The sequence below is a fragment of the Artemia sp. Qi Xiang Cuo genome, chromosome 2, assembly GCF_049724085.1.
Source record: "Artemia sp. Qi Xiang Cuo chromosome 2, ASM4972408v1, whole genome shotgun sequence".
In the NCBI taxonomy this organism is placed as follows: domain Eukaryota; kingdom Metazoa; phylum Arthropoda; class Branchiopoda; order Anostraca; family Artemiidae; genus Artemia; species Artemia sp. Qi Xiang Cuo.
The window spans coordinates 8,169,176-8,313,354 of NC_142795.1; the positions used below are offsets into that span (position 1 = coordinate 8,169,176).

A 144,179-nucleotide genomic window follows, 5' to 3' on the forward strand; every position below is an offset into this window, starting at 1 on the left:
TGATTATTTTCCAGTGAAGATAAAGTTTCACTTTAATTCTAATTTTCTTAAATTCAGTTCCGGTTTTTTTCAGAGATTAAAAATTTAAATTTTTTAAGTTTGTTTAGTTTAAATTATCATGAGCGCTCATGATAGGTTAACCTAACCTTTTCCGGCGAGTCTGGTTAGGTTAGGCTAGATTAAGTTAGGTTATGTTAAGGTAGGTTAGGTTAGCCCACGTACGCTTCACTTAGGTTAGCTGAGGTTAGGTGAGAGACAGGCGACAAGGTCGGGGTAGGAGTAGGGGAGGTTTGGATACAGAAGATGAGGAGCGGGTCCGTTAGTAGCGGCGAGTAGCGCCGCCCTCGGTGCACGGCCGGAGGCTAACCTAGCCTAACCTAACTTAACATAACCTAATTTAATATAACCTAAACGAAAGTAATCAGACAACGAACTTTTTGCCTGTCTCTCACCTAACCTAAGCTAACATAAGTGAAGCGTAAGTGTGCTAACCTAACCTAACTTAACCTAACCTAACTTAATCTAGCCTAACCTAACCATACTCGACGGAAAAGGTTAGGTTAACTTATCATGATTGCTCATGATAAGTTAACCTAACCTAACTTAAACAATTTAAATTTTTCATCTCTTTGCAAAAAATCGGAACTGAATTTAAGAAAATTAGAATTAAAGTGAAACTTTTTATCTTCACTGGAAAATAATCACAATCATAGTATAACTTTCCCTATCTTCTACATAAAATCTTCGAAGTGAAATTTAAATTTTTATGTCTTTGAAAAATTTTGAACTGAAGTGGAAGGTTTTTTCATTTTCATGTGTAAAATTCAGAACTTAGCTAAATTTTTTCTCTTCTTTAAGAGAAATCAGAAGTGAACTTGAACATTTTGCACTTCTTTGAGAAAACTCTGAATTAAAGTGGAGTTCCTTATCTACATGTTGAATATTCACAATCAATGTATAACTTTTTCTATCTTCTATGAAAAATTTGGAACTGAACTTTAAATTTCTTTATGTTCTTGTGAAATATAGATGAACAGTGGAATATTGTTATTGTATCTTGTGAAATTAGGATTCAAGTTTGTCTTTAGTAAAATTAATATGAGAAATTGAAATATTCTTAAAATCGTTAATTAAATTTGAAATTGAACTATAAATTTTTAAATTAAAGTAAAATATTAACAAGAAGAGTATTACTTTTTATATCTTCCACCGAAAAAGTTAGAATTGAACTTTAAATTTATTTATGTTATTGTAAAATAAAGAACTTAAGTGGAAGATTTTCGTTTTCTCTGAAGAAATTAGAATTGAATTGTGTTCTTTAGTAAATTTCAGAAGAGAACTTGACCTTTTCTTCACTTCGTTGAGCAAATTGTAAATTGAACTAGAAATTTTTATCTTCAGTTAAAATATTCACAAGTATGGTATTACTTTTTCTATATTCAACAAAAAAATATAATTTTAATTTAAATTTATGTATGTCTTTGTTAAATTAAGAACTTAATTGGAAGATTTTTATTTTATCTGGAGAAATTAGCATTGAATAGTGTTATTTGATAAATTTCTGAAGAGAACTTGAACTTTTCTTCACCTAGTTGAGAAAATTTTAAATTGAAATAGTAATTTTAATCCTCCATGAAAATATTCACACGTATGGTATTACTTTTTCAATCTTCAATCGAGAAATTTAGAAATGAACTTTACATTTATTTATGTCATTGTGAAATAAAGAACTTAAGAGGAAGATTTTTATTTTCTCTGGTGAAATTAGAATTGAATTGTGTTCTTTAGTAAAATTCAGAAGAAAACTTGAACATTTCTTCACTTCGTTGAGGAAAATTTAAATTGAACTAGAAATTGTCATCTTCCATGAAAATATTCACAAGTATAGTATTACTTTTTCTATCTTCCGCCGAAAAATTTAGAATTGAACTCTAAATTTCTTTATGTCATCGTGAAATAAATAACTTATGTGGAAGATTTTTTTTTCTCTGGTGAAATTAGAATTGTTTTGTGTTCTTTAGTAAAATTCAGTGGAGAACTTGAACTTTTCTTCACTTCGTTGAGGAAATTGTAAATTGAACTAGAACTTTTTATCTTCCGGGAAAATATTCACAAGTATGGTATTACTTTTTCCATCTTCCACCGAAAAATTTAGAATTGAACTTTATCTTCCATGAAAATATTCACAAGTATGGTATTAATTTTTCTATCTTCCGCCGAAAAATTTAGAATTGAACTTTAAATTTCTTTATGTCATTGTGAAATAAAGAACTTAAGTGGAAGATTTTTATTTTCTCTTGTAAAATTAGAATTGAATTGTGTTCTATAGTAAAATTCAGTAGAGAACTTGAACTTTTCTTCACTTCGTTGAGAAAATTTTAAATTGAACTAGAACTTTTTGTCTTCCGGGAAAATATTCACATGTATGGTATCACTTTTTTCATCTTCCCCCGGCAAATTTTGAAATTAACTTCAAATTTCTTTATGTCTTTGTGAAATTAAGAACTTAACCGGAAGATTTTTGTTTTTTGTGTATAGATTAGCATTTGCGCTTGTTCTTTTGTAATTTTCAGAATAGAACTTGAACTTCTCTTCACCTCGTTGTGAAAACTTAAAATTGGACAAGAAATTATTATCCTCCTTGAAAATATTCCCAAGTATGGTATTACTTTTTCCATCATCTACCGAAAAAATAGAATTGAAACTTAAATTTCTTTATGTCTTTGTGAAATAAGGAGCTTAATTGTAAGATTTTTATTTTCTCTGGAGAAATAAGAATTGTAGCATGTTCTATGGTAAAAGTCAGAAGAGATCAAAAACTTTTCTTAACTTTGTTGAGAAAATTTGAAACATTTTTTTAAATTTTTCATCCCCTTGAGAAAAATCTGAGCCGAAGTGGAAATTTTTTATATTATTTCTAAGAATAGAACTGATTAAAAACTAATTTATTTTTCACTGAGAAAGGGGGTGAAAAATATAAGTACTTCAAGTTGCAAAATTAGTTTAGGAGAGACAATAAGAAAATAAGTGGCTCTGATATTGTAATTGAAAACTATTTCTTAGTGTTTAGGTAACCAAAATGATGTAAACTAAAATTGAGGATGACAAAAATAAGTACTTCAAGTCGGAAAATGTGTTTATGAGGAACATTAAGAAAGTATATTGCTCTAAAATTTGTTTGAAAGGTATTTATTTGTGTTGAGGAATCCAGAAAGCTGAATGTTATTGTCTTGGTTAAAAATATAATTACTTAAAGGTGGAAAACGGGTTTTGGAGAGACATTAAGAAAGTAACTTGCTCTGAAATGGTCTTTGAAAAGTATTTCTTGGTGTTGAGGTATCCAAAAAGCTGTAAAGTATAGTTGAGGGTGAAAAAGATAATTACTTCAAGTTGCAAAATGGGTTTAGGAGTGACATTAAGAAAATAACTTGCTCTGAAATGGTCTTTGAAAAGTATTTCTTGGCGTTGAGGTAACCAAAAGCTGTAAAGTATAGTTTTAGGTGAAAAAGATAAGTACTTCAAGTTGGAAAATGGATTTAGGAATGACATTGAGAAAGTAACTCGCTCTGTAATGGTCTTTGAAATGTATTTTTTGGTTTTGAGGTAGCCAAATAGCTGTTAAGTAGAGTTGTGGGTGAAAAAGATAAGTACTTCGAGTTGGAAAATGGGTTTAGGAGGGACATTAAAAAATTAAATTGCTATGAAATGGTATTTGAAAAGTATTTCTTGGTATTGAGGAAATCAAAACAGGTGTAAAGTATAGTGTCGGGTTAAAAATATAGGTACTTCAAGTTATAATTAGGGTTTATGAGGGACATTAAGATAATAACTTGCTCTGAAATTGTATTTGAAAATTATTTATTGGTGTTTATGTATAAAAAAATCTGTAAAGATTAGTTGTGGGTGAAAATGACATGTGCTTCAATTTTCAAAATTGGTTTATAAGTGAGATTAAGAAAGTAACTTGCTCTGAAATGGTCTTTGTAAGTTATTTCTTGGTGTTGCGGTAACAGAAAAGCTGTAATGTATAGTTGTGAGTGAAAAAGATAAGTAATTAAAGTCGAACACGTGGTTTAGTATGAACATTAAGAAAGTAACTATATCAAAAAATGTAATTGAATATTATTTATTTTTGTATAGTTATTAAAAAATATTTAATTTTTTTTTGTTATGATAAATATAAGTAAAAAAATTTGCAAAATGGGTTTAGGAGGGTGATTAAGAAAGTAACTTGCTTTGAAATGGTTATTGAAAAGTATTTCTTAGTGTTGAGGTATCCAAAAAGCTATAAAGTATAGTTGTGAGTGAAAAAGATATGTACTTCAAGTTGCAAAATGGGTTTAGGAGGGACATTAAGAAACTAACTTGCTCTGAAATGGTCCTTGAAAAGTATTTCCTAGTGTTGAGGTATCCCAAAAGATATAACGTATAGTTTCGTCTGAAAAAGATAAGTAATTCAAGTTGCAAAATGGGTTTAGGAGGGTCATTAAGAAAGTAACTTTCTCTGAAATGGTCTTTGAAAAGTATTTCCTGGTTTGGAGGTAACAAAAAATGTGTAAAGGTGAGTTGTCGGGTGAAAATGGTTACCGATCAAATTCGTCTAATGTATTGATGATGGTCATTAAGAAAGTCAATTTGACCGAAAAGTTATTTGATTTGTATCTATGGATTCTTATGTATACAAAAAGCCGTAAAGTGTATTTGAGGGAGAAAAAAATCTTTAATCAAAGTTGCAAACGGTGCTTAGGAGTTTTATGCATTATGTAAATTTATATGACATGAACTATTTAAAGAGAAACTGTATGAGGAGTCAAAAAACAACAGTTCAAGTATTGTTTTGGATCGAAAAAGATAAGTACTTCAAGTTGAAAAAAGGGTTTAGGAGGGACATTAGGAAAGTAACTTGCTCTGAAATGGTCTTTGAAAAGTATTTCTTGGTGTTGTGGTATCCGAAAAGCTGTAAAGTATAGTTGTGGGTAAAAGAAATAAGTACTTCAAGTTGGAAAATGGGTTTAGGAGTGTCATTATTAAAGTAACTTGCTCTGAAAGGCTCTTTGAAATGTATTTCTTTGTGTTGAGGTTTCAAAAAAGGTGTAAAGTATAGTTTCGGCTGAAAAATATAAGTAATTAAAGTTTGAAAATGGGTTTAGGAGGGAAATTAAGAAAGTAGCTTGCTCTGAAATGGCCTTTGAAAAGTATTTCTTTGTGTTGAGGTAACCAAAAAGGTGTAAAGTATAGTTTTGGGTGAAAAAGATAAGTACTTCAAGTTTGAAAATGGTTTTAGGAGTGAAATTAAGAAAGTAACTTGCTCTGAAATGGTCTTTGAAAATTATTTCTTGGTGTTGAGGTATCCAAAAAGCTGTAAAGTATAGTTGTGGGTGAAAAAGATATTTGCTTCAAGTTGCAAAATGGGTTTAGGAGGGACATTAAGAAAGTAAATTGATCTGAAATGGTCTTTTAAAAGCAATTCTTTGTTTTGAGATCTCCAAAAAGCTTTAAGTTATAGTTGTGATAAAAAATATAATTAATTCAAGTTGAAAAGGGGGTTTATGATGTACATTAAGAAACTAACTTTCTCTGAAATGGTCATTGAAAAGTATTTCCTAGTGTTGATCTATCCCACAAGCTATAATGTATAGTTTCGTGGGAAAAAGATAAGTACCTCAAGTTGTAAAATGGGGTTAGGAGGGTTATTAAGAAAGTAACTTTCGCTGAAATGGTCTATGAAAAGTATTTCCTGATGTTGAGGTAACCCAAAACCTGTAAAGTATTGTTTCGGTTGAAAAAGATAAGCACTTCAAGTTAGAAAATGGATTTAGGAGGGACATTAAGAAAGTAACTTTCTCTGTAAAGTTGTTTGAAAATTATTTATTGGCTTTGAGGCATCCAAAAACTAGTAAAGTATATTTGAGGATGAAAAAGATAAGTACTTCAAGTTGGAAACTTGGCTTAGGATGGACATTAAGAAAGTAACTTGCTCTGACATGGCATTTGAAATGTATTTCTTTGTTTTGAGTTATCATAAAAACTGTAAAGTATTGTTGTGCTCGAAAAAGATAAGTACTTCAAGTTGCAAAATGGGTTTAGGAGGGACATTAAGAAAGTAACTTGCTCTGAAATGACTTTTGAAAAATATTTCTTGGTGTTGAGGTATCCAAATCTGTAAAGTATAGTTGTGAGTGAACAAGATAAGTACTTCAAGTTAGAAAATGGGTTTAGGAGGGACATTAAGAAAGTAACTTGCTCTGAAGTTGTTCTGAAAAGTGGATCTGGAAAATAGGTTCTGGAACTTGTTCTGAAAAGATATAATAAAGCCATAAAAAAGTATTAAAAAAATGGAGAGGGGACTCTTTGGGGGGGGGGGGCGGGGGAGGGTGTTGGGGGAGCCGGGGGCCCTTGAGGGCCGGGTGGTCGTTTGGGTGCCCGGGGGACCTTTGAGGACCTGGGGAGGGCCTTTGGGGGTTTGAGGAGGGCGCTTGGGGGATAACATTTCGAAATTTTTACTTTTTAGTTTACTTTTTTTGCGGTGCATCCCTGCGGCGCATCCTGCGGCGCTTTCCTGAGGTGCCTCCCTGCGGCGCATCCCCTGCGGCGCTTCCCTGACCCACGGGGCATCCCTGCGGCGCATCCTGCGGCGCTTTCCTGGCCCACGGCGCATCCCGGCAGCGCTTCTCTGGCCCGGGGGACCTTTGGAGGCCGGAGGAGGGCCTTTGGGGCACAGGGAGGGCCTTTGGAGCACAGGGAGGGCCTTTGGTGGTCCGGGGGGACAGTTGGGGGCCTGGGGGACATTTGGGGACCGGTGGAGGGCCTTTGGGATCCCGTTGGTCCTTTGGGAGCTCGATGGGCCTTTGGGGGGGCCCGGGGAAGGCCTTTGGGGGTCGGGGTGGGCCTTTGGGGGCGCCGGTGGTCCTTTGGGAGCTTGGGGGGCCTTTGAGGACCGGGGGCTTCCTTCGGGGTTGGGGTAGGAGGATTGGAACCCTTTGGGGTTGGGTTAGAGGACCTCACAACACTGTTCAAATGAAACTTGTGTATTATAACGACCACAGAGTTTCACCATTAAATTCTCTTCAAAAATCATCTTTTAAAATGTCTCTAACTGTTTCGCCGAAATAGTTCCATAACCTGTCTAAAACAGTTTCGCCCAAATAATCCCTAAACGTAATTCAGCGTGTTCCTTTTGTTTTTGGCATCTCTGCGCTAATGCATTTCAAATTAATAAGAAACCTGATTCCCGCGCTAAAATAATTCATCGCTAAGATGTTTCTTGGAGAATTGTTTCCATGGCCTTTGGCTATTAATATCCTTTGGAGTTCGACCAAAAGAGTTGTTTCCGAGGCAATGACATTAATGACTTGGATCTATTCCTGGAGAATCGTTTCTTCGCCTGGAAATTGTTAAAGTCTGACAGATGATGTCATTGGTTGATTGATCTGTCAAGAAAGGGGAATTAATTTGTTGTTTCTAAGGGGAATTATTGATTCACGATAGGTGAATTGAGGTCGACAGCACAGGTGTTCCATGGTCGATGTTGTTGTTGTTGTAAGTGCACGCTCTCAGCGAATGTCAAGGTCGATGTTGTTGTTGTTGACACATGATTACGCAATCAATTTAGGTCATTGACCCCATTAACCACGTGTTCTCCCTAATGACTCTATGCCCTTATTTGGTGTACTGTCAGTATTCTATGCCCATATTTGGTGTAGGGTCACGACTGGCACCCCCTCTTCTACTAACCTATGCAACCTATTGCCCAAAATACTTGATAACTTCAATTCAAAATCAACGGTCTCTTTCTTTATTTCGCTTCTAATTTGTATGTTGTAAGCAGGAAAAAATAAACTCATCTTAAGTTAAATTCTTATTGTTTTTCAAACAATGTCGGAAAATCCGACTCCCCCATCCATGGAAAATCCCCCTTGAAAAAATTCCACCATGGAAAGTTCTTCTCACGTACCCCCATCCCAGGTTCACACGTTCCAAACACCTCTATCCTCGCTTAAAATTCCGCCGGAAAATTCCACCTGGAAATTTCTAACCCCCGGGTGGAAAATCCCCTACCCATGGAAAATTTTCTCCATGGAAAATACCCCCCCCCCCCACAAACAGAAATTTTCCCCTGAAAAATGTATGTGTACTTCCCAATAAGTAATACTACATGTAAACAATGGGCAAATCCCATAACTTAAAGTATTTTCTTCTGGGACTTCATGGGGTCATGTTATCTCCACATGTATAGTTATGGGACTTTCCTACTATGCTGAAAAAAATGGCTATGTCAGAATTATGATCAGGTGACTTTGGCAGAAAAGGGATGGGAGGGGACTAGTAGCCCTCCAATCTTTTTGGTCACATTAAAAGGGCACTAGAACTTTTAATTTCTGTTACAATAAGCCCTTTTCTCATCTTTTAGTAACATTGGTATGATACGATCATCCCTCGTGGAAAAAAAACAACAACAACAAAAAAACAATAAACAGGTATCCATGATCTTTTTCTGGCTACACAATTTCACATTTTTGCAGATGGGAGCTTGGAACCCAAGGGTGCTCTAATATGCTGAATGTGATAGTGCAATTTTCATTAAGATTAGTTGGCTTTTTGAGGGTGTTTCCCCCCTTTTCCTAAAATCACTCAAATTTTCTTTGGCTCGCATTTTCTGATGGGTAATATTAAACTTAATGTTTTTCTACATATTTGGAATCAGCCTAAAAAGCCAATTCTTTTGTTGTAACTATTGTTGTCCAACTTGACTTATGTTTTCATTTGATTTTCATTCAAAAACTATAATTCAATCAGCCCTAAGGCCTTTTCAATAATTTTCCCAATATGTTTTAGGTTTCATTCTAACGTTGCCACTTCAAAAGCTTTGTTTGTAAAATCAGTCCAAATTCTCCGATTGTATTTCCAACTTTTTTTGGAACATTCCTTTCAGCTTCCTATTCTAAAGCCTTTCTCTACTAGACTGCCAGCGGTATTTGTTCTTAGGTGGTTTGATGCTGAAGAGAGTTGTCAGTAGTAGTAGCATAGTTCCATAATCCAGCCCCTTTTGTATACAGAATAATTTCTGTTCGGAATTTCTGTTTGTTTAAATGCTGCTCCTTACTTTCAGTAGAAAAAACTAGTTTTTTTTTATTTCTGAACGTTTTTTAAGTAATACAGGATTGAATTTGGCTCACCGTATATGAGAAATTTAAACAAAATTTGCATATTAATTTTGGCAGATTTATTCCGTATATGAAAGGTTGTCCCCTCCTCAATACCTTGCTCTTTACGCTAAAGCCGTTAGCACTTTTAAAAAAGCTTCCTATTTTAATTAAACGGCCCCCATGTTTCAGTAGACGCTCTTAAAAAATTGGGACAAACAGTCAAACTTTAGCGCAATGAGCAAGGTATTGAGGAGGGGCAACCCTTCATATATGGAGTAATTTCTGGTTGTTTTTCAAATAATGCCGGTAAATTTGGCTCACCCTTTATGAAATATACCCCTCGCCCTCACGGAAAGCTCCTCCATGGAAATTTCATCCAACAAAAAGTGCACCCTCCCCCCTGTCAAATTCTTTAAAGACAGTTCCATCCTCGCTGAGAGCCCCCCCTACCTATAAAATTGCTTGCAGACTATTCAGCCTGAAAATTCTCCTTAGCTTTCTTTCATTTGAATAAGGCTTTAAACCGTTGGAATGTACCCATTCCCGAACTTCCAGGACCATCATTTCGATATAATCCCCCCTGGGGGGAAAAAAGCATCAGGCGGCATAAGTGATCTGTTTTCTGGCAAAAATAGCAAAATTCCACATTTTTGCAGATAGGAGCTTCCAACTTCTATAGTAGGGTTCTCTGGTACACTGAATCTAATGGTGTGATTTCATTAATATTCTGTTAATTTTAGGGGATGTTTCCTCCTATTCCAAAAATCAGGCAAATTTTCTCAGGCTCATAAATTATGATGGGTAACGCTAAACTTGACGAATCTTATATATTTGAAATCAGCATAATAAGCTGATTCTTTGATGTATTAAATAAAACAAAAACAAGTTTTTTTTAACTGAAAGTAAGGAACGACGTTAAAACTTAAAACGAACAGAAATTATTCCATATATGAAAGGGGCTGTCCCCTCCTCAACGCCTCACTCTTTACGCTGAAGTTTTTTATTGTTTTAAAAAAATAGAGTTGTGACAAAGTCAAACTTTAGTGTAAAGAGCGAGGCGTTGAGGAGGGGATAGCTCCTTTCATATACGGAACAATTTCTGTTAATTTTAAGTTTTAACGTCGTTCCTTACTTTCAGTTAAAAAAAAACTTATTTTTTTGTTTAATTTTTGAACGTTTTTGAATTAATGTAGGTTTTGATTTTGGCTCAACGTACATGAATAATCAAAACAAAGTTTGCATATTAATTTTACTTTATTTGGATTAAACTTGTTTTATTTCTCGAAACTTGTTTAATTTTATTTACGAACGTTTTTATTAGTAATAAATATACGTAACTTACGAATTAACTTACGTAACGAACTTCTATATCCATATATTTTTAATACGTATATTAGGGGGTTCACCCCCTATTCAATACGCTAAAGTTCAAATTCTGTTCCAATTCTTTAAAAATGACCCCTTAATCACAAAGGCCGGCCGTTAATTAGAATAAATAGCTCTTATAAAAGTACTAAAAAATCTTTGGCTTAAAGAGCGAGGTATTGACTAGAGGGCGAACCCCTCTAGTCATCAACCTCTTTTCTGTTCGTTTTAAGTTTTGATGTTGCTCCTTACTTTCAGTTGAAAAATTTGTTTCTTTAATTTAATTTCTGATTTTTTTTAAAATAATGCTGGGAAATCCGTCGCCCCCTTTATAGCAATGTCCCTTCCCCCATGAAAACTTGCTTCATGGGAAGATCATCACAAATAACCCTTCGACCCCTCCTCCCCACTACCAGAAAAAATCCCCCCTGAAAACGTCTGTATACTTCCCAATAACCAATACTACATGTTAACATTGGGTAAATTTCATAACTTTCTGCCCTCCCCCCGGGGACTTCGGGGGATTAAGTCATCCTAAAAGACATAGTTATCATATTTTCGACCATGCTGGACAAAATGGCTATCGGGTGACTTTGGGGAAAAACTGAACGTGGGAGGGGGCCTAGTTGCCCACCATTTTTTTTGGTCACTTAAAAAGGGCACTAGAAACTTTCATTTTCATTCCAATGAGGCCTACCACGATATTTTAGGACCACTGGGTCGATACGATCACCCCTGGGAAAAAAAACAAAAACAAATAAACACGCATCCGTGATCTTTCTTTTGGCAAAAAATGCAAAATTCTACATTTTTATAGATAAGAGCTTGAAAGCTCTACAGTAGGGTTCTCTGATACGCTGAATACGATGGTGTGATTTTTATTAAGGTTCTATAAGTTTTAGGGGGTCTTTCCCCCCTTTTCCAAAAATCAGCCAAATTTTTTCAGGCGCGTAACTTTTGATGGGTAGAACTAAACTTGGTGAAACTTATATATTTGAAACCAGCAATAAAATCTTATTCTTTTAATGTATCTATTGGTATCAAAATCCCGTTTTCTAGAGTTTCGGTTACCATTGAGCCGGGTCACTCTTTACTTACAGTTCGTTACCCCGAACTGTTTGATCTATTGATATTAAAATTTCATTTTTTAGAGTTTTGGCCACTATTGAGCCGAGTCACTCCTTACTTACAGTTCGTTACCACGAACTGTTTGACTATACTTTTGGAAGCTTTTCGTGTTTCTGTTTTTGTGTTTGAACTTATATATTCTACTGATTTTTACATTTTCTTCCGAAACTGGCTTGCGACAAAGAAACCTGTGGATGTATTATTCTCTTAATATCCCAAGTCTTGATCAGACGTTTAATATGTTAATCTAAAATATTGAAACTGGTATTCAATGTTGCCTGTAGGTAGGCTATTATAACACTAACAACAAAAACAAGAAGAACAATAGGGAATTCTTTTTGTAAGACCTTGAAGATAATTTGAATGAATATTTCGGCCCTATGTCCAAGAGTCGTCCTCAGGAAGATAAAAATATATAAAAGAAGAAAAACTCAAAACAACATGCGACACATAAAACTAAGAAGCAAGATTTTTCAAAACAGTCCCAGCATCCTTACTTCAGTGAAGTTCAACCAGGACTGAATGATCAGCAGGGTTGCCACCACGGTCAGTTCCTAAAGTGCTGCAATTGCCCAAATTTGCGTGCTAAACAGCGATGTTCGGTGCTATAGTAAAAAATTGACTGCAATGGTGCTAAAATAGTGTTAATTAGGACACTTTCGTGCTATTTTAGCAACCCTAATTACATGCTACAGCGCTACGCTTAATAAAATGGTGCTAAAATAGTACTTTCGTGCTACAGGTGGTAACCCTGATGATCAGTGTGATCGGAATGATCAATTAACTAAAAATAAAGTGTTTGGAGCTCCATAGTGATACTGTGCATTTTTGTGCATTTCCTGTTGATTGTTTATACAAGTTCCATAAAGCGTTTTGTGTGGCCATTATTTTTTAATTGATACAACGTTATGGATTTCTAAAAAAAGGCGCGTTTTATCATAAACGCAGTGGTATCATAAATAAACATTTTTAGTAATATGTTTAAGTTTTAGTAAATATGCCAATTAGGCTGTTTGGTAACAAATGTATTTTGGTACCATACTATCCCCGGAAATTTGCCCGTTCCCTGTGGGTTTGCAATGTGTGCAGTTAGGACCTTGTAATTTGATGAACTTGTTTTATTGTTTTATTGAGTAGAGGATCTGATCCTAGTAGAGGATCCGGGGGAAGTAGTTCAAACCAGAAATCACATAAAAAAAGGGCATGACTGGAGGCATTATCGACTGCAACAGTTATGCATATCTGCTAGATATTTCTAAATATATACATATACTATATATATATATATATATATATATATATATATATATATATATATATATATATATATATATATATATATATATATATATATATATATATATATATATATATATATATATATATATATATATATATATATATATATATATATATATATATATATATATATATATATATATGTTTCAGATCAAATAGTGACTATAACCGTCGATTTATGTGTTTCTTTTTAAAGAAGTTAGATAATTGTGCAACTATCAGGCTAAAGCACCTTTTTGGATCTGGTGAAAGCCCTTTAGAAATAGAATGACTTGTTTGGAATAGCAAAAGTAATATGTGCCTTATTCTCATTTACTTCTAAAGAGAGTAATATTCTCTCGAACGAAAGGGGTAATATTAAAGACGAGACAAGAGAAACTGTCCGTTTATATTACCGTTGTCATGACAGTTCTGGACTAGCAATATCTTGCTGGAATTCTATTGGGTGTGATATTGAGTTTCCGGGACGACGCTTAAATACCGGCGCGAGGATATTAAAGAGGGTGGTATGCAACTACAAGGAGTACATGGCCATGGATATTAGCAATATAAACACCTGCATTCATTTCTACTCCAAAAGACGTACCTACTAAACCGGAAAACTACAACTTGTGTTGTATAAAAACAATTTGTTGCCATAGAAGCTAGGCATTTCGGGAAAAACAAAAGGGCATATTTACAACTTGAAAAATTTCTAAAAATTGTAGTAGGATAAAAGTTATGAAAGTCCAAATTCGTTGCTTGTTACAAATTATTCGTCTAGTCTTTGGCGGAAATAAGAGAAAAAGCAACTTGACAAAAAATTCACAGACATTCTAGGCACTCTTGATTAAGAAAAATGGTTGAATACTGCTTTATGGCTTATTTTTATTCCATAATTTATTTTTATTTATGATTTAAAAAATAAAACAAAAATACACAATACTACCTGTTCTAAACTGACAATATGGAGTGGAATTACAGGGGAGATTGTGCAAAGCAAGGAAGAAAGGAGAGCAGAAACAAAATAATATATCTGCAAAATGGAGGCTTTCATCTTCACCAACAACGGAAACAAAAACTAGCCAAAAATATAATTTCAGCATAACTGTCAAATAGCCTGTTGTGACAGCATTTCGTTTTTACTCTGAAACGCTTTATTTGATTATTCACTCCTATTAGAAATATAGAACAGGACAATTCTTCAAAGGTGTGTATGCATTATATTCAAACAATAACGATGAGCTTCACTGCATTTGGGAAATAGCACCTCAATACATCCCGATTTCTGCAGAGTGTTAAGAATTTCTTGACTTCTCGAAAATTAAAGCTTCTGAAGTAAAGTACAACTCCCTGTTGGCGTTTCATTTTTTCGCCTGGGATCGAAAATAATAGAATAGAATAAATAAGTAAAAAAATTCAACTGTTTTTTTTTCTTATTTTACAAGGTTATTATATTTTGTATGTCGTAGCATTGCTTCTCTTTACGATAAACAGTAAAATAGAAACATAATACTTGAGAGACGCGTCTTACCTACTTACTTTCTTACCTTCGGTGGGACAATGCACCAAAGAACCTTGAAGTCAGTCCTGAAAACCATTTTGTTTGATCAGCTGCTTCTTTTTTTGGCGATCTTCAGCTTGTCTTTGACACAAGAAACGTTGTTCTTTGCTAAGTCAAAGATATTGCGTTTGAATAGAAACATTGGTAAAAATGAGTATTCAGTTTTGACATGAATCAAGTTCTTTTTTTTTGTTCTTAAAAAGTTTGTAGCATTGTTTGTTAAGTATTTCATACATAATTTATGTCATATGTTTATCAGTATATGTAACTTATTTCGTGAGAATATGCACCATGCCCGTTGAATATTTTTATCCTTAAGTCTCTGATATATTCTGACTGAAATTGAATAGAATTTATTCTTTCCCACGTTACATTTTTGTTGCTTCCAGTTTTTGCCACCCATATGTGGTCAAACATAAAATACTCGTATGTCGTCCCCGAACTAAATGGAAAAAGGTTATAAGAAAAAATGTCAAAGAAATTTGATTTTCATGGGAGAAGGCAAAGTGCAAAGCTTTCAATACGTTGAGGTGAAGGCTGAGCGTTCGTGGCTCTCTAGGCCTCAGGTGGCTTGATGCTGCATTGAATTGTGTTAGCAGTGAAGCAAATTTTCATTCTTTATTGAAAAACCGTATTAAATAGCCTGATGTTCACGTGTCTACGTTTTCATGCAAAACAACTGTTTTTATTTTTTTATTATTTTTTTATCCATTTTATGGTGAAAGTTAAAGCGTAAGGGCGGTTCGATGGCTCTGCTAAAACATTTCAGCAGATTTTTTGGAAAATGCATCCTAAAAAATGGCTTTCCACCCAATTCCGCGTTTTGAATTTCAAATCTTAACGGAAAGAGATAACCGATTTGGTATTAACAGTTCTGAATTTTTTACCACATACTTGAGGCGCGTTCTACCAGAACAGAGACGCATGTGTGCTAACCAATGGAACTGTTGAAGTAAGCGCTGCAAATATTATTTAATAATCGGCATTTCATTCTTTTCAGGAAGGTTTACAGTAGTTTCCAATGATTTTCCTAATGACTAAAATTATTCCGGTTTGCCCTAGCTTTCTTTTGCAGGGAACTCAAATATCAGCTGCATCAACTATGCGTAAGGTGTTTCCCTCCAGAAAAAAATGCAGCTGCGTGAAATAAATAGCGACAAAGATCACACTGCCTTTCTGGCATAAATACAAACAACAAGTAAAAATAACGGGTAATTTTTTCTTAAGACAGTGGAACTTTAACCTTAAATAAGTATTTCGAACCTATATCCAAGGGCTGTCTCCAAAAAACAACAAATGAAAATGTAAATGAAACCGACATTAAAATACAACCATTAAACGAAAATCTTGTTATAACAGTCCTAGCATCCTTACTTCAAGGACGCTAGGACTGTTGTTCCACTTCTAGTACAAATTGATGTACAAGTCCTGGTTAAACTTCCCTGAAGTAAGGATGCTAGGACTGCTTGCAAAGATCTTAGTTTTAATGGTCGTATTTTAATGTTGGTTTCTTTTATACATTTTTTTTTGCTGAGGACGGTCCTTGGATATAGGATCGAAATATCCATTTAGGGTTAAGGTTCCGGTATCTTAAGAAAAAGTCCCTGGTGTTTCTAATTGTTATTTATATTTAGCTGTGTGAAACCAGGGTAAGTGGTTTTAATAAGTAGGCCTACTTTAAAGATCCTAAGTAGTTGGCAGCTGTTTTAGAATTCCCATCTTTTCAGAAGCACATATAGTAATCTTCAATAATTACCCTGAAAATTAAATTTGCTCTGCACTGTCACTAAGCATTTCTTTTGCAAGGAAGTCAAATATTTGTGAAAGAACGTAGCCAATTAGAAAAAGTAATGGCTGAAATTATTCAAATGACATAAGTATTCTATTGGAATCCAGTCTGGACATGTTATTTAACTCTTACGCATTGATATTCAGGGAATCTGCATTTCCGAGTTTTGAAACCACTAAAACAAGGTTTTGTTTTTGTCTCTCTCAAAGTTTTACTTTCTGTCAATTTATAATGTTAAGCTGTCCTAAAAAATAGTTTCTGCTATTTGACCAAGTGGGTGATAACGCTTCTGAATATGTTGCTTTTGACAAATTCTGATTCAATTCGTAAATTGTTTTGTTTTTTGTTTGTTTTTTTAGTCTCAATTAAGTATTACATTTTGTGAAGTAGAAACATCTAAGCGTCTCTTTTCATTTAACTTCTGTTTGTAATTGAATGAGTTTCTGAGTTTTAAAACCATTAGAACAATCTGTTGTCTTTGTTTCAATCAAAGTTTTACTTTCTGTCAATTTATGAAGTTTGACTATCACTGGAAATTACTTCTGCTATTTGAATAAGTGAGTGATACTGCTTCTGGAATATGTTGGTTTTGACAAATTCTGGTGTAATTGGCATTTTTTTCTTTTTTTTTGGTCTTAAATATATATTTTCTCTTTTCACTAAACTTCTCTTTGTAACTGAATAAATTTCTGACTTACAAAACCACTGAAACAAGCTGTTGTTTTTTTTCTAAATCAAACTCTTGTTTTTTTGTTTATTTAAAATGTTTATCTATCAAAATGAATTTCATCTATCAACTATTTCAATAAGTGAATAAATTGGTTTCTGGAATATATTGCATTTAACAAATCCTGATGCAATTTCCATTTATTTTTCGTTTAAGGGATTTCACAATTTCATTGAATCATAAGCATCTAAAAAGTTCTATCCACTGAATACTTTTCTCTGAACCTAAATATTTAAATTTCACTTACTTTCGGCCGCAGATCCTTCCATATTAAGCTACATCTACTGCGTATCAAGCTAATGTATATACTTTTGGGGATAAGTAATGGTTTTATAGTGTTTGTTCCGAGCAATCCTTATTTATCTATTCATCGACAGTTTATTTATGCACTTACGTTTTTGATTATGGATAACCATCTTTAATAAATGAATATATATACAGTAGCATATTTGGGACTAATAGATAATAAATTTGCTGTTCAATTTGCTGTTCAAGATGCAATTAATGTTTATGCTAGAGAGAATTTTATGTAAAAAATGTTATTGAAAAGTAAAAACAATAAAATATGAGCCTGAAAATGTGACCTCCACAACCCAAAAAAAAGAAGCAAATATTAACCATACAAAACTTGCAAATACTAAAAATGCAAGACAACACAAGACTGTTTAAAATTTGAGCATAAATGGCGTCAAACTTATCTAGGCGCATGGCAGATGGGGTGCCATGTTTGTTTTTATTCTGTTTTTTTTGTGCAAATGGGATGGAGGACTACTAAGATTCGTTTGAAGATTATCCCTGATTAAATCAAGAAACCTAGGTGTAGCAATCTAATTTTTTGGTTTCTTACCACCTTAGGAAAATGTTTACTAAATTTATATCAAGAAAATATATCAATATATTTTCATATATTCATATTGATATAATGCCTTGAATAGGCACGTATACAGGAGGATTGGTTTTGGAGGTGGAGGGCAGAGGCTTTGAATCTATGCCACCATTTTTAAAGTCTGAAATTTAGGTCCATTGCATAGACCTCTTGATATAAATTCACTTTACTGAAAAAAACATACATTTCAGATGTTTTCTCTTTGTAACTTTAATAAATACAAAATTATTAAGAGTTTTTGCAAATGACGTCATGTACTATGTTATTACATCATATAAGCATTTCTTATGACATCATATATGGCATAATATAAGTATTTTCTTATATGATGGTATGCAGAGCATAAATAAGATTGTTGAGTTTCCAACACAACAGTTATTTATATAATATAATGTCTGTTGAAAGGCCCTAACAACGAAAATTTGCAGTTGCAGTTACTATACATGATGATTCTGTGGAACCCAAAACTGAACTATCAAACGTCATAAGATGGGAAATTTGACAACCTGGACCATCAATTACGACAATACCAATACGGACAGCTATAGCAAAGGCCATTGCTGCATTGTCTGAAGCAATCAAAATCCAAAAACGTGTCAAAAATGAAAATGAAGAGCAAAGACACGGGCCGTTAGAAGATATGTGAAAACGACAATTAGGACGTGTTAAAACGAAAATGAAGGGCAAAGACACACGCGGTTAGAAGACATACGACACCGAACAAGTGGGGGACTAAAAAATGAAAATAAAGAGCAGCGAATCAATGAAAATCAACCTGGACAGCGAGAATCAAATCGTGTCAAAATTGAAAATGATAGCGATGATGATTGGGTTTGGCATTTTGACATGGATAAGGTCATCAATGCCTACCATACCTTTGTTTAAAAATAAAGGTTCGGCGATATGTATTTCATAATGTCAAAAGATAAACCGGAAAGAGAAGGAAAGGAAATAATAAATGAAAAATTAAATCAAAAAGGGAAGAAAACGACTTGGCGAAGGTCCTTGTCGAAATGTTTGCTTGTTCTTCGTCTTCATATTTTGCTACTGGCTGACAAAATCCTCGTTTTCTCACCTGTTTGATTTTATTTTTCATTTATTATTCCCTTTCCTCTCTTAGTTTCATATTTTTCAGTAATCTTTGTTTTGATGGTGTTCTCTTATTCTATTTATTTATTTTTTTTGATATTATGAGACATGGAAACATGCAGCTCGAAATAAGGACTGTTTTCAGGAAAGTACAAATCACGTACTGGTCTTTAGAAGACATGGCGGGTGTCAGCAGGGTCGGATTTAAAGCTTTGACGCTTCTAGGTCAAAGTGTTTTTGCAGCTTCGTTTTTGCGAAATTTTCGGAGAACCCCCAAAAATTCGGGGATAGCGGAAGTACTGAACAGAAAGCAATTGATGAGCCAAAAGTAACAAAAGAGAGAGGTGACACCAAAATCTCAGCTGCCGTTCCTGAGAGGCATCTGGCGGTTTAAAAGCTACCACGGAACTCCTGAGTTGTTTTAAATCACTTTTCTATCAATAGACAGCACGGTCGCTGAGTACACCTGTCACTTTGACGATAAATCACATCAGTCCGGTTTTGTTAAGAAAAAAATCACTCAGTGATAATTTATTGCACCCCCTGGCATTGTGCATCCCTAAGTCCGGGCTTAGTGGGGTTATTGGTAAATCTGGGCCTGGTGGTCAATCCTACTCATCTTAGTTTCTTTTTGTTTTGAGTTTGACTTGGTTATTTATTGTAATTTCTGTTGGTTTTGATTTTCATTTATTTATCTGATGCACATCGGGAACGGCTTTGGAGATGGGGTTAAAATTGTCAGGTAATGTTAGGGAGAAGAGAGGGAGTTTGGGGCAAGGAAACTCCTAATTTTCTGTCAAGGGGAAGGAAAAGGGCTAAATTATTTCAATTTAATCGGCAGAAGCGGTTATGCACTATGTTGGTGGTTGCAGAGAAGAGTTGAAGACATTTTGCCTCGAATATTCCTAAAAAGTTTGGTACTTCAATCACCTGTGAAACTAGAATTTACTTATGGTGAAGTAGCCATGTAAATTGGTAGACACTATACATACCAATTTAGTGAAATTGGGTATGCGCAATATCTCAAGAATGGCTTGGGGGATCAGTTGAAACTTCCAGGGGATGCTGGAGGGTTTAATTGACCTTATATTCTCGGTTGAGGGAGGGTGCAGAGGTAAATCTAAGGAAAATCTGGATTTCCAGGCCATCGAAATAGTAAGTCTCCAAGCCACATAAACATTTTTGCCCTAAAAACCTCTATAAGACTTATAATCCATTCACTTTTAAGTAGCAAGGTAAATCAAAACGCACTACATATGTGGTACCAGGCTATCAAAATAGTACATCTTCAATATCTCGGGAAACGTTGAGGATATGCAGTAGAAACTTTCAGAAGCTGTAAGGGCCAAGTGGAATTCAAATTTTGGTGTAGAGGAGAAGACAGAGGTGGGGACTAAGAATATTTGCTCTGAACTACCGGAACGTTTTTGCACTATAATTTAAGTAAAGAGATAAATCAAAATATAGTAAGTCCCGACAGGTAATCAAAACTGTGTATCTGCAATATACCTGGAACTGCTAAAGGGATTGATGGAAAATTTTCAGGCAATGCTGGGGGGTCAGCCATACCCCAATAAATAAATCTCTTTATCTCCCTATTTTACTTAGGGGAAGGACTCAGGTAGACCGAAAGAAATCATATATCTAGGTTGTAAAATAGCTCATCTGGAATACCTTTCCAGTGGTTTGTAGGGATTAAAGTGAAACTCTTTGACTGTTGGGAGAGGAGGTAAGGTGGCCTTTGAAATTTCATATTTAGGGAGGGCATATGGATGCTATACACCCCAGCTGTTAGCCCCAGCTGAACTTAAAATATTTTCACGGTAAAGTAGTAAAGTTTCAAAAGATGTACAGGTATATTTACCCAGGCTATCAGAATAACGTATCTGTAACATTAGTGAAAGGACTGGAAGTTTGAGTTAGAAATTTTCAGGGAGAGTTAGGAGAAGGCACAGGGACTTCAAATGTAATTCCGAAAAAGACCTACATTTTTTCTTTAAGACTTAAAACCCATGTCTGTAAGCTTAATACTAATACCATCTGTCATGGGATCCCTTATCCACAGGGATATAGGAAAAACAAATTTCAGTGGGCCCAAAGCTTGTTTTCCCGACTAGTGAGGACTCATAATACTTCTTTTCAACCAAATTTTTGAAGTTTTATCATTCCACTTTCAATGTTTGTGATCCTTCCCTAGCAAAACACTAAAAGATTTGGAACGCAAAGAAACGGGCCTTAAATTTCGTTCCTCTGATCGCCTTGAAAATGACATTTATAAATTTATTGGCCTGTTGGACTCTTATGCAGCAAATTAATTTGGAACTAATTTTGGCTCTATCAGATTGTAAGACCCCAAAATGGGCTAAAATGGGTCACTGATAGGTTTGTATCTTACAGGCCCTGTATAGACAAGGCGTGAGAGACCTCAATGAAAACAAAAATATTAATGAAAACAAAAATATTTTGATGGCTGCCTGTGTCGATATGGGACACTTGAAACTTTGCCAAAAAAAAATAAAATTGTCCAAACTTGTTCCAAGAATGACACTCTGAGCTCTAGAACATTTAGAGACTTGCAGCCTACATCGGTTTTGAGTATTTTCTGATTGTTCTAAATTTTACGTAATTATTTATTTTAATTTGTTTATTAATTCATTTGTTTATTAATAGTAAAAAATCTTGATTTGGTAGAAACAAAGAATGATAATATTAGCTATACTCACCATTAAAACAACAATACATAAACACGCAAGCTTTAGAGTCTCTAAGAACCAGCTGTTCGAAATATCTTTAAACGAAAATAGGTATCACGACAACACTTGGAAGCAAATAAATTATCTAAGAACCGAATGGTATCAATTTGAAGTCCATAGGATTGTTTTGGCGAAGAAGGAAAAGTTTCTAGCCAAACTGAGTTGCTTTTAGTGCTTTTTAATAAGGACTGAAGGGGATTGGAGGTAGCCATCCCCCTCCTTACCTTTCTTTATCTGGACATCCCCGTTGCTAGAATGACATTGGATCATCTTTATTCATTAGATAATTTTGAGATAGCTATTTTGTTTAGAATAGCCAAAAGATCTGACAAGTATAGCTCTGTATTCAACATAGCCCCTACAGCCCCCAAGACAACTGCCTAAATCGTGGAAATTGTCCATTGCTTAAAGATAGATTTTGGTAGAAAAGTTAGGTATGTTTGTTTGTATGATCAGCTTGGCACTCTTAGAGATCAATCGCTAAGCCACGGTTTCCTCGAGTTTCTCGTGGGCGTGATCCTGAAATGACACGTTTACTTGTGTGAATCAAAAGATATTAGGTGAACCTTAGTTTTCATCTGCAACATGTCTATTAGCTACAGATATCAAATATCTGTAAATTCTCGGGTAACGGTCTGGGGGTCAGGGTTGAAACTTTAAAGCCAGTGTTGTGGGAAGGAAGGAGGTGGAGTAGATGTACTTAAATTTTATGTTGGTGGAGGGGCTACAGACAGTTTAATACAGATGAAGCAAATGATGGGTGAAGTTTGCAGAAGAGTTAGCACAAGACCAGCCATCATAAAACGCTTTCGTTTAAAGGTTGTTCAGATGTTCGGTAGGGCGGAAAAGACTGGTTCTGGATCAAGTAAAAGTAAGGAAAAGGCTGTGGAGGAATGTATTTTTTCTTTCTCCAGTATTACTCACTGTTTTATGCTATGAGCTCCTATGCAAACTTAAAATATATGCAAGATGAAATGGCAAGGTTTCAAAAAAGGTACTATGTGAACCCAGTTTAACAAAACAATGGATCTGTAATTTCATGGGTATGGCTTGGAGGATTCAGCTGTTACGTTCAAGGAGCGTTGGGGTAAAGTGAGGGGACTTTGGTTTTTGTTTGTAGAAGGGATAAGCGGTCCCTTACAAGCTTTTGCCTCCAATCTGCCTATAACTTTTGGCACTATGAGTCCCCGTGTGACTTTTTTTTCACGAAGTGGCAGTAAGGTTAATAGAACAAAGTTATGTGCACCCAGGATATCAAAATAGCATATCTGTAATATCATGGGAAAGCTTGGGGGTATTTGAAACTCTAAGAGGCTGTTGGGGGAGAGGGGAGGGTAAGAAAACTTTAAATTTTATGTTTGAGGAAGGGATAGGATTGTCAACGCACTTCTTTCTCCAAAACATTGGCTGACAAGAAAATAGGGGAACAAATTTTGGCTGATATCCTTTGAAACTTTCATCCGTAAGTTCCCGGACCATGAAAGCCCCGGATTTAGGAAAAAATAGAAAAAAAACACTGTTGCTCCTGAAAATGGGCTAAAAACTTTCTTCCGGTCGCCCACGACCCATACAGCTTTTGTTCAGCCCAGGAAAAAAAGAGTTGCTGGATTTGAATGTTTTGGTCATATCCGCTTGAAGCCCGAACTCATTTTTGGTTGTTTACTGTCCAAAATTTGTAAAGGGGGAAATTCTGTATTGGATTTTCAACTTACTCCTAGGACAAGAGAGAAAGTATCCCGGAAAAAAAAGCTTCCAAAAGAAACATCAAAGAAGAAAATAACCGGAATTCCCTTTTTGATGGGATCCCTGCACCCACTCAACGGACAAGATCTTCGAAGAAAAAAAAAAAAAAAACAATGAAAATTGGATTTCGGAATGTTTGACCGTTATTACGGCTGTTAGAACTCGAAACATTTGTTTTTTGTGTTTGAATAATAAACTAAAATTTAAAATACGACGTATGAAGGAAAGAGTAACATTTTTTTTTTATTTTTTTTTATTCCAATATTCACGGCGCCAGGTACTTCAAAGGATCTGATATGCCGCTATTCATTTACCTCGTTCAATGGCCTCAAGGTTTTAAATGTCTATTGAACCTTCTTTTGAAGGTGTCAACAGAAGGATTTGCAGGGATAATATCCCCAGGAAGATCATTCCAGATAGAAGTGCAACGCCGGATGAAGCTGTTCCTCAAGTACTCGGTTTTCAGCTTATCCTCCTTTAGATTATTGGACCGAGCTATGTGCCTTCGTGTCTGCCTTGTCGGCTGGACAAAGGGGGGCATAATTCGAGAGAGCTCGTCTGAGGGGAGCGAATTCATGTACTTGTAGAAAACAGCCATCGACGCTACATCAAACCTTTCATTTAGAGGCAGGAGCGATTCTTGTGTACAGGTGCAGCCAGCCCTATTTGCCCTATTCTGGATCTTCTGAAGTGGTGCCAACAGCGTTTTCGGAGCACCAACATATAGCGGCGCATCCATATTCAGCTATAGGTCTGACGCTAGACTTGTAGAGTGGGATGATCGAGCTTGATGGAAAAAGGTTTTTGCAGTGAAGAGTAACTCCCAGCTTTCTTGCGCAGGAGGTTCTCACCCGATCAAGGTGGTTGTTCCAAGAGAGATCGGTGGAGAAATGAATCCCCAGTAGACGAAGCTTGTCGATTCTCTTTATAGCTTCATTTTTGAAGATGAAGCTGTGGTGTTCACGTGGCACCTTTGATCGGGTAATTAGAAGCTCCTTTGTTTTGGATGCATTGAAGTTGATCATCCATGCATCAGACCACTTTTCAATTTTCAAAAGATCCATCTGTAGGGAAAGGGAGGCTTGTGTTGGGTCTTCGTGTTTAGGGACGGCTGAGTGTGTCGTGGTATCGTCAGCAAACTGATGCAGAGGGTTTGCGATGTTGTCTCCCATGTCGTTTATGTAGATAAGGAAAGCGTATGTCCCAAGACACTTCCCTGGGGTACCCCGGCTTTCACTGAATATTCGCGGGAAATAAACCCGTCAAGAACAACCCGCAGTGAACGATCGGAAAGAAAGCTCTCAATCTCTTTTAATAGACATCCACGAACACCATACGCATAGAGTTTCTTTAGCAGGCCACGGTGCCGTACTCTATCAAAAGCTTTTTCAATGTGGACGAATAATAGCCTGATGTCGTATCCCATTGCCAGAAGGTCAATTCAATCCTGATACCATGCCACCAAGCAGTCAAATGTTGGGCATTTCCGGCGGAATCCATATTAGCGATTGCCTAGAAGGTCATTTGATTCCAGGCACTGATGAAGTTTTTTATTGGAGACTCTCTCGTAGAATTGGCCAACACAGGAGAGACGGCTAATAGGCCTTTAGGAGCCCAAGCTCGTTGGATCACCTTCTGGATATAGAGTAGGTATAACATGGGTGGACTTCCATGTTCGTGGGAAGGTTCCGGAGCGAAAGCACAGCCGGAAAAGCAACGACAAGGGTCCATCTAGTTCGGCACTGCAGGACTTGAGGACAACACTTGGTATGCTGTCAGGACCCGTGGCTTTGGTCACATCGAGATGCTGCAGAATGCGAAGGATCTTGGGAGCAGAAAAATTCACGCGTTCCAGGACAGTGTCGGTTCGGTCGGAGAAATTTGGCACTTCTCTACCGTCGTCCTCTAGATTCGAGAATTCGGCAAAAGTCTTAGCAAGAGCATTCAGCCTTTGCCTGTGGATCTTGTACCACTGTCCCGTTAGTCTGGAGAGAATGAATTGCGGTCCCCTTGGACGGAGGTAAAGCCTCCTTGACAATTCTCCACCAACTCTTTGCCGAAGCAAGTTGAAGCTTGGTGGCGAATTTCTCTTTATACTGAACCCGGGACTGCCGAATCGCTCAAACTGCATCTTTGCGCACATTTATGAATGCAATTCTGTCCTCTTCGCTCTTCGAAAGTAGCCTCGCTTGTGTGCCTTTTGCTTTGCTCGGATTGTCTTCTTACACTGGGCGTTGAACCAAGGTTTGTCCTTACTGGACACCTGGATCCGCTTTGAAGGGATATGCCTTTCGACAGAGTCAACTATGGCCTGCTGGTACTTATCTGCAGCTTTCTCTGGGCCTTCCAGGAGGAAGGCTCTCCACGTCTGAAAAAAAAGAGTGTTTCTCAAACCGTCCCAATCACCTCTTTTGTATAGCCAGATTGTTCGCTCATGCTTTACTGGAGACGGAATACGTAGGTTTCCACGTGCATCGACGGCAACGTGGTCACTGGTGAAAGCATGAGCGTCTACCTTAAAGGAGTCAGGGTGATCTGTAAGGAAGAGGTCAAGACGAGATGATCCGTTTGGGCCGTGATACGTGTCAAAATCGACAAGTTGTTCCAGCTCGTAAGAGAGAGATGGATCATAGAAGTCCGACCCTTACGTATCAGTATTTTTGCTGCGAAGCCACACTCTATGATGGATGTTGAAGTCTCCTTGAAGGATAACGGCAGACTTAGCGCACTTGCCCCAAATATAATCGAGGGAGGCTTCAAGGTAGCTGGCAATCTGGTAAATTGGAGGGTTATACACGGTACCGACAATCACGGATTTATTTGGGAGGGTCGCTCTAACCCACAGAGCTTCTTCGCCTGCTGAATCTGGTATGTTCAGGCATGAATAACGTATATGGCTCTGTAGATAAACAGCGACACCTCCTCCTCCATATTTAGCGCCGTCAGTACGCTCTCGATCCCGCCAGAGGAGCGTATATCTCTGTATGGCAACCTCACTGCTCTGAATTTCTTGGTTTAGATTGGTCTCAGTGATGCACATGATAGATGGCTTGACCGAGTTCACTAAATGTAGGAACTAGTCAAACTTAGATCTGAGACCTCGTACATTGCAGTGGGTTACCGTAAACAGGTCCGTTTGGATGGTCGGTGGACGTGCTACAGGTCGTCGTCAAAATGGCTGTTTAGTCCGAGGCTTTTTATTGTTAATCATAACTAGGCAAAAGAAGCTCTACCAGGTGGTTAGCCCGACAAAGCCCATAAATTCATTGCCTTGCATCATTAGACAGGGAACGGTGCTACCAGCCAACGCACCTCATTACCACATCTTCAACATGGTGGTGGTACCCTATAATGAGTTCGGATTCGGCACAAGTGCCTCCCACCTTGGAACATACTTTAAAATTTGAAATTTTTGGTTACAATACATGCAGCAACGAAAATAAATATTTATACTGATTATATTTATACTGATCTGTAAAAAATATTAATTTTAAAGTTGCTCATCAAGAGCTATTGGCACAGAAAGAAATGGCATAATTTTAGAAATAGGAATTAACCCCCCCCCCGAAAAAAAGTGTGATCCTTATGGAAAGTATGCACTTAAATTCAACATGTATGAGAGCCCTAAAGTCAGTATATACAAAATGTGAAAATTCCACATTTTTGTATGATAGAATTATTACTGAAATGATTGCGTATTTCACCTAGGATTTTCATTTAGAAGAATATATATGTTCTTTTATCTTGAATTTGTTAGGGTGTGAGGTAGCACTCCTTGTACTTAGAATAACCCTTGGTATGCTACTAAAACCCAATAGAAGTTAGAAAAAAGCTTCTTCAAATGCAAGTAAAGAACTTCATCAAAATGTAAAACAAACAGAAACTTTTCTGTGAGAGGGTCATAAGTGAGGGAGCTGCTCTCTCATTAACCCTACGCTGTTTGCACTTAAGTTTAAATTTTTGTCCCAATTCTTTAAGAGTGACTGCTCACACACAAGCGCTGTTGAATTAGAATAAGAAGTGTTTTCAAACCACTGTAAAACTTTAGAGAAAAGGCCGGGTGGTTGAGTAGGGTATATCCATTTTCACGTGTTGAAGTATTCCTTTAATTTCATTCTGGAAAAGCTGTTATTTTACATTTAATTTCAGTAACAAGTAACATTTTACCTTACACATGATATACCAAATTAGGTAATAGACTTTAGAAGAGACACAGAAACATATTTCAACAAAATTTTTGACGCCACAAATCGGTACTCTTTGATCTTTCCGAAATTCATTGCCTTTATTAAAGTTCTCTTAACCCTCTCTACAAGCTTCTTTAAAGCAAATCGGGAAATACCTTTCTGTGTTCTCCAAATACCTATCTGTGGTTCTCCGTGTTAGGAAAAAAAGTTTTTATGTGTTTTTTTTTTGTGCACCGCATTTGACCCAACACAAAATATTTTACAAGAATTTCCCCTTGGTCCTGAGTTTTATGGCTTTAACTTTGAAACTAACAAAGGAAAGCCAGCACTTAGGCCCAATTATGGGCCTAAACACACTTCCACCTCCAAAAATAGTGTATTCCCCTTACCCCAACAATGATCTTTGGAAGCTTAAGCTAATCGAAAAACATGTTTTGGCAAATTCTCGGACCCGATTTTTGAAGGGAAGACCTTGGCCCCAAAGTTTCTTATATATTAGGGATTATATGCCTGGAAAATAATCGTTTTAAATTCCAGTACATTTAGAAAAAAAGAAGTTGCTGACCTTTTATGGGCCAAATTTTCAAGCAAACCTTTTTTCCCTTTTCCTTTTTTTATAAGTTAGAGTCCCCTTTGCCCAAGAAATTTCAAGCACATGATTTAAGCCAATTAAAAAAAAAAATCGGTTTATTTTTTAGCAGGTATATGACTTCAATCTAAATACGCGTTTGTGCATTAGTTGTCCTTTGGCCCGGAAACGTACGGGTATAATTTTCAAACCGTTGGAAAAACAAAGAGCTTTTTACGAGGAAACCACTATCTTTCTGGAGTTTTCATTTTCATTATTTTTCATGATTTTAAAAATTTTAAATCAACATAAATAGTAGACTTTTAGTATCGCCTCATATGTACTAGTGAGAACCTTCTATGTTTTTTGGTATATATTAATGCTGTCTAACTGGCAGACTTTCTTCACTCACAAGGCTTACCAAAACAAAAATTTTAATAGCACTGTACAATAAAAGTAAATTCAACCATGGGAATGAAATAGAAAAGTCAGTCTAAGGGAACCATTTTGTAAACTTCTCGACCAGTCCAGTTGATATTTCACTGGTATCATCTTACTTTTAAATCTAGCATTCTCACATTTTCGCGCGCAAGGTGAATTTCGGATGCGATTTACGATTTAAAAATCGTAAATTTAAAAAGTATGATTTACGATTTCCAGTTACGTCCAAATTTTCGAATTAATTTCATTATTTTCAAACTTCTACCCCCCCCCCTCCTCCACCCCGATAATTTGGTACCTCGTATTCAGTTTTGGCATATTTCACTTCCTTTCAAAGCTGTGATAAACGCTTTTCGACATTAGTTTTTGTTGTTCAGTTTTGATTAATTGTCAACATTTCTTCGTACAGCTTTAAATCGAAATCCAGATGTTGGTTTTAAAAGTGTAGTTACAAAAATTTTAATTTTTTTTTTTTACAGTAAGTTTGGTATAAAAAAAATATATATAAAACAGGGACCTTTTCTGTTGTCCGTACACCACTGCCAAAGATCCTTTGTTATAGCCAACATAAGCCGTCTATTTGAAACGCGAAATTTTACGAAACGGGAGTTTTTAATAGGTCAAAAATGTGTCAGCACGAATTGATTTATATTCATGGTACTCACGTTTCGAACGAATCCACTTCAACCAACTTACATTTAAAATCATCTCTTGGCCACGGTTACATTTTTAGGGCTTATGCAAAATAAATTTTTTCTGGAAAAAAACTTAACGTCGTCTTCTTAATAGACGAAGAAAGCTCATAATACAAAACAAACATAATCCAGTGAGCAACAAACAGGTATTAACCAACAGGGTTGCCAACAATACCAACTGCTGACGTCTCAAAAGAGGGCAAATCAAGGCCCAAAATGAGAGGTTTTTGCTCAAAAAGAGTGCAAGTAAATTTTAGTTATAAGTGCAAGTCGATTATTCAATTATATTTTTTTTTCAAACTGTCCTTCGCAGATTCATTTCTCTATCGGGCCCTGGATATTTGATTTTGTACATTTTTTGGAAGAATGAAAACCTGTCTCTGAAGTGTCTGTTAAATGCTAGCCTATTTCATTCACCTTTTCTCAGCTCCCATATTGTTGTGCTGTATTTAGCTCATATCGCTGTCATTATCAATACCCCAAATTTTGACTCTGTTCGAATTCCTTTGCCGTCGTGCTCGATCTTTAGTCGAAAGGAAGAGACTTTCTGTTTGTAAAAAAACGGCAAATTTTCTTGCTACAAACTTACTTGACAAAATTTACTTGACCTAAAGGAAAAGAAACTGCATATTTTTTAACTTTGTAATGGAAAACAGAAGTAGGGTAAAGTTCATATAGCAACATTGAAAAATAGTTGCGCTCCACATTTTTGTTGTATGTAATTCTTAGGTTCCTTGAAGAATCTTTTTGAACTGGAAAATAACTAAATATATGCTGAGAGACGGCTAAGGTTATAAGACTGATAAAAGAGTAAAAGTTAGAAATATTGGATGTGCTACATTACCTTATGCATTTCATGTTAGTCAACGTGAGTGCTCCAAGAATACTTTTTAATATCTGCTAATGTCGGTACCCTAAGCAATCTTTGAAACTAAACTTAATCGAAGCTCTTTAATTGGCTGAATTTAGTACGTCTATACAGCTTTCGTACTGAACAAAAATTTTCATTGACGTGACTGCTCCCCCTCCTAGGGGGCATAGTGTCTTTTAGACCACGTCCTTTTTCTGTTGTGGCTATACAAGAGAAATTAAAGAAGTTTTTTTAAACAGAAGTTGCAAGCGAATTTTTGTAAGGATAGAATTCTGATATCAGGGTTTTTGAATCACCAAATTTTTGCAAGGTATTGAGTTACCAAGTATAAGGTATGCTACTTGTAGTACTAGCAATTTACTTGCAAAAAATTACTAGTGATAATGGTTTAAAAATAGTCAGCCCAAATAGTACCTTAATTACTGAGACTCTTTCTAAATTTATTTTATGATTTTAGTTTAAAAATTTACTTTATCGATGAGAATTTCGGAGTTTTTTTTTATTTGTTTTTGCTGACGTTTTTTTTTTTGCTGACGATTTTTGATGTTTTTGCTGACGTTTTTTGCTGACGTTTTGACTGTTTAATATCATATTTTGCTGATGACGGCTGGTGCATAAATAGCCGAAATATCCGCTTAGGTTGTATTCACTGTGTTAATCAAGTGTCTGCAAAAGCCTTCTCGTTATCTTCTCTTAGTTTATATGCCAAATACTATCTTTGGGGGAGGGACTAAAGCTCCAATAAGAAACTTCAAGTGATTCAACAAGATACATAAATATGCCAGAATCAGGATAAGATCCAGTTTTGTTTTCTTTTTAGCTCTAACAGAATCACGAAGAAAATTTAAAAATGTTTACTCGTGATTTTGATCTCCCAGCTCTTTCTTCGGGTTACTAGTACCCAATTATTTGACATTTCAAAAGTTTGATATTTCAAACACAAGAAGAGCGTGACCATGATTATAGTTGATGGTTGAAAAAAGACTTCCAACTACAGTCAATTTCTTAAGTTTTTATTTTCAGGAGGAAGTAGAAAGTTAATCCGTTTCAGAACAGTCTTATGCCCTCATGTAGTTTCATGACAAATATATCCATATCTCTTAAGGAAAAATAAACTAAAATTGTTGATTCTTATGAGACAATTATATAAAAAAACAAGTTTTTTCAACTGAAAGTAAGGAGCAACATTAAAAGTTAGAACGAACATAAATTACTACATATATTAGGCGGTTCGCCCCCTAGTCAATACCTCGCTCTTTACGCTTAAGTTTTTTAGTACTTTCAAAAGAGCTATTTATTCTAATTAAACGGTCCTCGTGATTCAAGGGTTATTCTTAAAGAATTGGAACAAAACTTGAACTTTAGCGTAAAGAGCGATGTGTTGACTAGGGTACGAACCCCCATCAAATACGTTATAATTTCTGTTAATGTAAGTTTTAATGTTGGTCTCTACTTTCAGTTGAAAAAACTTGTGTTTTTCATTTAATTTCTGATTCTTTTTAAATGATGCTGAGAAATCTGACGCCCCCTTCATAGAAATATCCCTTCCCCCATGAAAACTTCCGCCATGGAAAAATCCTCCCAAGTAAATTTATTTATCACACAGAGACGAAACACACACAGAAACGACATACACACAGAGACTAAAAACAAACAGAGATGACACACAGACAGAGACGACACATACAGAGAGAAGACAGACACACAGAGACGACACAAACACAGAGACGATACACAAAAAAAAATTTCGAAGAAAAATAAAGAATTCCATTAAACAAAAAATGAGCAAAAATAAAATCAAATAATGTACCAAGCGTGAAACTACCACACATCACCATCGATAAGTAAATGAAACCCAAAACGGATAGAAATTACAATAATTAACCGAATCAAACTCAAAACGAGCAGAAATTAGTATAAGGAACTTTTTCTGTTCGATCTGATCCGTCTTCGGTCCGATCCAAACTGTTCTCTGTCTGATATGGTCAGTTCTTGGTCTGATCTGATAAGTTTTCGGTCAAAATCTTATCTGAACCTGGTCTGAAATGGTATAATTGAAACCTTTGAAAAAATGGAAACGGATACCGTAAGTTCATTTCTTATTGGATATTGTCTGCATACTATGGAGAAAGAATTGTTCTCTAAACATGTTGATTAATTAATAGCCCTTATGTAGGCTTTTGGCAGATTAGAGCTTGAAACCTCTACATTACGGTTCTTTGATACGCTGAATCTGATGAATGATTTTTATTAACATTCTACGACTTTCAGGGGGTGTTTCCTTCTTTTTGGAAAATAAGGCAAAGTTTCTCAAGCCTGTAACTTTTGATGGGTAAGACTAAACTTGATGAAACTTATATATGTGAAATTAGCGTAAAAATTCAATTCTTTTGATGTATCTATTGGTATCGAAATTCCATTTTTTTTAGTTTTGGTTACTGTTGAGCCGGTTCACTCCTTACTTGCAGTTCGTTACCACGACTTGTTTGACTAATAAAAATTGGGTTCTTTTGTAATGAAAATAAAGAATGTAGTATAAGCTTAACACTAAAAGAAATTATTGCATCTATGAGGGGATGGGGTGGGGTTTGTTTTCCCTCAATTAATCGTTTAGGTCAAAATTTTACCAGTACGTTCCTGAAAGTATTGTAGAGAAGAGTTAATTGTAAATGTTTCCTTACTGATCGCTTTTCGAATTTATTTTTCCTTCAATTTTCCTTGTTTAAAGCCAATACAACTAGCTTAGCTTTTTCAGTCTGGAAGTATCGGGATAAAAGTTGAACATTGAATCAAATTAAACTAATTTGTCGCAATTAAAACTAATTATGACTAATGTTCATTTTTTTTCAAGCGGCTATGGGCTCTCAGGTTAATAAAAAGTAAAAAAAAGAATTTGAAAAAAAAATCACAATTGAGACTAAATAAAATAACACTGCGAAATTTTGAACTTTCTTTTAGGAATAGAGCTTTTTTGGGTCATTGTGGAGTCAAAGTTACGTCTGGCTCCAAGAATCTACTTTAAAACAATGTTAAAAGCTAGTAAAAAGATTAAAATTTGCAATTATAATTGCAATAATAATTATAAATAAAATTGCAATTTTTTTTTAAGTGGCTATGGCCTTCAGATGGAGGTATCTTGGATAGAAATAAAAGGAAGTGAGGTATGAGATTGTAAAGATTCTGCTATTTAGCTGTTTTTAGCCTTCTGTGAAAAAATCACGCTCTTTTGTCTCTCATTTCTCATATTTTAGGGGATTAGGGCTCTTCTGCCCTAATCCCCTATTATACATTCTATTTTAAAAACAAGGAGAAATAATATGGTTCTTTGCAGGGCCATATTCAGGATTTTTTTAGGGGGCTTACAGAAGGATTTTTTTTTTTTGGGGGGGGGGGAGGTTTACAAAGAGAACTCTTAAAAATGTTTGTTTATACTCCGAAAATTTGTTTATATTCATTTGTGTTACGTTTTTACGAGTCGGGTAAACATTCCGGGGGGAGGGGGCTCAAACACCCTGCCCCCCTGCGTATTGCCTTGGTTCTATGTGATTTTGCGTTATAGAATTCCTTCTAACACAATATTCATAACTGACACATAATTGACACAAAATCACGAGTGAAATTAAATGGAAAAACGATTAAAAATTTTGAACTTTTTTCTAGGAACAGACCTTTTTTCGGGTCATAATGTAGTCAAAATGAAGTCTGGCCCTAATCATCTGGCTTATGAAAAGGTCAATAGCTAGTACACAGATTAAAACCGATTGCGTCGAATTTCCAATCTAGTATAAGCGGCTAAGAGCTGCCAGATGAAGAGAAAAAGACAGAAGTGAGGGATGGAACTGTAAAAATTCCGCTATTTAGGTGTGTTTAGCCTTCAGTGAGAAAATTGTGCTTATTTGTCTCTTACTTCTCTAATTTTAGGTTATTAGGGTTCTTTTGTAGTACCCTTTCTCTCTACAGCCTATTTTAGCTTTAAGGAGAAATAACTTGGCTTCTTGTTCGCCTCGAGTGCAAGTTTAAGTGCTTGGTTTTTCGAAAAAAACTTCTTGTTTTCGTGTCTTAAATGCCGTATCTTTGGAGGTGTCACAAGATTCAAAAGTTCCAATTTAAAGGTTGTTAATTACGATTCTGTACGTCTTTTCGATGACATCCGGATGGATTAAGTTTCGTCCGGTTTGAAAGTCATAATTTATCACACGTTTCGAACTTTAAGATCATGTTTAATGTTCGTTAAGAAAGACCCCTTTTCCGGGATTCTAAGTAATTTGGGACCGCCCTTTCCAGGACTGTTCCAGCCCAATCTCTTTTGTCGCGATGTCAACCATTGTCACAGAAGATTGGGCCAGTTCTATGCTATATATGCCAAAGAATACAACAATAGTGTTGTGATTTTAGAAACAGTTTTACAGGTGTATCAAATTTATTTTAATAAACTGAACAGTTGAATACCACGCTAAAGTTAGTATATTGGGCCAGTTTGATGAGTCGAAAAGAACTATGTCTTGTGCACAAGTGATGTATCAGCCTTACGGTGGATATCTTACTTACGAGCGACAGGGGGCAGGAAGAATACAAGAGGATAAGGTAATTATGTTTTCTAGACAAGACGCAATCAAAAAATGAACTTAACCCCATCTATTTAAAAATTTGTTTCTATTGTTAATAGAGTTAAGAAAACAAAATAAGGAGTAACTCAGGGTTTGGTGCAATTCTATGACTATTTTTTAAAGTAAAATTAGTGTTACCGCAACAAAACCTTCCTCTGACGCACGTGCTGTTTTATGTCGATGGAAGTTTTTTTTATTATTAAGTTTTCGTTATTTCTATAGAGATCGCGCACCTGTTTTATATTTAATATGTTCTGGGCTTAATTTTACTTGCTGACATGGCCGTATCCAGGATTTTTTTTAGGGCGGTATGGAGGTGGGGGGGGGGTGGTTACAAAAGGGATTTTCTCAGTGGGGAGGGGGTTCTACAAAAAATAATAAAAATACATAAACAATTTGTTTATATTCATTTTTGTTATGTTTTTACCACTTGGACAAATATTGCGGGGGGGGGGGAGATTAAACCCCAGTCCTGGACACGGTCCTGCTTGCTGAATGAGCAGCGCTGAGTACTTTACAATTGCGTATAGTTTTGCCATCATCACTAAGAGATCTTCCATGCCAGATTGATTTCAACTTACGAATTAGCATGTCTCGCTAGTACTAGTACCACATTAAGCACATGTTCCTTCAGTCTAAATTAAATAATCTATAATTCAAAAGAAATATCAAGCTGCCCAAGCCCTTTTTTATTCTACAAGTTTGAGTCTAAGTACAGAATATAAAGCATTAAAATGTCTTAATTGTGATACGCGTTAAAGTGTTTCACACAGTTGGTGCCTGAAAAGTGATTTAATTAAGCTCATATATAAGTTCATAAATAAGCTCATATATAAGTTCATAAATAAGCTCATATATAAGTTCATAAATAAGCTCATATATAAGTTCATAAATAAGCTCATATATAAGTTCATAAATAAGCTCATATATAAGTTCATATGTAAGTTCATATATTCCGCACTTGGTTCAGAAAAAGACAGCTGAGTTGACGCGGGGAGTGCTACAATTATTGTATTCGTTCAAATAGCTTGTTGGCCAATGCAGCTAAGGAAGATATCTAGGTGATGTATTTACATTACGTGCCGTATTTTGTTTTGATCTATGACTAGTTTTGTTTTGAGACTAATTTTCCGATTAATCTAGAGATTGTTTATATTTATATCAGCTAGAATTAAGTGCCGCCGAGGTTAAATAAAATGATCTGCCCATGTTCTAGAAAGGGTGACTATCCCTAAATGATCTACTTGAGTACAAGTATGAAACTTGAAAAACATGATTAAACTTGTAAACCATTTAATTGCCTCGTATTGCTAGATTAATTCCGGAAGATGTGCAATGGTGACAGAGTGTCACCTTCGGAGGGCATTCAAACTCTTTAAGCACGTAAATCTAGAGACGGCACCAATATTTGGCTCCCCAATAACAATCAAAATTTAACGAGAGGGGAAGGGGGACTACCCACTCTGTTGCACATTTACCAATGGTATAACAGTGTCATTCTGGATTGCGAATCTTTCAATCCAGAGAGTCAAAAGACGCAACCAGCCTAAATTGATTGTTTATCGACATTGCTTTGGGTTCTTAACTATCCTGCAACTTCCATAGTCTGTTAATTCTGTTTTACTGGTTTTGTTATACTGTTAGGGAAGTTACAGGGCTGACTTTTTTGGAGGGTAAAAGAGGGTAAAAATTCGGAAGAATTGTTATGAAAATGGGCGAATTATATTCAAAACACAAAATATCCCACAGAAAGTCTCAAAACTTAGGACGGTTGGTTCAAACCCGTTTTTCCACCTTTATCTGATGTCTTAACCTGTCTATAAAGTTATATTTTAAGAAAAAGGTCACAAAATACCTGTTTAGATCTAGTTTTTTAGTCGATCTAAGGTCCAGTGTTAGAAGCTTTATGGTTGATCTATGGTTGAAGCTAGTTTGGTTCATCTAAGGTCCGGTGTTTGAAGCTATATGGTTGATCTATGGTTGAAGCTAGTTTGGTTCATCTAAGGTCCGATGTTTGAAGCTGTATATTTTGCACGGTACCATGTACTACTGCTTAATAGTTTTTCTAGCTGTTTCTTTTATAGTTACTGTTAATGCGGTGCCATGTGAAATTGTGGGTACAAGTAGGGTGCTGCTTTGAGGAAAAAATTGTAAAGCAATCACCTAAGGTGTTATCTTCTGGTTATACAACACGTGTCAACGTTGTTAGGGCATATTGCATTTCAAATTGATAATGAATAATTTTGGGAAATTAGATATTTATTTAATTAAAAGTCCTGTAATAAACATAAGGGGTTTTCGTAATTCCGTACAAGTGGGCAAAGTATTACAGCGCTAAACAATCAATTTCCAAACATTAACCTTTTATTATATCATAGCCTTTTTGGGTCCGTTTGCAATAACACGGACACAGGTTTTCTTAAAATATACAAATACTAGTAATATTGGAATTTTCCCCCAAAATTGTTAACTAGCTATAATTGATGCTCTCTAAGATGTTTCCAGGAGTGGCTAGTCACCCATAGAGGTGGGAGCTAAGGGGGCAATCCACCCTCCCGTATATATGGTCATTTGTGTTTGTCTCAAGTTTAATTATGCTCTTGATTTTCATTTGAAAATAAGCATATTTTTCAAATTTATTTACTGCAAAGCGCGAAAAACTGTATACCCTGTACTCTCAAAATTAGACAAATGGGATTGATTAAAGTAAAGTGGTGAACAGTATAGAAATAGTATTGATTTTATTTCGATATTTGTTTCAAAATAGCCTATTTAACTAGTTACCTAAATTTAATGGCATCTACTGACTTAAGTTTGAAAGAAACGAGGAATCGGTCGTTATAATTAGTTGCGCTATATACCTATTTAATCAACTCGGCTGTCCTCTTGCAAAACGTAGTATCTGATAAAAAAAAAAAAATTATTTATGAGAATATTCCTAAATCTTAACACGTTGAGTCCAATGATACAATCAAGATTTTTCCATCTGCTATACTTTATGAGAAACGACTAAGTCATCAAAGATACGACCGAGATACGACTTAGTAATCTATGTAATCAGATAAAACTGATTACATTGATTTTTACTGAATTTAATGGTGTAGTCAGATTTTATTTATCTGCTGTATTTTCTGATCATTGGTCTAGTATACTACTACTACTACTACTAACAACTCACCGCAGCACCAAGCCGCCCGAGGCCAACACAGCTACGCACGCTCCTCCTCCACCCCAATCTATTGAAAGCCTTCCTTTTTACACCCGCCCACGAAGTTCCCATTTCCTTTAAATCTTTCTTTACGACGTCCTCCCACCCCAGACGGGGACGATCTCCTTTCCGTTTAGCCCTAGATGGTTGGCCGAAAAGAACAATCTTCGGAATTGCAAAAAAAAGATTTCACTGGTTTTCCACATCTACATTCTGGTAGCTACATCAGCTACAATAAGCTGCACTTCGAAAAGTTTACTGGCAAGATTTTGTATCTTCATCTATTTCTTTTGAAACGAAAATTTGTACTAGTTTAATTAAATAATTATCGTAGCGCTAATAAATAAACGCTAAATTTTGCTACTTTTACAATCACAAAGAAAACAGAAAAAAGAAACAAAAAGTCATTTGTTAAATAGACTTACAAAATATGGCCGAAGGAGTTCGCAAATCTGTTCTTCCGGTACTTAGCGGGCTGTAGTTTGTTGTGATACCTAGTAATTCTGCTGATCTGTACAGATGGAAGAAGAATAGATAGGTCCTTCCCGTTTACTAATAGCGCTGTTCCAAATCAAACAGTTCGTGGTAACGAACTGTAAGTAAGGAGCGAAGCGGCTCAATAATAACCGAAACTCTAATAAACGGAATTTTCATACCAATAGGTCTATCAAATGAATTGGCTTATTACGCTGATTCCAAATATGTAAGTTTCATTAAGTTTAGCGTTACCTGTCAAAGGCTACGAGCCTGAGAAAATTTCCCTGATTTTCGAAAAAAGTGGATAAACAACCCCTAAAGTCAAAGATTCTTAGTGAAAATAACATCATCATATTTAGCGTATCAGAAAACCCTACTGTAATGGTTTCAAGCTCCTACTTGCAAAAATGTGGAATTTCGTATTTTTTTTTTCTGCCAGAAGAAAGATCACGTGTGCGTGTTTATTTCTTTTTTTTGTCTTTTTTTTCCCAAGGGTGATCGTATTGACCCGGGCGTTCTAGAATATCGTGAGAAGACTCATTTTAACAGAAATTAAAATTTATTGTGCCCTTTTTAAGTGACCAAAAAGATTAGAGGTCAACTAGCCCCCCCCCGGGCCCTTTTTTCTCAAAACTTTCATATCAAAATTTTGAAACAGCCATTTTGTTCAGCATAGTTGAAAGAGCCATTATCTACACTTTTGGAGATAACATGATCTCCCACAGGCACTGGGGAAAGGTTTTTAAGTTATAAAATTTGTCCATTGTTTACGTATAGTATTTGTTATTGGAAAATATGCATACGTTTTTGGATGGGGTAGGGGTTGGTGGATTTTTCTGCTGGGGGGGATTTTTAAAAGGGAGAACTTTCCATGAGGACGGAAGTTTTCAGGGGGTGATTTTTCAAGGGAAAATTTTTCACTTTGATAATGTATTACTTTCTCTTTACCGACTCAATTTTACGCGTGAAGATGTTAAATGTAGTTGTCCGAGGTAAATTTTCATGGGGATTGAACTGTCTAGAGGATATTTCCATGGGAAATGCGATTTTTCCCTGCAGGTGGAGCCATATTTCCTGGCATTATTTAATAAATGATCAGAAATTAAATTAAAAAACAACTTTTTTCAGCTGAAAGTAAGGAGCAACATTGAAACTTAACACGAACAGAAATTATTGAGTATATGAGGGGTGTTTCCCCCCTCCTCAGCACCTAGCTCTTTAAGCTAAAGCTTGAATTTTGTCCCAATTCTTTAGGAACGACTCCAGAAACACAAGGGTCGTTTAACTTAAACAATAAAGAGCTATTTCAAAAGGCTAAAAAACTCCTGAAAAAAGCATAAATGCAGAAGTATAAATGCTAAAAAAGCATAAATGCAATACAAATATTTCGGCCGAGACCTCTGCTTAGCCGTTCTCAGTGCAAAGATAGAACTAAAAGACCGTAAAAACAACCACTAAAACAAATTAAAACATACCTAAGAAAACACACTCAAACCTCTGCTCAAAAGTCCTCAGTGCAAAGATAAAAAAATAACAAAAGAACGGAAAAAAACCCAATAGAATAAATAAAATAAACCGCAAAAAAACACTAAAACCTCCGCTCAGCCGTCCTCAGTGCAAAGATAGAAAAATAATGAAAGACCGTAGAAAAAAAACACTAAAATAAATTAAAACAAACCGCAAAAAAAACAACTCCGCTCAGCCGTCCTCAGTTAAAAGATAGAAACATAACGAAATAACGTAAGAAACAACCACTAAAATAAAATAAAAAATAGACCGAAAAAAAAACATTAAAACCTCCGCTCAGCCATCCTCACTGAAAATATAGAAAAAAAATATAAGACCATAAAAAACAGTCACTAAAATAAATAAAAACAAACCACGAAAAAACCCTAAAACCTCCACTCGGCCGTCCTCAGTTCAAAGACAGAAAATGATAAAAGAACGTACAAAAAAACTATTAAAATAAATATAAAAAAAACGCCAAAAAAACACTAAAACCTCCGCTCAGCCATCCTCAGTGTAAATATAGAAAAATAATAAAAGACCATAAAAAACAGCCACTAAAATATTTAAAACAAACCGCAAAAAAACCCTAAGACCTCCGCTCAGCTGTCCACAGTGCAAAGATAGAAAATGATAAAAGAACGTACAAAACAACTACTAAAATAAATAAAATAAACAGCAAAAAACACTAAGACCTCCGCTCAGCCGCCCTCAGTGCAAAAATGTAAAAATAACAAAAGACCGTAGAAAATGACCACTAAAATGAATAAAAGAAACCGCAAAAACACACACTAAAACCTCTGCTCAGCCGTCCTCAGTGAAAAGATAGAAAAATAATAAAAGACCGTAGAAACGAGTATTAATATAAACTAAAACAAACCGCAGAAAAACACACTAAAACCTCCACTCAGCCGTTCTCAGTGAAAACGTAGAAAATAATAAAAGACCGTAGAAAAAAATCACTAAAATAAATTAAAACAAATCGCAAAAAAAAAAATACTAAAACCTCCGCTCAGCCGTGTTCAGTGCACATATAGAAAAATAATAAAAGACCGTAGAAAACAGCCACTAAAATAAATAAAAATAAACCGAAAAAAAAACCCACTAAAACCTCCGCTCAGCCATCCTCAGTGCAAAGATAGAAAAATAACAAAAGACCGTAGAAAAAAAAACACTAAAATAAATTAAAACAAACCGCAAAAAAACCCTAATACAACTCTTAGCCGTCCTCAGTGCAAAGATAGAAAATAGTAAAAAATGTAAAAAAACAACTACTAAAATAAATAAAAATAAACCGCAAATAACACAAAAACCTCTTTTAAGCCGCAATCAGTGCAAAACTAGAAAAATAATAAAAGAGCGGAAAAAAACCCAATAAAATAAATAAAAATAAACCACCAAAAAAAAACACTAAAACTTCCACTCAGCCGCCCTCAGTGCAAAAATAGAAAAATCATAAGACCGTAAAAATAGCCACTAAAATAAATAAAAATAAACCGCAAAAAAGAACCACTAAAATGAAAATAGACGCTTTCCATGTAACGGTGAAAGGGTAACTGAATGTAAAATTAGATATTGAATAGAAATTCAAGAAAGTAAATCCAAGTTCATTTTATTTAATGCCTTTTTAAAAGCCAATCACTTACCAGGTCTGGCATCATCTGACATTTTATTAAGTTGCGGAATATTAAGATATTCCGCAACACTGAAAAATCTGCATTAACAAGTAGCCTATATTATAAATGTCTTAGAGATTATTCAGTTTTTACTCAGACAAAATGCAGTAATTTTACATTTGATTCTCAATCTCAAGATATTTACGCATTCATTAGATTTTGCAATAGTGGCACCCAAGGCCGTATCCAGGTGGGGGGTAGGATGTTTGACCCGTCCCCCAAAATATTTGTCACGTAATAAAAATGAATAAAAATACATTTTTCACGTGTTCTTTTTTTGTAATCCACCCAAATACAGCCCCCCCCCCCGAACAAAAATCTTGGATATGGCCTTAGTGGCACCCTCATTTACGACAATTAAATTTCATGCTTCAAAGGTTTGTAAAAACCACTATTGAACACATTGAACATATTGAACATAGAATAAATTACTGGTTACAATTGTGCATTATGCACTATTGTTTAATATTGGTCACTCTTTACTTAAAATTCATTATTATTAATGGTTTGGTTTTTATTTTTCACTTTTTTCGAGTGAGGCTGAAAGTTAACATAGCTTAATTTATGATGCATCAACAGTGACTTATGTTTAAAACCATGTAAATTGGAGGTTTGGAAATAAGAACTTTCAATTATTCCGGGAAATATTTTTCTACTGGTGTAGTTATGCAAACTTTCATGTTGCAGAACCTTTCCAACAGAATTTTATCTTATTTTTTTATTGTTTGTCAATTCAAAATCGAGGAAGACCAACAGGAAGGATAAATGAAATCCTTCAGAGTTGCACCTGTTTACAAAGATAGATGTCATATTTAGAAAGGGCTGATTGGAAATCAGAAGAATAGAGAGCAAGGCGGGGGATCGTAATAAATTTCTAGGCCTGTTCCAAATCGCCTTTTTGTGTTTTCTATTTGTTACCATATGGGGAGGATTAATTTCTAGTAGAGTTAGACATGGAAATTTAAATTAAGTCTGAATTTGCTAACTAGTTACTAATGTAATAATGTCCCAAGAGGTCAAATGATTCTAAATGCTATTAGCTGTAACATACGGATTTTATTGCTAAAATTAATTGAAGTAATTAAACCTACTGATAAAATCACAGCACTGACGGAACCAGTGGCAGTTCTAGGCTGATCAGAGGGCCCCCCTCCCCTCCTATTTCTACACTCCTATTAAGGCACTTAATTGAATAAAACATTGTCGCATTTTTAATTATTGTTTACCTTTCCAACTCCAATGTATAAGACCTACACCGTTACTGTACGCATCCTCCCCAATATGCAAATTTAAATATGTGGAATGTTACAATGTTACATAAGTTCATTTCGATATTTTAAAAAATACAAAAAACCACACTCTACATTCAAATGGTCTAAAAATGTTTCCCTGTCTTATCCTATTTCTCATGGGAAATTATAAGTAAAAAATATTAGTAAATTTTAAGTAAAATTTTGTGCGTCATATACACAAATAGTTTATACTTATTACCAATTACTAAGAAAGCTAAATTGTCGAAATGCATTTTTTAAAGATAGGTATGTTTTTCTTTTGCAAAGGAAAACCACTCGATCTGCAGTTTAAGATGAATTAGACACATGTTTAATGCGGGGGGGGACGTGGCAGTTTCCAAGAATTTTATTTCTAAGAGCTGGCATTTAAGACCTGGTCAGGGAGGGAGCATCTGCTCCCCTTGACACAAAATAAGGCTGACTCTTATAAAATATATATAAAACGATAAGGTATTATATTGAAATATCAGCGAGGAGGCCTAAAGAAACCTCTTCTTTTTGAAATTGACCGGTATTGCAGTGAATTTTTTAAATAAATAAAATCTTAAAAGGATTTGTGATCGCTTATTTCTTATTTTAAGCCACACCCATAGTACAAAGAAAGGATAATATATACTGGTATTACTGGTATCAAAATTCAGTTTTTTAGATTCTCGGTTACTATTGAGCCGGGTCCTCCTTACTTACAGTTCGTCACCATGAACTGCTTGACTAGTGAGTATAAAGCTGGTGGGCTCCTTGGAACCTGACCCCTAGAACCCTAGAAATCTCAGATTTACTATTTTCATCACGAATTCATACATTTTTCCTACAATTCCCTTGTTTATTTTAATTTGACTCCCCCCCCCCTTACCTCTTTGACATAATTTCTTGCATATGTAGTTAAGGAGTAATTTTATACGTATTTATGTGTAATATGTATAATATGTAATAATTATATGTAACTTTATATGCAATAATATGAAATTTTATTCTTTTGATGTATCTACTGGTGCCAAAATCCCGTTTTTTAGAGTTTCGGTCACTATTGAGCCGGGTTGCTCTTTACTTACAGTTCGTTACCACGAACCGTTACCATGACTAGTTATTATGAAGCTGGTGGGCTCCTAAGAACCGGATTCCTAGAACCTTAGATATCTTAGATTTACTATTTTCACCACGAATTCATATTTTTTTCCAAAAATTCCCTTGTTTATTTTAATTTGAATTCCACCCCTCCCCCCTCATGCCTTTGACATAATTTCATATGTAGTTAAGGAGGTTTCGAGAATAGAGAGTGAAACATTTACATACAAAAGCATTTACAAAAAATTTATTTGTGGAAGAAAAACTTGTTTTTTTAATTTAATTTCTGATCCATTATTATATAGTGCAGGGAAATCCGGCACCCATTTCATGGAAAATTCCCTTTCCCCTATGAAAAATTTGTCCTTGGAAAGATACTCCTATGTAACCCCCCCCCCCCCCCGACATGAAATATGTGTGTTTGAAATCAGCATAAAAATTTTATTCTTTTGATGTATCTACTGGTACCAAAATTGCGTTTTTTAGAGTTTTGGTTACTATTGAGCCGGGTCGCTCTTTACTTACAGTTCGTTACCACGAACTGTTTGACTAGTTATTATGAAGCTGGTGGGCTTCTTAGAACCGGACCCCTAGAACCTTAGGTATCTTAGATTTACTATTTTCATCACGAATTCATATATTTTTCCTAAAATTTCCTTGTTTATTTTAATTTGAATTCCATCCCTCCCCCATCATGCCTTTGACATAATTTCATATGTAGTTAAGGAGGTTTCGAGAATAGAGAGTGAAACATTTACAGACAAAAACATTTACAAACATTTATTTGTGGAAGAAAAACTTGTTTTTTTAATTTAATTTCTGATCCGTTATTATATAATGCAGGGAAATCCAGCACCCATTTCATGGAAAATTCCCCTTCCCCTATGAAAAATTCCTCCTTGGAAAGATACTCCTACGTAACCCCCTCCCCCGACATGAAATATGTATGTTTGAAATCAGCATAAAAATTTTATTCTTTTGATGTATCTACTGGTACCAAAATTGCGTTTTTTTGGTTTCGGTTACTATTGAGCTGGGTCGCTCTTTACTTACAGTTCATTACCACGAACTGTTTGACTAGTTATTATGAAGCTGGTGGGCTTCTTAGAACCGGGCCCCTAGAACCTTAGGTATCTTAGGAACTTTAGGTATAACATTTCGTTAATGTCTATATTATTGTTATTGCAAATGCAGTATAGTAGAAATATTTATGGACAAGACTATGCCTTGAGTGGGGGGAGGGGTCTGTACTTGGTTTAAATCCTTCTTCAATAATTAAATCCTCCTTCGAAAATCTATTTTCATGGCAGACACACAAAATTGTAGATTGTACTTAAACCCTTGAGAATTATGGAGAAAATCATGAGTTTCAGCAATTATATGGGCCCCTGGTCCACTTCCCTGCATAGACACCCTTTCTCCCCATGCTGCTCTGTACCACCCTCATTATAGCCACGACATTTAAATTTTAAATTAAAGGTCTTCAAATAATGGAGTTCCACAAATTAAACTAAAAAGAAAAATAAATTGTTGAAATCATCGCAAAGGAGATAGAACGTCTTCATGAACCAGTTTTAGGGTTATGGATAGTAGCGGAATCTCATTATACACAACCTTAAACGGTTCTGATCTAAGTACAGCCTACGCGGTTATTGCTGCTGTTTTATTGATTAGTGTCGCCTATGAAGTAAATAATTAAACAATTTATATATTTAATTTCAGTTCAAAGAGGAATTGGTACTAGTTTTTTTTCAGAATAACGAACTTTTAGCAATGGTCGCTCAAGACTCACTTTGCTTGTACACATAATACGTTTTGAAATAACCAAGAATAAAATATAACATATAACATAATTTATGTTATAATATCTAAAACTATGTTATAGTATAACATAATTTATGTATCATTTCAGATACAAAAATATCATGGAAACCCTACTAGAACAGACTTAGAATCCAGTGCGTACATTAGAGCAGTAGAGACAAGCATGCATTCTGCAACAGCAGTTACTGCTCCTCCGATTCCGTCCAACGGGTCAAGTAACTCCTCCTGTCCAGCACCAGCCCATACAAATTCTCCAAAACCAGAAGAAAGAAGCCACCCTGTTATACAAGTAGCTAGTCCTGGACACCTATATGAGAGAAAAAAAGAAGAAAGGGAAGACGAAGAGGGTGATGATAGAAAGGAAATGAGATATTTATCAGCAAATTGTGTGTTATTTACAAGTTATGCTGGAGATTCGTCTTCTGTTGTTGAAGAACATTTCAACAGGGCCTTGGGTCAGACAAATTACGATGTGAAAGGAGCTACTTCAAAAGGTAATATCATGGCTTTATTTTGCATATAATTTTCCCAGCATCATAATACGCACTTTATAAAGAGGTAAATTTTGTTGTTAATGTAAAACTTGAATTAACTCCTCACCCCCAAAGAATTGTATGAAGAACCTTCGCTCTCTGATATTGGTCTGATGGACCTTTCCCGTCCCTAGATAAGATTGAAAAATAAAATCCAGTATGTACCTTATTTTTTGCAACTGCCTGATAAGCACTGTGTTAGAAAACAGTCTTTCAACAGCAAAAAGTGAAAACATCTTCAAGATATTATATTTTTTGACCAAGGCAAATAAGAAAAACATTTCCCGTGGGGGAATCGGATAAGGAGTCTTATTCTTCAGTGTTTTTAAATTTAAAAAAACAAGTTTTTTCGAACAAAAAATAAAGAATGAGATAAAAATTTAAATTGAAGAGTAATTATTCCGTATATGAGGTGAGTTGCTCCCTTTTCTATCGACTGGTCTTGACTCTAAAGTTTTATAGTGCTCTAAGAATGATGCTTTTTCCAAATTTACGGTCCTTGTGTTTGAGCAGTCGTTCCGTATTGAATTTGGACAAAAAGTGCTCAAGTCACTCCGTTACTTACGGTAATGCACTACGAACTGTTTAGCTATATCATACTTGGTAATTTTGTATGATTATCGTAGGCATGCAGAAAATAAACTTTTTATCGGTAATTTTGTGTAATAAAACCCTTTTCCTTATTTACAAAGTACGTTATTCGGCATTCTAATAGCTCAAAATGTAAAGAAAAATATGCCTATCCATTTTGACTTCTTTTTCACAAACATTATAAATGTTTAAGGCCTGGGTGTTACAGTTAAATTTTATTATGTGAATCAATTAAGAAACAATTTGCCAATTCCATGAATAATAAACCCAAAAGTTTGAGATATATCCGAAACACATAAAGACCATGTTTCTTTTAAATATTTAAATAAAAAAAAACAAGTTTTTAAAACTGAAAGTAAGGAGCGACATTAAAACTTAAAACGAACAGAAATTATTCCGTATATGAAAGGGGCCGTCCCTTCCTCAACGCCCCGCTCTTTACGCTAAAGTTTTTTATTGTTTAAAAAGATAAAGTTGTGATACAGAGTCAAATTTTAGCGTAAAGAGCGAGGCGTTGAGGAGGGGACGGCCCCTTTCATATAGGGAATAATTTCTATTCGTTTTAAGTTTTAATGTCGCTCCTTACTTTCAGTTTAAAAAACATGTTTTGTTTTTATTTAATTTCTGATCGTTTTTTAGTTAATGCAGCTTTTATTTTGGCTCACCGTCATTGAATAAGTAAACAAAATTTGCATAAAAATTTTACTTTTCTTTTGCTAAATGGTTGTCTCTAAATTTGGTTCTGACGTAATTTACAAATTAAATTACGGAACGAACTTCTATATTCGTATATTTTTCTTCTGGCAAAAATACAAAGTTGCAGATTTTTGCAGATATGAGCTTGAAACCTATGTAATGGGGTTTTCTGATACGTTGAATCTGACGGTGTAATTCTCAATAAAATTCATTCACTTTTATGGAGTGTTCCCCCCCCCCTCTTTAAAAAAACGCGTAAATTTTCTCAGGCTCGTAGCCTTTGATGAATAATACTAAACTTTTGATACATTTATTGACATCAAAATTCCGTGTTTTTAAAACTTTCGATTACTGTTGAACCGTATCGCTTGTTTTTTTTATTTTTTTTTATTACGTATATGTTATTACGTATATGAGGGGGTTTTCCCCTTAGTCAATACCATGCTCTTTACGTTAAAAGTAAAAAAAAAATTAATTTACAAACCCCTGAATCACAAAGGCCGTTTAATTAGAATAGATAGCTCTTCTGAAAGCACTAAAAAAAACTGTAGCGTAAAGAGCGAGGTATTGACTTGGGGGAGAGCCCCCTCATATACGTAATAGTTTCTGTTTGTTTTAAGTTTTAATGTGGCTCCTTATTTTCAGTTGAAAAAATTTGTTTTTTTTTAATTTAATTTCTGATCGTTTTTTAAATAATACTTGGAAATCCAGCGCCCCCTTCATAGAAATGTCCCTTACCCCAAAGAAACATCCTCCACGGAAAGATTATACCAAGTAACCCCCTCCTCCAGCCCCCCCCCAAAAAAAAAATCCCTCCGGAAAACGTCTGTATACTTCCCAATAACCAATACTATATGTAAGCAATGGGCAAAGTTCATAACTTGCAGCCCTTCCCCTGGGAACTTTGGAGGATTAAGTCATCCTCAAAGAAATATTTATTAAATTTTTGACTGTGCTGAACAAAATGGCTATCTCAAAATTTTAATTGGGTGACTTTTGAGTAAAAAATGAGCGTGGGAGGGGGCCTAGTTGCCCTCCATTTTTTTGGTCACTTAAATAGGGCACTAAAATTTTTAATTTCCGTTCCAATGAGCCCTCCTACGATATTCTAGGACCACTGGGTCAATACGATTAAACCCTGGAAAAAAAACAAACAAATAAACATGCATCCGTGATCTTTCTTCAGGCAAAAAATGGAAAATTCCACATTTTTGTAGATAGGAGCTTGAAACCTCTACAGTAGGGTTTTATGATACGCTGAATATGATGGTGTGATTTTCATGAAGGTTGTATAGCTTTTAGGGGGTCTTTTCCCCTTTTTTCGAAAATCAGCCAAATTTTCTCAGGGAAATTTCCGCGTAACTTTTGATGGGTATGACTAAACTTGATGAAACTTATGTATTTGAAATCAGAATTAAAATCTGATTCTTTTGATGTATCTATTGGTATCAAAATTCCGCTTTTTAGAGTTTCGGTTACCATTGAGCCGGGTCGCTCCTTACTTACAGTTACCGCGTAATCAAACAGTTCGTTACCACGAACTGTTTGATTTTTGAGATATTCTCAAGATATTTGTTTTTCAGTTTTAGAACAAGAGATATATAGATGGAGACAAGTAATTTTGTCAGTAGGTTTTCTGAAGTACTTTGTTTCGTCACATTTGCTACTCTTTTCCTCTTGGACACAAATACTAGGTTTTTTCCGTATTAGGCTCGGAAAAATAGGCGAAATCTGTTTTTATCTCTGTAGATACTAGGTCGTATCTCAGAAAATATAGCAGCACGGGAAATTTTGACCACGCCACTGGACTCAGCGTGTCAAGATTGAGATATGCCCATCATTAAATACAAACCGGGCTTTTGTGTAGATATTAGCTTTTGACAGAGAACACCCAAGGGCTTTTTGGAGTCTCCCCTACATGATTTCTGTGTCTATTCCTACTTCTAATAAAAACTAAAACTATTTTTCTGCTTTTAAACTTACTTTTGATTAAAAATTCCTAGATAATGAACCAACTTTAAACTCAATTAAATTATAATTGATGCGAAGTGCATTATCAGCGAGTTATAGGTTTGATTGATCAGTGTTGACTTCAACTGAATTTCCGGCAAGAAAACATGAGCCCGGAAAACTGAGCCGGAAAACTAATAACCCTGACACAGAGGCCACAAAGTCCCTTCGTCTTCATTTGAGTGATTAGCGTCCGCATTACGATTACGAGTGACATGTTTTTGAAACATAGATTCGTGGCCAAGAAATACAGCTGATTTTTTTGTGACAGCACAACTTTGTTTTGAATGGCTTGATATTTACATTTTTAGGTGATAGGTGCCACAAATTTCAATGCCTCCCACGTTCAATGTATTATCTTAATTGGGGTATTTAAGCTATGCCTTATCGATCGCTATCAATGAAAGTGTTGTGTGTCAATTGGTTTGTTATTGTTTCCATAGCTACAGACCTAATTCAGACCTAATAGACATGCCCCGGGTCATTTACATTTATGCAAGTTTTGGTAAAATAAAAAGAAACGTTGGTGAAAAATCAGAAGAAAATAGTCTAAATCTTTTGGCACCAAATACCTTGAGATGGTGTAGCTTTCTTTTGAAGGTGTGGTTGTCTTTATGCTAAAGACTTAAGCACCTTAAGACACTTAAGCACCAAACAGCTTAAGAAGGCTAAGCTTTCCTTTGAAGGTGTGGTGGTCTTTGAGCTAAAGACTTGAGCACCTTAAGACACTTAAGCAACAAACAGCTTAAGATGGTGTGGCTTTCCTTTGAAGGTGTGGTTGTCTATGAAAATCAGTAAGTTTTTGATGTTTAAATTACTTGGGGCGAAAAGCGTCTTCAAATTTAATTAATTAGTTTTTCGCATTTACCTTTCCGGCTCAACGTGGCAACAGTAACGAAAATGTGCCACTGCCCCAAAACTTCCATAATTTTGAAACAACCTAAGGATTAATCGTAAAAAATCGTAAGTTTTAGGTATGAACATACCTAAGATTAATCAAGGGGTAAAAGGTTTTTACTTTGATCTAACTCGTACTTTAAGACTTCAAAAGCACGAACAGACAATTCATACAAGTCTATAAAACAAACGGAGGTGAAACTTTGGTTTTAATTTTAAGGTTTAAGTCACCTGTAGGAGCCAATGTCCGTATTGTCCAACGTCCGTAGGAGCCAATGTCCAAGGTATTTTGTATTTGTTTATACCTGTACATGCCTTTAGTCCTTATGGACGGAATGTCCTAAAGTGGATTTTAGAATATATCCAACGAAATAATATTTGACGAAATTATTTAGTTTTCGATCACAAATTCTTTTTGATATTTCTGTAACCGTATTATGTTAATAATAGATCTAGTACTTCTAGGCTAAAAATTCAAAATTTAAAAAGTGGCCAGCTTGCTTCTAGAAGATGAGGCTGGCTTTTTCACATGTAATTTCGAAATTATGAACAACACAAATATAAACATACAATACCTCTATTTTTTGCTCTACAACTAGTGTTCCACAGCAAAACATTTCCATAACACTTGAATTCCCAAGAGGAAAATGACTAATAAAACATAAAATCGTGAAGAAAGGAAGAAAACGAGGACAGTTAACAGCCAGTTTTTCACTGGCTGTTAATTGTCCTCGTTTTCTTCCTTTCTTTGTGAGTTTATGTTTTATCATGATTAGCCAGTGTGGTCTCAGAAATTATTTAAGAAAATGACTGTAATACAATTTCTGTCAGCATAAAAGGAGAGATCATCCATTGTTCTACATCCAGGTGGATGTAGACATTCGCCATAGCAGTTCAGTTGAAGAAATGATCTCTGCTAGGTAATAAATTGAAAAGGATTTATATGTGGACATTTTACTGTTAACAAATTAAAATAAAATTTTGTTCTATTCTTTTACAGCTACTCAATTTAAGTTAACTCGTTTGGTAATTCTGGTAGTTGGTAAGTCTGGCAAATACGAAAGTGGACGTGGAACGTCGCAAATAATGCAAAAAGAACAGAATCATATGAAAATACAAAAATATGTGGAAAATGAAGAAAACTTTAGATTGGAGCGGGCTTTCTATTAGCTTGTGCCTAAACCCCCCCCCTCCCTTCTATGCACTTGCATCTGGCTATAACCCTGACTCATGGATCAACCATCCAGGTCCTACATTTTTATCCTTGTAATGTTGCTGGTAATATGGTAATAATGTGGATCCATAATTTTAATTGGAAAACACTTTTATGTTAAAACCCCAAGGACATGATGATAGCGCAAGTAACAGTTTTATATTAATAATACTGTACAGTTTTATTACAAAAAAAACTACGTTTTCTGAAGAGTTAAAGAGACTGAGTCACAAGTTCGAACCTTAAAACGTACAGGGATTAGGAGGTACAGTTGGGGGGCTGCCGCCCGCCAAACCCCCGCTTCCGTATATGAAAGGGGCTGTGCCCTCCTCAACGCCTCGCTCTTTACGCTAAAGTTTGACTTTCTCACAACTCTTTTTTTTAAACAATAAAAACTATATATATATATATATATATATATATATATATATATATATATATATATATATATATATATATATATATATATATATATATATATATATATATATATATATATATATATATATATATATATATATATATATATATATTATATATATATATATATATGCATATAAATAATATATTTATATATTATATATATATATATATATATATATATATATATATATATATATATATATATATATATATATATATATATATATATATATATATATATATATATTTATATATATTTATATATTTTCCCTAGGGAAAGGTCTTTAAGCAATAAAATTTGCCCGTTTTTTACGCTAGTATTTGTTACTGGGAAGTATGCATACATTTTTCGGGCGGGGGCAAAAAATTTTTAACAATGACTCCTGAAAAACGAAGTTCGTTTAATTAGAATAATAAGAAGCTTTTAAAAAGTACTAAACGAACTTTGCAAGGAGCGATGCGGCTCAACAGTAACCGAAACTCTAAGAAATAGAGTCATGCTAACAATGGATGCATAAAAAAAACGGATTTTCATGCTTATTCAGAATATTTAAAAAAAATCATCAATTTTGATGTTACCTATCCAAAAGTAAGAGCCTGGGCAAGTTTGCCCAATTTTTGAAAAAGGCGAAAACACCCCCAAAACATCAAGTGATATTAATGAAAATCACGCCATCTGATTCAGCATATCACAAACCTTACAATCGATGTTTCAAGCTCCTTTATGCAAAAAATGTAGAATTTTGCATTTTGGGCGAGAAACAAGATCACGGGTGCGTGTTTTCTTTATTTTTTTTTCAAGTGTGATCCGACCGAACTAGTTATTCAAGAAGATCGAGAGGGAGCTCATTTGATCGGAAATCAAAAGTTATAGTGCCCTTTTTAAGAGACCAAAAATATTGGAGGACAGCTAGCCCCCAAACGCCCATTTTCTCCCAAAGTCTTCTGATCAAAATTTTTAGATAGCAATTTTCTTCAACATAGTCAAAATATCTAATAACAATATGTTTGAGGATGACTTGACCCCACCCCACAGTCCTGGGGGAAGGGATACAAGCTAAGAACTTTGTCAATTTATTTGACAAAGTTCAACCCTCGGGGCAACCCTCGCACAACCCTCGGGGCAAGGGTTTTAAGTTATGCCCTGAGGGCATATAATATCAATGTTGACACAATGTACAGTTTATTATTTTTTTTCTTTACAGAAGGGCACTTCATATAGAAGGAGTCGTCGTAGAGACTTCAAAAGGGGCAATCATTCCCCAAAACACATCCAATCGAAATTTTGAGATAGCCATTTTGTTCAGCGTAATTGATTTCCAGATAGAAAATGTATTTTTGAGGAGGACACTCCCCCACAACCCTCAGGGCAAAGGTTTTAAGTTATACCTTGGGGGTATATGTAAGGTTTTTATAGAAGGCGTTGTCATAGAAACTTCAAAACAGGCTCAATCGATTGGAAATTCAAAGGGCTAGTGCCCTTTTAAATAGTCAAAAGTGATTGGAGGGCAACTAGCCCCCCCCCACACGCCCATCATTCCCCCAAACCCATCCAATCAAAATTTTGAGACAGCCATTTTGTTCAGTCTAGTTGATTTCCAGAAAGAAAATATGTTTTTGAGGAGGATACTCCCCCACAACCCTCAGGGCAAGGGTTTTAAGTTATGCCCTGGGGGCATATAAGGTTTTTATAGAAGACGTTGTCGTAGAAACTTCAAAAAAAGCTCATTCGATTGGAAATTCAAAAGGCTAGTGCCCTTCTTAATAGTCGAAAGGGATTGGAGGGCAACAAGCCCCCCCACGCCCATCTGTCCTCCAAACAGATTCAATCAAAATTGTGAGATAGCCATTTTGTTCAACGTAGTTGATTTCCAGATAGAAAATAGGTTTTTTAGGAGGACACTCCCCCACAACCCTCAGGGCAAGGGTTTTAAGTTGTGCCTTGGGGGCATATAAGGTTTATATAGAAGGCGTTGTCGTAGAAACTTCAAAAGAGGCTCATTCAATTGGAAATTCAAAGGGCTAGTGCCCTTTTTAATAGTCGAAAGTGATTGGAGGGCAACTATCCCCCCCGACGCCCATCGTTCCCCCAAACACATCCAATCAAAATTGTGAGATAGCCATTTTGTTCAGCGTAGTTAACCAGCCCCCCCCCTCCACGCCCATCATTCCCCCAAACACATCCAATAAAATTTTTGAGAAGGCCATTTTATTCAGCGTAGTTGATTTACAGATAGTAAATATGTTTTTGAGGAGGACACTCCCCCACAACCCTCAGGGCAAAGGGTTTAAGTTATGCCCTGGGGGCATATAATGTTTGTATAGAAGGGATTGTCGCAGAAACTTCAAAACAGGCTCTTTCGATTGAGAATTCAAAGGGTTAGCTCTCTTTTTGAATAGTTGAAAGTGATTGGAGGGCAACTAGCTCCCCACGCCCATCATTCCCCCAAACACATCCAATTAGAATTTTGAGACAGCCATTTTGTCCAGCGTAGGCTAGTTGATTTTCAGACAGAAAATATATTTTTTAGGAGGACACTCCCCCAGATGACACTCCCCTACAACCTTGCCCTGAAGAAAGGGTTTTAAGTTATGCCCCTGGGGCATATAAGGTTTTTATAAGAAGGCGTTGTCGTAGAACTTCAAAACAGGCTCATTCGATTGGAAATTCAAGGTCTAGTGCCCTTTTTAATAGTCGAAAGTGATTGAAGGGCAAATAGCTCCCCCCCCCACGTCCATCATTCACCCAAACACATCCAATCAAAGTTTGAGATAGCCATTTTGTTCAGCGTAGTTGATTTTCAGATAGAAAATACGTTTTTGAGGAGGACACTCCCCAACAAACCTCAGGGCAAGGGTTTTAAGTTATGTCCTGGGGTATATGAAGTTTTTATAGAAGGCGTTGTCATAGAAACTTCAAAAGAGGCTTATTTGATTGGAAATTCAAAGGGCTAGTGCCCTTAATAGTCGAAAGTTATTGGAGGGCAACTACCCCCCTCCCCATGTCCATCATTCACCCAAACACATCAAATTAAAAGTTTGAGATAGCTCTTTTGTTTAGCGTGGGCTAGTTGATTTCCCGGTAGAAAACATGTTTTTGAGAAGGACAATCCCCCACAACTCTCAGGGTAAGGGTTTTAAGTTATGTCCTGGGCACAAATAAGGCTTTTATAGAAGGCGTTGGCGTAGAAATTTAAAAAAGGCTAATTCTATTGGAAATTCAAAGGGCTAATTCGATTGGAAATTCAAAGTGATTGGAGGGCCACTAGCCCCCTCTCCACGCCCATCATTCCCCCAAACACATCCAATGAAAATTTTGAAATAGCCATTTTGTTCAGCGCAGTTGATAGAAAATATGTTTTTGAGGAGGACACTCCTCCACAACCCTCGAGGCAAGGGTTTTAAGTTATGCCCAGGGGGCATATAATGTTTTTATAAAAAGTGTAGTCGTAGAAACTTCAAAAAAGCTCATTCGATTGGAAATTCAAAGGGCTAGTGTCCTTTTTAATAGTCGAAAGTGATTTGAGGGCAAGTAGCCCCCCCCCCCCCCTCCACGCCCATTATTCCCCCAAACACATCCAATAAAAATTTGAGATAACCATTTTGTTCAGCGTAGTTGATTTACAGATAGAAAATATGTTTTTGAGGAGGATAATCCACCACAGCCCTCAGGGCAAGGGTTTTAAGTTATGCCCTGGGGGGCATATAACGTTTTTATAAAAGACGTTGTCGTAGAAACTTCAGAAAAGGCCTCATTCGATTTGAAATTCAAAGGGCTAGTGCCCTTATTAATAGTCGAAAGTAATTGAAGGGCAACTAATCCCCCTTCCACTCCCACCCTCCCATTTGCCCATTATGTTTAAAAACTAAATATCGCCTTAAGATTAAATCAAAATGCACTGTGATAATGCTAATTCCCAATAAGGTATCTTAGTAGTATCCCAAGAAAGACTGAGGGTATTATGTTCAAACTTTCGAGGCTACTTCTGCTATTAAAATTTATCCAAATCAAAATAGTGTAAGTGTATCCCAGCTATCAAAGAAAGTAAACAGATTTTTTTGCGAATGGTATCAAGTTTTCCATTTCAGGTCAACTAGAGGAGGTATGAAACTAAGTTAAACAGTACTATTTGTGTCCAGATTTTTAAAAGGGTATATGTTGTTAAAAATTGCTGAAAATTTTTCTCCAGCAAACAAATAGCAGGCTAAACTATAAAGTATTAAAAAACGAAAAGATTTAAAGTGCTATTTTCTTTTTCCCTGAAAAGACTTTGTCAATATAAAACGAACAGAAATTAATTAAAACAAACTTTTTCCACGAAATAAGTTTTTCAAAGAAAAGTAAAGAACTCCATTAAACAAAAGATGAGCAAAAATAAAATCAAATAATCTACCAAGCTCGAAACTACCACAAATCAGCATCGATAAATAAATGAAACCCAAAACGAATAGAAAATACAATAAATAACCGAGTCATACTCAAAACGAGTAGAAATTAACATAAGTTGGGCGCAAAACCCCTATGCCTTCCCAAGACCAGAACAAAATTTGCACTTTATTGAAAAAATACAACTGAATGTGCATTGTCAGTTTAATATACATATACTGATATTTAGTAATGAAAATGTTAAAATTATTTGATTTATTAAAGTTATAAAAGTAAAAACATATTCTATAAAATTATTCTTTTAATTTTATTCTATATTCTATTTTATTCTATAAAAAATAAATAAGTTAATTATATACTTTTTGAGCAATGGAAAGTGAAAAAACTACACAAGCTAAATATAATGAGTTTAATATCCAACATGTTCTTAAATTAATTTAAAAAGTGTACAAAATCCACTTGATCCACTGAAAAAATCTTAGACTGAATGCATATAATTTAGTGAGAAATGTCTTAAAGAGAGAAAGGTTAAAATTAAAAAAAAATTAAAAATGTCCTCTTCGGGTTTCTTTTACAAGGGACCCAAATTTATGCATGCTTATTTGTTGACCCCACATTGTAGACTGATTAAAAATAAATTATTTTTCCTCTTTCTTTTGTTATTTACGGACATTGTTGTACAAAAACTATTCAGCCTACAACATTTTCCACTAGAACATTTTTCTTATTTCACGAAGCCACTTATAATATATTCGTTGGCATTCGTTGTCATATTTTAAGCTTTTTTCTATCTTAAAGAAACCTCAGAAATTTCTGTAGAAAATATATTGTGAAAATGGGCGGTTCTGCATTTTTTGGAAATCCACACTTTAGCTTAATGACATAATTATATATGAACACTTCTTTAGTAATAATTAGTCCAAAATAGAGATGAAGCAGCATTGTCTTGAGAGATAAATCGGGGTTAATCTTAAATTGTTGCGCTTTTGCAGACTTTAAGTTTTAGAGGATAATATAAAAACAAAATAATATAAAGAAATAATGATAATATGAAGACACAAACACAACAAGATAACATGAATACAATATAAAAAACAAGAATTTATCATGATCTCTCTTAAAAAAAGGAAAAGGACTCTTATGTATTAGTTTTTTATTATTTACTTTTATTTATTATTTTTAAGTAGTTGTAATTTTTCAACTGAAAGTAAGGAGCATCATTAACACTTAAAACGAACAGAAATTATTAGGTATATGAGGGGGGTTTCCCCTTCTTCAACACCTCGGTCTTCCCGCTAAAGTTTATTAGTACTTAATTTTTTTTTAATATTCTAATTAAACGATACTTGTGTCTCAGGAGTCGTTCTTAAAGAATTGGGATACAAGTCTAACTTTAGCATAAAAAGCGAGGTGTTGAGGAGGGGAGAATCCCCCTCATATACGTAGTAATTTCACTCCACCTCCGCGGAAAAATTCCCCCTCCCCACGGCCATATGTTCTAGGCAATTCGATGCCGGCAAAAATTTATGCCGGACAATTACCCTTAACATATCCACGCGTAAAATTGAGTCGGCAAAGAGAGAGCAAGACATATAAAAAGAATTTTGTATAGGAATTCTGGCAAATTCCCCCAGTGTAAAATTTACCTGAAAAGTTCACACCCTGGAAACTTCCCTCCCAATGGAAAATTCTCCCATGGAAAACCCCAAGCAGAAAATCTGCTCCCTCCCCACCCGAAAAATGTATGAATACTTCCCACTAACAAATACTATACGTAAGGAATGGACGAATTTTATAACTTAAAGACTTATCCCCCGAGGCTGCGGGGGGGGGGTGTCATGCTATCTCCAAAAATATAGTTATTGAGCCTTTCCACTATGCTAAACAAAATGACTTGACTTGACTTAAGTCCCATCTATCCTCGAAGGTTGTTTTGGGCATTTTTCATTCATGGGGCATCTATGTTGTTGATGTGGCGTCTGTATGAGCATCTATCTTCAGACAGGCGTAGAAGTTGCGGCAGGTTGAGTGTAAAGAAGTTGTCTTTCCATCTTTTCGAGGGACGACCTCTGCGGTGAGAACCATGCAAACGCGACCATGGAATGCGACCACGGGAATTTTCCATATGCTGGATGTGGCCTAGCCACCTTAGTTGTTGCAGTTTTATTCTGTCAAATATGGTGTGTTTGATCTTGAGGTGTTCAAAGAGCCTAATATTAGAGACCCTGTCCAGGTACGTAATGCCCGCAATAAGACCAAGTGACTTTTTTTCGAATGCGGCTATGCGACGTTGGTCATCTGTTTTGGGGGTCCATGATTCACAAGCGCAAATGGCAATGGGGATAATCAGTGTGTTGAAGAGTCTTGTTTTTAGCACTGTCGACAAATTCTTGTTCCTCCAGATCGGCATCAAGGCTTTAAAGCAAGATTTGGCAAGCACCAGGCGCCTCTTAATATCTTTCGAGTGGTTGTTATGTTATAAGACAACAAAGGAAGGTGAAATCTTCGACCCATTCTATGTGGTCACCACCAAGATGGAGGCTTAAGTTTTCTTTGTTTTCTGGCTTTCGTGAACAGAGCATAGCTTCCGTCTTTGAGGAATTGATGGTCATTCCAAACCGACTGATGGTTGATTGAATTCCCAAGGTTCTCATTTATTTGGTCTATCTCGTCTTCATAAGCTAATTTATCAAATCAATATTCCCCCGATATGTCACCTAACGAGTTGTCAAGGGATGATAGGACGGCGGTAAGGAACAGGTTAAACAGTTGTGAAAGCAAGCAACCCTGCAGCACACCACTCGATGTTTCAAAGCTATCGGAAAGGCCCTCTCCCGTCATGACACGGCTTCCGAAATTTGAGTGCGTATCTCTGATCAATGATATCAATTTTTGTGGTATACCAAAGTGGAGAAGAATTTACCACGGGCCTTCTCTCCATGTGAGGTTGAAAGAATGCTTAAAGTCAATGAAAATGTGGAAAATACTACATCCAAGTTCAAGATATTTTTCCATAGTCTGACGGACCGTAAATATCTGATCATTTGTTGACCTGTTTGGGCGGAAACCGGCCTGATATTCTGGAATAACATTTGAAGCTATAGCTCTTATACGCTCCAGCATTACTCTAGTGAGTATTTTAGCGGCGTGGCTCGTAAGGCTTATAGGCCGGTAATTATCACATATCGCTTTCGAACCTTTCTTATGGAATGGAACTATCGTGGCTTCACACAATGAGGAGGGGAATTGACCTTCTCCCCAAGCAGCAGTAGCAATTTTTAGGTATAGGCCAACAAGGGGATCGCAATTTACTTTTAGTAGCTCCAGTTGGATTCCATCTTGGCTTGCAGCTTTGTTTGTCCTTAAACCCTGGTTAGCCGATTCTATCTCAAGATGAAGTGGGGTGGGCTTGGGTCTGCGGCGATTACCGGCAGGCTGTTAAGCACCGCTGGGTCTGGAAGGACTGTTGAGTTTAATTTGCTCTCAAAGTTCTCTTTCCATCTGGTCCGGATCCCGTCTGTAGTTTGGATCTGGTTACCATCTTCATCGAGGAGGGTACAGGCTTGCAGTTCCTTTTTTTAGGTTAGTTCCTGCACTCGTCTGTACATGAAGTGAGTGTCACTTTTCTTAAATGCCATTTTGCATTGCTCACGTTGTTCCCTTATATAGGAGCAGTGAGCACGGCGAGTGGTTTTCTTTACCACACGCTTCAATCGTTTGTACACATCCCGACTTTCTCTATCTACCCTGTTAGTGTGGTTGCGTTTTTCTTCGCATAGTGAGATTATCTCATCCGTGATCCAAGGTTTTGGTCCGCCTTTTGGACTCCCAGGGTCAACTGGGTGACAACGTGGTAGCTACTTTCACAAGATTATCGATGTCATCCTTTGATAGAGTTAGCGGAGATGTGGAGAGGAGTTCAGAAATTCTTTCTGAAAGAGTAGTGGTGTATTTTTGTCGGATAGTTTGGTTTTTTAAGAGGTCTACTCTGAATCTGGGGGGCTTTTTGGAGAGTTTTGTGGCCACTTTTAGACGTAGTTTAAATGAAGTCATAACAAGTGAGTAGTCGCTATCGGAATCACCGCCAGCCAAAGTGACTATGCTTGTGGTGGAAGATTTCGAGAGTCTAGATACGAGGATACAATCTATTATATTCTTAGTCCTTCCATCTGGGGAGGTCCAGGTTATTTTACGTTGGGCTCTATAATTGAAGACTGTGTTAGTGATACCAAGATCACTATCTCGGCAAAATTTCATTAGGCGCTCACCTCTTTTGTTCAGCTGGCCATGGCAAAATTTACCCATCACGTCCTTGTTGTCAGATGGGTCTTCACTGACAATGGCATTGAAGTCCCCGATGACAAACGCTATATCTTTTTTTGGCACGTAGTCCACTAGACACTGAAGTTGAAGAAAGAAATTTTCAGATTCTTCATCGTCTCTGCTAGAGTCGGTTGCGGATATTTGGATGATTGTGAGATTCACTGGTGAGCCTTTCAGGCGGATTATGTTCAGACGTCCAGAGATGAGTGTTGCTGCAATTAGTGATCTCCTAGCCTTACTGGAGAGTAGGAAGCCAACTCTCTGCCGATGTTTCCCATCAGTGCGTCTTGACAGTATAAGAGTAGCGTCACCACGTTTTTCTTCACCGGTGACTGGGAGGTGGTTTCGGATAGGCCAAGTACGTCCCAGTTGTAACGGTTTATCTCTCTCAGGAGGACTTCCTTTTTTCTTTGTTTTGCAAGTGTTCTGATGTTTAGGGTACCAATTGATAAAGTCGATTTAGGTGATAAAATGGCCTCCAAGGGTAGAGTTGTCAAAGTTGAGGTATTCGCGCGATTTGCTGTCGTCGCATCGTCGGCTGCCCCGGATGCGGCTGAGTGGCATGGGGGAGGTCCCTGCTGAGAAAGTAACTCAGAAGGTAACTTAGAACAGACATAATGGCTCTCTCAGAATTTTGATTGGACGATTTTGAGAAAGGAGGGGTGTGGGAGGTGGCCTAGGTGCCCTCCAATATTTTTGGTCACTTAAAAAGGGTGCTAGAACTTTTAATTTCAGTTCGAAAGAGCCTTCTTTTGATAATCTAGGACCACTGGGTCGATACAACCCCCCCTGGAAAAAAACAAAAATAAAAAAAAACAAATAAATTCGCATCTTTCTCCGTGATCTTTCTACTGGCAAAAAAACAAAATTCCACATTTTTGCAGATAGGAGCTTGAAACCTTTACAGTAGGGATATCTGATACGCTGAATCAGACGGTGTGATTTTGATTAAGATCGTTTGACTTTTAGAGAATGTTTTGCCCCCTTTTTCGAAAGTCACCCAATTTTTCTCAGGCTTGTAGCTTTTGATGGGTAACACTAAACCTAATAAAACGTATATATTTGGAATCAAACAGTTCGTGGTAACGAACTGTAAGTAAGGAGCGACCCGGCTCAATGGTAACCGAAACCCTAAGAAACGGGATTTTGATACCAATAGGTACATCAAAAGAATCAGATTTTAATTCTGATTTCAAATATATAAGTTTCATTAAGTTTAATCTTACCCATCAAAAGTTACGTGCCTGAGAAAATTTGGCTGATTTTCGAAAAAAGGAGGAAAGACCCCCTAAAAGTTATAGAACCTTAATGAAAATCACACCATCATATTCAGCGTATCAGAGAGCCCCACTGTAGAGGTTTCAAGCTCCTATCTACAAAAATGTGGAATTTTCTATTTTTTGCCAGAAGAAAGATCACGGATGCGTGTTTATTTGTTTGTTTGTTTTTTTTGTTTTTTTTTTTCCCCAGGGGTGATCGTATCGACCCAGTGGTCCTAGAATATCGTGGGAAGGCTCATTGGAAAGGAAATTAAAAGTTCTAGTGCCCTTCTAAAGTGACCAAAAAAAATGGAGGGCAATTAGTCCCCATCCAACGCTCATTTTTTCCCCAAAGTCACCTGATCAAAATTTTGAGATAACCATTTTGTTCAGCATGGTCGGAAATATGATAAATATGTCTTTTAGGATGACTTGATCCCCCAAAATCCCCAGGGGGAGGGCTGAAAGTTATGAACTTTACTCAATGTTAACATATAGTATTGGTTATTGGGAAGTATACAGACTTTTTCAGAGGAGATTTTTTCTGGTAGGTGGGGGAAGGAGAGGGTCGGGGGCTATATGGAAGGATCTTTCCATGAAGGAAGTTTTCATGGGGGAAGGGACATTGCTATGAAGGGGGCGCCGGATTTCCCAGCATTATTAAAGAAAAAGATCAGGAATTAAATAAAAAAAAACAAGTTTTTCAACTGATCAACTGATTGTGATTAAGAGGTCATTTTTAAAGAACTGGAAAAAAAATTCGAACTATAGTTTAAAGAGCAGGGTATTGACTAGGGGGCGAACCCCCTAATATACGTGTTAAAAATTTATGAATATAGAAGTTCGTTACGTAAGTTAATTCTAAGTTACGTATATTTATTACTAATAAAAACGTTCGTAAATAAAATTAAACAAGTTTCGAGAAAGCCATTTAACCAAATATAATATGCAAATTTTGTTTTAATTATTCATGTACGGTGAGCCAAAATCAAAACCTGCATTAATTCAAACACGTTCAAAAATTAAATAAAAAAAACAAGTTTTTTTAACTGAAAGTAAGGAACGACGTTAAAACTTAAAACGAACAGAAATTATTCCGTATATGAAGGGGGCTGTCCCCTCCTCAACGCCTCGCTCTTTGCGCAAATTTTTTACTTTCACACAACTCTATTTTTTTAAACAATAAAAACTTTAGCGTAAAGAGCGAGGCGCTGAGGAGGGGACAGCCCCTTTCATATACGGAATAATTTCTGTTCGTTTTAAGTTTTAACGTCGTTCCTTACTTTCAGTTAGAAAAACTTGTTTTTTTTATTTAATTAGCATCAAAAGCCGATTCTTTTGATATATCTATTCGTATCAAAGTTCTGATACGAATTTTGCTTACACAAACTTTTATTACAGTTCGATACCACGAACTGTTTGAAAATAAGCAAAGAAATATGACATCTTTTTTCAATATCCCCTTATATAGAATGCCGAAGAAAAGAAGAGAAATAATTTCTGAGATTGCTTGAACAGTTAAAAAGTTTTAGGTTTTTTAAGACTCCTCGAAACCCAGGGTTCTCAACTGGGGATGAACCCAACCAACATTGTAAAAAAAATATTTTAAAAAAATAATTAGATATATATATACCAAATTCTTGACGAAATATATACTTAGATTATATCTACAAAGACTTATCAAAAGAAATATTTAGCATTGAATCACTCTTAAAAAATTATTTCAATATTTAAAAATCGAAACACTTCCAATCAGTTATCTTCTTTGTTTTAAGTTTAAATAAAGTATGGAAGTATGTAAGTTACATAAGTATGCCACATAAACTTACATAAAGTATGTAAACTTACATAAGCTATAAAGTATGTCAATACGTGGTTTGTAATAGAAATAAATTTGAGCAAGAAACTAATTCGCAGCCGTACCAGTAGCTTCGAATTTATTTCCAGAAACAGCGTCATCTCAAATGTCTTGTCACCCAGTAGGTTTTCTTTGGCTGTGAAAATGTCGCTTCCTGAAAAGAAGTCTTTAAACTAAAGCAGACGATGGTATAGCAGTGTGTTGTACTAACAGAAAAGACTTTTACCGTGTGATTCAACTTAACGCTGCTAATCTTTGTTTCTGTGATTGAAATGACTCAATAATTGTACTACAGCAGTTGAATCACGATCATAGATTTCCTAACCGACTCCAACACATCTGCATAAGAGCTGAAGCTGCAGCATAAATAAAAATAAGTTAATTTTTTTTTAACAAAAAGCAGCAGAGTAATTTGTGTCGACCACGCCATCTTCTGTCAAAAAAACTTCAATAGGGAAATATCTGAGCAGAAGAACTTAGGAACATTGGCGGTTCTGGGTGTTTTTAAGGGAAGGGGGGGGGCAGTTTTCGAAGACTGCGAATCCTTAATAGTAAGCCAAAAGAAGAATTTACATATTTAAATACTTCAAAAAAGCTTTTAGGTAGTATTTAAAAATACTTTAGGAAAAAAGCATACAAATAAATTTTAAATGCTATCAAAAGTACTTAAAAATATATTTAACTGCGTTCAAAGTACTGGACGCAGCCCTAGGGCACAATAAAATATTTTTGGGGTCTAATGTAACCTATTAAGTCGAGTTAGGGTATATAAAGTCTCTGATCATGGATTCTTGAACTTGTTTAAGTCATATGCTTATAAAAGTAGGACTGCTTTTTCAGTTATTTATAGAGGGGCTAAGTTGTGGAATAAGCTTGTCCCAAGTACCAAGGAATTACCCATTAGTCAATTTAAATCTGAGGTACGTGTGGGGTTGCTTGGTAAGTACATCTTCGAAACAGATTGATATTGATGGAATTAAATCTGACAGTAATTGTTTATTGTTTTTTTTTTCTTCGGGATCGTGATAATATGTTGTTTTATTATATACGAATTGTTTATGTAAGTCTTTTTTCGGTACACGGTTTCGCCCTTCTGCTTATTATAGGTTATACTTGTTGTTTTTTTGTTTTTGTTTGTTTTTTGTTTGTTTTTTTCTTCTATTTTTCTTATTTTTTTAGTAGTACACCCTCGCAAGGGACGCTTTTGGTGTGCTACCGATTGATTTTGTCTCTGTTTTTCTGGATATTAAATTCTATTACTGCTTAAAATGTACTGTGTCTAAATAACTTCTTCTCAAATCAGCATCATTATTGTGATATTGCTAGGTTAATAGGTTTGAAGGTCCAGATCTTTTTAACGAATCATTCGAACTAATCTTTAAAAATTAAAAAAAAAAAAAGATTTTCTAAAAAAAAAAATATTCAAATTTAGAAATTTTCCATCATTCTACCTCTCCTTTCAACCTCTTCCGTCTCAAAATTGAATTTTGAATACGCCCAGAAACGAATGTTCAGTTAATTTTTCTGTGATATTCTTTTCACATACTCAATTTAAAGGTTTTTTTCTATTTTAAGTCCTGACGATGCTGCTGATTATGCAAAGGCTTACCATTTATACCTAAATATAACTAAACTGGAAATTAGTCCTGTATAGACTGACAGATTATTGTCCTAAATGAAATAGAAAGTTATATATTGCTTACTCAAGTTCATCAATATAAAAATATTAGCCTAATTGTCATTTTGTACAAAGAAACTATTCTATTACATTTACACAGTTTCGTAATTTCCAGATGGGCAATTGCTTACAAAAATGAATATTTTCTGTAAGTAATCGCCCTTCAGTAAATCTTGCATTATTTATTTTCAGAAGTGCTGCTTATACAATTGCATTCACCTGACATACGGCATTTAAAAGGCATACAGCTATAACAGTAATTATACGGGATTGAGTCTATTAGTGAAGCTATGTCTCCTGTATTAATGTCTCGACATAAAATACGATCGTGGATCTTGAGTTTAATGTGTTCTGCTCTAAGATCTGGTCCCGTAAACTACTCATTTCTTTGACACCAGTCGAGACTTTCTAACGAAGATATGGAAACAAACATCAAAAGATTGACGTATCTGTACTTGGAATCCCTTAATTTTTCTTCTTTTTTCGTACTCTTGTCTATTGTAACACAAAGTTGTGGTTTTTTTTTTCTCAGCTGCGACTAGCTTTCTAAAATGACAGCACTTGATTTGAATTAGGTTTCGGGTTCGAGCTACTATAATTATGGCTACAAATTCCTGGGTGGAATTAGATTGAACTAGATCAACTAGGATAACATTTTATTTACCCATAATTTGTACATGAAGTAAACAGTTATTGCGGAAGATTTGTCCTCGAGTTGGATGCGAAGGACTCTCAGTTGAAACACAAAAAAATTTTGTCTTTAAATTATATCTATTTTTAACTGTGACTGTTCCCCCAACCAAAGTGTAATGTTCTGACCCATTCCCCACCTATCGGTTAGACCTAGCGCACCTTTATTTTGTTAATTTTGTTTAAAATTCAATAAAATAAAACAGAAAAATAATATAAATTTGAATAATAACAATTTTTAGTAATTTTCAAATGAACAATTATTTATTTAGTAAGGGGGAGGGGTAGAAATAGTACTAAAAGAATTGAAAAATAGTAATTATGAGGGTGTTGCTACTAATAGTATGGTAATGAGTCTTTGGAATATGGGGACTATGAAGTTAAATATGAAATATTGAAGTTATGAGTAGGGGGTATATATAGTAGGAGGTATTATAGTAGTTACACTAAAACTTTAATTAAACCCCATTGAAAGTTTAAAAAAATGTCCCTCGACATGATATATTAATTTTAAAAACTTTTTCCAAAACACAAGTTTTTCAAAGAAAAGTAAAAAGCTCCATTAAACCAAAAATGAGCAGAAATAAAGTCAAATAATCTTCCAAGTATAAAACTACCACAACTCACCATCAATAAATAAATAAAACCCATAAAGAACAAAAATTACAATAAAATAACCGATAAAAACTCAAAACAAACAAAAGTTAAAATAAGTGGGGCTGACAACCCCCATGCCTTCTCAAAACGAGAATGCAATTTGTACTTTACTGAAAAAATTACCATGGATTGTCAGCTTAATGTACACCTAATTATATTTATTGCTTAAAGTCTGAATAATTTTTATTTATTAAAGTCAAAATTCAAAATTATTATTGCGACAAGCCTATGGCTTTCTCTTGTATTGAATAAGATAAAATAAATAAATAAAAAAAAATGGAAAACATTTAAGATGTATTTTGTATTTAGAAGAGAATGTCTTGAGTAGAATTGGCCGTCGTAACAGTCGTAACAGTAGCAAAAGAAGTATTTTCCCCATTGTGCTTTTTGATTAGTTCAACATCCCCCTCAACATGACATTAGGCAATTGGTTATACCATCAGTCATTCTCTGAAAGTTCCAACTTAATACCCAAATCCATTCCATAATACCCTTTGCAATAGTGGCAGTAGTAGTAGCAGTATTAGTTGTAACAGAAGTAGTAGTCACAGCAGCAGTAGTAGGATGCAAATATTTACTACTTGCAGACGGTGTGATGTGACTCAGTTCAGCCTCCTCATTCAATATTCCCTGAAAGCTTCACCTTTATACCCTTTTTCATAATTGTGATATTAGTCATATTAATTGTAGTAGGAATGCTAGTAGCAGGATGAACTTTAATAGCAGTAGTACTAGTAAAAACAGTAGTAGTAACAAATTGCTTTTTTGGTCAGTTGAACATCCTCCTCATCAAGCTCTGGAAGTTTGAAATTAATATAATTAGCCACTGCTATAATATTACCAATATGCATTTTTGATAACCTGTAGGTCCATGGCGTGTTTTAATTTAGTTCAGCTTCCCCCTCAACGCTTCTTTAAATCTTCATCTTAATACTCTTAGCCTTAGTAATAGTTGCAATAGAAGTAGTACTTGGAGTAGTAGAAGTAGCAGTAGTGATAATAGTAGTAGTAGTGGTAATAGTAGTAGTAGCGTGCACATATTGCCTTTTGGTCAGCCGATCCTTTCTTTTAAGGATTCCATAAAGTTCCAACTGAATGCCCTAATCTATTCCTGAGATACGCCCTTTTGACAATCAGCCAGCGCATAGGAGACTTTGATTTAGTTCCAATTTTCCCTCAATACTCTCTCAAATTTTCCCTTCCTACCGTTAGCCTTAATAGTACTATTATCTTCGTAATAGTGGTAGTGGTAGTAGCTTTTATTTATTTCAGTATCCCCCTAATCATTCCCTGAAAGTTCCATTTTCCTAGCCAATCGAAGCAGCTCATTCCAAACTTTCTACGACAACTTCTTCTATAAGAAATGGTGAAAAAATATAAATAAAGAAATAATATATTTCCCTCGTCGCTTTTTCCCTAAGCAGTGCTATTGCGCTGCCTATGATTGTTTTATTAATTACGATACTGCTTTGACCCTGATATTAGAGTATGAACACTTTGACTAGATATAGCAAAATTCTGTTTTCGAATCAATCGAAAATGTTTACAAAGCGTTAGTCAGTCTCAGAGAAAATATAAAGAAAATATCCAAGCATAGTTCGGAAGATAAAATATGCTGAGTGCTAGCTCTCAATAATAGCTAAACTTTGATCCAACGTTGACAAGTTATAACCGTATGACCGCCGAGAAATAATATCTTAAAAACCTCTAGGTACCTCTTAAGCCGCTTAGCACCTCTTGACGGTAATATCATAATTAATGATATTAATAATATGATTAGTTTTTATGACTCTCCCGATTAATTGACTGTATTTAGGTATTTATAATCAAACAGTTCGGGGTAACGAAATGTAAGTAAGGAAAGACTCGGCTTAATAGTAACCGGAACTCTAGAAAACGGAATTTGGATACAAATAGATACATAAAAAGAATTGGTCTTTTATGCTGATTTCAAATATATTCATTAAGATTAGTATTACCCATCAAAAGCTACGAGCCTGAGAAAATTTGCCTTTCTTTTAGAAAAAAGGAGGAAACACCTCCTAAATGTCATGAATCCTAACGAAAATCAAACCGTCAGAATTAACGTATTAGACAACCCTATTTTAAAGGTTTAAAGCTCCTATCCGTAAAAATGTGGAATTCTGTATTCTTTTGCCAGAAGAAAGATCAAGGATGCGTGTTTATTATTTTTTTTCCCCAGGGGTGATTGTATTGACCCGGTGGTCCTAAAGAATATCGCCAGGTGACTCATTCGAATGGAAGTTAAAAGTTCTAGGGCTCTTTTTAAGTGAACTAAACAAGTTACCCGATCAAAATTTTGAGATAGCCATTTTGTTCAACATAGTTAAAAAATGTAATAACTATGTCTTTGAGGATGACTTAATCTCCCAGAGTCCCCGGGGGAAGCGCTACACCTTATGAACTTTGCTCACTGTTTACATTTAGTATTCGTTATTGGGAAGTATACAGACGTTTTCAGAGGATTTTTTTCTGGTTGGGGGGAGGGGACTAAGTGGGAGGATCTTTTCTTGGAGGAAGTTTTCATGGGGGAAGGGAAATTTCTACGAAAGGGATGCCTGATTTCCCAACATCATTTCAAAAACGATCAGAAATTAAATAGAAAAAACAAGTTTTTCAAATGAAAGTAAAGCAACATTAAAACTTTAAACGAAAAGAAATTATTACGTATATGAGGGGTTTCACCCCCTAGTCAATAACTTGCTTATACGTAATAATTATGTATGTTTAAGTTTTACTGTTGCTCCTTACTTTCAGTTAAAAAAACTTGCTTTTTTTATTGAATCGAAGGCAGCTGATTTTTTTTCATTTCGAGCTCGAGTTGCATATTCAGTTTAAGGTTTACTCGTTTGAAGATTTATTTACTCATTTACGTTAGTAACTGTTGTATGTTTTTTTTTTACTATGATTTTTTTATATAATTTCTGTTTGTTTTAAGTTTCATTATAGTCTTTAATTAATTAAAAAAACTCTCGGAACAATAAGTTTTTCAAAGAAAGGTAAAGACCATATTAAACTTAAGATTTACAGATACAATTACCTTTTATAATTTAAACTCAAAACGACAAGAAATTGATATTAGAAAAAAAAGGAAACCCAAAACGAACAGAAATTAAATAAACAATCATAGCAAAAACATACAAGAAGTAATAATATAAATTAATAAATAGATTTTAAAGTGAGTAATGCTTAGATTGAATATGAATATCATGCCTAAAACGAAAAAAAATTTTTCCTATTAAAGCATAAATGAAACTTAAAACGAACAGAAACTAAATAAACAATCAATGCAAACAAACATGCAATAGATATTAATATAAGTTAATAAATAAATTTTCAAACGAGTGAAACTTCAATTGAATATGCAAATCAAGCTTGAAACGAACAAAAATCACCACAAACAAGAGTTTGGGTATGACCTCCTTCTCTCAGTGTAAAAGTCTAAAACCTACTGCGTCATTGCCGCTTTACTGAAAACCAATTTTATGACAAATATTTTCTTTTGTACTTAATATTGAAAATAAACATTAAAATTATAGTAACATTTTGAACTGATGAGCTTTCAGCGATTAATATCATTATACATTAAATATTCAGTTTATTTTATTATCTCTTTTTAAATTTATTATAGACGAATATAGTTCTACAAACAAGTATTTGGATAATGCCGCCTTTCCCAACTGTAAATAAAAACCAAAAGCCTACTGCGTCATTTGCGCTTATATGAAAACTGATTATATTACAAATATTTTCTTTCACAGTCATTACAGCATTGACAATAAAAATACAATTACAGCGAAATACATTCTTGAACTGATAGATCTTTCAACAATTAATATCATTATACATCAAATATTCAATTTGATGTTGTTTATACTTTCCAAGACTGTTCAAGACGTATATAGTTTCCAGTAAAGCGCCAATGACAAGTAGGTTTTAGACTTTTAGAGTGAGAGAAGGTGGTCATACCCAAACTCTTTTTTGTGGTGATTTTTATTCGTTTCAAGCTTGATTTGCATATTCAATTTAACTTTCATTCGTTTTAAGATTTATTTATTAATTTACATTAATATCTATTGTATGTTTGTTTGCATTGATTGTTTATTTAATTTCTGGTCGTTTTAAGTTTCATTTATGCTTCAATGGGAAAATATTTATTTTCGTTTTAAGCTTGATATTCATATCCAATCTAAACATTACTCGCTTTAATATTTATTTATTCTTTTATATTATTACTTGTTGTGTTTTAGCCATTATTGTTTATTTAATTTCTGTTCGTTTTAGGTTTCATTTACTCTTTAATAGTAATTTCTGGTCTTTTTGAGTTTGAATTTTAAAAGGTATATGTATCTGCTAAGCTTAAGTTTAAAATGGCCTTTACTTTTCTTTGAAAAACTTATTTTTCGGAAAGTTTTTTTTAATTAATTTTTGTTCGTTTTTGATTGCAAAAAATTTCAAGTTTTTAAATATTCCTTATTTCAATATCAAACTTTCAAAAAAATCATTAAAAATATTCGCCAAAGTATCAAAACTGATATCAAAGTAACAATATCAAAGTGGAAAAATGGGTTTGTGTCAACCTCGGAGTTTTTACTATTTGATGTTTGAAGTATTTTTAACAAAATTGCTATCTCAAAATTTTTATCGGATGGGTTTTGGGAAAAAGGGTTTGGGGAGACTAGATTACGCTTCAGTTTCTTTTAAATCTTTAAAAGTGAACTAGAACTTTCTATTCTCAATCAAATGAGCCCTCTCTGAAGTTTATACGAGTATCACTTCTACAAGAACCATATATATCCCCAGAGTATAACTTACAACACCTGTCCCTGGGCCCTGGGGGGTTGTGTCGACCCTGGAGTTTTAGTATCTGATAGTTGAAATATTTTTAATAAAATGATCACCTGAAATTTTTATCAGATGGATTTCTTCATCCAATATACCCAAAGGTTTGGTGGCCGGGAAGGGCTATTTGCCCTCCGATCTCTTTTCACCCTGACAAAATGAACTACATCTTTCAATTTCCATTATAATGAACCCTCTCTGAAGCTTATACGAGCTTCCCGTTCCTAAGAACCATATATGCCCCCGGAGCAATACTTAAAACGTCTACCCCCACCCTGGGGGGGGGGTTGTGGAAACAGGAGTTTTTCTTATCTGAACTTTGAACTGATTTTAACGAAATGACCATACGTAAAGGAGTTTTTGTTATATGATCTTTGAACTATATTTAACAAAGTGGCTACCTCAAATTTTTTATCAGATATATTTGGGCAAAAAGGGCTTGGGGGGCAATTGCCCTTTGATCACTTTTGACTCTTAAAAAGGGCACTAGAACTCTCGATTTCTAATCCAATGAGCCCCCTTTGAAGTTTATACGACGAGCCCTTCTATATGAAGTGCCTCTGGGAAAAAAATAAATGAAGTGTGGGGGGAGGCTAGCTGCCCTCCAATATTTTTTGATTCTTAAAAATGAATAACAACTATCAATTTCCAATCAAATGAGCCGTCTAGGAATTTTGCATGAGCATCCTTTCCATAACAACCATATATGACCCCAGGGCATAACTTACAACACCTACCCCCGGGCCCTGGGGGCGTGTCGACACAGGAGTTTTTTATTATCAGAACTTTGAACTATTTTTAACAAAATTTTTACCTGATGCATTTACGGCGTGGATGAGGGGGGGGGGCTAGTTGCCCTCCGATCTCTTTTGACTATTAAAAAGTGAACAAGAACTTTCAATTTCAAATCAAATGAGCCCTCTCCGAAGTTTATACGAGCACCCCTTCCATAAGAACTATATATGCCCCTAGAGCATTACTCATAACGCCTGCCTTTGGGCTCTGACGGGTTCCGTCGACAAAAGAATTTTTCTTATCTGACCTTTGAACTATTTTTAATTAAATGGCTATTATAAAAAAATTTCGGATGGGCCTGGGGGAAAAGGGTGTGTGTAGGGGGGGGGGCTAGTTGACCTCGGATATCTTTTGGCTCTTAAAATTTGAACTAGAACTTTCAATTTACAATCAAATGAGCCCCCTCTGAAGTTTATATCAGCGTCCCTTCATAAGAACCATATAGGCCCCCAGGACAACACTTACAACATCTATCCCCCGGGCTCTGGGGGGGGGGGTAATTTTGTTATCTAATTTTTGAACAATTTCCAAAAAACTGGATATCTCAAAATTTGTAGCGGACGGGTTTGGGGAAAAATGACCGTGGGGGGGCTAGTTTAACTCTCTTGACTCTTAAAAAGTTAACTAGAACTAGAAGTGAACTGAGCCCTCTATTAAGTTCATACGAGCCTCCCTTTCATAAGAACCATACTTGCACTTAGGGCATAACTTAGAACGCCTTCCCCTGTGTCCTGGAGAGTTGTATTGACACCGGAGTTTTTCTTATCCGACCTTTGAACTATTTTTTTTAACAAGGTGTCTATCTCAAAATTTTCATCAGATGGGTTTTGAAAAAGAAGGCATGGAAGGGGAGGGGGGCTAGCTTCCCTCAGATCTCTTTTGACTATTAAAAAGTGAGTTTGAACTTTCAATATCCAATCAAATGAGCCCTCTTTGAAGTTTATACGAGAATCCCTTTAATACGAACAATATATGCCTCAGGGCATGACTTACAACGCCTGCCCCCGGGCCCTCCTGGGTTGTGACGACACCTGAGTTTTTGTTATCTGACTTTTGAGAAATTTTTAACTTAATAGCTAACTCAAAATTTTTATTGGATGCATTTGGGGAAAAGGGGGTGTGGAGGAGGGCCTAGTTGCCCTCCAATCTCTTTTGATTTGAAAAAACTTAACTAGAACTTTTAATTTCCAATCAAATGAGCCATCTCTGATTTTTTTACGAGCATCCGTAAGTTAGGCCTTCCAGGGCATAACTTACAACACCTGCCCTCGGGCCCGGGGGGGCTGTGTTTGCCCCTGAGTTTTCGTTATATGGTCTTTGAACTATTAAAAAAAACTATCTCAAAGTTCTTATCGGATGGGGTTTAGGAAATAAGGGCATGGAAGGGGGGGCGCTAGGTGTCCTCCAATCTCTTTTGACTCTTAAAAAGTGAACTAGAACTTTCCAATCAAATGACCCCTCTTTGAAGTTAATACGAGTATCCCGTCCGTAAGACCCATATATGCCCCAGGGCATAACTTACAACGCCTGCCCCCGGGCCTTGGTGGGTTGTGTCGACACCGGAATTTTTGTTATATGATCTTTGAACTATTTTTAACAAAATAGCTATCTTAAAATTTTTATTGGATGCATTTGGGGGCGGAAGCTGGTTACCGTCCAATATCTTTTGACGCTTACAAAGTGAACTAGAACTTTCAATTTCCAATCAAATGAGGGCTCTCTGAAGTTTATACGAGCATACCTTCCATAAGAATCATATATGCCCCCAGGGCATAACTTATAACCCTTGCCCCTGAAGATTATGGGGGAATGTCCTGCTCAAACATATAATTTCCAGAAATTACAACTACGTTGAACAAAAAGGCTACATCAAAATTTTGATTGGATGTGTTTGGGGAAACGGTTGGCGTCGAAGGGATGTCAGTTGCCTTAGAATCACTTTCGACTATTAAAAAGGGAACTAGCCATTTAAATTTCCAATCGAATGAGCCCTCTCTGAAGTTTCTATGACACCGCCTTCTATAAAAACCTTATATGCCCCTTGGGTATAACTTAAAACCCTTGCCTTGAGGGTTGTGGGGGAGTGTCCTCCTCAAAAAATATTTTCTATCTGAAAATCAACTACGCTAAACAAAATAGCTATCTCAAGATTTTGATTGGTTGTGTTTGGGGGAATTATGGGCGGGGGGGAGCTAGTTACCCACCAATCACTTTTGACTATTAAAAAGGGCACTAGCCCTTTGAATTTCCAATCGAGTGAGCCTTTTTTGAAGTTTCTACGACAAAGCGTTCTATAAAAACCTTATATGCCCCAAAGGCATAACTTAAAACCCTTGCCGTAAGGGTTTAGGGGAGTGTCCTCCTCAAAAAAATATTTTCTATCTGGAAATCAACTACGCTGAACAAAATAGCTATCTCAAAATTTTGATTGGATGTGTTTGGGGGAGTGATGGGCGGGGGGGGGGGGCTCTAGTTGCCCTCCAATCACTTTCGACTATTAAAAAGGGCAATAGCCCTTTGAAGTATCAATCGCATGAGCCTTTTTTGAAGTTTCTACATCAACGCCTTCTATAAAAACCTTATATGCCCCCAGGGCATAACTTAAAACCCTTGCCCTAAGGGTTGTAGGGGAGTGTCCTCCTCAAAAACAAACTTTCTATCTGGAAATCAACTACGCTGAACAATATGGCAATCTCAAAATTTTGATTGGATGTGTTTGGGGGAATGATGGGCGTGGGGGGGGGCCTAGTTACCCTCCAATCATTTTCGACTATTAGAAAGCGCACTAGCCCTTTGAATTTCTAATCGAATGAGACTTTTTTTGAACTTTCTACGACAACGCCTTCTATAAAAACGTCCACAGGGCATAAATGTCCACAGGGCATAACTTAAAACCGTTGCCCTGAGGGTAGTGGGGGAGTTGCCTCCTAAAAAATATATTTTGTATCTTGAAATCAACTAAGCTGAACAAAATGGCTATCTCAAAATTTTGAGTGGATATGTTTTGGGGAATAAGGAGTGTTGGGGGGGGGCTAGTTGCCCTCCAATCACATTCGACTATTAAAAAGGGCACTAGCCCTTTGAATTTCTAATCGAATGAGACTTTTTTTGAACTTTCTACGACAACGCCTTCTATAAAAACCTTATATGTCCCCAGGGCATAACTTAAAACCGTTGCCCTAAGGGTTGTGGGGGAGTTTCCTCCTCAAAAATATATTTTCTATCTGGAAATCAACTAAGCTGAACAAAATGGCTATCTCAAAATTTTGTAAGGATGTGTTTGGGGGAATGATAGGCGTGTGGGGGGGGGGGGGTTGCCCTCCGATCATTTACGACTATTAAAAAGGGCACTAGCCCTTTGAATTTCTAATCGAATGAGCCTCTTTTGAGGGTTGTGGGGGAGTGTCCTCCTCAAAAATATATTTTCTATCTGGAAATCAACTACGCTGAGCAAAATGGCTATCTCAAAATTTTCATTTTATGTGTTTGGGGAAATGATGGGCGTGGGGGGGGCGGGGCTAGTTGCCCTCCAATCACTTTCGACCATTAAAAAGGGCACCAGCCCTTTTAATTTCCAATTGAGTGAGCCTGTTTTGAAGTTTCTACGACAACGCCTTCTATAAAAACCATATATGTGCCCAGGGCATAACTTAAAACCCTTGCCCTGAGAGTTGTGGGGGAGTTTCCTTCCAAAAATGTATTTTATAACTGAAAATCAACTACGCTGAACAAAATGGCTATCTCATAATTTTGATTGGATGTGTTTGGGGGAATGATGGGCGTGGGGGGGGGGCTAGTTGCCCTCCAATCATTTTCGACTATTAAAAAGGGCACTAGAATTCTCGATTTCCAATCGAATGAGCCCCCTTTGAAGTTTTTACGACAACCCCTCCATACGAAGTGCCTCTGGAAAAAAAAAATAAATAATAAAATATTGGAGCCGTATGGCCTTTACTATAGGCAACGCTACAGCGTTGTCTCTGATAGCAATTTCTGGTCGTTTTGAGTTATTGTTGGTTTCTATTTCTTCCGATCTAAAGTTTAATATGGCGTTTGTTTTTCTTTATAAAATTTCTTTTTCGGAAGGTTTTTTTTAAATTAATCTCTGTTTTTCACCAAAGTTTCAAGTTTTCAAAATTCCTTATTTCAAAATATTTTTTATTCCAAAATAAATTAACAGTCTTAGCAAGAACTAATTAAATTAAACTGAATATTTGGTATATAATAATATTAACTGATGAAAGCTCACCAGCTCAAAATTTTGTTTCTCTCACGGCCAGACTTAAAGCTTTGACACTTCTAGGCCCAGGTGTTTTGCCGCTCCGTTTTTGCAAGATTTTTGGGGAAATCCTCAAAACTTCGGGAATAGTAAAAGCCGTAGGGCCTAGTGGGCCTATTGGTAAATCCTTATCTGGTTTCACTGCATTTTTCATTTTATTTTCAATGTTGTAATAAGTACAAAAGAGAATATTTGTAATATAATTCGTTTTATTAAAGCGCCAAATACGCAGTAGGCCTTATGCTTTTATCGTTAGGGAAACAGTCAATAGCCAAACTCTTGTTTGCAGTGAAGAATATGGGTGTCTTGAACAGTTTGGAAAGAAGTAATAAAATTAAACTGAATTTCTATGATTGTTGGAATAAAATGTTGTTAAAATATTTTTTTGGGCGGGGGGGGGGACTTGGAGAGAGCTCCAGGGGTCAGCTATCTTGATTTATCATTCATATTTGGTTTTGGGGGGGGGAGGGGAATCGGTCGATGGAGGACCAGGGTTCAGCTTCCATAAGTTTGGAATAAAATATTTTTAATAAGTTGTTGTTGTTTTTTTTTGGGGGGGGGGGCGGGGGGTGGTGATCCATGGGAGGCCATGAGTGAGTTGCCATAATTTTTGGAATAAAATGTTGTTAACAAGTTATTTTTTTTGGGGGGAGGACTGGGTCGGACCATGCGGAGAAGGCCAGCTTGCTTAAATTTTGGAATAAAATATCGTTGATAAATTTTTTGAGTGGGGAATGGGATTTGGTTTATCTAATCTCTGAACTATTTTCAAAACCCTCGTATATAAACCTTATATGCGCCCCGAACATCGCATATAACACTTTCCCCAGGGCTCTAGGAATTATGTCGCCGTGAAGTTTTTGTTATCCGATCGTTTGACCTATTTTAACGAAATGGCAATCTCAAAAATCCGCTCGGATGGCTTTGGAGTAAAGGAGGCAGGAGGGCTAGTTGCCTTCCGGTCTCTTTTGACTCTTAAAAATGGAACTAGAATTTTCAATTTCCATTACCTTATATGTCCCTGGGGCATAATTTACAGCAATCGCCCCCGGGTTTGGGGGGGCTGTGTAAACCCCGGTGTTTTATTATATGATCTTTGGTCTATTTTGGAAAAAATGAACATCTCAAAAATTTAATCGGACGTATTTGAGGAAAACATGGCTGTTTTTTTTTTTTGGGGGGGGGGGGTGCCATTAGATTACTTTTGACTCAAAAGAGAACTAGAACTTTAGTTTCTAGTCATTTTAGTCCCCTCTCAAGTTTACCTCTTCCATAAAAACCTTACATACCTCCCGGCATAATTTACAACCCTTACCCCTGGGCTCTGGTGGGGGGGAGGTGTGTTAACCCCGAAGTATTTGTTATCTGATTGTTGGACAATTTATAGATAAGGTTACCTCAAAATTTCAATTGAACACGTTTCGGGAAAAGAGGGTGTGTGCTAGGGGGGGGGGTTAGATTCCCTTTGACTCTTCAAAAGGCAACTAGAACTTTCAAGTTCCAATAAAATGAGCCATCTCTGAAGTTTAGACGACCACCCATTACATGAAAAGCTCATATGCCCCCGGTTCATAAATTACACCACTCGCCCACTGGCTCTGGGGGATTGTGTCAAACCTGGAGTTTTGGTATTTTATCTTTAAACTATTTTTAAAAATTACTGTCTCAAAATTTTGATCGTATGCATTTGGAGAAAGAGGGCCTTGGGGTGCTATTTGCCCCCCCGGTAACTTTTGACTTTTAAAAAGGGCACCAGAAATTCCGAGTTACAATCGAATAATCTCCTTCTGAAGTTTGAACTACCATCCCTTCCATAAGAACCTTAGATACCCAGGAGCATGACTTACAAACACTTGCCCCAAGATTCTGGGGGGGGACTGTGTTAACCTGGAGTTTTTGCTATATTTTTTTTGGTTAATTTTGAAGATGGATATATAAAACTTCGATCGGACGCATTTGGGGAAAATACAGTTGGGTAGGGGGGGGGGAGCTGGTTGCCATCGGATCACTTTTGACTCTTAGAAAGGGAACTAGAACTTCGAATTTCTAATCATTTTATTTCGCTCCGAAGTTTATACGACCATCTCTTCTATAAAACTTTATGCCTCCGGGTATTATTTACAACCCTTTCCCCAGGCTGTTGGGGTGGGGGGTAATGACCCCGAAGTTTTAATTTGTTGATCGTTAGACTATTTCAAATGAAATGGCTATCTCAAATCCATCATATGTATTTAAGGAAAAGAGAGTATAGGGGGGGGGGGGTAGATGCCCTACGATCAGTTTTGACTCTTAAAAAGTTAACTGGAACTTTCAATTTCCAATCAATTGAGCTATCTCTGAACTTTATATGACCACCCCTTACATAAAAACCTGATATACCCCCGGGGCGTAACTTACACTTGCCACTGGGATCTGGAGCGTTGTGTCGACCCTGGAGTTTTGTAACCAGATATTTGAACATTTTCAATAAAATGGCTATCTTAAAATTTTTATTGGATGGGTTTGAAAAAAAGGCGTGGGTGGGGGGATAGTTGACCTCTGATCTCTTTTGACTCTTAAAAAGAGAACTAGAACTTTCGATTTCCAATCAAATGAACCTCTTTGGAAGTTTATACGAGCATCCCTTCCGTACAAACGATATATGCCCCCTGGGCATAACTTACAACGCCTGCCCCTTGGCTCTTGAGAGTTGTGCCCGCCCTAGGGTTTTTGTTATCTAATCTTTGAACTAAGATTAAAATTTCTATCGGATGTACTTGGGGAAAAAAGGCGTGGGGCTATTTGCCCTTCGGTCATTTTTGACTCCTAAAAAGGGCACTATGACTTCCAATTTCTAATCGAATGGGCCCCCTCCGAAGTTTTGCGACCAACCCTTACATATGAAGTGCCTCCGGGAAAAGAAATTGGAGTCTCATGCCATTGGGGTTGGTGGGGAGAGGCTAGCTGTCATCGGATCTCTTTTGACTTTAAAAAAGGGAACTAGAATTTTCAATTTCTAATCATTTGAGTCCCCTCCGAAGTTTATACAACCAACTTTTCCATAAAAACCTTATATATCCCCGGAGTATAAGGTAAAACCCTTCCCCCTTAGTGTTTTGTTTGTGATTTTTGTGCGGGGGGGGGGTATGTCGACCCCAAAGTTTTGTCATCTGATCGTTGGGCCATTTCAAACAAAATGGCTATCTCAAATCTTTTATCGGATGCATTTGGGGAAAATATAGTGGAGCGTGGGGGTATATGCCCGCCGATCACTTTTGATTACTCTTAAAAAGGTAAATAAAAATTTCAATTTCCAATCAAATGAGCCATTTTGATGTTCCTACGACCAACACTCACATAAAACCTTATCTGTCCCCGGGCCATAGCTTACAGCACTTCCCCTGGACTCTGGGGGGTTGTAATGACCCCTGAGTTTTTTATTTGATGTTTAAACTATTTTGAAAAAAATGGCTATCTCAAAATTTTGATAAGATGTATTTGGTCAAAAATGGGGCTCTGGGTGGGGAACTAGTTGCCTTCCAATCACTTTTTACTCTTTAAAAGAGCTTTAGAAATTTTTATTTACAATCAAATGAGCCTCCTTCAAAGTTTATACTACCATTCCTTCGGTATGGTAGTACCGAAGGAACGGGCGTGGCGTGGAAAAAAACGATACCAGAAGTCAGCATACCACGGCGTTTGTTCTATATAGCCCGTCGTAATGTTTTTAGTGTTTCACAGTACACGTCTTGATTAATGGTCGTCCCACGTTCCATGAATTAAACCAACAACACCCCGTTGGCATCCCAAAACACCGTTGCCATCAGTTTTCTGGCAGAAAAATCTTGCCGGGCTTTTTTGGTTTGGTAGGCGAATCTGAATGTGCCCACATCTTTGACTGTTCTTTTGTCTCAGGGTTCACGTACTTAATCCAGGTTTCGTCACCGGTCACGATTCTTTTTAAAAATGGTTCTCCTTTATCCTCATAACGTGACAGAAAGTCTAATGCAGAGGCCATTCTTTGAGTTTTGTGGTGGTTGGTAAGAATTTTGGGCACCCATCGTGCACAGAACTTACGGTAACCCAATCTTGCTGTCACTATCTCGTACAAAAGAGTCTTAGAAATATGTGGAAAATCAGTAGACAACTCCGCCATTGTGAAACGTCGATTTTCACGAACTTTTGCATCAACTGTCTGAACGAATTCGTCAGTCACCAAGGATTGTTTACCACTCCTCTCTTCATCATGAACGTTTTCTCGTCCACTTTTAAATAAACGTACCCATTCACGGACAACTCCTTCACTCATAACTTTTGGTCCGTACACGGCACAAAGCTCACGATGAATAGCTGCTGCAGAGTATCCTTTGGCTGTAAAAAACCTTATAACAGCACGCACTTCACATTTGGCGGGATTTTCTATTGCAGCACACATTTCAAACTACCACAATAACTAAACTAGCACGGGAACGATGTTCACTCGACTACGGCTTGATGCCGACTGACCTGCTGAGCGCGTGAATGCACAGATGGCGCGCTACTCCCCCCACTACATGCACTGTGACCAATCGGAGGTTAGTTTCTGAATTGCCCTCGTATAAAAGCCTTATATGCCCCCTGGGCTAAATTTACAAGACTTGCCCCAAGGTTTTGGCGGGCTGGGTTATCCCTTTAGTCTTTTTTATATGACTTTTGGTCTATTTTGAACAAAATGGTCACATAAAAAGTTCAACAAAACGCATCTGGGGAAAAGAGAGTTGGCGGGGGAGGGAGGGGGGGGGTAGTTCCCATCGGATCACTTTTGACTTTTAAAAGGGAATTAGAACTTTCAACTTCTAATCATTTGAGTCTTCTTCGAGGATTATATGACCAATTCTTCCATAAAAATTTTTTGTGTCCCCAGGGTATAAATTACAACAATTCCCCCGGGCTCTGGTGGGGGAGGGTATGTTGACCTGAAGTTTTTGTTATCTGATCGTCGGACTGCTTCAAACAAATTGACAATCTCAAAATTGTAATCAGATGCATCTACGGAAGAAACGGTTTGTGTATGTGTGTGTTTGTGTTGGGGGAGGGGGAGGTTAGATATCCTAATATCCCTTTTCACTCATAAAAAAGTAATAAGAACTTTCAATTTCCAATCAAATACGCCACCTCTGAAGTTTATACGACCTCCCCTTACATAAAAACCTTGCTTTCCCCCGGGGCACAACTTAAAACGCTTGCCCCTATTCCAGGGAGGGGGGCAAGTTTAATTAAAATCAAGTAGTTGTGGGAAACAAGTCATGGTTTAATTATAGGCAGCGCAGTAGCGCTGCCTAAGTAAAGAACGGTGTTGGCACAATATATTTTTTTTTTTCCAGACCAGGGCAATTGGTATCGAAAGAGTTGTCATAGAAACTTCGAAAAGGGCTCATTCGATTGAAAATTAGAATGACTAGTGCCCTTTTTAATAGTCGAAAGTGATTGGAAGGCAACTAACACCCGTTCCACGCCCACTATTTCCCCAAACATTTCCAATCAAAATTTTGATATAGCCTTTTTGTTCAACGTAGTTGATTTCCAGATAGAAATTATGTTTTTGAAGAGGACACTCCCTCCAAAGCCCCCAGAGCAAGGGTTGTAAGTTATGCCCAGGTTGCATTTAAGGTTTTTTATAGAAAGCTTTGTGATAGAAACTTTAAAAAGGGCCCATTCGATTGGAGATTGAAAGGGCTACTGCCCTTTTTAATAGTCGAAAGTGATAAAAGAGCAACTAACCCCCTCTCTCACGCTCACCTTTTCCCCAAACGCATCCAATCAAAATTTTGAGTTAGTCATTTTGTTCAACATAGTAGAAAGTCCTGGAAATTAGGTATTTGAGAATTACAACCCCCCCCCCCCCCCCAACAGCCCTAAGGGCAAGGGTTTTTCAGCAAACACATCCAGTCAAAATTTTTAGATAGCCAATTAGTTCAACGTAGATGAAAGTTTTTGGAAATTAGGTCCTTAGGGATGATCCCCCCCCTCAGCCTTCAGTGCAAGGGTTCTAAGTTTTATCCTGGGGACATATAAGGTTTTCATAGAAAGCGTGGTCGTAGAAACTTCAGAAAGGGCTCATTCGATTGGAAATTGAAATGGCTAGTGCTCTTTTTAATAGTCGAAAGTGATTGGAGGCCAACTAACCCCCCTCTCACGGCTATTTTGGGTACGTTTATGTTTTTAATATAATTTAAATAAAACACGTTACAGTCAGCATAACTAAAATAAAACATTCCAGTGTTCGAACCTTTTTAATGGTCGAAAGTGATTGGAAGGTAACTAACGGCCCTCTCGCGCCCAATATTTCCCCAATGACACTCCCCCCACAGCCCTCAATGTAGGGGCTGTGAGTTATGCTCTGAGGGTATATGAGGTTTTTATGGAAAGCTTTGTCGTAGAAACTTGTAAAAGGGCTCATTCGATTGGAAATTCAAAGAGCTAGTGCCTTTTTTAATAGTCAAAAATGATTGGAGGGCAACTAACCCCCCTCTTACGCCGAGCTTTTCCCCAAACACATTCAAGAAAACATTTAGATAGCCATTTTGTTCAACGTAGTTGAAAGTTCTGGAAATTAGGTCTTTGTCAGCGTTGTCGTAGAAACTTCAAAAAAGACTAATTCAATTGTGAATTGAGAGGGCTAGTGCCCGTATTAAAAGTCAAAAGTCATGGGAGGGTGAATGTCCCCCACGCCCCAAACACTTCCGATCAACATTTTGATAAAGCCATTTTGTTGGACGTAGTTGAAGGGTCCGGAAATTATGTTTTTGAGTATGATAACCCCCTCACAGTCCTCAAGGCTAAGGTTGTAAGTTTTACCCTGGGGGCATATAATGTTCTTACAGAAAGTGTTGTCGTAAAGACTTCAAAAAGGCTTCTTTCGATTGGAAATTGATAGGACTATTGCCCTTTTTAATAGTCGAAAGTAATCGGAGGGAGAATCGCCCCCCCCCCACGCCCAACATTTCCCTAAACAATTCCGACGATCATTTTGATATGGACATTTTGTTTAACGTAGTTGAAAGGTCTGGAAATTATGTCTATGAGGATGACAACCCCCTCCCCACAGCCGTCATGACAAGGATTGCAAGTTTTGCCCTTGGGGCATATAAGGTTCTTATAAAAAGTTTGATTATAGCAGCTTGAGAAATAGCCCATTCGTCTTGAAGTTGAGAGACTAGTGCCTTTTTTTTTAGTCAAACGTGATCAGAGAGCAAATTTTGATATAGCCATTTTGTTCAGCCCATCAGAAAGGTCTGGAAATTATGTTTTTGAGGATAAAAATCTCCCCTGCCCTAAGCCCAAGGGTTGTAGGTTATGCCCTCGAGATATATAGTGCTTTTATAGAAAGTGTGGTCATATAAACTTCGGAGGGGACTCATTGAATTGGTAATCAGACGTTTTAGTGCTCTTTTTAAGAGTCAAAGTGATTAGAGGGCAGCTACCCCCTCCACTTTACACACACGTCGTGTTGTTGCGAAATGCTTCTAATAGAAGTTTTTAGATAGCCATTCTATTCAACATAGTCTAAATACGTATAATGTAACAAGGCTTTTGGATTCAAACAAACCCCAGAGATTAGGGGCAAGGGTTGTAAGTTATGCCCAGGGGGCACTAGAGGTTCTTATGTAAGGGGTGGTTGTTTAACTTCAGAAGAGGCACATTCTTTCTCCCTGAAAAAGACTTTATCAACATAAAAGGAACAGAAATTAAATAAAAAAATCTTTTTGCACAAAAATGTTTTTCAAAAAAAAGTAAAGAACTCAATTAAACCAAAAACGAAAAAATAGAATCAAATAATCTACCAAGCATACAACTACCACAAATCAGTATCAATAAATAAATGAAACCCAAAACAAACAGAAATTAAAATAATTCAAACTCAAAACGAGCAGAAATTAATCTGAGCAGGATTCCAAACCCTATGCTTTCTAAAAGCTAGAATATAATTTGTACTTAACTGAAAACATTCTTGTAAATGTTTCCACTTTTAAAACTTTAAGAAATAAAAATAATTAGGGTTTTAAGGAATAAATATCAGCATTATATATATTAAAATGACACTGCACATTTTTTGAGTAAATTCATTTGAATTTTTTTCGGTAAAGTACAAATTATATTCTGGCTTTTAGAAAGCATTGGGTTTAGAAGCTTACTCCTATTAATTTATGCTCGTTTTGAGTTTGACTTATTTTAATATCTGTTTGTTTTGGGTTTTATTTATATATTAATACTGATTTGTGGTAGTTGTATGCTTAGTAGATTATTTGATTCTATTTTTTTTTCATTTTGGTTTAATGGAGTTCTTTACTTTCTTTTGAAAAACTTATTTTGTACAAAAAGTTTTTGTGATTAATTTTAGAAAAATCCAAGAAAGATAGTCCGAATGAGTGAGAGACAAATCTGACATAAGCTCTTTCTGAGATTGCATAAAAATGATATCATTTCACTTTTTGATGGATAAGTCTATCATCCATCCGTCCATAAATCATTCCTAGGACTTAACTAAGGTAGATAGTCATAGAACTAAGGGATGAAAAATCGGATTGATTTATGGTTGACGCGCGATGGACAATGTCCATTAGACTTGTATGCAAAAGGGGGGACTGAATTTGCTTGGACTCACAGGCAAACAAGTGACCAGAGCCTAATAGGCTTGGCCACTTGCAGTCTAAAGGTAAAATACCGTGTCATAAGATAGATAGGTTACCAAAAAGTCCCCTGGACTCACAGGCAAAGGGTGAGACCTATAGTATTCCAAGTATTTGGTTAAATGGCGGGAGTAAGTATGACTCTCGTATGGGACAAATACTTGTGTGTTAGCTTTTGGAAAGGCACGCCCACCTAGAATCTCAGGTAGGTTGACCAAGAATTTAAAATTGACACGGGACTTTTAGATTGCCTGGAATGTCAGGCAAAAACCCAATTCTACCGTAAAGAGCGAGATATTGAGGAGGGTCAATCCACCACAAACGTAATATTTTTTTAAATATTGCTCCTTAATTTTATTGAAAAAACCTTGTTTCTTATGTAATACGAAGACCTGAAAACGCTCTAATGGTGGTCTCAAGTACAAGTTTTGAAAATCCGTGGTGGCAACAGTGATCTGACCTCTTCCGTTAAGAAAATGATTAAGATTAATATTTGTTAGAGTTGGCTAACTAAGCCTCTTCAACGACTTAACAATCAGAATAACTCCAAGAATTATTCAATTTTGTAAAACCTTTTCTCCTGGTTCTTCACTTAAATGTATTGTTATACTTATAGATTTTTAACAAAATTAAGTAAACAAATTTAACTTTTTTTTGTAGCTGAGATAATTTTGAAAATTTAAAATTTCATATGTTTTTGGCTTTTCTTATATATTCTCAATTTTTATTATAGAAGTATTTTATCAAAAAATGAAATTATAGTCAATGCAGAACTTAAAAAGAATAAAAAAAAACAATAAGTGTCTATTCAGGGCCTATTACATTAAGCTAGAAGTCATTAGTTTTCATATGGATTTGTGTTTTTTTTTCAAAATTAATGGACCCAAGAGAATATGATTTAGTAAGTACATTAACGGGCGTAGCTAGGGGGGCAATGCCTACCTGAACAACTTAATATCCTCAGTCGTCCTCTAGATATTGCTAAGATGTCTTATTCACAACCATAGACACTGTGGCTTTTGATTTAGCTTCAAAGTAACATTTAGTTTTAATTATTAATATGTACGCCGCGTAACTGTGGGGGGTTGCCATACAGTTTATCCCTAGAGACATAGCTACTCGACCGTTCTATTATGCTGACAAATATGGCAAGCTCAAAATGTTTATTGGCTGTTTTTGGAAAATGAATGACCCTGGGAGGAGTGTTTCTTGCCCTCCAATCCCTTTTGGGTCTTAAAAAGGCATCAGAACTTTTAATTTCGAATCGAATTAGCTCCTTTAAAAGTTTCGATGATATTGCTAGCTATTATAGGGCTGCGCTGCCTATCATATTGTTTATTTGCCCTTTTGAAAACCTGCATGTATATAGTTTTTTTCGTTAAATTGAAACTCCCCGAAACGTTTCACCTTAATACCTTTAGCCTCATTAGTTACAGTAACCGCAGTAGTTGTATTAATAGTATTCACATTGTGCCTTCTGGATAATTCAAAATTCATCGCAACTTACCCTTAAAGGTCTAACTTAGCAATGTAAACAGTTCTTGAGATATTGCTTTCTCACCTTTTTGAAACTCTAAGTCTCAGCGTTCATTTTGATTTAGTTCAACATCAACCTAAATATTCCTTGAAAGCTTCAACCTAATACCCTTCGATTGCGTATTAGCAACAGTTATAGACGCAGTAGTAGTAATTCACCATCGTACCCTTAGGTATAGTTGCAATAGTAGTCACCGTAGTAGTATTAGCATTAGTATTATTAGTGGTGGTATTAATAATAATAGCACTAATACTACTAGCAACAGAAGTATTAGCGTACTTCCTTTAGATCAGTTGAACATCCCTCTCATCCTTCAAGTCCTGGAAGTTTCAACTTAATACCATAAGCTGTTGCTACGACATTGCTGATATGTCATTTTGATAACCTGTATATTCATATACTTCTTGAAATTTTCATCCTAATGCTCCTAGCCTTACATGTAAATGCAATAAAATAGTACGTTGAAGTAGTAATAGCAGTAGCAGTAGTAAATGCTGTAATGGTAGTAACATTAGTAGTAGCGTGCACATATCGCCATTTCGTCAATTGATCTTTTCCTTTAAGTATTCTCTGAAAGTTTCAACTTAATATCCAAATTCAATCTTGAGATGCGGTACTCTGACAATTCGGATGCGGTATTCTGACAATGTTGATTCAGTTCAAAAATCCCCTCAATAATCTCTCAAATTTTCACAATCATGGACTCAGCCTGAACAGTAATAGTATCATAGTAGTAGCGGTGGTAATAGGAGAAGTAGAAGCAGTAGTAGGGTTGTATTAGTAGTAGTAGTAACAGAAATAGCAGCAGTATTAATAACAGTAGTAGCCTTACATGTTGCCCTTACGTCAGTTGAGCATCACCCTCATGACACCCCTGAAGTTTCACTTTGATATGTTAAGTCGTTCCAAAAATTTTACTGATGTGCCCTTTCGACCCTCTTTTAATTCCCTTTTCATCTTAATATCCGTAGCCGTAAAAGTTGTTTCAATTGAAGTTGTGGTTGGAGTAGTTGGATATCAGTAGTAGTAGTAGCAGTTGTAGTAAAGTTAGTGGTAGCATGCACATATTGTCTTTTGGTCAATTGATCTTCTTCCCTTCAAGCGTTGTCTGAAAGTTCCAATTTAATACCCAAATTCATTCTTAAGATACGCCAATTTGATAATCTGCATGCATGTAGTGTGTTTTGATTTAGTTAAAATTGATCCTTAATATTCTGTAAATTTTCATCTTCATACGCGTAGCCTTAATAGTACTAGTATCATAATAGTAGTGGTAATAGTACAAGTAGTAGTAGCGATAATATTGATGTCTTAGTAGTAAGAATAACAGTTGTAGAAGCAGTATAACAGCAGTAGTAACAGGTGCAATTTTGCCTTTTGGGTCTGGTTAATATCCGACTCATGATGCACTAGAGAAATCATCTTGATACGGTAAACTGTTCCAAAAATATTGCTGAAACGCCTTTATCAGCAGTCTAAATATACTTTTTTAGTATATTAATACGCCTAAATATCCGCCTTTAGAGTATGTTTTGATTTAGTTCAATTTTTCCTCAACGTTTCATCCGATGTTTATTTCAAAATCCTCAGCCTTTGTAGTATTCACTACAGAAGTCGTGAATACTGCACAGTAGTGAATACTACACATACGAAGGCGGAGTATGAATCTTTGGTGGTTTTAAATCTGTGTCACTTGTTTTTAATGGAGACTATATCCTTTTTCGGTACTTTATATTCTGTCTACTGTGAGTTACATAGACAACATTTTTATGCTTAAATTTGTAATTGAGAAATACCTGAATTTTTTGTTTCCTTTTGTCCTAGGTTTTATAGTCTATAAATATATGTTTGATATAGCTCATGAAGGCACTGTAGTGACGGTACTAAGAACCAAGGTTATACGACCTTTCAACTATATTGAATCATCTAGCTATCTCAAAATTTTTCTCGGATACCTTCGGGAAAGTCATGGGAGCGGGACTAGTCGATCACTCAAAGGGAGCACTACAACTTTTTAGTTCCATTCAAAGGAGCCCTTTCCCAATCTTCTAAGACCATTGAGTCGATACGATCACCTCCAAAAAAAAAAAATAAAAAAAATAAACATGCATCCGTGATCTTTTTTCTGACAGAAATAAAAAATATCACACTTTAGTAGATACAGTAAAACAGTAGGGTTCTCTGATATGATAAATCAGGTGACGAGGTTTTTATTAATATCGCAAAATTTTCTGAGGGTGTTTCCCTCCTTTTCGAAAACCATGAAAATTTTCTCAAGGCTAAAAGCTTCGATGAGTAAAACTTAAACTTAATGAATTTCAAATATTTGAAATCAGCAGAAATTTGAGATTCTTTTGATGTTTCACTTGTTATCAAAAAACGTTATCAAAATATGTTATCAAATGTTATTGTTTCTTAGAGTTTCGGCTACTATTGGCCCAAGTCGCTCCTCATTTACAGCGTTTAAAAGGTCATTTTCCCCTAAGACAAACGGGCAGACTATAAATATTGATGACGTATAAAACAAAAATATTATGTTTCCTAATAGTACATTTATAATTATGAAACGTAATGTTTCAGTATTATTGATGACATAAAAAAATTTCAACCTTTATGCACTAAGTTGCTTTAGCTAAAACAAAATTTGACCTAGCAAACGTTTTATAGCGTCATTATATTTTATTTTCTCAAGAAGTCCTATTAGTAAAATAGCAGCACGTTTACTAATAGTGTAATGGTTGTGGCGATGTTTACTTTGAACCTCGTTAATATGGACTGAGAACCACTTTCCTTTTTAATTTTTCCCTTAATGGGAAAGAAAAGAGCCAATATAGACAGCGGCCCTGCTCGACTATATCATATCCCCACTACTTCGTTTTACTACCAGAGCTAATGACTATTCACAAAGAGGGAAGGAAGGACTAGGGGAAAAACCCTTGTGTATTAGTAGCATTACACAGATACTTTTTCATTTGACATTTCACATATTTTCTTCTTCCTGCTGTCATTATGACTTTATATCATACATATCCTTCCTAATAAAAAATAAGTAGCCACAGACAAGTAGGCTATAGGATGGAGAGTTAATATTCTCAAGGACATAATACCACACACCCCCAAACCCCTCCGTATAAGAAAAGTATCTTTCAGGCGTATTGGTGTTTGTTATTCAACGTTCAGCTGTACTTTCACGGCTGTATCTTCAGCGGGCAGTGGAAACCTAGCATCAAAATTAACTGTACAAATTCCTATAAGGTATTATTTCTGTCGAGGCAAATGAGGTTCTTATATCTGCGGGACAGGACTAAAGTTAGTTGGCGGTAAAACTTTTGTGTCTACGATCTTAAGACCCGTACATGAAATTTACTAAAAATTTTTGTTCTTCTGAACACTTGGAATAATATAGCTATGCGATTTCTGCCGTATACTGGCGACATATGAGCGCTTTCACATAGACAAATATATTGCAGCACCTTCTCCAATGGCTCAAAGGAACTTTCCTCCGTCGTTTTGGAATGGAAATTATCAACTATCAACGGGAAGTAGAAGTACGAGTAACTATGGACTGTCTGCACACCCTTCCCATGACTTCTATAATTCGATGGCTGAAGCTTACCACAGTTCACTCCATCCTCAACTGGGTCAAGATCCTTGGTCCCACTATCAACTATCCTCTCAGGTAAGCAACAATTAGTTTTGTTGGAGTTGAAAAGTTTCTTTTCACTAAATGTTTCTTGGCAGATAAAGCTAGTTAGGTTTTCAGTGCGATAAGTTGCTTAATACTTTGATTTACTAGTTGGTCCAACTACTAATAAAAAATGTGATTAACTTTTTTATAGACATCATTGGTATGTAAAACCAAAATTTCTCAATAAAGAGTGACAGTAAAAGTAAGGAGAAACAAAGTAAAAGGTTTTAAAGGAAAAAGAGTAAGCATTAAGCAAAGTACATTTTTCTCAATTTTCTAGTTATAATATAACAGAGTCAGATACTGCTAATGTTTGATATGTCATTCTGATTTTGAAATACGTTGTGGATTCAATATACTTGAAAAGGACCTGTTGCTGCAACAGGCTAAAACTGTTCAAGCTCTGTCATTGATTACTATCATGTCGCTATTATAAGGTCGAAACTGAAAAATCGCGAATTTCACAGGAGAGTGGAAACAGGTATTTTCACAATGTTTTTGAAGATTGGCACAGAATAAAAATCTATCAGATTTCTGCATACTACCTGAACCATCAAACAGTTTTAATGTTTAGTATATGTCTGATAGTCTTTAAATTAGGGGTAATCTAAAAATCTTCGGTCCTAGTTATGGCCACTCAATCCTACCTTTTACGAAGTAAATACGTATCTGTAACTGCTAGTGGATAGAGGGCTCTGAGGAGTGCAATAACTGTAATAAGCTCATCTGTGACTTTTTGGTGTAACAGTGATATTTGACAATGGCAAGTACCCAGAGTCATTCCTAGGGCTGATGGTGCCTGGGGGAAAATTAATTACAGTGCCCCCCTCCCGGCTCAAAAGAAGCAAAAAAAACCGAATCAAAGTGAAAAATTTGATCGAAGTGGGCAATGCCCCAGCTATCCAAGTTTTAGGTCTGTAATATAAAGTGTACAGATTTGGATTTTGTTTTTTGTATCAGTATGTAGTTGCATGAATTACTCCCTGTGTTTTTCTTATATATTTTTATTTATGCTAAAATATGCTGTATTTTATTATGCTTTCTATGTATGTATGTATGTATGTATTTCCAAAAAAATAGGGAAAAAATAGGCCATAGGGAAAAAAACAAAAAAACAAAGACAGAGCATAAACATAACAAAACCAACAAAGAAACACAAATAAATTTAAAAAAAACACAAATAAATTAAAAAGAAAAACGTACTTATATATTCTGGTAATTTTAAATAAATAAACAAATGTTATATATAATGTATCGCTTAAAAAGTACACCAAAGGAAAAATCCTAAAAGACAGTTGTTCTCGCAAGATTATCGTTGAGTTTATAGAATTCTATTTAGACTTATTTAACTGAATAAGGAATATTGTTTCCAGTATATTAAAAAGAAAACTGTATAAAATCAACATCTCATTTTGCAACCCTAGAGAAGTGTCGAAACAACGTTTAGATAGATAAATTAACGAGAACAGAAATGTTGAGATTCTTGAGCTAAACATTAAGGACAACTGAAGTTGTTTCTCTGGAAGAAAAGAAACAGAGTTTTTCTGGGCCAAAGTTTTTGGAAACTTGCAAGTGGACATTTCTCCTCAAAGCAACTTTTTATATTGTCAAAATGGTCATAACTAATTGCAAGACAATAAAAACAAAAACAAATGAAAATTTTAACTGGGATAATCTCAGGAATGAGCACGTATGAATATATGACATTTCTTTTCTCTGAGTAAAACAAAAAGAAACTAGACACATATCCTATCTTAAACGACAATTGAAACATGTTCTGGCTGACTCTTATGATGGATAATTGCAATGCAAAAAATGGAATAAGTTTGCCAAAACTTCATGACACAAGCTTCAAAGAAGGATACCCGCGCGTAAAAAGTTATCCTCAGACTGAAACCATATATTAGAAGGTTTTTCCAACTTTTCCATTGTTGCGACCATTTCCGTCAAAGAGAATGATCCCACTGACAGATCATTTCAAGATGAAATACTGTGACGGAAGTGCAATTTAAGGTTTTTGGTGGAGATGTAAAAAGGATAAATTTAATTTACTTCTTTTTTAACATATCGAGGGACTTCTGTGTCAGTTAGAAATTATTCTTAACATGATCTCTTTTTTACATAAAGATGATGTATTGGGGGAATTTTTATTAAATATCTTTGGGGGCTGTGACACCGATTGGGGTGCGGGGGTAAGGAGGACTTGCCCTTTCCTGCTAGATTCCACCCAGGTTTTAAATGTATTTTTTTAGGTATTTTCATTGAACAAAAACTGAAAAAGCAACAAAATTGCTCCCGTCCTATAAATTGAAAAATATATTTTTCTCCCGTCCATTCCATTTCTGTTAATTGGCGCAACTGTTGGTTGGAGCTTAGTCTCTAGTTTCGAAGATAGTTATTAAGATTAGTTATTCGCTATTTTGACCTTCTTCTGAGAACATTTTAATCAAAATCATAAAGTAAGAAGCTAAAAATTCCTTAATATTATTCTTCACTGTTTGCCCTTAGTCCTGAGTGCAGTGAATTTCCTGAAGTTTATTTTAGAAAGGATTTGGTCCAATTTATGAGGGCTTTTTTGGTCCAATTATTTATTAACAAAAATAAATACAAACTAATTCTTATGTGTCTTTTGAAGTTTTTCTCAACCCCCCACACACCAAAAAAATCCTTCGGTAGCCCTCTCCCCCCCCCCCAAAAAAAAATAACCCCAGCCCTCCAAAATTACAAAATTTAAGATTATGAATGAAGGCATAGGGTAGTTATGTCATAGGCAATCATCCTCAAACAATTATAAAATTGTCGTGACTGCCCAATACTTTAATTTTACTTTTTAAATAAAATTTCTTTTTGGGATAGCTGGAAAAAAAAGTTTTTACTTTTTGTGCATGTGGATATGGATATAAGAACTTTTTCTATAAGGTTTCGTTTAAACACTTTTATTTTTTCTTAGTCTTTAGGACAGAAAAGTAATTTCTTTCATTTTTCAACATAATGATTCATACCTCATACTAAAAATCGCACTTAAAAGACATTCTTTTTTAATAATTTATAGTCTTAGTTTTACTTGTGCATGATCAACGCCATAACTTTAAACGGACGTTTTAAATTTTAGAAATATTTGATTTTTAATTCTCTAACAGGACAGAATCAAGTGAATTTATTAAAAAAAAAGTTGTCTTGTTGGAAATGGCTTCTTTGTTTTGTGCTAAGTGCCATTACGTGGCTACATTTATTTATTTAGGACAAATCAAGAAACGAATTTTCGGTGAAAGAGACCTCTATATGCAGTTACGTAGATTTCGGCAGTAGCTGGTGTAAAATTAAAAAAAAAGAGACACGGGGGAAAAATCAGCCAAAAATGAGCTAAAAATGTGACTAACCAGCTTGAGAAGGCTTCCCTTTCAGGTCGTTTGGGAATCTATAACACATTCTTGTTGTTTGAATTTTTACATATGAAAAGTGTTGTTAAATTCAACAAATTACTTTATATTATTTAGTTTCACGTTTAGTTATTTAGTTTTAATTATTCAAATTTGTAATACCTCGAAAACTTATTAGGAAAGAAAAGGTTGAACCTTTGCCGAATTTTATCTTGATTGATTTATTTTGAACAGTGTTATACTATCCAGCAGGGGCATCGTTTTAGGGGAAGGACAAGGGGAACAGTTCCTCTCCCAATAATTTGGAGAAACAATTATTATATTGCCCATGCCTCTTGACTATCCGGATATGGACCGGATATGGCCCTACTCCCCCCCCCCCCACCCCAATAAAAATGCTTTAGCTACGTCTCTGCTATCCAGCAATATTGTTTAATTTTTAACTATTATGTAAAACCATACAAGTACTTTGTACTTGCAATTGTTGTTTTGAACTGGTACATAACTGTATTATACCTTGGGAACCTATAGGAAACCCAGTTCTGTTTGGGAATTCGGTAGGAAATCGTAAAAGCGTGTCTCTATTTTGGAGATTGTGGAAATCCGTAGCGCCGATCTAGAAAATTCAATGTCAATGGAGACCTATTTATCAGTCCTGTAGGGGCAATTAGACAAAAAAAAAGGTTTTGTTCATCTGAAACTAAGGAGAAACAAATTCAAAATAAAAATAAATTATTACTTATATGAAATGGGCTGCCCTCTCCTCAATACCTCGTTCTTTACGCTAGAGTTTGGGCTTTTGTCCTAATTCCTTAAGAACGACTTCTGAAACACTCGGGCTGTTCAATCAGAATAATAAGCTTTTTCGAATGTTCTAGAAAAACACGCTTAGAATTTGTTCCTGTGGATACTGCCTGAAATTAAATGTTTAATTTTCGAGGTAAAACTTCTTGCATAACAATGCCATGCAACACATCAATTTAGCGCACTCAAAACAAACTATTTATTAAAATAGGAAAGAAAAGGATAATGGAGTAAGAAAAGGAGTAGTCATTTTAACAAGTTAATTTTATTTTTTAATTTAGTATGATTGATAAATATTTTTTTTTTTTTTTTTGGTAATTTCACCATCTTTTTCTGATGCTTTTCACCAGACTTTGTAACCAATGACATTACTATTTTAATAAATTGATGTAAACTTAGTTATATTTTACTAAATTATACAATTACATTATCCCCTTATCCCTCCCCCTTCTCCAAGAAAAAAGAGTTTTTGAAAAATTCAACCCGATCTCCAGCCGTGAGACACAACAGGGTATACTAGCAATTATTGATGCATAGCATATTTATGACTTTAAAATTTTTGCTAACCTGAAATTGCTCTCCAGTCAGATGATTTGGCTCCCTAAAGGTCAAAGTATAAACACATCCTACAAGTACTGACAAAACCTATCCTCTCCACACAAAAAAGTGACCCTTTGTCCGCGTCTCCGGAGACGATTCCATACCTATGCGAACCTGGGGGATAATAGCCTAAGTTCCGTAGGTGATTATACTTGTTCCGTAAAAGCTGTATTAAATTTAATTTATTGGCTCGGAGTGATTAAGTAGTACAGCACTTTGCGTCTAGAGGCGCTGAGGTACGCGGGGTCACTTTTGGAGAGTTTTGTCAGTACTTGTTACGTAGATGATTATACTTTGCTAAAGGTTGACGATATTCAATGACATTGTAGGAACGGTGTGTTATTCAATCCAACCGCGGGTGCAGCTCTATCTAATCCAATGATATTGTGCGACATTGCACGAGCGGGCGAGTTTTGTTAGATAGCCAGTATAATTGAGGAACACTTCGGCCCATGTATTTTCGTAGGAGTGAGATATCCGGTGAAACCTAATAGATAATCTGTGGGGTACACTATCTTGTCTGACCAACTAGACTGGACCTTCATTATAAATACTGTTCTGCAGAAAAATATTGACTTCACCTACCCGTCTTATAACTTCACTGATTGACTAAGTGCTACTGACATTTACCAATCATGTAAAGTAAGATAATTTAGGATGTAGAATTTTTATTTAAGATTTTCTAATTTGATTTTGTCAGTTCCGAAAAATCGACGGTAGACCTGAAAATACAAATTTTAATCCCTTAAACTGGGATTTTGTATTTAATTCTGACCAGTACACAAATAGTTTAATTTCTTTTCACTTTGAACCTGTGTGGATCATTTAAATTTAAGCTGCTTCGTTATTATATTTTGGAAGGGAATGAGTCCAGTTGAAATGTTTAAAGCAGCGATAATTAGTGGCATAAGTTCACAAAAATTGGGGAGGGGGAGGCTTTACCATATCCAGGATTTTTTTTTCGGAAGGAGGGGGTCACAAAAGGATTTTTCTTTGGGGGGGGGGATAAAAAAACTTCAAAAACGCATATGAAACTTGTTTATGTTCATTTTGTTGCGTTTTACGAGTCAGACAAACATTTTGGCGGGGGGGGGGGTGTCATACGCCCTAACCCCCCTCACTGGATACGGCATTGGTGGGGGGTCAAAATGTATGTGTGTTGCAAAATCTAAGGGGAGCAAATTTGTCGTTTTTGTATTCTTTCAATTATAAAATACCAAACAAGGTATTTTCATTGAATATACCCCTAAGAAGTGTTTTCAAAACCTAGGGGGCATATGCCCTATTCTAAATCTACCCCCGCTCCAACCCCAATCGTTGCTGTTGGTTACTAGACTACATGGCAACTATGTGCGAAACCTTCAACACTGGTTGTTGGGTTATTTACATGTAATTTTACAAAATTTACATAATCATTTCTATGGCATTTAACAAAGTTTTTCTCAACAAGTAGCACCCTTTTCTGCACCCCTACGCAATTTGGGGCTGTAAAAGTAATAATTTTAGTCGAAAAACTTAGAAAAGGAACCAAAGGAAACGGAAATTGATTGAAAAGGCTATGCTGCATGTCTCTTTAAGTAGTAATCAATGTAAAGAGACAACCCTAGCACCATGACTTCCTTTATTAGTGAGTATAGTGTTGCACGTTTTTGTGTGACATACTTTATTTGCCGATGTGAACGCTCATTCGCTTTCGAGGCATAAGCCGTGGATGACGGGTACACACTTTTATCTCCTTCATTTGTATCTGTAACTTTAAAGTAAGAGAGTAAGAAAAAGAAAATAAAGATTCGGAATCTAATTAACTTTTTTAGGCATACTTTGCATCTGCTTACGGTGGAGTGGCGAATAATCGGTTTGCTCCACAGTATGGCTCCCTTTTATTGCATCAGCCAGGTCCCTCGACGTCTAGACTGGGCCCGGTACCGTCAGCCTCTCATTGTCCATCAGTAAAAACAGAACCATGGAATGGCCGCTATGGTGACCCCAATCCTAGCCTAGATATTGCTGGAGATCATCCTCCAAGTGGATATCATGGTCCAGCTCACACATATTCTGGAGTTACAGGTAATTTGAATTCATCATATTTTGAGTTTGTCGTATTTTTTTAGTGCATTTCAAAGCATCAAACATGTGAAAAAAGTGCCGTATTATCCAACTGAATCACTGGATTTCTTGGATCAATTGCACCAAGGTTCTAGGGTGCTCACTCCTGCTGAATTTTGCGGTATAACTTTAATCCAGGTTCTATAATTCTTAAGTGCTTTTTTCTTCTTTTTTTAAGATATCGGAAACTATTTTGTGCTAATATATTTTCCAGATGGATATAAAATTATCGGTAATAAATTTTGTTGGTCTAGAAGTAGCATTAAATCGAAATATATCGATGCATGTCTTGTAATCAAAATTTTGGTTTTTAGATGTCCATTTAGTGCTCTCTTTAATCTGGTTTTAGATTATTTTATCCGGGGCTGTCTTTAACACGAGGGGGAATATAACCTTTCCAAAAAGGCAAGTCAATCGGGGGAAGAGAAGGGAGACAATTGTCCCTTAGGTTTTAAAAAGTACTTTCTTTCATATTTCCAGTAAAGAAATACGTTTTTTTGTGTTTTTATTGATAAAAATGAAAATAACAAAACTGCCCCCACCTAGAATTCAAAAAATACATTTTACACCTCTTCGCTACATTTTTTTTTTTAGAATTAACGCCCATGTTTCTAAGAGCCTGCTGTTTCTGTGTTCAAGTTGCATCGAGAATAATATTCATCCCTGAAAAAGTCTACCCCTTAAAATATGTCATGGGAGGGGGCATGCATTTTTTACTGTAATTTATTTTTTGAAGGGGGTTTCTTCGGCTAAATTTTGTGGTTAGGGAATGACCCGTTCCTGTTTTATGTATGCAAGCCTATAAATCTAATCTCTTAAGTTACGCTCAAAATATTCTCTGGCAGCACAACAGTGCTGCCAAAGTAAAGGAGGGTATGTGATTTTGCATAAAAAAGGGAGCCGTTACCACGCATTAAACTTATTGCAAGCTTAGTCCAAATAACTCATTAAGGATAAAGCGAGCTTAAAGAATCGATATTCCCTCGATAATATACATATGACGAACCTCTCAGCGAAAATTAAAAAAATTGGCATAAAAATACACTTTTTGAGGCCTCGGCCACTCTCCCTCCCGCAAATAGATGCACTATAGATACACAATAGATACAAAATACAAAATAGATACACAAATAGATGTCGCTCCTAACAGCTATTCCCTGTCGTTGCAATATTGTAGATAGGCTAATAAATTGTCAGATGAATCAACGTATGAAGCTAAAAAAAACAAGTCTAGAATTGCTGTTTTAATTTGATCGACTACTTATATCGGAAGAATACTTTCTTAAGTAGTATCGGAAGAATGGATCCTTAGGGAAGAATGCACCACTGCCAAGCATCCTGGACTTTGAAACTTGGAGGCTAACAGTTGTGATTTTGGTCCTATTCAGGCTAAAATTTCTGTTACCACAAAATGACAAAAATTGTCACCTTGCTAAGGCGCAATATGTTCTGTTCCGTGAAAAAAACATACTGAACTCTTTATTTTTGTTCTCTTACACCCTCTTCACATGCCTTGCAACCACAGAGCAGATGCGATCACTCCTTGGAAAAAACACACATCCGTTGAGACAAAGGCAATCCTCCCTTACTGACCATCCTATCGTACAGGTTTTGCTTCTGTAACATTTTTGTTTTACCAGATATCGAGAAGAAAATAATTTATTTGACCAACTAAGTGGTTGAATTCTCGGAAGATTTAAGAAAGTCCGTGATCACATTGATTTATTTTAATAGCTTTTTATTTTAAGGCGATTCATACAATTCATTGTTACTGTTCGGTTTTTGTGAAAGGCGGTTTTTTTTTTGCTTGGAACCAATTCTCACCTGGTAGACATCGAAAAATAAGATCTGTTTCCGATTTTTCCCAGCATTAGCAGAAGCCTCATTTTACCATGCGGTGCAATAAAGCCGTCAAAACAAAGGTGAAATGTGTAGCACAATGAACAGGTGAAGTATTAGGAAAAAGAAATCTCCTTGACAAAGAGAAGAGAACCATCAAATTATTGCGCCCTGTAAAGAGTCAATCTGTGTTTCCTTTGACTCATTTGTCAACGTGCGACATTTATTACGCAGTATTCTTTTTAAAGTACCCCCTAAATTTTATTAGCAGGAGTCTAAAAGATCCGCATAACATGTTTTTATTTTATAGTTTAATTGGTCTTAATTTTTAAAGTTTTGCCCAAGTCTAGAATGAATTTCAAATTTTTATGTGACATTAGACGAAATTTTTTTGTGTCAAACCTCGAAACATAGGGATGAGCATTGGGGCTCACCCCTGCTAGTGTTCAAGTATTGTGTTTTCCCTCCTATTCTTTCTATATTTGCAATTTCATTTGCCTTTCTTTTGTATCTGTTAGGTTTTACAGGATTTACCCTAGTTTGCAAAATAAATAAATGCATATCCCCCGAGTGCAGCTGCGAGGACAGCTAGGTGGGGGTCCTATCCTTCCTTAAGGGCCAATTTTTCCAAATTACATTCTTTATTGCTTGTATTATCACATTTTTGTTTGAAATAAAAAAAGATACTTTTTCAAGTGAAAGTAAGGAGCAACACCAAAACTTAAAACGAACATAAATCATTACGTATATTAGGGGGATTGCCCCCTCCTCAATAGCTAACTACCTTCATATAACTCCCCTCATTTATGAGGCAACCCCCTAATATAAGTAATAATTTCTATTTGTTTTAAGTTTTTATGTTGCTCCGTACTTTCAGCCAAAAAACTTGTTTTTTTAAATTTAATTTCTGATCATTTATAAAGTATGCACAAAAATCCGGCTCCATGGAAAATTCCTTCCCTCCCCAGAAAATACCTATATTGAAAGTTCTTCCCACGTAAATACCCTCCTCCCTGCCAGGAAAATAACCCTCAGACAATTCAATTCTAGCTGAGAATTCATCAGGAAAATTTCTTGCGGGCGATTCGGGGTTAAGAATTTTTCTTAGGGCACTTTCGTTTGAAAATTGCTTTAATTTCAGTTTGTTTTTAAGATCATGCCGGACATCCCCTCCTCCAAGAAAGAGTTTTCCCAAAACTACCCCCTCCCCCCTAGTAGAAAAATGCTCCCGCAGAAAATTCCCTCTGGAGAATTTATCCCGTGGAAAACTTTCCCGTGAAGAATCTCTCCCGTGGAAATCCCCCCCCTAGAGAAAAATACTCTAAACCATTCCAACATAGTAAAAATTTTCCCCCGAACAATTTCCCTTAACGTCTTCACATGTAAAAGTGAGTTGGCACAGAGAAAGTTAGAGAAATAAAAAGAATTTCTTATAGAAATTCTGGCAAATTCCCCAAGTGTAAATTTCTCCTGGAATGTTTACCCCCCAGAAACTTCCTTCCTCGTGGAAAATTCTCCCCGTGGAATATACCCCAAGCAGAAAATTCGACTCCGAAAATTTCACGACTTACAGACCATTCTCCAGGAGCTATGGGGGGGGGGAGGGTCAAATACAGAGCTACTGGATTTTTCAACTATGTTGAATAAAATGGGTATCTAAAATTTTGATCAGACGACTTTGAGGAAAGAAGGGGGGTGAGGTTGGGGGCTATTTACCCTCCAATTCTTTTGGTCACTTAAAATGGGCATTAGAGCTTATAATTTCCGTTCGAATGAGCCCTTTTCTAAGGACTACTGGTTCGATGCGATCCAGTATATATATATATATATATATATATATATATATATATATATATATATATATATATATATATATATATATATATATATATATATTTTGTTTTGTAATAATTACCCAATTAAGTTTATTGACAAAATAATTGAAAACAGACGTGTTAAAATTGATAGTAGGTTTATTAGGGTTTCTCAGACTTTAGATTTAGATGTATCAAAAAGTTTCATTTCATTAGCAGATGTACCTGGTTTGGGTGAGAACCTTTCACTTATTTTATATAAATTTAGCATTGATACATGTTTCCAATCGTTGAGGCCAATGGGTAGTTTCTTTAATTCTGGTAAGGATTTGACCCGGGGAAATTTAGTAAGTGGGGTGTATAAAATTCCGTGTTCTTGTGGGAAGTTCTATATTGGTAGGACTCACCAACAATTTGTTGAAAGGTTTATTGAACATCGAAATTCAATAGAAAAAAACCCTACAATTAAGCAAGCCTCCAGAAACTTTTGTTTCAGCTTTAGCTGAACATATTTGGTTTCAACCAGATCACTTTGTAAAATTTGATGAGGCCTTAGCTATTTCAAATGATAAGGGGTATACACAATGGCTGAGAGAAGCCATTGAAATTAAAAAATGTATGTTTGCTAACCTTTCGATAAATAGGGACTCAGGTAGTTTAAGTATTGACCCAATTTATGATAATTTTCTAAAGAGCGAATCAACAGTCAATAAGGGAATTAAGATTATAAATAATCACCAGGGGACTGTTTCAAACAGTTCGTGGTAACGAACTGTAAGTAAGGAGCGACCCGGCTCAATGGTAACCGAAACTCTAAAAAACGGCATTTTGATACCAATAGATACATCAAAAGAATCAGATTTTAATTCTGATTTCAAATACATAAGTTTCATTAAATTTAAGCTTACCCATCAAAAGTTAAGTGCCTGAGAAAATTTGACTGATTTTCGAAAACAGGAGGAAAGGCCCCTTAAAAGCTATAAAACCTTTATGAAAATCAAACTATCATATTAAGAGTATATTAGAACCATACTGCAGAGGTTTCAAGATTCTATCTACAAATATTTTTAGTTTTCAATTTTTTGCCAGAAGAAAGATCATGGGTGCGGGTTTTTTTTTTTTTTTGTTTTTTTTTTTTTTTTTTTACCAGGGGTGATCGTATTAACCCAGTGGTCCTAGAATATCATGGGAGGACTCATTGGAACGCAAATTAAAAGTTCTAGTGCCATTTTCAACTGACCAAAAAAATTGAGGGCAACTAGGCCCCCTCCCACGCTTATTTTTTTCCCAAAGTCATCTGATCAAAATTTTTAGATATCCATTTTGTTGAGAATGGTTGAAAATATGATAAAAATGTCTTTTAGAATGACTTGATCCCCCAAAGTCCCCAGGGGAGGGCTGAAAGTTATGAACTTTACTCAATGTTAACATATAGTATTGGTTATTGGGAAGTATACAGACTTTTTCAGAGGAGATTTTTTCTTGTAGGTGGGGGAAGGAGCGGGTTGGGGGCTATATGGAAGGATCTGACCATGAAGGAAGTTTTCCGGGGGGAAGGGACATGGCTATGAAGGGGGCGCCGGATTTCCCAGCATTATTAAAGAAAAAGATCAGGAATTAAATAAAAAAAAACAAGTTTTTTAACTGATCAAATGATTGTGATTAAGAGGTCATTTTTAAAGAACTGGAAAAAAAATTCGAACTATAGTTTAAAGAGCAGGGTATTGACTAGGGGGCGAACCCCCTAATATACGTGTTAAAATTTTATGAATATAGAAGTTCGTTACGTAAGTTAATTCTAAGTTACGTATATTTATTACTAATAAAAACGTTCCTGAATAAAATTAAACAAATTTCGAGAAAGCCATTTAACCAAATATAATATGCAAAATTTGTTTTAATTATTCATGTACGGTGAGCCAAAATCAAAACCTGCATTAATTCAAAAACGTTCAAAAATTAAATAAATAAAACAAGTTTTTTAAACTGAAAGTAAGGAGCGACATTAAAACTTAAAACGAACAGAAATTAGTCCGTATATGAAGGGGGCTGTCCCCTCCTCAACGCCTCGCTCTTTACGCTAATGTTTGACTTTCTCACAACTCTATTTTTCTAAACAATAAAAAAACTTTAGCGTAAAGAGCGAGGCGTTGAGGAGGGGACAGCCCCCTTCATATACGGAATAATTTCTGTTCGTTTTAAGTTTTAATGTCGCTCCTTACTTTCAGTTTAAAAAACTTGTTTTTTTTTATTTAATCACCTGCTAGACCAAAACGAATTGCTTCAATAATAGCATATAAAAGGATTATTTCGCAACAGAATTGTTAGAGTAATTTACATTTTTTATTTTTCCTCAGTTGCTCTGGTGTTCTCACTAAAGTAACTCCATAATAGCATCTTTTCCCTACATGGATCAGTTTGCGGCAATTGTGTATATATATATATTTTTTTTTTGGTGGTGGTTTCATTGTTTTTTTAGTTTTAACTTGTTTTTTTTTATCTTGTTCTTCTTTTGTCTTTCGTGCTGAAGACGCCTTGTTTGTGATAAAGGCGAAGTATCCGCGTTGTTTCTCATTTGTCTTTTCTTTTCTCTCCACGGGCCGCAGTCTCGTTTTTTTTTTTGAGATTTTTCTCTTTGTTGGTTTTTTGTCATGGCTGGCCAGTTCGGCTTAAGATCTTTCATTATATATATATATATATATATATATATATATATATATATATATATATATATATATATATATATATATATATATATATATATATATATATATATATATATATATATATATATATATATATATATATATATATATATATATATATATATATATATATATATATATACAGAATAAGGCACTCGAAGTGCCTTATTCTGAAGAATCTGCAGTCTTTTAATATTTGAAGAAAAATTCGATGCATAAATACAGCAACCATAAACAATACAAGGATGAAAAACAGTATGAAATACATTTCTCAAAACAGTTAAAGGTAACACATGTTTCAAACGCCGCATCACTCCAAGACCTCGTGCAAGTTTAGAAGAAATTATATTTATGTGTTTCTTCCAACTAAAATTATTATCAACATAAACTCCCAAATATTTATTTTCAAAAACCTGTGAAAGTAACAAACTTTCAAATACTATAGAAGCACTATTTACAGTTTTTCCTATCTTACTAAAAATCATATAATTTGTCTTAGAGGTATTAACAGCAAGGTAACTCAAGGAGGTAAACACCAAAAGGTTTTCCAGCGTTCGGTTTGCTTTATCCACTAGTTTTTCCAGTGAACGTGCAGTTCACTGAAGAAGTATCAAAGAAGTACAAAGAAGTATCATCTGCAAAGGCTGTAGAACTTCAGAGAATCAGAACACGTCAAAATAAAAGTGAAGAACAAAGAATTTTCCAGTTAGCAGACACGTCAAAGTGAGTATCAGAACGTGTCAAAATTGAAATGAAGAACAAATGATTCAGCTGTTAGAAGACAAGCGACAGTAAGAATGAGAACGAGTCAAAAATGAAAGACCAGTAGAAAGAAATATAACGTTAGAAGAATTTAAAACCCCCATCGCAGTTTTGTGTTCTCTAGATTCATAAAGTGATTATAACAATTTTGCAGATTTTTATAAGTTGTTCAGTCTATAGGTTTTTATCTGTCGTAAAATCCATGGAGTAAAATTATGGAGTAAATTTTTCAGGAATAGTCATGACTATTCTATTCTTATGCTCATGTTATCAACAAGGCTATATCCAGGAGGAGGGGTTAGGGAGTTTGACCCCATCCCCTCAAAATATTTTTCCGATTCCTAAAATGTAACAAAAATGAATCAACCAATTTTGATGTGTTTTTATACTTTTTTCTAGTAAAAACTCCCAGAAAAAATTCTTTGTAACCCCCTCCCCTTAAACAAAAAGAAATCTAGGATACTTCCCTGGTTGTTAAAATAGTAATATATATATATATATATATTACTGGCTGTTATATATATATATATTCCCTGGTTGTTTATATATATATGTATATATATATATATATATATATATATATATATATATATATATATATATATATATATATACATATATATATACATATATATATCTATAGGCCTATATATTTATATATAGATTAATCTTCTTCATAGGATCTTGACATAATAATATTTTGAAGCATCTGATCTTTGAAAGCGATTAAGATAGACAACACCTCTGACGAGGGCGAGGTCCTTTATTATGTCTCTTTTAAATTTTATTGCTCGTCTTTAGCATCCTATGGTAAATCCCTCACGTGCTTTCAAACACAGATTTTGGTCTTTTTCGACATTAATGTCTTTTTAATTTCTACCAAGCCATTCAATGTACCTTGGAGTACCAAGGACAGTGAAAATGAAAGTTGATTGAAGGGATTCGAAAAGTGGAATTTTACAATCAACCATGTACATCTAAATAAATTACGAAAAAAAACAGGAATTGATATTTAATGAAAAAGGCCCCAAAGTGTAGTTATACATTTTTGGTAGCAGCAGGTGCCAAATCTAAAAAAACTGGGTACTGCTGGTGGATCCAGGGGGACCCAGCCCCCGAGATTTTTTTTGGCACTTGCACCCTCTGTTCCTTTTTTTATTTTGTGACTTATTTTAGAATAAATTTGTCACTTTGGTCAATTATTAGTACCTTTGTCATATTCCCCCTTCCCCCAAGATTTTGCCCATTGGTACCCTTGTTACATTGGGCCTCTTCCATGATTTTGCTGTAGATCCGCCCCTGGTGTGCAGGGGCGTCATTTGGGAAGGGCAAGGGGGGCAGTTGCCCCCCCCCCCCGTAGCGGGGAGAAAAAATTATTATATTGCCCATGCTTCTTGAATATCCGACAGTAGACCCCTCTTGCCCTCCCAGTGAAAATATTGTAGATTCGCCCCTGCTGGTGTGTACAAAGTGGCAAACGCATGGCACCAGCTAGCTTAAGAAGGCGTGGCTTTCTTGTAAAGATGTCAAAATTTTTTGGGATCAAAGGATTGTTAATGTTTAAATTTTACGGATGAAAAACGTCGTCAGATTTAACTAACTAGTTCCTATTTATTTTAATGCTTTAACGCAGCAACACTAACAAAAACCGTGGTTCTTCCATAGAAAATTCATAATTTTGAAACAATCAAAAGCAAAACCTTAGAAAATGATGATTTCCAGGTAGATTGGCATAGGGGGAAGAAAGTTTTATTTTGTTGCCATTGGTGCTTTACTGTTGCAGGTGGCCAAGGTCTAAGTTTTGGAAACGTTTTTTCTTCACCTGCTTATATCCAGTTTCTTATCTTAATTTTTTTAAATATATAATTTATATATTTTACATAATTTATATAGTTTTTTAAACTTAATGCTAGTGACTAATTTCTTGAGAAAACAATAACCCTCTGGCTCCAAGGAACCTTTCTAGAAATTTTGGCTTTAACATGAAATTAGCAAAGTGAGTAAAGAAAAAAAGAAGAAAAGAGAAAACAGAGCAATTGGTTTCCACCCAGGCACGTACGCTGGACTTTGTTTGGGGGGAGACCCAAATCCTTCCAATCCCTTATTCTGTGAGAAGTATCAGAAAATTATGGGAGCATAAAAAAGCATGAGGTTTCGGGGGGAGGGGCGGGCCCGGAGACCCCTCCACCCTCTGAGAACGTACCAGTTTCCACCCCTAATAGAATTAGAAAAGTTTTTGATTAGGTACTACAATTAAGGTCAGTATAGTTGTATTACAAGCAGTAAAACATTCTGTTGTAGCCACCTACTTTGGCTGAAGTATAGGCCACCCTTAAAATACTGCTTAAAAGCCAGGGAAACTGCAATAAAGCTTGAAGCCCTTACCGGATCTGTAAACTACGTAATTTTAGTGCATGGGCTTTGTCATAGATTATGAGATCAAGAGGCAATAGCTCTATTCGTGGTTACAGCAAATTCTGTCCGCTTCAATTTTGACCTGATTATTTACTTGAATTTTAACTCGTTTTATGACTTATTTATTCATCTATATCAGTGTCTGTCATCTTGTGCTTGAGGTGATTATTTATTTTAATTTCTGTTCATTGTGGGTTTAATATGTTGAAGATAGCTCTGCAGAACGCTTTAAGTTTAAATTATTATAGGAATTTTTGTACTCGTCTTAGATTTATATAACTGTTTAACTTTCATTTAAAACTTCTTTCTTGGAAAAGCTTTTTCAACTTATCATCAGAAAGGGGTAATGAAGAATGACAAAGTGGTATCAAAGGAGTAAGTGCCTGGTCATTTTGCGTTGTTTAAATGAAAGGAGGGAGGAATGCTGGAGACAAATATACTCATACGATCAACTGAAGGTTCTGTTGAGTTGATGCAATTCCACTGAAGTTAGCAAATCCTTACAGTATCATCATTTTTGTTATTATAGATGGACTCACAAAACGAAAACAAAACTGAGAACTTCTTTCTCTGACTTCTGATCTTTCCTCGGGTGATCTATTCTTGCATCATAGTCGATGCTTTACATATTCAGAAGAAGCAACCCCCTCGGCATGGTTTTGGAAGCCAGTTCTGGCTTCAAACCATCTTATCTCTGCAGCATATTCCGCAAAGTACTTTTACTCATGCAAAAACACTCGGCAGGATGACTAGTGCCTCGATAATGATTGAAATTAGCAGCGGTAGGCTCTTATGTGCTTCTGATTAGTGTTGGGCGATATTCAATATCGATATCGATATATCGGGCGAAATATTGATATCGAATATCAAAACGTAAATATCGATATCGAAAACGATATTTCGGAATTTTCCAGTATTTTCAGCTTTTCTCGCCATCTACTCGTGATCGACCAACAGAAAAGGTCCCACAGAGAAGAAAGTTTTCCAAATCTTCCAGAAGAAGAAGAATAACCTATGAAATCCAATGACTCATAAGACAGAGCTAATGCTCCAGAAACGTTGAAATAAACAACAATGACATTGTCATTCCTTATCATTCCACAGTTTGTATGTTTTTTAATGGAATGATTGTAACTTTTGTTAACTAACAGAGGAATGTGCGATTTTATTTAGAATTTACCGCGATTTTCAAAAAATCATAACATGTCTGTGTTGGTAAGTACATTTTTATGCTGGAAGTGCAATATCCTCCAAAAATGTGTAATTAGTCTCAGTTAACAAGTTTTTTGTCATATTTACAAGTAGAATCAAACAGTTCGTGGTAACGAACTGTAAGTAAGGAGCGACCCGGCTCAATGGTAACCGAAACTCTAGAAAACGGGTTTTTGATACCAATAGATACATCAAAAGAATCAGATTTCAATGCTGATTTCAAATATATAACTTTCATCAAGTTCAGTGCTACCCATCAAAAGTTACGCGCCTGAGAAAATTCGGCTGATTTTCGAAAAAAGGGGGAAACACCCTCTAAAATTCATAGAACCTTAATGAAAATCACACCATCATATTCAGCGTATCAGAGAACCCTACTGTAGAGGTTTCAAGCTCTTATCTACAAAAATGTGTAATTTTTTATCTTTTGCCAGAAGAAAGATCACGGATGCGTGTTTATTTGGTTTTTTTTCCCTAGGGGTGATCGTATCGACCCAGTGGTCCTAGAATATTGCGCGAGGGCTCATTCGAATGGAAATGAAAAGTTCTAGTGCCCTTTTTAAGTGACCCAAAAAAATGTAGGGCAGCTAGGCCCTCTCCACGTTTTTTTTTCCCAAAATCACCCGATCAAAATTTTGAGATAGCCATTTTGTTCAGCATGGTCGAAAATGTGATAAATATGTCTTTTAGGATGACTTAATCCCCCAAAGTCCCAAGGGGGAGGGCTAAAATTTATGAACTCTACCCATTTTTAACATGTAGTATTGGTTATTGGTAAGTATACAGAAGTTTTCAGGTGGGTTTTTTTCTGGTAGGGGGGGGGATGGGTCGGGAGTTATGTTGGAGGATCTGTCCATGAAGGAAGTTTTCATGGGGGAAGAAAAATTGCCATGAAGGGGGCGCCGGACTTGCCAGCATTATTTATTGGTTATTGGGACGTATACAGACATTTTCAGGAAGGATTTTTTTCTGGAGGGGGGGGGCTAGGGGAGGGGGTTACTCTGGAGAATCTTTCCGTGGAGGATGTTTCTTTGGGGTAAGGGACATTCTATGAAGGGGGCGCTGGATTTCCAAGCATTATTTAAAAAACGATCAGAAATTAAATTAAAAAAAACAAGTTTTTTCAACTGAAAGTAAGAAGCAACACTAGAACTTAAAACGAACAGAAATTATTACGTATATGAGGGGGTTCTCCCCCAAGTCAATACCTCGCTCTTTACGCTACAGTTTTTTTTAGTGCTTTCAAAAGAGCTATCTATTCTAATTAAACGGCCTTTGTGATTCAGGGGTTTTTGAATAAATTTTTTTTAAATTTTAACGTAATGAGCGTGTTTTTTACTAAGGGGAGAACCCCCTCATATACGTAATAACATTTACGTAATAAAATAAACAATAAAAAAAAACAAGCGATACGGCTCAATAGTAATCGCAACTTTTAGAAACGGAATTTCGATGTCAATAAATGTATCAAAAGAATGTGTTTATAATGCTGATTCTAAATATATAAATTTTATTAAGTTTAGTATTACTCATCAAAGGCTACGAGCCTGAGAAAATTTACCCGATTTTTTAAAGAGGGGGGAATCATCCCCTACAAGTGAAAGAATTTTGATGAAAAGCACACCGTCAGATTCAGCGTATCAGAAAACTCTATTACATAGGTTTCAAGCTCATATCTGCAAAAATCTGCAACTTTGCATTTTTTGCCAGAAGAAAAATATACGAATATAGAAGTTAGTTACGTAAGTTAATTTGTAAATTACGTCATAACCAAATTTAGAAACATCCATTTAGCAAAAGAAAAGTAAAATTTTTATGCAAATTTTGTTTGCTTATTCAAAGACGGTGAGCCAAAATAAAAGATGCATTAACTAAAAAACGATCAGAAATTAAATACAAAAAAACAAGTTTTTAAAACTGAAAGTAAGGAACGACGTTAAAACTTAAAACGAACAGAAATTATTCCGTATATGAAAGGGGCTGTCCCCTCCTCAACGCCTCGCTCTTTACGCTAAAGTTTGACTCTGTCTCACAACTTTATTTTCTAAAACAATAAAAAACTTTAGCGTAAAGAGCGAGGCGTTGAGGAGGGGACAGCCCCTTTCATATACGGAATAATTTCTGTTCGTTTTAAATTTTAATGTCGTTCCTTACTTTCAGTTTTAAAAACTTGTTTTTTTTTATTTGATTTCGTTAAGGGTCTCCTAGAAGGGTCGTGATTCTACCTGGTTGATAACAAATTAGGCTATATGAAAACTTTGTGTGGAGTTATAGCTTAGTAAAGTGTTGCTGGAACAAAGGCAGTCACGCACCCTGTTTGAATGAGTCACCCTTAGGTTTATGTGAAATTCCCAGTACGATTTTGGAAAACTTTTATAAAACTAATAAAAACTTAACCTAGACTAGGCTATAGTGGAGGGTTTATATTGGGTAAAACCTCCAAGTGCTTGGCTAATGCATAATATTTTACAAGTAGGCTATACTGATCAAAATACGCTCCTTCTAAACATTTAAAACAGGCCCCCAATCTTAGGCACAATGTATAAGTTTAGGCTGTTGGTATTGGTGGTAATTTTGCAGGTGGCACAATAATTTAGCTATGATGAAAGCCAATACATCCTTTGATGCCTTTTTTATGCTTTTTCATAATCCAATAATTTCTTCTGTTGCAAATTGCATCTTTAGCCCTTAAAGGGGCCCTGAAGGTATTTTATATGGATTATGAAAGAGCATAAGAAGTATCAAATGATGTTTTCACTTTCATTCTAGTAGATTATAAGGTCCACTGCAAAGTTACCATGAAATTTACCCACCCCCACCAACCTAATTCGCAAATATATTCCCAGAATTGTTGTCAGCAAATTTCCAAATTGCAAAAATCAGTGCTACTTTTGTTGACGGCACTTGAAAACTTAAAACATTAGGAAAACAGTTTATATTTGTGTTGCCCAATAAATGAGGTTTGATTGTTATTTTTTGGAATACATTACTCTTGAATAACTTATTTATAAATTAGTGATATGTTTTTAACACCTTTTCAGTAACTTAACTACTGTTGATAACTTCTTTGTGTGGTTAAAAAAATTAAATACCTTTGGGGCCCCTTTAAGGGCTCAAGATGCAACTTGCAACAGAAGCAATTACTGAATTATGAGGGATGTCACCCCCCTGATTGAAGGGCAACCCAGCTTACCTAGCACTCTGCAACGTCGCTTGACTCCTGGATTGTACCTTATGACATGTGCAAGAAATACTCTGATTGACAAAAAGCTACCAAAAGAAGTGAAAATGCTGACCCTCATGCCGACCATACCTGTCAAGCAGAACTCTCGTACGAAGATGAGCCTCAAGCTCCGAAAATTATTTTTTTACTGTTTATATGTTTTTATGACTTTTGTGCTTTCACACTAGTTCATTTTTTTTGGATGATTAAATGAATCTTATTCGTTTTCATTATATTCGATGTTAAATGACCACTTTGAAAGAGGTATACAAGTCGTAAGAAAACTAGTTTTTGAGATTTCAAGATGGATATATTATGGACATATTATAGACAAAATATGGACATAATTTGGCTGAAAAGGACACATTTTTGATGCTCAAGGGACATATTCATTGACCAAAAAGTTCGCAACCCTGTATACTCACCTTTAAGGCCTGTTTATTAATAAAATCATCATTGTGACAATGATGGTTATGGGGCTTATAGCCCCATAACCCAAAATACTTTTATAGATTCCCAGCTGGGTAAGTGTAGAAGTAGAATTTCTCAGCCCACCTTGTAAAATTCAGGGTTTAAGTCAGGTACAGGGAACCTATGCTAGGTAAATATGCAACCTCAGACTGGTATAGCCTCGTACGTTGGTGATAAAAAGTATCAATCAAGCTTTTAGACTATAATTTTAGCTCTTCAACGGACATTAACAACCTCCCTTTGCCAGTCAGGGTCAGGAGGCTTAAATTATAGTTTGAAGGTTAGATTCACACTTCTAGTACCACGGCACTAGTTTCTTGTCCGAACAGTCCGAGGTTGCATAGGTCCCTGTGATGAAGCTGGTATGAAGTATGTAATGGGTAAGTCAGAGGGCGTCTTTCAAAAATGTGGAAGTGCACTAAAGGGTTCTGTAATGTTGCCTGTTTGTACGTCCTGTGTTTATGCTGTTTCTATGCTCAGTCAGGAAGAATGAGTCTGATGATTTTTTCCTTTTGTAATTAAATAGTGTCAAAGCCTCTCCAAGTTGTGCTCGGTTGATTTGATTATTCTTTAGGCAGATGCGTTTCCGACAACTCGTATAGCCTAGACTCTACCGCCTAGACTCTAGGCGGTAACACTGTCTTGACTTTGAAATCTCATTAATGTCAGAGTATTGTCTTGCTACATGGCTCTTGGACTAGTAGATAACATTTCTGTAAAACAGATTGGCAAAATATGATATTTTGCCAAATAATTAATATTTAGAAATTTAGCTGATAATATACTGTAATTTTTCATCATTTTCTTTTGCCTATTGATCTAGAGTACATAGCAAAATCCAACCCTATATGCCAAATCGAATCCCCACATTTGGTCCATTATTTGCTGGTTGGTACTACCACTTTATTTAACAAAATCAGTTCCATTGGATTCTATTTGCCTCTGAATGTTTAATATATTGTGGGTCCAGGTCTCTACCATTTTTTGAAAAATGCCAAGTCCTTTGTGGGAATATTTTACAAAAGTATCGGCTGAGTCTTCACTATGCAAAATATGCAAAAAAAGTGTTGCTACCTCTGGAAATACCACCAATCTTAATGCTCATCTCAAGACAAACCACAAAAAACAATACCAAAGCATAAAAGGAAGTACATCGGCCGGGGCTGCCAGTGTTAACCCTGATTCTGATTCGTGTCCATCTGATGATGAACATGATTCAAGTCAAATTGTCCCATCACATAGCCAAAACTCAACCAGACCTTTGAGTCAAGCTAGTGACTTTACCCAAGTTACCCGTGATAGAAGTGACCAGACTGACTCAGGAGCACCAAGTGCAAAGCAGCGGAGAATTGACTCGTTGTTACAGACCAAGTACAGTGCACAGCACCCTAAAACTGTAAAAATGAACAAACTGGATGTGAAATTGATTGCAAAAGATATGCAACCCCTCTCTGTTGCTTCAAATCCTGGGTTTATTGATCTGGTGCAGGGCCTTGACCCCAATTATACTTTGCCATCCCGAGCTAAAGTGACAAGAGATCTACTCCCTGAAATTTATGCTGTAGAGAAATTGAAACTGCAGGAGGCGCTAAAAAAAGTAGGACATGTTTCCCTTACCACAGATATATGGACCTCCCAGGTGACTGAGGGTTTCATGACTGTCTCTGTACATTACATTGATGAGAAAGGCTGCCTCTGCAGCAACGTGCTTACTACTGCGAAAATTGAAGAAAGGCATACTGCTTATGCTATCACAGCTCATCTTCTAAAAATTGCCACTGAGTGGGGGATTAAGAAAAAGTTTGTAGCTGTAGTTACCGATAATGGAGCAAATGTGGTACGGGCTGTAAAGGATGCTGCATCTGCTGTAGGTAAAGGCTGGAGACATGTTTCGTGCTTCACACATACTCTGAATTTGATTGTGAGGGGTGCTATTGATTATACTGCTGACTTGTCACCTCTTGTCCAAAAAGCTAGGAACATAGTCAGCTTTTTCAGACGTAGTGTTGTAGCTGCCGACAAGTTGCGCCAGGTTCAGATCACTATTGACAATGTTTGCACCAAAAAACTGAAACCTGATGTGACCACTAGATGGAATTCACTCCTCATAATGTTGCGTAGTCTACAAGACCTGAAAGAGCCAGTAACAAGTTCGCTGGCACTTCTCTGTAAAGTAGATCTCCTACTCACTGAAAGTGAGTGGGATGTTATTTCAAACGTGATCACGGTACTTACACCTTTTGACGAGGTCACAATAGAGCTCTCTTCTGAAAGCTATCCCTCCATCTCAAAAGTCCTGCCTTTATCCAAGATTTTGAGACGCCACCTTGTTCAGGTAGATTGTGGTGGATTTTCAAATGTCGCCGAGGACCTCCGCAAGGCATTGATGGAGAAAATGTAAGCTAGATTTATAAGCCTCGGTCAGGTCACACCCGTGACGATTGCCACATACCTTGATCCGCGTTTCAAGAAAATGTATATTTCCCCTGACGATCTTGTCTCGGTTGAGGGCAAAATAGCAAGAGAGATGGATTTGGCCTTGCTGTCTGCTGAATCCGTAGCAGCAGGTACAAGTACCGTCACAAACCCCGCGACACAGCATCGACAGGCTCATGACAGTTTGTGGGGCTCACATGACGAAGTTCTGGTAGTCAACTCATGACGTGGTTCGACAGCAGCCGAGTCTATCATGGCTCTGCAGCTTTTTAACAGGGAATCTGTAGTTCCAAGAAAAACGGATCCACTCAAGTGGTGGAATTCTTGCAACATGGGCTCTCAGAAATATCTGTACGAGGTTGCCATGAAATTCATGTCTGTGCCCGCCACCAGTGTCCCTTCTGAGAGATTTTTTTCCAAGGCCAGTCAGTTGATCACAGAGTGGCGAAATCGACTCTCTGGGAAAAACATTGACATGTTGCTGTTTTTGAATAGCCAAATATAGCCGCGTTTTTTTCTTGAGCCCAAGTAGTTTCACGTCTGGGTTTTCGTGATATTCTTTCATATAATCGAAGTTGGTTTTTTCATTGTTCAATGTTGTATTATTCGAAGTTTTTATAAAAAAAATGATGCAAAATACTCTTTAACTTCGATTTTCGTTATCTAACTTTGGCAAAAGCAAGAGTGTATCGGAGCCAAAAACGGTTCCGAAATATCGATATCGATATATCGAATATCGAAAGTGAAAAATCGATATATCGATATATCAAAAAATCGAAATATCGCCCAACACTGCTTCTGATACTCTCAGGAGAGCTACGAGCAGGTTGTCACCCCTACACCAAATCCCTTCTACTGTAAAAAAAAGATTGCCCGGACGTTCAGGACACATGCTTAACATATTTGTAGAGAATATCATAGCGGTTATGTTATAAGCAAAATCATATTCAAAGTTGTATTGCACGGATATTTGCGCACAAATATAGACAAACAGACGCATACATTTCAAAATTTAGCCACTCTGATTTCATAAATTCCTTCTTTATTAATTTTGATACGCCATTTTTGATACTTACTGTATTATCCTTACCGATTACGATTTTATTAATTTCGTCAATTTTTTTGGTTCGGATTTCCATTAACATAGCACCTTTCTACTTTTCTAGAATGTCATGCCATTAATTTCCTTTGTAAATGAATTGATATCAATTAGGGTTACAGCAAAATATTTGACATAAATATTGTAAGAGAGATCCAATTTTGTTTCCCCTCTTGCTATTATCTGCCATATCAGGGGAATCTCAGTGACAAAATGGAGCCTTTATTGCAAGGAAGGAACAATAGCAAAGATCCAATAAACTGTTGGTACCCCTTCAATCCTTTCAAGTAGACAATTAATAGTTGTAATCTTGATCCTTTGTTAATCGGCCGTGAGAAAATGACGGGATCACAATAAATATGGACAGTGGTCATTGAGGTCTTATGTCATCTTAACATTTCGCACCTGGGAAAACTGTCCAATATAAAAATATCCCTGCAGTAATGCAACTTTTTATTAACAATTTCCCAAGGCTTCAGGAATACCATCAAAAGAACACCAGTATGTTCATGACCTCACATCTTACATCAGTTAAAAACGCGCTAAACGTACGTATAGTATTCTTTAATAGCAGAATTAAAGTTTAAAGTGTCAGAGTGTATATTCAGAGGTGTAGCTAGGGTTTTCAGTAACCAAGGACAATTTCAGTTTTTGCTCCTCCTCCATCGCATAAGTAAACAATATATAGATAATTTAGAAAAAAACACTTAGTTTGATACCCCCTCAGAGGCTGGACCAGAGGGCAGCCATCCTCTCTTGCCCCCTAGCAACACTGTTATGTATAATAGTAGAATTTTTCAAACTTCTGCAATTGCAGAAGAAATAGTCTGTCTATTCAAATCTGTATGTTTTATATACTAGTCCAAAAGGCTATAAGTGAAAGTGAGCAATAAGAGAAGGGTTGCCACCGTCGGTAGGATTTTACTAGATCTAGTAAAAAAAAATCTAGTAAATTTTCAGGATGTGGTAAATTTCCCGAAATCTAGTAAAAAGTCATGATTTGTAGTAAACAAAACTTTTGTTATTTTCCATGAATTCAGGGGAAAAAAGTTAGGGTCCATTCGTTACAAAATCTGATTTCGATTACGTTAGATATTATGGCTACTATTGCTCTCATTTTTGCGATTTCGCGTCAACCCTAGCGCTTAAAAATCTCTACTTTTCTCTAGGCTTCTTCTTGATACTCGCTTTGAAAGGCAAACTATTTAACATCAGGACTGGTATGTCAGCTTAATTTGTTTTCAGAAAAGTTTCCTAAACTCTCATAACAGCTGCTACGTTTGTTAGTTAGCCTAGTCCCTTTTTAAAGACGCTGCTGGAAACGAACTTTTTCCATCATTGCCCAAGTTCTCTCTGACTCTCTGCAGCTTGCCCCATTCAAGTACTGGAGCAGAGAGACAGTTCTTGATTTTGTCGGTCATCAAAACTAAAAACCGGAATTGGCTAATTGTCTCGAGCGTTTCGCCCCTGATGAAGACGAAGCAAATTGTTCTCAGGTCATCAAGTAGAGTACATGACCGGGTGATCCCCTGTGATTTGACTCGGGCTATCAAGAAATGGAAATAAGTAGATCACTTCTGTCAGAAGTTGCTGTAGTGGATACTTCAAATTCAAATGACGCTATAGACAACTAAGGTCTTTTAATTGTAACTTTTTTTTAACTGTGACTATATATTTTTTTTATGACTTCTTAATTTGTACTGTTTATTTAACATGAAGAATATTCATACATTTTTTTTTTTAAACTAATTATTATATGTTATATAAGTTTTCTTTTTCTTGCCAGCCCTAGTCTAATTTGAGGTGCACTTTTTAATTTATATATTTTTACAACTAAACCGGTAGCCGATTACGTCATTTCCGTTTTGAAGTGACATAGATTGTATTGGTTTTTTATTCCCTTGATTACAAACCAGAGACAATCCAGAAAAAATCAATTCAAAAGAAATCCTAAATTAATTTCTTTAATATTTGCCAGAAATCTTTGTAAGCAGCCTTTCCCTTATCTAAAGACCAGCCCAATCAGTGTTTTAAAAGTGGCAAATTTCCTCTTAAAAATGCAAAATTGAAGGGTTTAGATTTCAAACCTTAAAACGAAAACTGGGGGACAAATTTCAAAAGAAGTCACTTTGAAACACACTTCAGATTCTAAGCACCATCGCCTGAACATGAGTAATATCGTGAATACGAGCTGTAGATGTTTTTCTTCGTTGATTGTTCTTTAATTTTTCAATATATCTGAATTTTATGACCTGAAGACCATTGATAAATTTAAAGCCATGCTTCGCCAGCAGGATTTCCAGAATCTAAGATTCCATGCTATTGTTCGACGTCTTGGATACACCGCATTCGGAATATGAAGCCTATCCAGTAGTATATCCAAATAATAATAAAAAAAGATTTTTGAACTTAAATGTTTCCGGAATTTTCAATCATACTATGAAAACAAAAGAAAAGAGGAAAAGAGAAAAAAAGAAGAAAAAAGAAAAAAAGATTGTGGAAATCCTATTGATTATGCTCCTATACTAAAAATCGATGCTTGATGGTGCGCGTGCGGCTACCGCACGCGGGAATTTTTTTTTTTAGCATTTAGTAAAAACAGATGCCATTTAGTAAATTTTTCCTCTCAGATTTAGTAAATTCTTCCAGACCAGGGTGGCAACCTTGAGTAAGAGTTTAAGAAATATCATTAATTTTGAGCATTTAAAGAGCGTAGACGTAAAGTGGTTTAATAAGACATTAACGTAACCCTAATTGGCAAGCAGGAGAGGGGCAGTTCCCCCGTCGTAATTGCCGTTGTACGTGCCAGGAGAGCCTCCCTTAAACTGCAGGGATAAGGTGAACGGGGGCTGGCAATTTCCCTTTTTTCTGGAGATGCTTAGATCGTGGCGTGATCGTTAATAGCTCTCTGAACGTCAAATTATAAGGTTTGCCTCTGTATTTTGGCTGCGAATGTACCATCATGACAAACGAATATGAATATGTGTATGCTCCTGTTCTGAACTTTGAAACGGCTTAGCGTCACGAAGATGGCGTATCAAAAGAGGCTGCTGTAAGCAGTAAAATTTTTGTCAAAGGTGATTATTTCTGATAATCATGCACGTATAAATGAGATAGCGAAGCAATTTAACCTTAATTTGGTACGAACTAGAAGAGCCCAAATTACGAGGGAGATACTAGCCTCTGTCATTTGTGAAATCCTAAAAGCTTTGGTATTTACACCTGACTTTAAGTTTCGCTTTACTGTTTGAAAAGTATCAGAAGTCCCAAGAATCCCTCAAGATGTGATAACCTCCTTGTCTCTGAAAGTCAATGAGTTTAAAGATCAAATGAGAAGTCTTATAAACCAGTGCTAGGCCTCTTTACCACTATCTAAGGAATGACCTCCACTTCCATCCCCTCGAAATCATTACAACGACTATTTATCTAGAATATCCCCCGGGATGATATGTTGTCGTCTGCTAAGCAGAAAGACTCTTTAGACAATCACTCCAATAGTGGTAGTATATGTCGGGTCGAACAGACCAATACTGGATTAATAGTCTTCGTGAATAACCCTAAAGTTGCACAAGCTCTAAGTGATTCGTTTAATACAAAGCCCGAAGTCAAAGTATCTTTCCGATAGGAAAATTTTTTGGCAATTGCTAAATTTGTCCCACTTAACACATCGGAAGCAGAAATTACTAGTTGAAACCCAAAGGTGCTTTAAACAAAACGCTTTGGAACTTCAGGAAGTGTCAAGTGGATTTTTGTGGATAAACTGAGCCATGTTACTGCCTTGAAGTCTGGCTTAAAAGTAAAGTATACAGTACTGCCTTTGAATTTAAGGCTATGCGGAAAAACTGAGCCATGTTTTTGTCTTGAAGTCCGGCTTAAAAGTAAAGTATACAGTACTGCGAGTCTTTGAATTTAAGGCTATCCCGCGGAGGTGCTTCAAATGTCTCTCCTATGATCATCTGGGTAGGGACTGCACCGGTACTCAGAAATATTCTAGGTAAATACATTCTTAGAGTTTCTCTAAGAAACTCTCTGAGTTTCTTGAGAAACCTCTCTGAGTTTCATTTGTAATGCTCTAGGTGTGCTGAACCTTACGAGTCTGCTAAAACCAACCCTTGTAGTTCATTGCAAATTAGATGTATGCTCTCTGTCCACCTGGTAAATAAAATCATTCCAGTTTTTCCTTTCGCGTCCTGTAGTGAGAAAAGCCATCGCTAACGCCAATACCCCTATCACCAGATGACGAGAGAAATTTCTATCTTTTCTCAAAATATTTTTGGACATAATACTGTGAAGGTGGAATATCTACAGAATTTGTGTGACAAATATGACATAATATGTGTTCAGGAACATTTTCTTACTGCAGAAAACTTTGGTCTTTATGAATGTTTCCAAAGCAAATCTGTCTTGATTCACGAGGCCATTCATCGGAGTGGCTTAGGCAGACCCAGTGGCGGAACTGCTATTTTGTATGATAATAGTTTGCCTCTAAAGAAATTAGAATCGTGTGAATTCTAAATAGCTTCTCAACTCGATGGTCCCAGCATGTTCACCATTATTAATGTTTATTTCCCCACCAATTATAACTCTATGGAAAGTGAAAAACGTTTAGTAGATGCATGCAGTTGCCCTCGTAGACTTTTGCTTCGTGTAAGCGATAGCATTAGTCTTGACATATATGAATTAAAAAAAAAAATTCCACAAAATAAGTTTTTCAAAGAAAAGTAAAGAACCCATTAAACAAAAAATGAACAAAAATCAAATCAAATAATCTACCAAGCGTGAAACTTCCACAAATCAGCATCGATAAATAAATGAAACTCAAAATGAACAGAAATTACAATAAATAACCGAGTCAAACTCAAAACGAGCAGAAATTAACATAAGTTGGGCGCAAAAGCCCTATGCCTTCCCAAGGCCAAAACAAAATTTGCACTTGACTGAAAAAATATAAATCTTTTTACTTTTATAACTGTGGGGGGAGGGGTTGTCATCCTTAAAGACCTAATTTGCAAAACTTTCAACTACGTTGAATAAAATGGCTATCTAAACATTTTGATTGGATGCGTTTTGGGAAAAGGTGGGCGCAAAACCCCTATGCCTTCCCAAGGTCAGAACAAAATTTGCACTTTACTGAAAAATATAAATGTTTTTACTTTTATAACTTTAATAAATCAAATAATATTAAAATTTTGATTATTAAATATCAGTATATCTATAATTAACTGACAATGCACATTCATTTGTATTTTTTCAGTAAAGTGCAAATTTTGTTCTGGCCTTGGGAAGGCATAGGGGTTTTGCGCTCAACTTATTTTAATTTCTGCTCGTTTTGAGTTTGACTAGGTTATTTTTTGTAGTTACTGTTCGTTTTGGTTTTATTTATTTATCGATGCTGATTTGTGGTAGTTTCACGCTTGGTAGATTATTTGATTTTATTTTTGCGCATTTTTGTTTAATGGAGTTCTTTACTTTTCTTTGAAAAACTTATTATGTGGAAAAAGTTTTTCAAATTAATTTCTGTTCGTTTTATATTGACATAGTATTTTTAAGGAAAAAGAAAATAATACTTTAAATCTTTTCGTTTTTTGAGACTTTATAGTTTGCCGTGCTATTTGTATGCTGGAGAAAAATTTTCATCAATGTTTAACAACATACACCCTTTTAAAATGTGGACACAAATAGTACTGTTTAATTTAGTTTCATACCTCCTCTAGTTGACCTGAAATGGAAAACTTGATACCATTCACAAAAAAATCTGTTTACTTTCTTTGATAGTTTGGATACACTTACGCTATTTGATTTGGTTAAATTTTAAGAGCAGAAGTAGACCCGAAATTTTGAACATAATATCCTCAGTCGTTCTTGGGATACTACCGAGATGCCTTATTGGGCATTAACACTATCACAGTGCCATTTGATTTAATCTTAAGGCAACATTTAGTTTGAAGTTTCTACGAAAAAACTTTCAACAAAAATCTTATATGCCCCCAGGCCATAACCTACAACCCTTACCCTGAGTGCTGGGGGGGGGGGATCAGTCTCAAAGATCTAATTTCCAGAACTTTCTACTATGTTGAACGAAATGGCTATCTGAAAATTTTGATCGGATGTGTCCGGAGGAATGGTGGGCGTGAGAGGGGGTTTAATTACCCTCCAATCACTCTCGACTAATATAAAGGGCGCTAGCCCTCTCAATTTCGAGTTGAATGAGCCTCTTTTGAAGTTTTACGACAACTCTATCTATAAAAACCTTATATGCCCCCTGGGCAAAACTTACAACCTTTGCCCTTGGGGCACTGGGGGGTTTGTCATCCTTAAATGCATAATTTCCAGAACTTTCAACTACTTTGAACAAAATGGCTATCTCTAAACTTTGATTGAATGTTTTTGGGGAAATGGTAAGCATAAGAGGGGGGTTAATTACTCTCTACTCACTTTTAACTATTAAAATAGGCAATTTCCATTTCCTGTCAAATGAGCCCTATTTGAAATTTCTATAACAACTTTCTATATAAACTTTATATGCCCCAAGGGCATAACTTACAACTCTTGCACTGAGGGCTCTGAGGGGGTTATTATTCTAAAAGACCTAATTTCAAAAACTTTCAACTACGTTGAACAAAACAAATATCTCAAAATTTTGATTGGATTTCTTTGGGGAAATGGTGGGCGAGAGAGGGGCGTTAGTCACTCTACAATCAGTTTCAACTATTAAAAAAGGCAATAGACCTTTCAATTTCCAATTGAATGAGCCCTTTTGAAGTTTCTACGCTTTCAATAAAAACCTTGTATGCCCCCAGGGCATTACTTACAACCCTTGCCCTGAGGGCTGTGGGGGGGGGGCGGGGCTGTCATCTTTAAAGACCTAATTTCCAAAACTTTCAACTACGTTGAATAAAACGGCTATCTAAACATTTTGATTGGATGTGTTTGGGGAAAAGGTGGGCGCAAAACCCCTACGCCTTCCCAAGGCCAGAACAAAATTTGGACTTTACTGAAAAAATATAAATGTTTTTACTTTTATAACGTTAATAAATCAAATAATATTAACATTTTGATTATTTTTATTTATTTATCAATGCTGATTTGTGGTAGTTTCACACTTGCTAGATTATTTGATTTTATTTTTGCTAATTTTTTGTTTAATGGAGTTCTTTGCTTTTCTTTGAAAAACCTATTTTGTGGAAAACGTTTTTGAAACTAATTTCTGTTCGTTTTATATTTACATAGTCTTTTCAGGGAAAAAGAAAATAATACTTTAAATCTTTCCATTTCTTAAGACTTAACAGTTTGGCCTGCTATTTGTATGCTGGAGAAAAATTTTCAGCAATTTTTAACAACATACACCCTTTTAAAAATCTGGACACAAATAGTTCTGTTTAATTTAGTTTCATACCTCCTCTAGTTGACCTGAAATGGAAAACTTGATACCATTCACGAAAAAACCTATTTACTTTCTTTGATAGTTTGGATACACTTACGCTATTTGATTTGGTTAATTTTTTTTTAAGAGCAGAAGTAGCCCCGAAATTTTGAACATAATACCCTCAGTCGTTCTTGGGATACTGCTGAGATGCCTTTGGGAATTAACTTTATCACAGTGCCTTTTGATTTAATCTTAAGGCAACATTTAGTTGTTAAACATAATGGGCAAATGGAAGGGTGGGCGTGGGAGGGTGGGAGTGGAAGGGGAATTAGTTGCCCTCCAATCACTTTCGACTATTAAAAGGACATCAGCCCTTTCTATTTTCAATCGAATGAGCCTTTTTCGAAGTTCCCACAACAACTCCTTCTATATAAAGTGCCCTGGTCTAAAGAACCACAACAACAAAAAAAATACATTATACCCACTTCGATCTTTATTATAAAAATGTCAAGCCTTCCAATCACGTTCGACTATTTAAAAGTGTACTAAACATTTCGATTTCCAATCGAATGAGCACCTTTGGAAACGATAAAGCTTTCTATAAACAACTGAAATGCCCCCAGGTCAAAAATCACAACCCTTACCCTAAGGTCTGTTAGGGTGGTTGTCATCCTCTAAGACCGAATTTCCAGAACTTTCAACTACGTTAAACAAATGGCTATCTCAAAATTTCGATTGGATGGTTTTGGGAAATGATAGGCGTGAGAGGGGCGGTAGTCACTCTCCAATCACTTTGGACTATTAAAAATGGCCCTAGCCCTTTAAACTTCCAATAAAGTGAGCCCTTTTGAAGTTTCTAAGACAAAACTTTCAATAAAAATCTTATATGCCCCCAAGCCATAACCTACAACCCTTACCTTGAGTGCTGGGGGGGGGGGTGTCTTTCTCTAAGATCTAATTTCCAGAACTTTCTACTATGTTGAACGAAATGGCTATCTGAAAATTTGATCGGATGTGTTTGGAGGAATGGTGGGCGTGAGAGGGGGGTTAGTTACCCTCCAATCCCTTTCGACTAATACAAAGGGCACTAGCCCTCTCAATTTTGAATTGAATAAGCCTCTTTTGAAGTTTTATGACAACTCTATCTATAAAAACCTTATATGACCCCAGGTCATAACTTACAAACTTTGCCCTTGGGGCACTGGGGGGTTTTGCATCTTTAAATACATAATTTCCAGAACTTTCGACTACGTTGAGCAAAATGGATTTCTCGAAACTTTGATTGAATTTTTTTGGGGAAATGGTGGGCTCTGAGGGGGTTATCATTCTAAAAGACCTAATTTCAAAAACTTTCAACTACGTTGAACAAAATAAATATCTAAAAATTTTGATTGGATGTGTTTGGGGAAATGGTTGGCGGGAGAGGGGCGTTAATCACTCTACAATCACTTTCAACTATTAAAAAAGGCACTAGCCCTTTCAATTTCCAATTGAATGAGCCCTTTCTAAGTTTCTACGCTTTCAATAAAAACCTTATACGCCCCCAGGACATAACTTACAACCCTTGCCTTGAGGGCTGTGGGGGGGAGGGGTTTTCATCCTTAAAGACCTAATTTCCAAAACTTTCAACTACGTTGAATAAAATGGCTATCTAAACATTTTGATTGGATGCGTTTGGGGAAAAGGTGGGCGCAAAACCCCTATGCCTTCCCAAGGTCAGAACAAAATTTGCACTTTACTGAAAAATATAAATGTTTTTACTTTTATAACTTTAATAAATCAAATAATATTAACATTTTGAATACTAAATATCATTATATGTATATTAAACTGACAATACACATTCATTTGTATTTTTTCAGTAAATTGCATATTTTGTTCTGGCCTTGGGAAGGCATAAGGGTTTTTTGCCCAACTTATGTTAATTTCTGCTCGTTTTGCGATTGACTCGGTTAATTATTGTAATTTCTGTTCGTTTTCGGTTTCATTTATTTATCGATGCTGATTTGTGGTAGTTTCATGCTTGCTAGATTATTTGATTTTATTTTTGCTAATTTTTTGTTTAATGGAGTTCTTTGCTTTTCTTCGAAAAACCTATTTTGTGGAAAATGTTTTTTAAATTAATTTCTGTTCGTTTTATATTGACATAGTCTTTTCAAGGAAAAAGAAAATAATACTTTAAATCTTTCCGTTTTTAAAGACTTTACAGTTTGGCCTGCTATTTGTATGCTGGAGAAAAATTTTCAGTAATTTTTTACAATATACACCCTTTTAAAAATCTGGACACAAATAGTACTGTTTAATTTAGTTTCATACCTCCTCTAGTTGACCTGAAATGGAAAACTTGATACCATTCGCAAAAAAAATCTGTTTACTTTTTTTGACTTACGCTATTTTGATTTGGTTAAAGTTTAAGAGCAGAGATGGGAGGGTTGGCGTGGGAGGTTGGGAGTGGAAGGGGGATTATTACCTTCAAATCACTTTCGACTATTAAAAAAGGCATCAGCCCTTTCTATTTTCAATCGAATGAGCCCTTTTCGAAGTTCCCACGACAACTCCTTCGATACGAAGTGCCTTGGTCTTAACAGCAACAACAACAAAAATAGTACATTATACCCACTTCGATCTTTACTATAAAAATGTCAAGCCTTCTAATCACTTTCGACTATTAAAAAGGGCTCAAGGCCTTTCAATTTCCAATCGAATGAGCCCTTTTGGAAACGACAACGCTTTCTATAAACACCTTATATGTCCCCAGGGCATAAATTACAACCCTTCCCTAAGGTCTTTTAGGATGGTTGTCATCCTCTAAGACCGAATTTTCAGAACTTTCCACTACGATTAAATGAGCCTTTTTTCAAGTTTCTACGACAAAGATTTCAATAAAAACCTTATATGCCCCCAGGGCATAACTTATAATCCCTGCCCTGAGGGTTGTGGGGGAGAGTCCTCCTCAGAAATATATTTTCTATCTGGAAATCAACTACCCTGAAGAAAATGGTTATCTTAAAATTTTGATTGGATGTGTTTGGGGAAATGGTGGGCGGGAGAGGGGCGGTAGTCACTCTCCAATAACTTTCAACTATTAAAAATGGCCATAGCCCTTTCAATGTCCAATCAAATGAGCCCTTTTGAAGTTTCTACGAGAAAAATTTCAATAAACAGCTTATATGCCCCCAGGCCATAACTTAAAACCCTTGCCCTGAGTGCTGGGGGGGGGGGCAGTCATTCTCAAAGACCTAATTTCCAGAAAGTTCTACTATGTTGAACGAAATGGCTATCTGAAAATTTTTTATTTGATGTTTTTGGAGGAATGGTGGGCGTGAGAGGGGGGTTAATTACCCTCCAATCACTTTCGACTATTACAAAGGGCACTACTCTTTCAATTTCAAATTGAATGAGTCCCTTTTGAAGTTTTACGACAGCTTTATTTATAAAATCCTTATATGCCCCCAGGGCAGAACTTACAACCTTTGCCCTTGGTTTACTCGGGGATTTGTCATTCTTAAATACATAATGATAATTTCCAGAACTTTCATCTTCGTTGAACAAAATTGCTATATCTAAACTTTGATTGAATGTTTTTGGGGAAATGAACGCTGAACAAAATGGCTATCTCAAAATTTTTATTGGTTGTGTTTGCGGGAATGATGGGCGTGGGGGGGGGCTTGAATTTCCAATCGAATGAGTTTTTTTTAAGTTTCTACGACAACATTTATTTTAAAAATCTTATTTGCCCCCCAGGGCATAACTTAAAACCCTTGCCCTGAGGGCTTTGGGGGAGCTTCCTCCTCAAAAACATATTTTCTATTTGGAAAACAACTACGCTGAACAAAATGGCTATCTCAAAATTTTGATTGGATGTGTTTGGGGAAACGATGGTCGTGGGGGGGGCTAGTTGCCCTCCAATCCCTTTCGACTATTAAAAACGGCACTAGCCCTTTTAATTTCCAATCGAATGAGCCTTTTTGAATTTTCTACGACAACACATTCTATAAAAACCTTATATGCCCCCAGGGCATAATTTTAAACCCTTGCCTAGAGGGTTGTGGGGGAGTGTCCTCCTCGAAAAAATATTTTCAATTTGGAAAACAACTACGCTGAACAAAATGGCTATCTCAAAATTTTGATTGGATGCGTTTGGGGGAATGATGGGCGTGGGGGGGGGCTAGTTGCCCTCAAATCACTTTCGACTATTAAAAAGGGTACTATCCCTTCGAAATTTCGGTCGACTCAGCCTTTTTTGAAGTTTCTACGACAACGCCTTCTATAAAAATCTTATACGCCCCCAGGGCATAACTTAAAACCTTGCCCCGAGGATTGTGGGTGAGTGTCCTCCTCAAAAACATATTTTCTATCTGGAAATCAACTACGCTGAACAAAATGGCTATCTCAAAATTTTGATTGGATGTGTTTGTGGGAATTAGGGGAGTGGGGGGGCTAGTTGCTCTCCAATCACTTTCGACTATTAAAAAGGGCATTAGCCACTCCAATTTCCAATTGAATGAGCCCTTTCCGAAGTTTCTACGGCAACTCCTTCGATACGAAGTGCCTGAGTATGTAGGAAAAAAACATTGTGCCCACATCGTTCTTTACTTAGGCAGCGTTATCGCGCTGCGAATGATTTCTATAACAATTTTCTATATAAACTTTATATGCCCCAAGGCCATAGCTTATAACCCTTGCACGGAGGGCTCTGAGGGGGTTATCATCCTAAAAGTCCTTATTTCAAGATCTTATGTATATATATATATATATATATATATATATATATATATATATATATATATATATATATATATATATATATATATATATATATATATATATATATATATATATATATATATATATATATATATATATATATATATATATATATATATATATATATATATATATATATATATATATATATATATATATATATATATATATATATATATATATATATATATATATATATATATATATATATATATATATATATATATATATATATATATATATATATATATATATAACTTACAACCCTTGCACTGAGGGCTCTGAGGGTGTTATCATTCTAAAAGACCCAATTTCAAGAACTTTCAACTACGTTGAAGAAAATAGATATATCAAAATATTAATTGGATGTGTTTGGGAAAATGGTGGGCGTGAGAGGGGCGTTAGTCACTCTCCAATCATTTTCAACTATTAAAAAAGGCACTAGCCCTTTCAATTTCCAATTGAATGAGCCCTTTTGAAGTTTCTACGCTTTCAATAAAAACCTTATATGTCCTCAGGGCAAAACTTACAACTCTTGCCGTGAGGGCTGTGCGGGGAGGGGTTGTCGTCCTTAAAAACCCAATTTCCAAAACTTTCAACTACGTTGAATAAAATGGCTATCGAAACATTTTGATTGGATGTGTTTTGGGAAAAGGTGGGCGCAAAACCCCTATGCCTTCCCAAGGCCAGAACAAAATTTGCACTTTACTGAAAAAATATAAATGTTTTTACTTTTATAAATTTAATAAATCAAATCAGATTTAACATTTTGATTACTAAATATCAGTATATGTATATTAAACTGACATTCACATTCATTTGTATTTTTTCAGTAAAGTGCAAATTTTGTTCTGGCCTTGGGAAGACATAGGGGTTTTGCACCCAAATTATGTTAATTTCTGCTCGTTTTGAGTTTGACTCGGTTAATTATTGTAATTTCTATTCATTTTCGGTTACATTTATTTATCGATGCTGATTTGTGGTAGTTTCATGCTTGGTACATTATTTGATTTTATTTTTGCTATTTTTTGGCTAATGGAGTTCTTTACTTTTCTTTAAAAAACTTATTTTGTGGAAAAAGTTTTTTAGATTAATTTCTGTTCGTTTTATATTGTCATAGTCTTTTCAGGGAAAAAGAAAAAATACTTGAAATCTTTTCGTTTTTAAGACTTTATAGTTTGGCCTGCTATTTGTACGCTGGAGAAAAATTTTCAGCAATTTTTAACAACATACACCCTTTTAAAAATCTTGATACAAATAGTACTGTTTAATTTAGTTTCATACCTTCTCTAGTTGACCTGAAATGGAAAACTTGATACCATTCGCAAAAATATCTGTTAACTTTCTTTGATAGCTTGGATACACTTACGCTATTTTGATTTGGTTAAACTTTAAAAGCAGAAATGGGAGGGTGGGCGCGGGAGGGTGGGATTGGAAGGGGGATTAGTCACCCTCAAATCAATTTCGATTATTAAAAAGGGCATCAGCCCTTTCTATTTTCAATTGAATGAGCCCTTTTCGAAGTTCCCACGACAACTAAAATTATGCCCCCAGGGCATAATTTTAAACCCTTGCCCTGAGGTTTGTGGGGGAGTGTTCTCCTCAAAAACATATTTTCTATCTGGAAAAAAACTACGCTGAACAAAATGGCTATCTCAAAATTTTGATTGGATGCGTTTGGGGAATGACTATCCCTTCGAATTTCAAGTCGACTCTGCCATTTTTGAAGTTTTTACGACAACGCCTTCTATAAAAACCTTATATTCCCCCAGGGCATAACTTAAAACCTTTGCCCCGTGGGTTTTGGGGGAGCGTCCTCCTAAAAAATATATTTCTATGTCGAAAACAACTACGCTGAACGAAATGAGTATCTCAAAATTTAGATTAGGTGTGGGCGGGGGAACAATTGGCATGGGGGGCTAGTTTCCCTTCAATCAATTTAGACTAATAAAAAGGGCACTAGCCACTCTAATTTCCATTTGAATGAGCCCTTTCCGAAGTTTCTACGACAGCTCCTTCGATACGAAGTGCCTGGGTATGGAGGAAAAAAAACATCGTGCCCACATCGTTCTTTACTTAGGCAGCGCTATCGCACTGCGTATGATTTCTATAACAACTTTATATATAAACTTTATATGCCCCCAGGCCATAGCTTATAACCCTTGCACGGAGGGCTCTGAGGGGGTTATCATCCTAAAAGACCTGAAATGGAAAACTTGATACCATTCACAAAACAATCTGCTTACTTTCTTTGGTAGCTTGGATGCACTTATGCTATTTTGATTTGGTTAAACTTTAAGAGCAGAAATGGGAGGGTTGGCCTGGGAGGGTGGGAGTAGAAGGGGGATTAGTTACCCTCAAATCACTTTCAACTATTAAAAAGGGCATCAGCCCTTTCTATTTTCAATAAAATGAGCCCTTTTCGAAGTTCCCATGACAACTCCTTCGATACGAAGTGCCCTGGTCTAAACAACAACAACAACCAAAAATAATACATTATACCCACTTCGATCTTTACTATATTAAATAAAAAAACAAGTTTTTTAAACTGAAAGTAAGGAGCGACATCAAAACTTAAAACGAACAGAAATTATTCCGTATATGAAAGGGGCTGTCCTCTCCTCAACGTCTCGCTGTTTACGCTAAAGTCTTTTATTGTTTAAAAAAATAAAATTGTGAGACAGAGTCAAACTTTAGCGAAAAGAGCGAGGCGTTGAGGAGAGGACAGCCCCTTTCATATACGGAATAATTTCTGTTCGTTTTAAGTTTTAATGTCGCTCCTTACTTTCAGTTTAAAAAACTTGTTTTTTTTTATTTAATTTCTGATCTTTTTTTAGTTAATGCAGCTTTTATTTGCATAAAAATTTTACTTTTCTTTTGCTAAATGGATGTCTTTACAAATTAACTTACCTAACTAACTTCTATATTCGTATATTTTTCTTCTGGCAAAAAATACAAAGTTGCAGATTTTTGCAGATATGAGCTTGAAACCTATGTAATAGGGTTTTCTGATATGCTGAATCTTTCACTTGTAGGGGATGTTTCCCCCCTCTTTAAAAAATAAGGTAAATTTTCTCAGGCTCGTAGCCTTTGATGAGTAATACTAAACTTACTAAAATTTATATATTTAGAATCAGCATTATAAACACATTCTTTTGATACATTTATTGACATCAAAATTCCGTTTTTAAAAGTTTCAACTACTATTGAGCCGTATCGCTTGTTTTTTTATTGTTTTTTTTTTATTAAGTATATGTTATTACGTATATGAAGGGGTTCTCCCCTTAGTCAATACCACGCTCTTTACGTTAAAAGTTAAAAAAATTTTGATTCACAAACCCCTGAATCACAAAGGCCGTTTAATTAGAATAGATAGCTCTTTTGAAAGCACTAAAAAAACTGTAGCGTAAAGAGCGAGGTATTGACTTGGGGGAGAACACCCACACATACGTTATAATTTCTGTTCCTTTTAAGTTCTAATATTCCTTCTTACATTTCAGTTGAAAAAACTTGTTTTTGTTTATTTAATTTCTGATCGTCTAATACTACTACTACTACTAACAACTCACCGCAGCACCAAGCTGCCTGAGGTCAGCACAGCTACGCACGCTCCTCCTCCACCCCGATCTATTCAAAGCCTCCCTTTTTACACCCGCCCACGAAGTTTCCATTTCCTTTAAATCTTTCTTTATGACGTCCTCCCACCCCAGACGGGGACGACCTGCTTTCCGTTTAGCCCTAGATGGTTGGCCGAAAAGGACAATCTTCGGCAATCTGTCATCCTTCATCCTCACAACGTGCCCTAGCCACCTCAACCTTTCCTTAATTATAGCCCTAGAAAGCGGTATTAAACCACATTTTTCGTATAGCCTATTGTTTGAAATACGGTCAGTCAGCCTGGTACCCAGAACAATCCTTAAGCAATTTCTCTGGAAAACATCTAGCAAATCTTCATCCGCTTTTCGGAGCGTCCATGCTTCACAGCCATATTTGACCCCTCTCATCGCTGTAGCTTCTAATATTCTAATCTTGGTTTGCAGACTTATCTTCCTATTCTTCCAGACTTTTTTTAACTGTGAAAAAACACCCTGAGTCTTGGCTATTCTATATTTAACATCTTCACTGCTCCCACCATCTTTACTAATAATGCTACCAAGATAAGTGAAGCTGCCCACCTGATCAATCTTTTCATTACCCAACATCACCTTTTCATCTTCACTTATTCCTAGACTTAGTGACTTAGTCTTCCTAACATTAATTTTCAAACCAATCACCCTGAACTCGCAAAACCTCTAAAACTTCATTCATTTTGCTCACACTTTCATCTAGGATGCTTAAATCATCAGCATAATCCAAGTCCAGGAGACTTTTCCCTCCCCATTTGATTCCGTGGTCTCCCATTGCCTTTCCTGTGCTCCTTAAAACAAAGTCCATCAAAATAATCCATACAAAGGGAGATAGAACACAACCCTGCTTAACTCCTGATTTAATGCAAAACCAGCTGTTAACCTCATTTCCTACCTTAACCGCAGCAGTGTTATTCTCGTACATAGCACTAACCTCTTTAATGCATTTGTCTGGTAAACCATACCAGCATAAAACCTTTACTAAAGCTCTTCTATGAACAGAATCGAACGCTTGCTCATAATCTATAAAACTGAGGACCAAAGGTGTTTGACAACTCAGGCACTTCTAAATTATTAACTACAGAGTGAAAATTTGGTCGACACATCCTCTACCATTTCTAAAACCGCACAGCTCTTCTCTTAAGAATTTGTCTACAGCATCTCTCAGTCTAAAAAGTATCATATTACTAAGTAATTTACTACCTACAGAGACCAGACTAATGCCTCGATAATTACCACACTCACTTTTATCACCTTTCTTATAAAGTGACTTAAATAAGGTTTTCCTAAAATCGTTAGGTACTTCCCCTTTTTCAAAAATCATATTCATAATCTTCAATAGCTTATTTCTAACCTCAGAGCCACCATATTTAAGAAACTCATTTACCACCCTATCAGCACCTGGAGCCTTATTATTTTTTAATACTTTTAGTACTGTTGCTAATTCCTCCTCACAAAACAAATCTTCCTTCACCTCCAAGGTATCACAAACTCTTTCATCTTCCTCCATATTTTTTCCTGCAACTCTATCTCGGTTAAGCAAATTCTCGAAATGTTCGGCCCGTCTCTCTTTCGTTTTTTCCTTATCGCTAACTTTGACCCCATTCCTATCTTTAACTGGGCCAAGTCCAGATTGACTACTCCCTCTCAATTTGTTAGCATACCAGTGCAGTATTTTACTATTATACCGTCTAGCTGCATCTTCCAGATCCTCAGCCATTTTATCTATGATCTCCACTTGATACCTCCTTTGTTTATATTTTAATGCTTTCTCTGCAGTCTTTACATTCCTTTGAGTTTTATATGATTTATCCCTCAGATAATTTTTGTACTAACTCTTTCTTCTTTCTATTAAACATAAAGCTTTTTCACTAATATTCTTAGCTGCCATCCAATCACTTTCGACTATTAAAAAGAGCACTATCCCTTTAAATTTCTAATCGAATAAGCCCTTTTTGAAGTTTTTACGACAAAGCTTTCTATAAAAACCTTATATGCCCCCAGGGCATAATTCTAAACCGTTGCCCTGAGGGTTGTGGGGGAGTGTTCTCCTCAAAAACATATTTTCTATCTGGAAAACAACTACGCTGAACAAAATTGCCATCTCAAAATTTTGATTAGATGTGTTTGGGGGAATGATGGGAGTGGGGGGGGCGCACCAGTTGCCCTCCAATCACTTTTGAGTATTAAAAGGGGTACTAGCCCTTCAAATTTCCAATTGACTGAGCCTTTTTTGAAGTTTCTACGACAACACCTTCTGTAAAAACCTTATATGCCCCCAGGGCATAACTTAAAACCCTTGCCCCGAGGGTTGTGGGGGAAAACATATTTTCTATTTGGAAATCAACTACGCTGAACAAAATGGCTACCTCAAAATTTCGATTGGATGTGTTTGGGGGAAAGATGGGCGTGGGGGGGGGGGGCTAGTTGCCCTCCTATCACTTTCGACTTTTAAAAAGGGCACTAGCCACTCGAATTTCCAATTGAATGAGCCCTTTTCGAATTTTCTACGACTACTCCTTCGATACTAAGTGCCCGGGTATGGAGAACAAAAAAACAAAAAACATTGTGCCCACATCGTTCTTTACTTAGGCAGCGCTATCGCGCTGCGTATGATTTCTATAACAACTTTCTATATAAACTTTATATGCCCCCAGGCCATAAATTACAACCCTTGCACTGACGGCTCTGAGGGGGTTATCATCCTAAAAGACCTAATTTCAAGACCTTATATATATATATATATATATATATATATATATATATATATATATATATATATATATATATATATATATATATATATATATATATATATATATATATATATATATATATATATATATATATATATATATATATATATATATATATATATATAGAAAATTGAAGAAACTTTGTATGTGCGAAATATTCTGAAGGCTAAATCAAAACTTTTCTTCATTTAAACAATTATGAAAAAGCCGCTAGATATAGAGACTGTTTTTATTGTCAAAATTCGTGCCATCTCTTTACATTACAAAATCATTTTACGCTATTTATTGTCTTTTGTAACTCATTAAAAAACTCATTTCTAGTAAATTATCTTTTTTTTTAATCTTGTTATTTTATACACAGTCAATAAGGTAGGTTTTAGTCAGAAATATTGTTTATTGGACGATTTCCTTTTTCAATTCTTAATAAAAAAGAACTAGGGGTCTAAAAGTAGAGTTTAATCTTTGTTCTTTAAGTAATGAGCTATTTGTCTTCAATATCGATTTGGTAAACTTGTTGTTTTAAATTATGGTAGCCTATTCTAAAAACACGAAAGTTGTCTTAACCTTTTTGACACAGCTAGCTAGCATAAATTCAAATTTGTATAAGCTATAACTTCTTCGTAATCCTGTAAATTCTTTATATGAATGTTTATAGTTTTTGCCATCCTTCCTCTATTAAGTTTTCAATAATGCAATAAAATCTATCAACACATTTTAAAATCCAAAATAGTGCTAAACTTATGCATGCAACACTGTTTTCCCATAAATATTTAATTTACAATTTATTATACGCCTACGACGTTCCACAGCATCTGTCCCTCCCAAGTGTCTCTTGATGTAGCGTGTTCTCTCTGTTTCCGCAACGTCGATGCGGATAATAGCACCATTTCAGATTGAAAATTCTCCATGTGGACAGATTTAGGGTGCCATCCGTCACATCATTTGACCCTAAGAAGAACGAGTAATAATTAAGTTCCGTAAATCAAGGATATGAGGAAACAATCCAAATTACTTAAGGTATCTCTGTGGGAGGAAGCAGGATGTTTGGATATTAATGAGAAACAAGTAAAACCTTATGTACGTAAGCTGTTTGAATGGACGGCTTATCATACCTTTGTGGCAACAGACTTCATATAAAGAGTGATCCATGCAGATAGCAGCCAAAATTCAAAGAAAAGAAGGGTACTTGTGTATTATACGGCAAAAACTCAAGTGCTTCATTTGATTAGAACATGTTTCTTTAACACTTAATCCTAATGAAATGTCACAAAATCCGATGAAAATATAATACTATAGAAACAAATTTGGGCATGTTATTTGCACGTTAGGGGTGGAGGTAAAATATATCGGGTTCCCATGTAAAATGTGTTAGGTACAACTATTCTGCATACTATGAAGTAAGAATTGTTTTCTTACTTTAAACTGTCCAAATCATTTCCCCACCCTCCTAATGTGCAAATATATAGCCCAAATTATATAGTCCCCATCTATTCTGTCAGTTGTCCTTGTCTTGTCTCACGCTAAGCTGAAAGAAACTGACGACGAAATCGGTTTGTTCTTGATTTTTATACAACGTAAACTTTAATGGCGTATAATACACAAGTACCAAAATGAGATTTAATGACAATATATCAAACAGTTCGCGTAACGAACTGTAAGTGAAGATTGACTCGTACCAAGAGCAACACAACTGAAAAATAGAATCTTAGAAACAATATTTACCTAAAAAGAATCTCCATTTCATGCTGATTCAAACATTCAACATTTTATAAATAACACCGCCAAATCAAATGATCCATTAGAAATCATTAATATAAGTAAATTTGTAAAAACCTCATAAAAAGGGAGAAAATCCCCTTATAACGATCTGATCTTAAGAACAATCACACTGTCAAACTGAACTTTCATGAACCCCAGACAGAATTTTTAGATCTAAACTAAGAAATTTCGTAGTTTTAGGATCATGAGTTGGTGCCGATTCTTTATTTTCACCAGGGCTTTGAATGCCCTTGTGTATTATCTTTCCCCAGCCACTTCGTATGGAAAGGGTGGTAGTAGAAACTGTGGAGGGGGTTCATCCAATTTGAAAATGAAAGGTACTATTTCCTGTTTAAGAATCAATAGTGGTAGAAAGGGGCCTCTGCAACCCCACAAGATATGTATCAAAATTTCGAATCTTGAACTAGAAAATCCGATAAAAAGGTCACTAACATGCCTCCGGGGATGATGTGAACCTCACAGCCACTTGGGAAAGAGTCGTAAGTAATATAAAATTGCCAATTTTGATACTTCAGTTTTATAATGGATAGACAGGAGGATTGGAGCACTTGCTTGATATTGGGTGTGTGACTGGCTAAAAAAAATTTCATGGACTAGTTTCTGGGTAAAAAAAAAAAAAAAAAAAATTGTATATAAGGCTGGAGTTCCTAGAAGTTAGAGGGTCAAAAAATGGTTAAAAACCGACTACCCTGATCAGTTTGAAATTTGCAGTCCCAAGTCCTTGAGCCAAGTGGAACCTTATATACGAAAAAATTTTACCAGGTCATGCCCCCCCCTCCGAGTACTGCAACAGTTGCCAGAAACTTTTCCGGATCTGCCTTTTCCATCGAGAAAATCTTAAGCTTTTTTTATGAAGTACTAATCTATGGAATGACCTAAGGATAATAAGAGATTTGGAGAATAATAAGCTTGGACGTACACATTTATAATTGATGATATTTCTATCATTTCTGACACTTAAAAAGGGAATAGTACCTTTTAATTTCCAATTGGAAGAGCCCCCTCCACAGTTTCTACTACTACCCCTTCCAAACAAAATGGCTGGGAAGAAAGATAACTTTTCCCCATGCCTTCTCAAAACCAGAAAATTGTTTGCACTTACGGAAAAAATAATAATTAAAAAAATTACAACGTAATGGCAGTTTAATATGCCTATACTTGTATTTATTCCTTAAAGCTTTAAAAGAATTTTATTTAATAGTGTGAAAAAGTAAAAACGTTTAAAATGTATTTTAATTTCAGTAAAGTGTAAAATATGTTCTGGGCTTGAAGATAAAACAAGTTTTGTGGAAAAGGTTTTTTAAAATCAATTCCTGATCGTTTTTTATTGACATTGTCTTTTTTTGTGGAAAATAATGATAGTTTTATACCTTTTTGTTTTTTTTTCTATAAGAATCTTTAGTTTGGCGGTTTATGATAGTTTTACGTTTGGAAGTTTATTCGATTTTATCTTTGATCATTTAGTGGTCTAATGGAGATCTTTACTTTTTTTTTAAAAATTTGTTTTGTGAAAAGTTTTTTTTTTAATTAATTAAAATTAATAAGGGGAATATCAAACAGTTCGTGGTAACAAAACTTTATGTAAGAAGCGACTCGGTCCAATAGTAACTGAAAGTCTAAAAAACAGAACTTTGAGAACAATAGATACATCTAATGAATTGGCTTTTTATGCATATTCCAACATATAAAATTTATAAGTTTAATTTTACCCATTAAAAACTAAGAGTCTGAAACAATTTGCTTGATTTCGGAAAAATAAAAAAATTAAAATAATTTTAATGAAGATCGCACCATAACATTTAACTTTTTAACTTTTTAAGATAGATCATCATGAAATGACCATATAATATTACATTTTACTATTCCCCGTAAGACTCATTCATGACCCCCATAGCTCCTGGGGAAAGAACTGTAAGTTATCAAATTTGCCCATTGTTTACATATGACATTTGTTATAGGGAAGTATACAGATTTTTTTTGGGGGGGGGATATTTTTGCAGGGAAATTTTCCGTGGTGAGGAGTTGACAGGTTGTGAACTTTCAAGGGAAAGCTTTACACGCTACAAATCTAATATAATTTCTGTACGAAATTCTTTTTATTTATATTACTTTCTCTTGCATGTGGAAACTTTCCGGGAAATTGCCCGGGGAAATCTTCAGCGGGGTCGGAATTCTGTGGAGGATTTCCTGGGGTAAGGGAATTTTACGCGGGAAAAGTTCTCCTTGGGTAATTTTTAGGGGGGATTTTCCAGTGGGGTTCTAGGGACTCCAGGACAAATGTTTCAAAGTGGGGGTATTTCCTACATGATTTGAAAAAAAAGATCAGAAATTAAATGAAAAACAAGTATTTTGTTTTTCAAATGAGAGTAAGCTAAGGAGAATTTTACAGGTCGAATTTTATTTACAGGTTGAATTTTATTTGTCCACAGGAATTTTATTGGAGAAGGGCGGAGTAGAATTTTCCATAGAGGGACAGGCTTATTTCCTGGCATAATTAAAAAATTGATCAGAAGCTAAATAAAAAGAACAAGTTTTTTCAATTGAAAGTAAGGAGCAGCACTAAGCCTTAAAACGAACAGAAATTATTGATAATATGAAGGCCACCCCCTCCCTAATATCTCCTTGGTAGCCCCCTCCAAGAAATGGGGGTTACCCCCTCCTTGGACAACCCAGCATTATTTGGAAAACGATCTAAAACTAAATAGAAAATAAGTTTTTTCCAACTGATAGTAAGAAACAACACTAAAAAATTAGAACGATCAGAAGTTATTCCATATGCGAGGGGGGCTGCCCCTCATCAATACCTTACTGGTAAACTTACGTTAAAGTTTAACCTTTCTTTTTTTTATCAAAAATAGACTATAATATTGAAAAGATACAATTTTATTTTCTAATGCATGTTTTAAATTCTTCTTCTTTTCTTTTGTTTATCCAGCGGTATTTGGTCCTCCTTTCTGCGCGTCCTCTTCTTTTTGTGTTCTCAATAATAAGTGGTGATACATCACGTAATGGATAGAATAAAACCAGTTTTTGTTTCCTTTTCGTACTCCTGAAAAAAAAAAAAAAAATCAATCCTGTTTCTTTCTTCTTTTTTTTATCTAAGACTCTGTGCTTATTTGTAATCTAATTTGTCCCTATTTCTCTATTATTCCTTCACTTTACTACCTATCTTTCTTACTTTTTTCTCGACGTCCCATTGCTCTCCTTTTAGAATTCCTCACATACATAATTTTTTCTCTCCTAGTGAACTTTATCTACCTTTCTCCTAAAAACCTTTTTTTTTCTATCGTACGATTCTTCATCAATTAATTTACCGTACAAAAATTTCAAAATTATTATTCTAGCTACCGACTGCAGTAAGGGGATGCTCTCCTTCATTGGGCCCATAACATATAACATTAAAATACAAATTTACAATGCATATACGTTTTTGTACTTTAAAATATATCCACCTTTCTTATAACACTTTAAAACACTTTTCACTATATTTGCATAAATAAAAGAAAAAATTAAATATATAACACCATTTTTTTTTAATACATCACATTTCAACACACTCTACTCTCGCTGGGCCTTGCGTTGTTAGGTAGCTACAATAATCCTCCAAACAATTCCCAAAAATCAAATACTTCACAATCCAGATGAATCGTATCTCCCTCAACATATAAAATAAATTCCACTAGTTTAAAATAAATTCCAAACAAACATTAAAAAAATGACCAAATCTAAAATGTAAAAATTCATAAAATCCTATACTATAACTATTCCATTAGATATAAATTTTACCTAATAAACAAACTTAAAAATACTGAACAAATCCTGAAGATAACTATTATACTCTAAAAATTCTAATTAAACTCTAAAATCAAGAACTTCATTAACAGACCAAAATATTTAACTTAAAATCTGCTCTTATTCAGTTTACCTAAATTAAAAACTCCATTTTCTCATCTTCTACCCAGGTCCTTACCACAAAGTGAAAAAACAAAAAACATACAAATGTAAGACCTTAAACCCTCAAACCCTATAATTTTTTCTCAACTCTCCTTTTATTATTATTATTATTTTTTCCCTTTTAACCTTTGTTTAACCTTTGTCCCAGTTCCTCAAGATCGACCCCTGAACCACAAGGACCGTTTAATAAGAAAAAGAAAGTTTTTTAAGTCCTAAAAAACTTTAGCATTAAGAGCAAAGTATTGAGGAGGGGGCCAGCCCCCTCATATTACGGAATAATTTCTATCCATTTCAAGTTTTAATGTTGATCCAATTGTTGTTTTTTTTTTTATTTAAATAAATCTCAAATAGAAAATATTTTTATTTTCTTACTTAACTAGGTTGCAGATATCGCTATAACCATAATTTATAAAACAGCTCGTGGTAACAAAATCTAAGTAAGGAGCGACCCTGCTCAATAGCAACCGAAACTCTAAAATACCGAATTTTGATACCAGTAGATACATTAAAAGAATCGGATTTCTGTGCTGATTTCAAATATATAGGGGTGTATAAACACCCCCTAAAGGTGATATAATCTTAATGAAAATCAAACCATCAGGTTCAGCGTATCAGAAAACCCTATTGTAGGATGCGTGTTTATTTTTTTTTTTCCCAGGGGTGATCGTATTGATCCAGTGGTCCTAGAATATCGTGAGAGGGCTAGTTCGAACGGAAATTAAAAGTTCTAGTGCCCTTTTTAAATAACAAAAAAAATTGAGGGGAACTCGGCTGCTTTCCACGCTCCTTTTTTCCCACAGTTACCCGATTTTTGAGATAGCCATTTTGTTCAGTATAGTCGAAATTTTAATAAATGTGTCTTTGAGGATGACTTAATCCCCCACAGTTTCCGGGGGAAGGACTGCAAGTTATGAGCTTTGCCCATTGTTTACATATAGTATTGGTTATTGGGAAGTAAAAAACAAGTAAAAAACAAGTTTTTTCAACTGAAAGTAAGGACTTAAAACCGAAAAGAAAATATTATGAATATAAGGGGGGTTGCCTCTCCTAAATAGCTCACTCTTACGCTAAAGTTTTTTTTTAACTTTTAATAGAGGCTATTATTCTAATCAAACAGCCTGTTTGGTTCAGGAGTCATAAATGAAAAAAAAAATCAAACTTGGGTTATTACAAGGTTATTATTAGTTTAAAAAAAGTAAAATTAATATGCAAATTTCGTTTTAATTATTCATTTACGGTGCGCCAAAATCAAAACCTGCATTAATTCAAAAACGTTCAGAAACTAAATAAAAAATACAAGTCTTTTTTTAACTGAAAGTAAGGGGCAACATTAAAACTTAAAACGAATAGAAACTATTCCGTATGAAGGGCTGTCCCCTCGTCATCGCCCCGCTCTTTACGCTAAAGTTTTTTATTGTTTTAAAAAGTAGAGTTGTTAGAAAAGTCAAACCTTAGCGTAAAGAGCGGGGCGTTCAGGAAGAGACAGGCCCTTTCATGTACGAAATAATTTCTGTTCGTTTTAAGTTTTAATGTTGCTCCATACTTTCAGTTAAAAAAAATTGTTTTTTTTATTTAATCTTAGATTTGAAGCGATTCGCCTTAACGGGCGTTTTCTTTTCGGATTGTCTTGCAAGGAAAGGAGAGACGCTAAGGAGAAAAACAATAAAAGAAAGAAGTATAAGAAACATAGATTAAACAAGAATGCTAAGAAGAGGCCGGTATGACTTTTGGTTCTTCCAATCAGATGACTTAAAATAAGGCAAAATCTATTCTCCATAATTTTTGTTTAAGCTTCTTAATCCTTATGGCTCTTACTACACCATTCATGGTAAAGCTTAACCTGACTCTTAAATTTCTGCATTAAATTTAACATTAAAATTTTATGGTAATGGTGAAAAGGTAAAACTAGAAACATAAAATGTAGTGCTAGTAGAAATACCACCAGGAGCGTATGTGCGTATTATATGTTTTCCTTGGCTTTGGAGAAGAAAAAAAAAGAAGAGAGTAGGTTTGGTAAATCAAAAGCTAGAAAAAAGGTATTCTAAAGAGAAAGAATTTACAATATTTCAAGTGAAGTTTTTGTATCCATTATCATTCCTGAAGGGAGGATTGAGTTTGTAAAACAGAAAAAAAAGGTATTTCCAGTTTTGGTGTTTCTGATCATGTGGTAAATACATTGCTGCTAGATAAAACAACATATATCAGGGTATAATATATAACATATATCATATATCTATAGTAAAGGCCATTCGGCTCCAATATTTAGTTATCTATTTATATATTTTCCCCAGAGTTACTTCATATGGAAGGGGTGGTCGTATAAAGTTCAAAGGAGACTCATTCGATTGGAAACCGAGAGTTCTAGTGCCCTTTCTAAGAGTCAAAAGTGATCGCAGGGCAACTAGCCTCCCATGCCCTTTTTCCCCAAATACATGCGATAAAAATTTTGAGGTAGCCATTTTGTTAAAAATAGTTCAAAGATCATAACACAAAAACTCCAGGGTCGACACAAGCCCCCAGGGCCCCGGGGCAGGCGTTATAAGTTATGCCCTGGGGGCAAATATGGTTCTTATGGAAGGGATGCTTGTATAAGCGTCAGAGAGGGCTCATTTGATTGAAAATTAAAAGTTCTAGTTCACTTTTTCTTAGTCAAAAGAGACCGGAGAGCAACTAGTCCCCCAAGCCGTTTTTCCCCCAAATGCATCAGTTAACGATTTTGAGATAGCCATTTTGTTAAAAATAGTTCAATGGTCAGATAACAAAACTCCGATGTCGACAAAACCACCCAGGACGAGGGGGCAGGCGTTGTAAATTATACCCTGGGGGCATAAAAGGTTCTTATGGAAGGAAGGTTCGTATAAACTTCAGAGAGGGCTCATTCGAATGAAAATTGAAAGTTCCCGTTCAATTTTTCAGAGTTAAAAGCATTCGGAGGGTAGCAGGCCCCTCCTGGCCACTTTTCCCCCGAATGTATCAGATAAAAATTGTCATTTTGTTAAAATTAGTTCAGAGATCAGATAACGAAACTCCAATCTTAACACATCCCCCCAGGGCACGGAGGCAGGCGTTGTAAGTTATGCCCTGGGGCATATAAGGTTTTAATTGAAGAGATGATCGTATAAACATCAGAAAGGGCTCATCTGATTGGAAATTAAAAGTTCTAGTTCACTTTTTCTTAGTCAAAAGAGACCGGAGAGCAACTAGTCCCCCAAGCCGTTTTTTCCCCAAATGCATCAGATAACGATTTTGAGATAGCCATTTAGTTAAAAATAGTTCAATGGTCAGATAACAAAACTCCGATGTCGACACAACCACCCAGGACGAGGAGGCAGGCGTTGTAAATTATGCCCTGGGGGCATAAAAGGTTTATGGAAGGAAGGTTCGTATAAACTTCAGAGAGGGATCATTCGATTGGAAATTGAAAGTTCCAGTTCATTTTTAAGAGTTAAAACTATTCGGAGGGCAGCAGGCCCCCCCTGACCACTTTTCCCCCGAATGTATCAGGTAAAAATAGTCATTTTGTTAAAATTAGTTCAGAGATCAGATAACAAAACTCCAATCTTAACATAACCCCCCAGGGCACGGAGGCAGGCGTTGTAAGTTATGCCCTGGGGCATATAAGGTTTTAATTGAAGAGATGATCGTATAAACATCAGAAAGGGCTCATTTTATTGGAAATTGAAAGTGGCAGTTCACTTTTAAGAGTCAAAAGCAGTCGAATGGCAACTAGCCACCCCCACGCTCTTTTCCTCAAAATGAATCAGAAAAAATTTTTGTTCCTACACACCCTCTCGGGGCATGAAGGCAGGCATTGTTAGCTATGCCCTGGGTGAATAAAATGTTTTTATGGAAGGGATGCTCGTATAAACATCAGAGCGGGTTCATTTGATTGGGAATTGAAAGTTGTAGTTCACAGTAGAGGAGGGGGTACCAGCGCGGACAGAACCACGTGGTTCTGTCGGCATTTTTAATACTGACGGGAGTCCATATATGGGCATAGCCTCCCAAGGGAGAATGATTACGTAATGGGGTCAATGACCTCTTTTTCCAAGGTCAATTTATTTGATGTTTCTATGTGTAATAACTCCGGGGCGAAGGTTGCACATGCGCATTGAATTCTAAGGGGAACAATGTTATTGATCTAGGACTCGAGGG

The 144,179-nt window shown here is 35.8% G+C and overlaps 2 protein-coding genes across 2 annotated transcripts; both read left to right on the forward strand.

Annotated features, from left to right (window-relative positions):
- The first annotated feature begins 34,588 nt into the window (after window positions 1–34,588).
- On the forward strand, window positions 34,589–104,885 carry LOC148954868 (transcription cofactor vestigial-like protein 2). The gene is made up of 5 exons (XM_089105424.1): window positions 34,589–34,814; window positions 45,974–46,379; window positions 90,693–90,901; window positions 97,509–97,761; window positions 104,743–104,885. Exons 1-5 carry the CDS (start codon window positions 34,728–34,730, stop codon window positions 104,883–104,885), a joined length of 1,098 nt encoding a protein of 365 aa, XP_088961550.1. The 5' UTR covers window positions 34,589–34,727.
- Window positions 104,886–113,232: 8,347 nt separating this feature from the next.
- LOC148954869 (E3 SUMO-protein ligase ZBED1-like) lies at window positions 113,233–114,642 on the forward strand. Its single transcript, XM_089105437.1, has one exon. It carries the CDS (start codon window positions 113,233–113,235, stop codon window positions 114,640–114,642), a length of 1,410 nt encoding a protein of 469 aa, XP_088961563.1.
- Window positions 114,643–144,179: the final 29,537 nt, after the last annotated feature.

Excerpts from the sequence above, each read along its gene's own strand:
- LOC148954869 (XM_089105437.1), top strand. The coding sequence starts at position 113,233 with ATGCCAAGTCCTTTGTGGGAATATTTTACAAAAGTATCGGCTGAGTCT.
- LOC148954868 (XM_089105424.1), top strand. The coding sequence starts at position 34,728 with ATGTCTTGTGCACAAGTGATGTATCAGCCTTACGGTGGATATCTTACT. Across the intron at positions 46,380-90,692 it reads GAAAGGAGCTACTTCAAAAG|CACCTTCTCCAATGGCTCAA; the intron begins GTAATATCATGG and ends AATATATTGCAG. Across the intron at positions 97,762-104,742 it reads CACATATTCTGGAGTTACAG|TGAACGTGCAGTTCACTGAA; the intron begins GTAATTTGAATT and ends TAGTTTTTCCAG.